This window comes from Bufo bufo, chromosome 4, assembly GCF_905171765.1.
Source record: "Bufo bufo chromosome 4, aBufBuf1.1, whole genome shotgun sequence".
In the NCBI taxonomy this organism is placed as follows: Eukaryota; Metazoa; Chordata; class Amphibia; order Anura; family Bufonidae; genus Bufo; species Bufo bufo.
The window spans coordinates 73,942,376-74,086,554 of record NC_053392.1 but is presented as its reverse complement, the minus strand read 5'-3'; the positions used below and the strand labels follow the sequence as shown (position 1 = coordinate 74,086,554).

At 45.5% G+C, this 144,179-nt stretch overlaps 3 protein-coding genes across 3 annotated transcripts; 1 reads left to right on the top strand and 2 right to left on the bottom strand.

Annotated features, from left to right (window-relative positions):
* Window positions 1-28,276: 28,276 nt before the first annotated feature.
* LOC120997338 (rho-related GTP-binding protein RhoB-like) lies at window positions 28,277-29,039 on the bottom strand. The gene has a single exon (XM_040427380.1). The coding sequence runs from the start codon at window positions 29,022-29,024 to the stop codon at window positions 28,422-28,424; it is 603 nt and encodes a 200-aa protein (XP_040283314.1). The 5' UTR covers window positions 29,025-29,039; the 3' UTR covers window positions 28,277-28,421.
* Window positions 29,040-58,800: 29,761 nt separating this feature from the next.
* On the top strand, window positions 58,801-90,533 carry LOC120997337 (rho-related GTP-binding protein RhoB-like). Its single transcript, XM_040427379.1, has 2 exons — window positions 58,801-59,397; window positions 90,379-90,533. The coding sequence occupies exons 1-2, from the start codon at window positions 58,854-58,856 to the stop codon at window positions 90,474-90,476; spliced, it is 642 nt and encodes a 213-aa protein (XP_040283313.1). The 5' UTR covers window positions 58,801-58,853; the 3' UTR covers window positions 90,477-90,533.
* A 16,254-nt stretch (window positions 90,534-106,787) lies between these two features.
* LOC120999932 (b(0,+)-type amino acid transporter 1-like) lies at window positions 106,788-122,222 on the bottom strand. Its single transcript, XM_040430977.1, is given in 8 exon segments — window positions 106,788-107,095; window positions 108,703-108,768; window positions 108,770-108,791; window positions 114,179-114,303; window positions 117,894-118,023; window positions 119,108-119,241; window positions 119,694-120,463; window positions 122,039-122,222. Coding segments are annotated over 7 exon segments (1,449 nt in total). The 5' UTR covers window positions 120,435-120,463; window positions 122,039-122,222; the 3' UTR covers window positions 106,788-106,864.
* Window positions 122,223-144,179: the final 21,957 nt, after the last annotated feature.

Below are 144,179 nucleotides of genomic sequence, written 5' to 3'. Positions count from 1 at the left end.
CCTAATGCTGGGCATACATGTAATGATTGCGGAGACCCTCAAATGCCAGGGCAGTACAAACACCCCACAAATAACACCATTTTGGAAAGAAGACACCCCAAGGTATTCGCTGAGGGGCATATTGAGTCCATGAAAGATTGAAATTTTTGTCCCAAGTTAGCGGAAAGGGAGACTTTGTGAGAACAAAATCAAAAAATCAATTTCCGCTAACTTGTGCCAAAAATTTTTTTTTTCAATGAACTCGCCATGCCCCTCATTGAATACCTTGGGGTGTCTTCTTTCCAAAATGGGGTCACATGTGGGGTATTTATACTGCCCTGGCATTTTAGGGGCCCCAAAGCGTGAGAAGAAGTCTGGTATCCAAATGTCTAAAAATGCCCTGCTAAAAGGAATTTGGGCCCCTTTGCCCACCTAGGCTGCAAAAAAGTGTCACACATCTGGTATCTCCGTACTCAGGAGAAGTTGAGGAATGTGTTTTGGGGTGTCTTTTTACATATACCCATGCTGGGTGAGATAAATATCTTGGTCAAATGCAAACTTTGTATAAAAAAAATGGGAAAAGTTGTCTTTGCCAAGATATTTCTCTCACCCAGCATGGGTATATGTAAAATGACACCCCAAAACACATTCCCCACCTTCTCCTGAGTACGGAGATACCAGATGTGTGACACTTTTTTGCAGCCTAGGTGGGCAAAGGGGCCCACATTCCAAAGAGCACCTTTCGGATTTCACAGGTCATTTACCTACTTACCACACATTAGGGCCCCTGTAAAATGCCAGGGCAGTATAACTACCCCACAAGTGACCCCATTTTGGAAAGAAGACACCCCAAGGTATTCCGTGAGGGGCATGGCAAGTTCCTAGAATTTTTAATTTTTAGTCACAAGTTAGTGGAAAATGATGATTTTTTTTTTTTTTTTTTTTCATACAAAGTCTCATATTCCACTAACTTGTGACAAAAAATAAAAACTTCCATGAACTCACTATGCCCATCAGCGAATACCTTGGGGTCTCTTCTTTCCAAAATGGGGTCACTTGTGGGGTAGTTATACTGCCCTGGCATTCTAGGGGCCCAAATGTGTGGTAAGGAGTTTGAAATCAAATTCTGTAAAAAATGACCTGTGAAATCCGAAAGGTGCTCTTTGGAATGTGGGCCCCTTTGCCCACCTAGGCTGCAAAAAAGTGTCACACATCTGGTATCTCCGTACTCAGGAGAAGTTGAGGAATGTGTTTTGGGGTGTCTTTTTACATATACCCATGCTGGGTGAGATAAATATCTTGGTCAAATGCCAACTTTGTATAAAAAAATGGGAAAAGTTGTCTTTTGCCAAGATATTTCTCTCACCCAGCATGGGTATATATAAAATGACACCCCAAAACACATTCCCCACCTTCTCCTGAGTACGGAGATACCAGATGTGTGACACTTTTTTGCAGCCTAGGTGGGCAAAGGGGCCCATATTCCAAAGAGCACCTTTCGGATTTCACAGGTCAATTTTTACAGAATTTGATTTCAAACTCCTTACCACACATTTGGGCCCCTAGAATGCCAGGGCAGTATAACTACCCCACAAGTGACCCCATTTTGGAAAGAAGACACCCCAAGGTATTCCGTGAGGGGCATGGCGAGTTCCTAGAATTTTTTATTTTTTGTCACAAGTTAGTGGAAAATGATGATTTTTTTTTTTTTTTTCATACAAAGTCTCATATTCCACTAACTTGTGAAAAAAAATAAAAACTTCCATGAACTCACTATGCCCATCAGCGAATACCTTGGGGTCTCTTCTTTCCAAAATGGGGTCACTTGTGGGGTAGTTATACTGCCCTGGCATTCTAGGGGCCCAAATGTGTGGTAAGGAGTTTGAAATCAAATTCTGTAAAAATTGACCTGTGAAATCCGAAAGGTGCTCTTTGGAATATGGGCCCCTTTGCCCACCTAGGCTGCAAAAAAGTGTCACACATCTGGTATCTCCGTACTCAGGAGAAGGTGGGGAATGTGTTTTGGGGTGTCATTTTATATATACCCATGCTGGGTGAGAGAAATATCTTGGCAAAAGACAACTTTTCCCATTTTTTTATACAAAGTTGGCATTTGACCAAGATATTTCTCTCACCCAGCATGGGTATATGTAAAAAGACACCCCAAAACACATTCCTCAACTTCTCCTGAGTACGGAGATACCAGATGTGTGACACTTTTTTGCAGCCTAGGTGGGCAAAGGGGCCCACATTCCAAAGAGCACCTTTCGGATTTCACAGGTCATTTTTTACTGAATTTGATTTCAAACTCCTTACCACACATTTGGGCCCCTAGAATGCCAGGGCAGTATAACTACCCCACAAGTGACCCCATTTTGGAAAGAAGAGACCCCAAGGTATTCGCTGATGGGCATAGTGAGTTCATAGAACTTTTTATTTTTTGTCACAAGTTAGTGGAATATGAGACTTTGTAAGAAAAAAAAAAAAAAAAAATCATCATTTTCCGCTAACTTGTGACAAAAAATAAAAAGTTCTATGAACTCACTATGCCCATCAGTGAATACCTTAGGGTGTCTACTTTCAGAAATGGGGTCATTTGTGGGGTGTTTGTACTGTCTGGGCATTGTAGAACCTCAGGAAACATGACAGGTGCTCAGAAAGTCAGAGCTGCTTCAAAAAGCGGAAATTCACATTTTTGTACCATAGTTTGTAAACGCTATAACTTTTACCCAAACCATTTTTTTTTTACCCAAACATTTTTTTTTTTATCAAAGACATGTAGAACTATAAATTTAGAGCAAAATTTCTATATGGATGTCGTTTTTTTTTGCAAAATTTTACACCTGAAAGTGAAAAATGTCATTTTTTTGCAAAAAAATCGTTAAATTTCGATTAATAACAAAAAATGTCAGCAGCAAAGAAATACCACCAAATGAAAGCTCTATTAGTGAGAAGAAAAGGAGGTAAAATTCATTTGGGTGGTAAGTTGCATGACCGAGCAATAAACGGTGAAAGTAGTGTAGGTCAGAAGTGTAAAAAGTGGCCTGGTCTTTCAGGGTGTTTAAGCACTGGGGGCTGAGGTGGTTAAAGGACCTGCTGAGATCATTTCAGTAATCGTCTTGTTAACTCAGGTGAGAATGTTGACGAGCACAAGGCTGGAGATCATTATGTCAGGCTGATTGGGTTAAAATGGCAGACTTGACATGTTAAAAGGAGGGTGATGCTTGAAATCATTGTTCTTCCATTGTTAACCATGGTGACCTGCAAAGAAGCACATGCAGCCATCATTGCGTTGCATAAAAATGGCTTCACAGGCAAGGATAGTGGCTACTAAGATTGCACCTCAATCAACAATTTATAAGATCATCAAGAACTTCAAGGAAAGAGGTTCAATTCTTGTTAAGAAGGCTTCAGGGCGTCCAAGAAAGTCCAGCAAGCGCCAGGATCGTCTCCTAAAGAGGATTCAGCTGCGGGATCGGAGTGCCACCAGTGCAGAGCTTGCTCAGGAATGGCAGCAGGCAGGTGTGAGCGCATCTGCACGCACAGTGAGGCGAAGACTTTTGGAAGATGGCCTGGTGTCAAGAAGGCCAGCAAAGAAGCCACTTCTCTCCAAAAAAAACATCAGGGACAGATTGATCTTCTGCAGAAAGTATGGTGAATGGACTGCTGAGGACTGGGGCAAAGTCATATTCTCCGATGAAGCCTCTTTCCGATTGTTTGGGGCATCTGGAAAAAGGCTTGTCCGGAGAAGAAAAGGTGAGTGCTACCATCAGTCCTGTGTCATGCCAACAGTAAAGCATCCTGAGACCATTCATGTGTGGGGTTGCTTCTCATCCAAGGGAGTGGGCTCACTCACAATTCTGCCCAAAAACACAGCCATGAATAAAGAATGGTACCAAAACACCCTCCAACAGCAACTTCTTCCAACAACAGTTTGGTGAAGAACAATGCATTTTCCAGCACAATGGAGCACCGTGCCATAAGGAAAAAAGTGATAACTAAGTGGCTCGGGGACCAAAACGTTGACATTTTGGGTCCATGGCCTGGAAACTCCCCAGATCTTAATCCCATTGAGAACTTGTGGTCAATCCTCAAGGAGGCGGGTGGACAAACAAAAACCCACTAATTCTGACAAACTCCAAGAAGTGATTCTGAAAGAATGGGTTGCTATCAGTCAGGAATTGGCCCAGAAGTTAATTGAGAGCATGCCCAGTCAAATTGCAGAGGTCCTGAAAAAGAAGGGCCAACACTGCAAATACTGACTCTTTGCATAAATGTCATGTAATTGTCGATAAAAGCCTTTGAAACGTATGAAGTGCGTGTAATTATATTTCACTACATCACAGAAACAACTGAAACAAAGATCTAAAAGCAGTTTAGCAGTAAACTTTGTGAAAACTAATATTTGTGTCATTCTCAAAACTTTTGGCCACGACTGTACACACACCTGGATACTTGTCTGCCCCTTTCAACCTATACAAGGGCACCAGATAAGGATGCCCGCTATCTCCCCTACTATTTAATATCGCAATAGAACCTCTATCCCATCAATTACTACTAAGAACAGATATCGCAGGAGTCAAAATAGGGGACTTATGTATTAAACATGCCCTTTTTGCAGACGATTTATTATTGTTCCTAGAACACCCACACAGGGACCTAGATCGGGTGTTTCAGCTGTTGGGGGATTTCGGCAGGGTATCTGGGTTCAGGGTTAATCCTGGCAAATCGGAGCTTCTGTTCCTTAACAACAGCCCTAAGGGTAAAAAGCTATATGTCCCCATCCAGATAGCTAAAAAATCTATCAAATATCTAGGTATATATATTGGGAGACGCCCTGAGTCATTGTATCACTTTGAACTATCCCCCACTGTTTAAAAAGATACTTGCAGACATAGAAAGGTGGATGAATCTTCCCTTATCGCTAGGAGGGAGGCGTCAGCTCCTGAAAATGATAAGTATCCCGAAGCTCTTGTACCCTATGCAGAACATCCCCCTCCTTCTCAAACATTCTGATTTAACCACATTAGAAACAGCATTCCGATCCTTTTTATGGGCCGGGAGACGCCCCAGGATAGCATTGTCTAAATTGCAGCTACCAAAACACAAAGGGGGGCTTTCGTTTCCACATTTACGGCTCTATAACCTAGCCAGTCTAACAAGACACTGTATTGATTGGATCTTCAATACCAGGTTTTTCACCAATACATAATTAGAGACCCACCTGGTACGGCCTTGGTCACTAGGGGCGTTGCTACATACCAAACTCTCAGCGATACCCCCCTAATAAAACAGAGTCTTCTGGTAAGGGATACACTAGCCATATGGAAGGCAGTGTGCAATTTACATAACCTTCCTTTTCGATTTTCTATATATATGCCAATTTGGGGCCATCCGGAATTCCCAGTGGGGATAGACTCACAAGATTTTGTAAAGTGGAGGGAAAAAAACATAAAAATGGTAGGACACTTGTGGAACAAACAGTGCAATCGCTTTTACTGTTTTGAGGAGCTTCAGGAGACATTCAACCTGGGTCAGACTCAACACTGGTTAGCTTACCTCCAAGTTAGGAAGTTCATAGGGGGTAGAATACATGATCCGAGAGAGGTCTTTGTCCTCAATCATCTAGATTGTGTGTTGGGTTCGGGTCAGAGGAAAAAATCCCTATCAGAGCTATACGTAGATCTCAGAGACATCAAACAGAAAACTGTAGCGGAGAAGGTGTGTTTTTCACTGGAAGAAATAGTTCCCTCACATTGACGGGGGTGGAACAAGATATGCAAATTGGTCTCTAATGAAATATGGAGATAAACGCACTTCCGAATGTTACATAAGGCCATATATACGGGTTTCAATACTCTTCACATAACCAGGATCAATCTCGGTTAACAGGATGTCCAAAATGTAACCTTAAGGGCTCGGATTTGTCCCATGGGGAGTGGTCTTGCCCGAAAACGAAGGAGTTCTGGAAATTGATCAAATGTTACATCAGAACCCATCTAAAAATATCCATACCGTTAACACCTGACCTTATTCTTTTCCATGACCCCTCAGATGGTAAATATTTCCCCCCATTAATCCACATCATTATTCTGGCAACCAAGCGTTGCCTGTTCAAAGTATGGCTCAGTCCTCGGGTCCCGACAGCAACTGAAGTATACCAGCATATTAAAAGATATTTTGACATGGAAAGAGTTGAGGCAGAACAAAATAAAGGGAGATTTATTAAACTCTTTTTCACAAGATGGAAAAGCTTTATAGAAGTAGTATACTCTGATACAGAAATGAAAGCTCTTATGGAGCCCTTTACATCCTCCGAGTGGTACCTAAAGCAAAAAGTGGCAGGGAATTTGGGGAGACTTCAGGTTGATTAAAAGGGAAAAAAGAAACTGTACGAAACAAATACTTGATGTGGGTGAAGAAGCATCTATGTGTTGGGGGTGGGGGTAATACACTGTTAATTTCATGACTTTATATGCACTGGGAAGAAATGCAAATGAGCTCTTAACAAGCTTTGCCTCTGATGCCACCAGATGTAAGGCAGCTATCCTATAAGTCAATGTTCAGCTCTTAAAATAAGCCTTGAGACATGACTTGGATATTAAAAAAGCCAGCACCTCATCTGCAGACAGCTGTTTCGGGGTGATTGCCCCTCATCAGTGCAGAGCAGAGAGTACTGGCTTAACTGGGTAGGAGGCCTGTGTCCGAGCAAGGGGGGAACTAACTCTCCTTAGGGAGAGAGCACCTTAATCAGTGTGAGGAGACTTATAGGCCGTACATGCTCGTCTGGAATTCTGGGAGGGAAAAAATGCAAATGAGCTCTTTATATGCACTGTACTATTTGGCTCAGTAGGGTGATTATATCCCATGTCTGAGCCTTTCTGTTTCTGATGCAAAAATGTCTTGCTATATACATGTACAAATACATTCATTTTTTTATGAAAAATCTTAATAAAGATTATATTTAAAAAATAATAATAATTATTCGTCGAATTGGCAGATGGGAGTCCATTCGGTTCCAGTCATATGTTAGACCTGCGTGGTTATAATTAGGGAGAAGTTTTGGCGAGGTTTGGGGCTTGGCGGGGGTTGTTTTTTTTCTGATGTTTTATGCTTTGTTTTCCCTGCAAGTTGTTCGCCTTGTCTGGTGTGGATTATGGGGCACTCTTACGTGTTCTGGGGAGCGATGCGAGCAGTGGTCAGGCCAGATGGAAGACAGTTGGGTTTTTCAAGGGAGGTGGCGTTGATCCGCTGGTTGGGGATGAGAGGAATGCTGTGGAGTCGTTTTCTTACTGAGTTTCACAAGTTTGCAAGGTAAGATATGCCCCCGGGAGTTTTGGTGTTGCATGTAGGGGGGGGGGGGAACGATTTGGGGGGCGCGGCCCTTCCGGGAGCTTACAAAGGACATCAAGTTTGACTTGCTACGATTGTGGGCACAGTTTCTGCGAATGGTGATGGTTTGGTCAGACATGGTGCCGTGTAAGCAATGGAGGGACGCAAGGTCTGTGGAAAGGCTGAACAAAGCAAGGATAAAGTTTAATAAGGCAGTGGGTAGGTTTTTAGAGAGGAATAGGGGTATTGTGGTTCGACATAGGGAGCTGGAGTCAGGAGAGGGGGCATTCTGGAGAAGGGATGGGATACACCTGAATGCAGTGGGGATTGACTTATGGTGTACAGGTTTGCAAGACGGAATTGAATTGGCGTTGCGGGTGTGGCGGGACACAAGGAGGTGAGGTTTCACCTTCTTGTGTCATGGGCGGTGGTGGGTCCTTGGAATTGCTGGTTATGGTGGCTCTGGCGTGGTGGGGAGGGAGCCAAAGGGGGCTCTGGACTCCCCAGGTATTGGATTCGGGGTGTGATATGGTGGGTATCTGCCCACGGTTGTTGCCCTTGGTTACCGGTTTCTGCTTCTGAGCTGGCATTTATCAGCTAGAGGTAATTTAACTGAGGTCGGGGCAGTTATCCGTCAATTTTTTATGGGGCTCCAAGGACCCTCCCCATGCTGTCATTTTTCTGGGTTCTTGGTAAGGTTCTTGAGTTAGTTATTATTTATTATTATTATTTATGGTATTTACATTATTAATAAAATGGCTGCTGTGGCCAATAGAATCCACTTGCTGAGTGTGTCTTTATTGGGTTGGGAATGGGAAGATTGGGAGGTAAAAGTTACAGAAAAGCGCAGAAGATTAATTCCTGTCACAATTAAAGAGCTACCGACGACTTATCCTGCAAGCTCCAAATTTAAAGCAGAAGTATTTATTCGTGCCAATACTTGCCAAAACCTGCTGGGACCAAGAGACCAAAGCTGTATACTGCTTGGATGAAATTTATTTCAAGTAAAGCAACGTTTGAACTTCATCTAAAGGTCTGGACATCATTTCTTCTGCAAAATTACTCTATTACTCCTACTATCACTACACTCAAATTTATTGCAAGCGAGCCAGGATTCCAGCCGTACCCAGGTAGGAGACACCGTTGACACAATTATCACTACCCTACAGAGACATTATAGACCATTACACCACTCTGGCATTCCTAATCTGGGACGTGTGTTATAACACCTTGGAAGGGCCCTGGGATAGTACCCTGCGCACGCTGCAATTGCGTCACAACAAATACAGACTATAATCCACCTGACCCAGCCACTGCATAAGTGGCGTCAGCGTACCCATTCCTGGTCACTGCAAAAGTGGGGTCACGAACAGGATCGTATTGTGTGCCTAAGACTGCTACATAGGATCGAATTGTGTGCCTATCATTGCTACAAGGCCTAGGAACTCTGCAAAAACCCTGAAAATTGACTATTGCGGTGCCAGACAGCGCTAAACTGCGCGCACCAGCAGTCCAGGGGTTAATTTACCATATTTTTGTAATGGTGCCGCTTCTTCATGCCCTTTGGAAGCGGGAAAACATAGGAACGCCCTCTCAGGAGCACGAAAACGATGACTACGCCCTTCTAGAAGCAGGAAAACTCAAGCCTGCCCACCAAGAACTTTGCAATGTGAGCCAGGGGAGTGAAGTCTCCTCCCCATGGGCTCCACCCTCACTTTCTGCATTCAGCCTGACTGAGGAGCAGAGGAAGATGGCGCTCCCAAAGCCCAAGTGAGATCAGATGTCTGTGCAAGGAGAACCTGTCTACGAGACTCACCCACCAGAGATCCGGGTCTCCCGACTCGTAAGGAGAGACGGCCCCAGTACCTTCGGATTGCCCATGGAGGCAGTGGATTCCTCGTCCAGTGGCGAGACGGCCGCCTCTACTGATGTAAAAATGGCCGCCGTTTGTTAAGCCTACTCCCGCGGAAGATGACATCCATACAGCAGTCCAGATCCCGGAGGCTGTGGATCCCTCCGCGACGGCTGAACTCACAGACCAGACGTCCTCCAAGATGGCCGCCACGCTCAAGCCTGCTACTGCGGAAGCTGTTGACAAGACCACACAAGTCCCAGAGAAATCACTGTCAAGCACTCTGTCGTCATCGGCAACGACCGACGTCCCGGCCCAGGAACCAGCTGCATCCTCGGAGGAGTTAACTGCCGTTCCGAAGACAGCCGCGCCCACCAAAGATGACCCGCAGGAGGCACCGGAACCAGCCGCGACATCAGGTAGTAGCAGTCCCGCTTCCTGAGACCCCAGTCCAACCCGTAGCTGCCCCTGCACCGCGCCCGGTGGTACCCGACTTACCTACTAGGCCCAGAGAGGCCCCGCTTTGCACGCCGCCTGGAGCGGCGGAGGCTGCAGGGGTTTCCATTCCACCGCCCAGCAGGACTGAACCCAAACTGAGTCATCTGAACCCCGAAGTCCCCCTCGAAATCACTAGCCATGCCCAAAGTCAGTGGGAATATAAAAAGGCAGTGGAGGAATGGGTGAAGCAAGACCTGCACGACCTCCAGCCTGGCGATCCTAAACTCGCCCAGTGCACCGAAACGGTGCTCTGGTTTTCCGTGGAGAGGGGAGTGGGCTTCCTGCAGGACAATTATTCAGGAGTCGCATTATTCGTGGGCCGCCGCTCTGTCAAGCGGAACTATCTGCCGCAGGCCCGCCACAATGTCGGGGATCAGGTAGAATATACCCAGATACGGTCCATACAAGGCCCCTTTGCCACAGGAGTGACCCTTTTGGCCAAGTTATTAACCCCTGCTTCTACGCCAGAGACCTGGCAGAAAGACCCAGGCTCTGCTGGGAGAGTCCGGTGCTTACAAGAGACCCCGGATGGACAATTGCGTTTCAGGGAACGGGCACAACCTGAGCCAGAGCCCCTCATCCCTGACCTGGCCACACCCCCAACACTACGGGTGGGCCAGATTAATAACTCGGTCCTAACTTTTAATCCCAGGGTGCAACTCTATGTTCTACCATGGAAGCTCCCACAGTCTCACCTGGTTGAACTTCCAGAACCCCTTCAGAGGTTTTGCCCACCTCTGCACAGGCTAGGGATTCCGGCTTGCAGCATGTGGCAGCTGCATTCTCTAAACAAACTGCTCAGTCAGTACCAAAAAAAAACACAAGAGGGCAGTGGCGCACCACAACAGCTGTGACATTTAATTCTCAGAAGCAGGAGCGGCCCCTGATGAGTTTCAGCAGCTTAAAAAAATTCCTGAGGTCCCCAGAAATTAAAACCCCAGAAAGTTTTGGAAAGTGAACCCCCGTACGAACATTTAAAGGGGTGGAAAGGGCACTTTGTGGTTGGTGAAAAGTGGATCTGTAAGCTATGCGGACTAAATCAGAGATATATACGGTGGTAAAACTACAGGGTACATCATGGATGAAATTAAATTAATACTCCATGGATGAGTGGTATATTTTAAAACACTCCTGCATGCACAGGCCAGGATTTTCAGTGGTAAATGGTGTCTTTCCTTATGCCCCTTTTGGAACACACCCTGCATCTTTTTTGTGTCCTTCCCTTCCTTGCTGTCTAGGGGACTTGACCTGGAAAATGTTGCCCTGGTACAACATGGGCACCATGACTTCCTGAAGTACTGGGACCCTCCCCGCCCTGGCTTTGAAAAATTAGGGCCTTGACAACCACCTCTTGGAACTCAAAGAAAGTTACTGTGTGGCCAGCAGATTGAAATAGTACGTACGCATTGCACATTGGCATCTGTACCAGGTGTACGGCCAGCTTTTTGTACCACACTTTCTGTTCTGCTTCGCGTTATTGAACTGTTGTATAACACTAGTCAGACAGCTTAACAATAATTCAGAAGTCAAGAAACGTGAGACATCAGATCTGTATGTATTCTCTTTTCTGAATAACTTTGTAAAACTACAATATAAACATAAACAAAACATATGTGTCAGTACATTACATATAATACAACAGCCTCACTCCATCAGTGAGAGTACTCACAGACAATTCCATCATTAGTCCAGGAATAGATCAAGAGCTCCTCTGCATGCAGCCTGCCACATCCAAGAGCAGTGATGACATGGAGGAAATACAGTTCCAGGTTAAAGGTTACTGCCTCTGACAATACACTTCCTGTAAAGTTCTGGCGAAGTAGAAACTAACTTTGACCACTAGATGGCAGCAACGTCAAACATAACATTTCAGTATAATCTTTACAGTACATTACATCCATTTATTATGCACAAAATGAGCAGAACACTCCCTGTCTGGCATAATTATTATGTCACTACCTAAATAAATACTGCTATGCAGGAAAAACATATAAACAGGAAATGGAATCCTAGCTAATCGGAAACTAAAACTATAATGTCAGTTATAGGTCTAAGATAGATTTTGGAAGTCCCATTCTTTGCAATCTTGACCTCCACCTTCCTAACCTTGCCATCCCTGCTTGGTAGAGCATTGACAATAAGTCCTACAGGCCACTCGTTCCTGCTCTCTTGGCTGTCTTTCAACAGAACATCACCACCCACTTTTACATTTGGGCGATCCTCAGTCCATTTCCTACGGCGTTGCAGATTGGACAGATACTCCCTCTTCCATCTTTTCCAAAAGGTGTCTGCCAAACATTGTACTTGCTTCCATTGTTTCGCATGAACTTGTGTTGTACTTATGGTTCCGGATGGAGCAGACAAAGAGTTCACCTTTTGAGTCAACAACATTGCTGGGGTAAGGACCATAGGTGTATCTGGATCTGAGGACACAGGAACTATAGGCCTGGCATTCATAATAGCTGTAACCTCTGCCATAAAGGTGCTTAAAGTCTCATGGGTCAAGTGAGCAGTTTTAGGGCTCATTCAGACGGCCATATGCTGTCCGCAAAAATACTGAATGCTATCCGTTTTTTTGCGGATCCGCAAAAAAAACGGATCTGCAAAAAAACGGATAGCATTCAGTATTTTTGCGGACCCATAGACTTCAATGGGGCCATGTCCTGATTTTCACGGACAAGTATAGGACATGTTTCATTTTTTTTGCGGATCCGCAAAAAAACGGATAGCATTCAGTATTTTTGCGGACATCATATGGCCGTCTGAATGAGCCCTTAGTTTGTAGCAACATAGCGTCCAAGATTCGCCTGGCAATACCTATAAGTCTCTCCCAGACGCCACCCATGTGTGAAGAGTGTGGAGGATTAAAGACCCATGTACATCCTCTGTCTTGGAGAAAGTCTTGCATTTGTAATTCGCTGGCACAAATGTTAAGTTCCTTGCAGGCTCCTACAAAGTTTGTTCCTCTGTCAGAACGGAGCAGTTTTGCTGGGCCACGAATTGAGAAGAATCGCCTTAAGGCATTAATAAAGCTTGATGTTGACATGGTTTCAAGTAGCTCTATGTGAACAGCTCGGGTGGACAAACAAGTGAAAAGGACTGCCCATCGTTTACTGTCTGCGCTGCCTCCTCTAGTGCGGCGAGTTAAAACAGACCACGGACCAAATACATCTAAGCCCACATTGGTGAAAGGTGGTTGAGCAATTAACAAAACAATAACAAACATAGGTGCACTCTGCAGTCTCACTAATTCTCAAACTGATTTTAAAATTGAGAGATTAGTCAACATGTCCTACGGTGTAGAACATGTCTTAAGCCCGGACACCACGACAAGGTTTCTCAAGTAGCCCGGGACCCTACACTCTCCTACCTGAGCCATATGGGCAATACCAGGAGCCAGTGGGCAAATTACAGGAGCATAGGGCCGACTCGCAAACAACTCACCAGTTACCTCCAGCATGTGGCCATGCTTGCAATGGGAGGAGGGAGGAGTCTGTGAGTCCCACTCAAGACTTGCTGATATAGCCCAGGCTTCACAGGTGCACCTAAATGTGACCTGTAGATGGAAAACAGGCACATTTAAATAGGAGTTTATACACCTCCAGGAATCTATATATACAAACTAAGAAGACAGGTTGGCATCAGCAGGAGCTGCTCAAACCCACATGCAGTTGTGCATATATATAGGGGAGCAAATCCTGCACTTGTGGCCCGTTGCTAATGGCAATCCCCAGCAAAATGCATACAATGGAGGATGCCCGCGGCGAACCACAAGTACCACAATAGACATCCTACACAAGGTAACAAGTGCGGATGTGATAATTAATATAACAATATAACAAAACAATAACAAACATAGGTGCACTCTGCAGTCTCACTAATTCTCAAACTGATTTTAAAATTGAGAGATTAGTCAACATGTCCTACGGTGTAGAACATGTCTTAAGCCCGGACACCACGACAAGGTTTCTCAAGTAGCCCGGGACCCTACACTCTCCTACCTGAGCCATATGGGCAATACCAGGAGCCAGTGGGCAAATTACAGGAGCATAGGGCCGACTCGCAAACAACTCACCAGTTACCTCCAGCATGTGGCCATGCTTGCAATGGGAGGAGGGAGGAGTCTGTGAGTCCCACTCAAGACTTGCTGATATAGCCCAGGCTTCACAGGTGCACCTAAATGTGACCTGTAGATGGAAAACAGGCACATTTAAATAGGAGTTTATACACCTCCAGGAATCTATATATACAAACTAAGAAGACAGGTTGGCATCAGCAGGAGCTGCTCAAGCCCACATGCAGTTGTGCATATATATAGGGGAGCAAATCCTGCACTTGTGGCCCGTTGCTAATGGCAATCCCCAGCAAAATGCATACAATGGAGGATGCCCGCGGCGAACCACAAGTACCACAATAGACATCCTACACAAGGTAACAAGTGCGGATGTGATAATTAATATAACAATATAACAAAACAATAACAAACATAGGTGCACTCTGCAGTCTCACTAATTCTCAAACTGATTTTAAAATTGAGAGATTAGTCAACATGTCCTACGGTGTAGAACATGTCTTAAGCCCGGACACCACGACAAGGTTTCTCAAGTAGCCCGGGACCCTACACTCTCCTACCTGAGCCATATGGGCAATACCAGGAGCCAGTGGGCAAATTACAGGAGCATAGGGCCGACTCGCAAACAACTCACCAGTTACCTCCAGCATGTGGCCATGCTTGCAATGGGAGGAGGGAGGAGTCTGTGAGTCCCACTCAAGACTTGCTGATATAGCCCAGGCTTCACAGGTGCACCTAAATGTGACCTGTAGATGGAAAACAGGCACATTTAAATAGGAGTTTATACACCTCCAGGAATCTATATATACAAACTAAGAAGACAGGTTGGCATCAGCAGGAGCTGCTCAAACCCACATGCAGTTGTGCATATATATAGGGGAGCAAATCCTGCACTTGTGGCCCGTTGCTAATGGCAATCCCCAGCAAAATGCATACAATGGAGGATGCCCGCGGCGAACCACAAGTACCACAATAGACATCCTACACAAGGTAACAAGTGCGGATGTGATAATTAATATAACAATATAACAAAACAATAACAAACATAGGTGCACTCTGCAGTCTCACTAATTCTCAAACTGATTTTAAAATTGAGAGATTAGTAGGACATGTTGACTAATCTCTCAATTTTAAAATCAGTTTGAGAATTAGTGAGACTGCAGAGTGCACCTATGTTTGTTATTGTTTTGTTATATTGTTATATTAATTATCACATCCGCACTTGTTACCTTGTGTAGGATGTCTATTGTGGTACTTGTGGTTCGCCGCGGGCATCCTCCATTGTATGCATTTTGCTGGGGATTGCCATTAGCAACGGGCCACAAGTGCAGGATTTGCTCCCCTATATATATGCACAACTGCATGTGGGTTTGAGCAGCTCCTGCTGATGCCAACCTGTCTTCTTAGTTTGTATATATAGATTCCTGGAGGTGTATAAACTCCTATTTAAATGTGCCTGTTTTCCATCTACAGGTCACATTTAGGTGCACCTGTGAAGCCTGGGCTATATCAGCAAGTCTTGAGTGGGACTCACAGACTCCTCCCTCCTCCCATTGCAAGCATGGCCACATGCTGGAGGTAACTGGTGAGTTGTTTGCGAGTCGGCCCTATGCTCCTGTAATTTGCCCACTGGCTCCTGGTATTGCCCATATGGCTCAGGTAGGAGAGTGTAGGGTCCCGGGCTACTTGAGAAACCTTGTCGTGGTGTCCGGGCTTAAGACATGTTCTACACCGTAGGACATGTTGACTAATCTCTCAATTTTAAAATCAGTTTGAGAATTAGTGAGACTGCAGAGTGCACCTATGTTTGTTATTGTTTTGTTATATTGTTATATTAATTATCACATCCGCACTTGTTACCTTGTGTAGGATGTCTATTGTGGTACTTGTGGTTCGCCGCGGGCATCCTCCATTGTATGCATTTTGCTGGGGATTGCCATTAGCAACGGGCCACAAGTGCAGGATTTGCTCCCCTATATATATGCACAACTGCATGTGGGTTTGAGCAGCTCCTGCTGATGCCAACCTGTCTTCTTAGTTTGTATATGGTTGAGCAATTACTCTGTCCTCTGGTAGCTCTGCCATCTTTTGCTTTTGTAACCTTCCTCGCAGCTTGCGACAGATGACACATTTGTGTATGACAGCTGATACCAAGCGTTTGCCACCAAGAATCCAGAAACCTGCGGATCTAATTGCACCCTCTGTGATGTGTCGCCCTTGGTGAAATACTTGTTCATGATAGTACCTAACAAGCAGTGTCGCAATGTGGTGATAATAAGGTATAATGACAGGCTGTTTCTCTTCCTCTGAAAGTTCTGCAAGAGACAAACGTCCACCTACTCTCAACAACCCATTTTTGTCTAAAAAGGGGCTAAGCTTCCTAAGACGGCTTAGTTTTGGGAATGTCTTTTGTTTTTTGATGCAGTCAATTTCCTTCTGGAAATGTTTGTTTTGAACAGAAGAGATTATAATGGACTTTGCCTGAGCAAGTTCTTCTAGATTGACCTGTTCATGGAAACTTTCCCACCTTCTGACCTGATTGCTGCTGGTTTCCCTCCGGAAGGTTTTAGCGACATGGATGAGTCTGGCTAGGGTCTTAACTAATATCTTCCAGCAAGAAAATCTATCAAAGCAATGTGAGTGAAGTGTGGCTTCAGAAGCTCTGGTGCTGAAGCTTGTAATTTCAAATCTGATTTCAGGGTCAGCTTCAGGCTCTATGAGTGGAAAAACATTAGCAGTGTCTATCTGCTCACAGTGTGGTTGGTACAGAAAAGATGGGCCTGAGAACCATATAGAGTTCTGAAGGCATGCTGCTTGAGTAGGCCTAGTAGCATAATCTGCAGGGTTTTGATCCTCTGTAGAGAGGGCCTGTTTATCATCATCTTTAGTTTTCTGAAATACTGTTATCCCTAGATTGTCTATCTCAATGTTGGAATTGACTTCTTCTTTACCATATAGTGTAGGAGAGTCACAGTGTTGTGTTGACCTGCCAAAGCTTTCCTTGACAATGAAGTTGTTGTGACAGGGACTGAGAAGGGATGTGCGTCCATTTGTTAACACAGACGTCTTCAAAGTGCTAATGTTGTCAGGCTGGTGCACTGTCCCCTGGCAAACTTCTCCTACAATGACCCACCCCAGGTCCAGTCTCTGTGCATAGGGGGCGTTATAAGGTCCATTGATTTTCTGGCGTACCTTGTGTACCTGCAGGATATCTCTTCCAAGAAGTAGAAGGATAGAAACATCTGGCTCAACGACTGGGATAAGGTGAGCAATTGAGCGGAGGTGAGGGTGGTGATGAGCCACTTCTGGAGATGGAATCTCAGTTTTGTCGTCAGGTATCATGCCACACTCTATTAGGGTAGGAAGTGGGAACTGCACTTTCTTATTGAAGGATTCAATGGTAAAGTCAGTAGCTCTTCTCCCTGTGGTTTTAATTGTCCCTGCACATGTCCTTAGAGTGTATGGAACTGCACTTGCCTTAATGTTAAAGATATCAAAGAAATCTGACTTTGCAAGGGATCTGTTGCTCTGTTCATCTAACACTGCATACATTTTCACTGCCCTTTCTCTCTTGCCAGTGGGATACACAGTCACTAAACAGATTTTAGAGCATGATCGTGCACTCTTGCCTTGTCCACATATTTCTGTGCAATTAGACATTACAGAGGAGAGTGGGGTCTCTTGTGGCTCCCTGCCCTGATCTTTCCTGGGTTCTACAGTCTCTAGTGGGGCAGGAGCAGGGTCAGGGTGTAAAGCTGCAATATGTCTCTCACTGCCACATTCTGTACATTCTACTGGTATTTTGCAGTCTTTGGCAATGTGATAAGTAGATCCGCAGCACTTGAAACAGATGCCGTTTTGTTTAAGGAAGGACATCCGCTCCGCAATGGGTTTGCTTCTAAAGCCTTTGCATTTCTTTAGTCGATGTGGTTTTTTGTGTATTGGACAATGTCTATCAGGGTTTTCTATGGTGTGTACCTTGTGTGTGCTTTGGTAGTCAGTGACTTCTGAAGGTACAGCTGTTTTGTGTGTGGATACATAGGTCCTACCGTGAGGTCTGTGAGGTCTCTCAGGTCTGTGTGATTGATTGCCGCTGGTGGCGAAGGCAAAACTGGGATCACTTCGGATTTTCGCTTGCTGTCGGACAAACCTAGAAAACACAGAAAAAGGGGGAAAAGCGACTCTATAATCTTCTTTGAATTTACCTCCCACAGACATCCACTTGTCTTGCAGATTTGAGGGTAGTTTCTCTACTATGGGATTAGTGCCTCTAGCTGTATCTAGATACGAAAGTCCTTGCAAGTAGCCATCCTCTTTGGCATATTCTATCTCTAGTAGAAGATCACTTAGTTCTTGTAGCCGCACGTTGTCTCTGTAGCCCACCTTGGGAAAGACTTCAAGTTTTTTCAACAGTGCTCCTTCTATTACCTCTGGGGATCCATACGTTTCTTCTAGTCTTTTCCAGGTCATGTTGAGTCCTGCTCCAGGGTTGAACAGGTTTGCTCTTCTCATCCTCTTAGCATGCTCTGCTGACTCAGTACCAAGCCATTTTATCATTAAATTAAGCATTTCTGCTGGTGATAAGTTCAGACCTTCAGTGGCATTCAGAAAGGAAGATTTCCATGCCCAATAGTTTTCAGGACAGTCATCAAATTGGATAAAGCCTGAGCTAACCATTTCTTTGCGGATGAGATATTTGGTGACATCCACTGCACATTGTTGTTTGCACATGTAATCTATAGGTTGAGGTGATGGGAACACTTGTTTTTTGTTCTTAGGGGTTTCTGGTGCTTCCTTCTTGGTTTGCTGGCAGCCGCTGACCTCATGAGGTTGATTGGGCCTGTTCAGGGGGTATGTTGATCTCGGCCTGAATTCCTTTGCTTCAGGTTTAAGAGACTGTTCCTTTGTACGCGCATCAGTAAGGTTCTGGACGTATTCACTTGTACGATCTGCAGAGAATAGAGGTTTTTCTGGAACCTCTGAGTCTTTATATGATTTTTCACTTCCTGACCGACTTGTTGCCCCGTAGGCAGCGGCCTCTGCTTCAGCAGCTGCAACTGCAGTCTGTCGCTGCAGGATGAGCAATTTTGATTCTAAAACCGCTTCTTCTTGTGCTATGGCAGCTTCCCTAGCTGCTTCCTTAGCTCTTTCTTGTGCTATGGCAGCTTTCTTTGCTGCTAACTCCTGCATCATCATGGCTTCTTTTTCTGCGTACTGTAGCTGGACACGGGCAGCTTCTGCCTTGGCACGAGCTCTAACTGCTGAGGAACTTGCTGAGGACATCTTGCTAGCCCGTGAAGTTCTGGACACATGTGACTTTGCATCGTCTTGCTGGGCACTGGGAATGTTCTCCCTGCCTTGCTGTGTCGGCGGTAGCGTGGAATCAGCCTGGTACTTTGTTCCTGATCTTAGACTCATGCTGCAGTAATGGCGTCTCAGTTTATTCCAGACCGCCACGTGGGTTGTCTTTTTACTGGCTATTCCAGACCGCCAAGTGGATTGTCTTTTTACTGGCTATTCCAGACCGCCAAGTGGATTGTCTTTTTACTGTTCTGCTTCGCGTTATTGAACTGTTGTATAACACTAGTCAGACAGCTTAACAATAATTCAGAAGTCAAGAAACGTGAGACATCAGATCTGTATGTATTCTCTTTTCTGTATGTATTCTCATTAGTCCAGGAATAGATCAAGAGCTCCTCTGCATGCAGCCTGCCACATCCAAGAGCAGTGATGAAATGGAGGAAATACAGTTCCAGGTTAAAGGTTACTGCCTCTGACAATACACTTCCTGTAAAGTTCTGGCGAAGTAGAAACTAACTTTGACCACTAGATGGCAGCAACGTCAAACATAACATTTCAGTATAATCTTTACAGTACATTACATCCATTTATTATGCACAAAATGAGCAGAACACTTTCGTTTTTCGTGTGGCACTGTAGGGCTTCAGAAGTTGATCTGAAAGATCCACCCCTCCCCTCTACCTGTTGTAGTCCAAATTACAGGAGCATAAGGCCGACTCACAAACAGCTCACCAGTTACCTTATGCTCCTGTAATTTGCCCACTGGCTCCTGGTATTGCCCATACGGCTCAGGTAGGAGAGTGTTAGGTCCCGGGCTACTTGAGAAACCTTGGCGTGGTGCCCGGGCTTAGACATGTTCTACACCGTAGGACATGTTGACTAATCTCAATTTTAAAATCAGTTTGAGGGTTTAGTGAGACTGCAGAGTGCACCTGTCTTTGTTATTGTTTTGTTATATTGTTGTGGTACCTCGTATGGAAGCAGGAGAGCTGGTGTTGGTGTGAATGGTGGTCAGTACAAGGACGTTCCTCTTGTCCTTGTACTTACCCACCAGCATGTTCTCATGGAGAAGAGCCCTACTTTCACCCATTCTCATTGGTTGCCCTACCAGGGATTTAGGGAGGCCTCTCCGATTTCTGCACACTGTGCCGCAAGCCACAGTACCTCTGGCAGTTAGGGACATGAATAGGGGTATGCTGGTATAATGGTTATCCACATAGAGGTGGTAACCTTTATCCAGCAGTGGGTGCAGTAAGTCCCACACGATCTTCCCACTAACTTCTAAGATGGGGGGGGGAGACTTTGGAGGTTCTATCCGGGAATCTTTCCCTTCGTAAATGCGGAACTTGTGGGTGTACCCGGAGCTACTCTCAGAAAGTTTGTAAATCTTCATGCCATATCTTGCCCGTTTGCTAGGCAGGTACTGGCGGAATCTAATCCTCTCTTTGAAAAGTAATAGGGACTCATCTACACTGACATTTTTATCTGGGTTGTACACCACAGCTAACTTGGTGTTAAAGTGGTCAATGACAGGCCTAACCTTGAACAGACAGTCAAATGTCGGGTTGTTTTGGGGTGGGCATTGTGCATTGTCGTTGTAGTGTAGGAATTTCCGAATTTACTTAAATCGCTTCGGGGTCATGGTCTTACTGTAAATTGGAGTCTGGTAGAAAATGTCCAATCTCCAATATGGTCTAATGTTGTCTAATTGTCTTTACAACACCCCTATGCAGCACCAGTCCCCAAAACTTCATCTCTGCTGCACTTACCGGGGTCCAACCTAGGGGGTATAGCGTATGCCGATGCAGTGTTCTGAGCAATGAATTGTTGGGCATATAAATTGGTTTGGGCCACCATTAAATTTACCAAATCTTTAGATAAGATTTTAAAAAAAATCTAGTTCAGTGAAGCCCACAGTCTAGCTGTATTCTGGAGCTGCCCTTAAAATCCAGAATTTGGGGCTGATAATAGTCAGGGGGTGGGGTCCATAAGGGTTTACAATGCAATTCCTCCCAATAGCAATGTATAGGCAGCAGCAATGATAGAGGTTGTAGTACTCCTTCCCTCTGTCTCTCTGCAGAACCTTAGGCATGGAAATTGAGGTTCCTTGTAAATGGTTCTGTCATTCCCAGGACGAGGGGTACAAAATTAAGATGCAGCTGGCCAAACCGTCTTAAAGTGTGGAAGGGTGCGCTAGCAATGTTTTCTCTCACAGCACTAAAGTCTCTCTGCCATAAACATGCACAATACCTTGCTGACTGACTTTAATACACGGCCATGTAGAACCTGGACTTCCTTGTTTCCGGAGTAATTTGGTGTAGCAGTGACCGTGAATACCTCAGAGATGTAGGTATGATTTTTAGACCAAAATAAGTATATAAAAAAAAAAAAAAAAAGCCCCTAAAAAGGTGTTCATAACCTTCAAGGGATTAAACAGGCTTCTCTGAACATAGGCGGAGGTATCCAGCAGCCGCTTACTGAATGAAATTAAACCTATCAATGAGGTTGCATTCAAATTTCATCACTACGTGAGAAAAGACATTACTGACATTGCTCAAAAAAGCCGAATGACACCTGCAGATTCTGTGTGTACTCTCCTGATCGTGAGGCACATGTAGGCCAAAGCCTAAAACAAAGGAATGTCTGTTACTCAATGGACAAATGTTTACAACTCTCTCATTTACTACAAGCCGAGGCGTTACAGCCCGCTGACACACTGGCATCATGAGTAGGGGGCAAAGTACCTGCCTCTAACAAATCAGGAAGCGTTCGGGCTGCCAGCTCCTGGAGCCATAGGAAAATAAGTAACCTTTATGCTATGGGCTGGCACAATTACAGTGAAACCAAATCTGATATTCTGTAGGTCTTTACTGTTGCACAATATAGTTGCATAGTTTATCATTGCACAATATACACCTCAATATTGCACAATGTATCGTTGATGGTGGTGATAACTTTAACTTATCCAGGCCATTCTGAGATTGTTTTCTCGTCACATATTGTACTTCATGACAGTGGTAAATTTAAGTCAAAATATTTCATTTTTATTTATAAAAAAATATATATAAATTTACAAAAAAAAAAATTGGAAAAATTAGCAAATTTAAAATTCTCTGCTTTTAAAACAGATACCTCCTAAAATAGTTATTACTTTACATTTCCCACATGTCTACTTCATGTTTGGATTAATTTTGTAAATTACATTTTCTTTTTTGGGACATTAGAAGGCTTAGAAGTTTAGACTCAAATCTTAAAAGTAAGAACATTTCCAAAACCCAATTTTGAAAGACCAGTTCAGGTCTGAAGTCACTTTGTGAGGCTTACATAATAGAAACCCCACACAAATGGCCCCATTTAAGAAACTACACCCCTCAAGGTATTCAAAACGGATTTTACAATCTTTGTTAACCCTTTAGGTGTTCCACAAGAATTAACGGAAAATGGAGATGAAATTTCAGAAACAAAACACTATTTATTGCACTGATACTCTAGTTTTCAGAAACACCCCATATGTGGTCAAACTGCTGTACGGACACTCGGCAGGGAGCAGAAGGAAAGCAATATGGTTTTTGGAAGGCAGATTTCACTGGGATAATTTTAAGATGCCATATCAGATTTGAAGCCGCCCTGATGCACCCCTAGAGTAGAAACCCCCCAAAAATTGACCCCATTTTGGAAACTACAGGATAAGGTGGCAGCTTTTGTGAGATAAAGTAACAAAAAATAGCTGTTTTAGCACTATTTTTAATGTTCATCTGACAGGTTAGATCATGTGGTATTTTTATAGAGCAGGTTGTTACGGACGTGACAATACCAAATATGCCTACTTTTTGCTGGTTGTTTCAGTTTTACATAATAAAGCATTTTTGAAAAAAATATATTTTTTAGTTTCTCCATATTCTGAAAGCCATATTTTTTTGGGGGGGGCAACTGTCTTAGGCTCCATTCACACATCCACAAAATGGGTACGCATCCGTTCCACAAATTTTTGAACGGGTGCAGACCCATTCATTCTCTATGGTGACGGAATGGATGTGCTCTCCGCATTTCTGGAGCGCAGCCCTGATCTTCCGGTCCGCAAAAAAAAATAGAGCATGTCCTATTCTTGTCCGCAATTGCAGACAAGAATAAGCAGTTCTATGGAGGTGCCGGCCGGTTGTATTGCGGATCCGCAACACTTGTTTCGGGATGAGATGACGGTTTGATTGGTACTATTTTAAGGTGCATATGACTTTTTGATTGCTTGGTATTACACTTTGTGATGCAAGGTGACTTTTTTTTTTTAACCCCTTAAGGACACAGCCTTATTTCACATTAAGGACCAGGCCATTTTTTGAAAATCTGACCAGTGTAACTTTAAGTGGTGATAACTTTAACCCCTTGAGGACCAAGGACGTACCGGTACATCCTAACTTTAAATCGGGATTCCGGCGCCCCAGGGGTTAATCGGAACGGGATTTCGGCTGAAATCATTCAGCCGGCATCCTGTCACAACGCCAGGGGGGGGGTCATGTGACCCCCCCCCCCCCCCCCCCCGTGTCGGCGATCGCAGCAAACCGCAGGTCAATTCAGACCTGCGGTTTGCTGCGCTTTTTGCAGTTTCTGATCCCCGCGGTCCCTGACCGCGGGGATCAGAAACTTTTGAGTGCCTAAAATCAATATTTATAACCCCCCCCTGCACGATTTGATGCCGGCGGGTGGTGGGGGGGGGGGTGTCGCAGGCGGTGGGGGCGTTGCGGGAGGTGCGGCAGGCGGGATCGCGATCCCCCGCCCGCCTCCCCTTGAATGATCGTTGGCTTCTAGTGGGTATACCAGGGTGCCAGCACATTGCTGGCACCCTGGTATAAACGGCTGACATCTGTGCAGATGTCAGCCGTTTAACCCTTTCCATACCGCGGTCCATACTGTCATCGGTCTGGGAGCTCCCTCCCTCTCCATCGGGGGGCTGCTGTGCCTTTACAGCCCCCCGATGGAGAGGGAGAGAGCCCCCCTCAGCCCTGTGCTTACCCTTCCCCGTCTGCGAAGTTGTGGCAGACGGGGAAGGTTCCCATGGCAACAGGACGCCTGCTCAGGCGTCCTGCTGTCCATGGTGCTGAACAGATCTGTGCTAAAAGCATAGATCTGTTCAGTGTAAGTAAAATACAGTGCAGAGCCCTATATATGGTTCTGTACTGTATTATACAGACATCAGACCCACTGGATCTTCAAGAACCAAGTGGGTCTGGGTCAAAAGAAAAATATGTAAAAAAAGTGAAAAAAGTTAAGATAAAAAAAAACAAAAAAACATTTATCACTGAATAAAAATTAAAAAAAATAAAATAAACTACACATATTAGGTATCGTCGCGTCTGTAACGACCTGATCTATAAAACGGTCACGTTACTTTCCCCGCATGGTGAACGCCATAAAAATAAAAAAATAAAAACTATGAGAAAATTTAAATTTTGCCCACCTTACTTCCCAAAAAAAGTAATAAAAGTGATCAAAAAAGTCGCATGTACGCCAAAATAGTACCAATCAAACCGTCATCTCATCCTGCAAAAAATGAGACCCTACTCAAGATAAATCGCCCAAAAACTGAAAAAACTATGGCTTAGACTATGGAAACACTAAAACATCATTTTTTTTTGTTTCAAAAATGAAATCATTGTGTAAAACTTACATAAATAAAAATAAAGTATACATATTAGGTATCGCCGCGTCCGTATCGACCGGCTCTATAAAAATATCACATGACCTAACCCCTCAGGTGACCACCGTAAAAAAAAAAAAAAAAGTAAAAAAAGCTATTTTTTGCCATCTTACGTCACAAAAAGTGTAATAGCAAGCGATCAAAAAGTCATATGCACCCCAAAATAGTGCCAATCAAACAGTCATCTCATCCCGCAAAAAATGAGACCTGAATACCCCCAAAAATTGTGATGACTTTACATTCCCCATATGTCTACTTCATGTTTGAATTATTTTGGGAATGATATTTTATTTTTTGGGGATGTTACAAGGCTTAGAAGTTTAGAAGCAAATCTTGAAATTTTTCAGAAATTTACAAAAAAACAATTCTTAGGGACCAGTTCAGGTCTGAAGTCACTTTGCGAGGCTTACATAATAGAAACCACCCAAAAATGACCCCATTCTATAAACTACACCCCTCAAGGTATTCAAAACTGATTTTACAAACGTTGTTAACCCTTTAGGTGTTGCACGAGAGTTAGTGGCAAATGGGGATGAAATTTGAGAATTTCATTTTTTTGCCCAATTTTCCATTTTAACCCATTTTTTTCTACTAACAAAGCAAGGGTTAACAGCCAAACAAGACTGTATCTTTATTGCACTGACTCTGCCGTTTACAGAAACACCCCATATGTGGCCGTAAACTACTGTACGGCCACACAGCGGGGCGTAGAGTGAAATGTGCGCCGTTTGGTTTTTGGAAGGCAGATTTTGCTGGACTGGTTTTTTGACACCATGTCCCATTTGAAGCCCCCCTGATGCACCCCTAAAGTAGAAACTCCTAAAAAGTGACCCCATTTTAGAAACTACGGGATAGGGTGGCAGTTTTGTTGGTACTAGTTTAGGGTACATATGATTTTTGGTTGCTCTATATTACACTTTTTGTGCGGCAAGGTAACAAGAAATAGCTTTTTTGGCACCGTTTTTTTTTTTGTTATTTTCAACATTCATCTGACAGGTTAGATCATGTGGTAATTTCATAGAGCAGGTTGTCACGGACACGGCGATACCGAATATGTATACAATTTTTTTTATTTATTTAAGTTTTACACAATGATTTCATTTTTAAAACAAAAAAAAAGTTTTAGTGTCTCCATAATCTAAGAGCTATCGTTTTTTCAGTTTTTGGGCGATTATCTTAAGTAGGGTCTCATTTTTTGCGGGATGAGATGATGTTTGATTGGCACTATTTTGGGGTGCATTTGATTCTTTGATCGCTTGCTATTACACTTTTTATGACGTAAGATGACAAAAAATGGCTTTTTTTACACCGTTTTTATTTTTATTTTTTTTACGGTGGTCACCTGAGGGGTTCCGTCATGTGATATCTTTATAGAGCCGGTCGATACGGACGCGGCGATACCCAATATGTAAACCTTTTTTTTTATTTATGTAAGTTTTACACAATGATTTCATTTTTGAAACAAAAAAAATCATGTTTTAGTGTTTCCATAGTCTAAAAGCCATAGTTTTTTCAGTTTTTGGGCGATTATCTTGGGTAGGGTATGATTTTTGCGGGATGAGATGACGGTTTGATTGTTACAATTTTGGCGTACATGCGACTTTTTTGATCACTTTTATTACCTTTTTTGGGAAGTAAGGTGGGCAAAATTAAAATTTCATCATAGTTTATTTTTATGGCGTTCACTGTTCGGGTAAAGTAACATGACCGTTTTATAGATCAGGTCGTTACGGACGTGGCGATACCAAACATGTGCAGGGAATTTTATTTTTTTCATTTTTAATCAGTGATAAATGTTTTTTGATTTTTACTTTTTTTTCCACTTTTTTATTGACCCAGACCCACTTGGTTCTTGAAGATCCAGTGGGTCTGATGTCTGTATAATACAGTACAGTACACCATAGTGTTTTGTACTGTATTTTACTTACACTTTGTCTGAACAGATCTATGCCTTTAGCATAGATCTGTTCAGCACCATGGACAGCAGGATGCCTGAGACGGCGCCCTGTTGCCATGGGAACCTTCCCCGTCTGCTCAGTAGTGGCCAGAACTGCGCAGACGGGAAAGGGAAAGGGGGGGGGGGCTGTCTAGGGGCTCTCTCCCTCTCCATCGGGAGGCTGCAAAGGCACAGCAGCCCCCAGATGGGAGAGGGAGGGAGCTCCCTGAGCTGTTAACCTTTTCCATACAGCGGTCCGTACACAGATGTCAGCCGTTTATACCAGGGTGTCAGCAATGTGCAGACACCCTGGTATACCCACTGTACACCAATGATTATTCAAGTGGAGGCGGGCGGGGGATCGCGATCCTGCCTGCCGCACCGCCCGCCTCCCACAACACCCCCCTGCACCTCCCACCGGGATAAAATCATTCAGGGTTGCAGGGGGGGTGAAACATATATATTTTAGGAATACAAAAGTTTCTGATCGACCGCGGGGATCAGAAACTGCAGAATGCGCAACAAACCGCAGGTCAATTAAATTGACCTGCAGTTTGTTGCGATCGCCGACAAGGGGGGGGGAGAGCCATAGTTTTTTTGTTTATGTAGGGGCTCATTTTTTGCAGGATGAGGTAACTGACTGGTACTATTTTAGGGGCATACACCTTTTTGATCGCTTGGTGTTGCACTTTTTGTGATGTAAGGTGACAATTTTTTTTTTTTATTGTTTTAGCACAGTTTTTATATTATTTTTTCTATGGCATTCAGGTGAGGGTGGATCATGTGATATTTTTGTAGAGCCAGTCGTTACGGACGCACCAATACCCAATATGTCTTTTTTTTTTTTTACAATTTTATTTTGCGTATACAGTCGGGGCCCGGCTGTCAGTGACTGCTGGGTCCGTGCCGCCGTAGCTCCTGCCCGATCAGCCCGCTGTACATGTACGTCACTGGTCCTTAAGTCATGTCCACTGGGTCCTTAAGGGGTTAAGGTGAAAAATGGCCCAGTCCTGAAGGGGTTAAATTTCATGTAAACATATCCAAAACGCATGGCTTCACCGCCGACCGCTTGTGTTCTCAGAAATTAACAGTTCAGTACCACTGTCCAAATATATCAAATCAGCATTATAATATCTGCCCCAGAGGTCAACGCCAACATGGTGGCACCGACTACAGGCTGGAGGGGGAGGGGGCTCAGAAGGTCGTGTAACCTCGGCTCTGTAACACAGGGATCAGCAACCACCCACAGTATTTGCTTGGGTGGGGGCAGGGCATTGCTTGGGTGGGGGCAGGTCTGTGGGTGAACGAGAAGCGACGCAGTGGCCTCCCATGGAATTCGGCTCTGCTACATCTGTACTCAGTGTATTGCTTTGTTAGAATGAGAGTCGGCAACATCCAGCTGCTGCGAAACTACAACTCCCAGCATGCTCAGATATCCTACCTCCCATACAAGTGAATGCAGCATCCTGGGAGTTGTAGTTTCAGAACAGCTGGATGTTGCCGACTCTCATTCTAACAAAGCAATACACTGAGTACAGATGTAGCAGAGCCGAATTCCACGGGAGGCCACTGCGTCGCTTCTCGTTCACCCACAGACCTGCCCCCACCCAAGCAATGCCCTGCCCCCACCCAAGCAAATACTGTGGGTGGCTTTCCTTCCCCGAGGGGGGGGGGGGGTCTTAGTCTGGGGGTCACCGTCCTGGCATCAGGGCCAGGCCACCCTCTGTCAGGTGGGTACCAGTACATACAGTCTCCAGGATCAGAGGAGCTTGCAGCAGCTCATACACTCCCCACTCGGACGGTGCCTCTTCTGGAGCGCCGCCCTGGTGGCCGTCTTGAAGACCTCCCTCACCCCGTCGTTGGTTTTGGCGGAGCACTCCAGGTACTCGTAGGCGGATATACGGACGGCCATAGCCCGTCCGTCTTCGGTCCGCACCGGCTCCTGCTTCATCCGTGCCAGCTCGTTGCGGATGTGCTCGTCGTTCCGTAGGTCCTTCTTGTTGGCCACCAGGATGATGGGCACATTGGGGCAGAAGTGCTTGACCTCGGGCACCCACTTCTCCGGGATGTTCTCCAGGGAGTCCGGGCTGTCCACGGAGAAGCTCATGAGGATGACGTCCGTGTCGGGGTAGGAGATCGACGGCAAGCGGTCGTAGCCCTCCCGGCCAACCGTGTCCCATAGCGCCAGCTCCACCTGCTTGCCGTCCACCTCCATGTCAGTCACGTGGCCCCTGAAGACTTTAGGCAGGTAGACCTCGGGGAACTCGTCCTTGCCGAAGACAGTCAGCAGGCAGGTCTTGCCGCAAGCCTCGTCCCCGACCACTAGCAGCTTCTTGCGGATCGCGGCCCGGCGCCTTCTCATGTTACCTATGGTTTTAATGGTGGCTGTAGCGCCCTGCGACGGGGAGGAGCACTGCGGGATGTAACGGTCACTCAGGCGGACGCTCTCCCGACTGTTCTCCGGGTTCTGTGAGTCTTGTCCACGCTGCGTGCCGGCTATTTAAACCTTCCTGTGGCTTTCTTAATATAGCCAGCCAATGGCAGAGGCGGCAATGACGGCATGCTCCGGGAAGCTGCCGCTGATTGGTGGAGGTAGGAGAAGGGGCGGGGTCTCCAGCGGCAGGGGGCGGGTCCAAAGAGGGGTGTGAGTCACTACAAGAGGAGAGGATCGATCATTCACTACAGCTGGAGGGGATCGTTCACTACTGTAGGGGGGGGTCATTCACTACTGGAGGAGGGGGTCATTCACTACAGGAGGAGGAATCATTCACTACTGTAGGGGGGGTCATTCACTACAGGAGGAGGGGGTCATTCACTACAGGAGGAGGGGGTCATTCACTACAGGAGGAGGGGGTCATTCACTTCTGGAGGAGGGGTTCATCACTTCTGGAGGAGGGGGTCATTCACTACAGGAGGAGGGGGTCATTCCTACTGTAGGGGGGGTCATTCACTACAGGAGGAGGGGGTCATTCACTACAGGAGGAGGGGGTCATTCACTACAGGAGGAGGGGGTCATTCACTACAGGAGGAGGGGTTCATCACTTCTGGAGGAGGGGGTCATTCACTACAGGAGGAGGGGGTCATTACTACTGGAGGAGGGGGTCATTCACTACAGGAGGAGGGGGTCATTCACTACAGGAGGAGGGGGTCATTCACTACAGGAGGAGGGGGTCATTCACTACTGGAGGAGGGGGTCATTCACTACAGGAGGAGGGGGCTGCTGGTCACTGGATATAGGAGCTGGGGATGATTCATTACATAATTCATTGTCCTGCTTGCTGGCTCTGATAATATTAGGGGAGTGGGCTGGGGCCCCTGTCTGTCATCATGCACCCCTATCACCTCCAGTGGCCTCTCACAATACTGTACCCTTTGTAGCTGCTGCCCCTAAAAACTATGGGGTTCAGGATGGGTCAATGCAAGCTGGAGGGGTCTGCCTGGATAACACCAGGTGTTCTGAGGGCCTTAGATGTTTTTACTTTGTAAGATCACGTTCACACAGGCAATTTTTTTATTAGATTTCAGAGCATCAGAAACTCATACCATAAGATGTATTTCAAACCAGCAGTTCAATATAACAAGATCTCTAAGGGTCTAGTATAAGCAAACGACTTCCAGCAAATGATTTAACCCATTAAAATTGATATATTTTAATTATGTTCCTTAAAAATTGTCAAGTTCATATCGGACGATACTTACTGAGGGTACACTCAGATAATTTGCCACACAAAGCACCTGCAAGGTATATAGGGGATGAGGGAAAACAGTCCCTATCGTCTCACCTTAGTCTTGCTCAGCCCAGGGACAACCCCTGATGGTGGGGACTCCCTGTCCTCGAACCTAGGCTGATCTAACCCTCACGTAACCCTGATACAGTGATCCTGAGAGGGTGGAGAGTAAAAAAAATGGTGCTGGAATGTGGGCAGATACAAAAAGAAAGGACATAAACAACACCAACAACAACAATACCACATACAATGACCCTATTGATATAAAGGGCCTGCTAATGGACTCAAGCACAGAGGGTGAGAAACCATCGACTCCTATGTCTAATGTATGCAACAAAAAAGATAAAGTGAAGTCTCAAAGGATGCAGCTGTTGCTGGGTGATTCAATCATAAGAAGTGTGGAGCTTAAAGAAAATGCATTTGTGAGATGTCTCCCTGGGGCTACTGCTAGAAGAGATAGAAGACGTATTATTAATATTGTTAAGCAAGCAAAGCAGGAAGGGGACGTGGATGTTCTTGTCCATCAAGGGACAAATGACCTGGCTTGCAATGAAGTGTCAGAGGTGAAAAAATCTTTTATCACACTTGGTAATGACGTACAGGATTTTGCATCTACCATTTCATTTTCTGAAGTTCTGCCTGTGCATAATGTTCAGAATGATAGGCAGAGGCGCATAAAGGAGTTCAACATATGGCTTGGTAAATGGTGTCAAGAGCAAGGATTTGGCTTTGTTTCTCATGATAGCTCTACTTGGAATAGAAAGGAACTGTACAAAAAAGATGGTTTGCATCTTTCTCTCAAAGGAACAAATGTACTTAGTGAACAGCTCCAAGAATTTGCGAAAGAGTATTTAAACTAGGAAGGGGGGGCAAAAGAGTGAAAATAAGAGTCCAATTGCCCCCCGAAACAATGCCAGAACAGGTCAGAAGCACAGAGGTTAAGAAATGATAAGCTCAGAGTCCTGTCTACAAATGCTCGCAGTTTAGGTAAAAAAATCAATGAACTTGGGTCAATAATGGCATCTGAGAATGTAGATTTAGTGGCTGTTACGGAGACATGGTTTAATGAAAGAAATGACTGGGACATAACCATACCAGGGTACTCTTTATACAGAAGAGACAGAGAAGGCAAGAAAGGAGGAGGAGTGGCCCTGTATGTGAAAGATAGCATTAAATCTAACCTAATACAAGTTGGTGAGGCCAACATAGAGTCAGTTTGGGTTACGTTGCAGTTTGCTAACCATGCAGTAACTCGTGTAGGTGTGATATATAGACCACCTGGTCAAGTTAAAGAACTAGATGATCTACTAGTTGAAGAAATAGCTAAAATGACAATGAAAGGAGAAGTTATCATTATGGGAGATTTCAATCTTCCAGATATAAACTGGAAAACCAAAATAGCAAGTTCTACCAGGAGTACAGATATTCTAAATTCCCTACTGGGGTTATCTCTACAACAAGTGGTTGAGGAGCCAACCCGGAGGGAGGCCATTTTGGATTTGGTATTCACAAACGGGGATTCGGTATATGATGTCATTGTAGGCGAAACCCTGGGATCTAGTGATCACCAGTCAGTGTGGTTTAATATAAGAACTGTGAAAGAGTCCCACCACACAAAAACAAAAGTTTTAGATTTTAGAAAAACAGACTTTTCAAAAATGAAATTAGTCATAAATGAGTCCTTATCAGACTGGAACGGATTACATGGAGTCCAGGAGAAATGGGACTACTTAAAAGGTGCATTATTGAAGGCAACAGAAAATTGCATTAGACTCGTCAGTAAAAGCAAAAAAAGGAGGAGACCAATGTGGTACTCAGCAGAAGTGGCACAAATCATTAAAAATAAAAAGCTAGCATTTTGTAATTATAAAAAAACCCAGAGCAATGAAGATAAGGAAATCTACAAGATTAGGCAGAGAGAGGCCAAGCAAGTTATAAGAACTTCTAAAGCGCAGGCAGAAGAAAAACTAGCTCAGTCTATGAAAAAAGGGGATATGACATTCTTCAGATATATAAATGAAAAAAGGAAATTAAAACAAGGAATAACTAAATTAAAAACAAAGGACGGAAGGTATGTAGAAGAGAATAAAGGGCTAGCCGACTGCCTTAATGAATACTTCTGTTCAGTTTTTACAAAAGAAAAAGGAGAAGGACCCCCACTAGAAAGAATGACTATTAAATCGTTTGATGCATGTATCTTTACAGAGGAAGATGTTCTAAGTTTGCTGTCTAAGGTGAAGACAGATAAGTCACAGGGGCCTGATGAGATACACCCAAAATTATTAAAAGAGCTTAGTGGTGAGCTGGCAAAACCGTTAACAGATTTATTTAACCAATCATTAGTAACAGGAGTCGTCCCGGAAGATTGGAAATTGGCAAATGTCGTGCCCATTCACAAGAAAGGTAGTAGGGAGGAATCGAGCAACTATAGACCAGTGAGTCTGACATCAATAGTAGGCAAATTAATGGAAACCCTATTAAAGGATAGGATTGTGGAACATCTAAAATCCCATGGATTGCAAGATGAAAAACAACATGGGTTTACTTCAGGGAGATCATGTCAAACAAATCTTATAGATTTTTTTGACTGGGTGAATAAAATAATAGACGGTGGAGGTGCAGTAGACATCGCATATCTAGATTTTAGTAAGGCTTTTGACACTGTCCCACATAGAAGACTTATCAATAAACTGCAGTCATTGAGCATGGACTCCCATATTGTTGAGTGGATTAGGCAGTGGCTGAGTGACAGACAACAGAGGGTTGTAGTCAATGGAGAACATTCAAAACAAGGTAATGTTACCAGTGGGGTTCCACAGGGATCTGTACTGGGACCGATTTTGTTTAATATCTTCATAAGTGATATTGCAAAAGGCCTCGCTGGTAAGGTTTGTCTTTTTGCTGATGACACAAAGATATGTAACAGGGTTGATGTTCCTGGAGGGAAACGCCAAATGGAAAAGGATTTAGGAAAACTAGAAGAATGGTCAGAACTCTGGAAACTGAAATTTAATGTGGATAAGTGCAAGATAATGCACCTGGGGCGTAAAAACCCAAGGGCAGAATATAGAATATTTGACACAGTCCTGACCTCAGTATCTGAGGAAAGGGATTTAGGAGTAATTATTTCAGAAGACTTAAAGGTGGGAAGACAATGTAATAGAGCAGCACGAAATGCCAGCAGAATGCTTGGATGTATAGGGAGAGGTATAAGCAGTAGAAAGAGTGAAGTGCTTATGCCGCTGTACAGAACACTGGTGAGACCTCACTTGGAGTATTGTGCGCAGTACTGGAGGCCATATCTCCAGAAGGATATAGATACTCTAGAGAGAGTTCAGAGAAGAGCTACTAAACTAGTACATGGATTGCAGGATAAAACTTACCAGGAAAGGTTAAAGGACCTAAATATGTATAGCTTGGAAGAAAGAAGAGACAGAGGGGATATGATAGAAACTTTTAAATACATAAAGGGAATCAACTCGGTAAAGGAAGAGAGCATATTTAAAAGAAGAAAAACTACCACAAGAGGACACAGTTTTAAATTAGAGGGGCAAAGGTTTAAAAGTAATATAAGGAAGTATTACTTTACTGAGAGAGTAGTGGATGCATGGAATAGCCTTCCTGCAGAAGTGGTAGCTGCAAATACAGTGAAGGGGTTTAAGCATGCATGGGATAGGCATAAGGCCATCCTTTATATAAGATAAAGCCAGGGGCTATCCATAGTATTCAGTATATTGGGCAGACTAGATGGGCCAAATGGTTCTTATCTGCCGACACATTCTATGTTTCTATGTTTCTAATGGACTGTGTATACAACCCTTATGCTGCTGGATAATACAGCCAGCTAGGTACACAGTACATTATAATCGTACACAAACAAACGTAAATCATACCCCGACGCGTTTCCCCCACCCTGTGGGATCATCAGGGGGTCAATATGTCAGATATGCCTAATATCCATCTAGTAGTATTATAGTGTCATATATAGTACACTTATTCTGGATACGCAATATCCTGTGAATATTATAATTCCTAAGTTTTGGATATGCGTCCACCTTATAGTGTCATATATGGTGCAATTATTGTGGATGCACAATATCCTTTAAAATTATATCTTAAATTTTGGATATTCATCCACCATTACACAATCCTATATTCAGATGTAGAAAAAAATGTTAAGAGGACCACAGCTTGGTACTGCAGGGAAAGAGGCCATTAGATGTAAACATCAACAGGCACACCAGGTAAGGCGTGCAATGAGGCCATAAGTCTGGATTCCCGTGTAGATACCTGTGGAGAAAAAGTGTGTATAACATAGGGCAGAAGATATATCAAAGCCGCAACTTCCACCAAACTAAGGAAATAAAACTCACAATCACAGGACCAGCTCCAAATATCCAACAATCTCTTGAATGGCCCCATAAAACAACAGTTGCCTAGCCTGTAAAAATTAAAGATTCATGGTGACCAGAAACAAAAAGGATGGTAGAAGCTAAACAGGGAAGGAATATCCCTACTCACAATTCGTTGTCCGCCTCCTGATATGGTCGCGCCCTCTCTTCCAAAGGCCCATGCATGTCTGTGCCTGGTAACCCCCTTATAAATACCCACACTCATCAGATTCAAATTTCCCACCTAAACTCACCAGGTACGGACGCGTCCGCTTGATTTCACCACTTCCGGTCTGTGGATACATCCACTTCCGGCCGGTGGAACGCAAGACGGCGCTCCGCCCTGGGCGTGCTGTTCCATTCATGCGCTTCCTGTCCATGGAGCGCAGCGGAACGCAAAGAGCATACAATGGAGCCTACGTACTTCCGGTCACGTGCTTCCGGTCCATGAGGCGCAATGGAACGCAACAGGCAGATGAAATGCGCTCAGATCAATCCCCATCAGATCGATCCCCCTCTGGTCCGTCCTAATAAGTCAGTACACTCAGGTCGGTCCCCCACATATGGAGATCATTCAAGGGAGTAACGGGGGTTAACATAAATAAATGAAAAAACCTCAACCAGTTGATTCAGCACAGTGGGAAAAGAGATGTATATATAAGATCCATTTAAAAGATGAGGTGTTTGTAGTTCATGACACCCAGATACAATATCGTCCATCACATCCTGTGAATTATATACAGGATGTGTTATGTAATCAAATGAGAAGGTAATACTCAATGACTATGATAGTATTAAATTTGGATGCTTCCCGCATCCTGGCCAGTTAAAGAACCCAAAATTATTATTCCCGGCCCAGCAATTCCAGAGAAGGGAAAAGACAGGCAAAACAGCGGCAGAGAGAAGACAAGAGGAGAAAGGGGTAGGCGCATAAATTGTATTCCTCATAACAGCTAGAGAAAGCAGGAGAATGTCAGTCTCTCGTTTATTCCGAGGGGAGACTGGGACCGGAACTGGTGGATCCATTCACATTCCTTCTGAAGGATCTTCCTGTCCCAGTCACCCCCCGGGGCGATGGTGGTATCAATTCGAGAACTGAGAATCTCAGACACTTAGTGTCCCCCCCATGACATTCATTGATATGTGAAGCCACAGGTGTGACATTTCTCTTGACGATGTCGTTCACGTGTTCGCTAACCGTTTTGCCTATATAGTCCATAGGGCAAGGGACACTGGCAAATGTATATGGCCTACCAATTACGTGATCGAGGCAGGACGGACAAGGGACAATAAATGACCTCCAGATTATTAATCTGACCTCCCGCACGCTCAGTACAGTAGAGATCGGGGTCCTTAGGAGGGGTCTCTCATTTGTACCGACTACCAACTTTAGCCTTTTTACATGGACTAAGGACCTCCATCTCTTCTGCCGGAGACTAAAAGGGCACAAATTTTTCAGGAATTCTAATAGACAGACATGTGAGAGCCTTGGACTCGACGAAGGGGACTTTGATGATCTACAAAATTTGACTGAACTAGGGGAGGAGAGTGGCAGTAATCCAGGGCAGGGTCCTTTCACTATATTAAAACCTAAGAGTAAAAGGATGCCAAAGGATGCCAAAAGGATAACTACGAATGTGTGGACATCTTTCTCCAAATGGTCACCTCGGAAATTTGGAGAAAGATGATTCCATTATCATGAAACCGTCCGATAAAGGCGGAAACTTAGTCATTCTTGACCATGATGTCTATCTGCATATGTGTATAGTGATGTCCCGAAATATTCGCCGGCGAACATATGCAATGTTCGGTCAGCCCCCTATTCGTCATCATTGTGTAAACTTTGACCCTGTACCTCACAGTCAGCAGACACATTCCAGCCAATCAGCAGCAGACCCTCCCACCTCCTGGGCAGCATCCATTTTAGATTCATTCGGAAGCTGCATTCTTAGTGAGAGGAGGGACAGTGCTGCTGCTGCTAAATTAATAGGGAAAGCGTTAGCTAGGCCAGTGTTCTGTGTCCACAGACTCATCTGCTGTACATCAGTCTGCTTCCCCCCCCCCTATATATATATATATATTGCAGTTGCCTGCCCGTGTGTGAGAGTTGCCAAACAGTGAGAGGCTGCAGGCTCACAGACTGTACTGTACTTGCTCCTGATGAAGGGGATCCTTGGTGACCCCGAAACGCGTTGAGCCTACTTTTACCTTTACCCTACCCTGTGCTAATAAAGAGGAAATTTACCAGACGTTCCAGCTGTGACTGCCGTTCATTTCCAGACGATCGTTTAGGCGACCCAGGCGCAGGAGGAAGCAGAGTGGGTGTTATGTGCTTTATCCCACCCTGCCCCTCCTGGGTGAAGTGAGTTTTCTTACTCTAAAGTTTTTTACTTGAAAATTTCCATTTCTAAATATTGCATTTTAGAAAACTCTTTTCTAGAGGGAATATCTTGATTGATAAATTCCCACTGAGGCATTTTTAATATACTATTTTTAATATACTACTTTTAATATAGTATTTCTAATATACCACCTTCATTTCACCATCACTATTTAATCCCAAAAGTAACCCTGCTGGGTTGCACAAGAATCTGGGATTTTTCAATAGTGAATGAGACGACGGCTGGTTTTGACACTCCATTACCCACTGTTCTACCATTCTAAATTAAGCAGCTGACTACCTCTGAGGGATTTGGCGCCGTATACAGGTTCCTTTTTTCTTTTGTTTTGTTTTTTCCTGTGTCCACTGGCCAGGCCACCACTCATACCGTTACAGGGTGTCACAATACCTTGCAGATAAAACTAAAGTCAATTTATTATTTCTCTGTAATAAATATAATCGCAGTTGCAAGCCAGTGTGTGTCAGGCCCACACAGACTGTACTGTGCACACTGCCCACCACTTATATAGGGTGGCACAGTACCTTGCACGCATAGTACCACTTATCTAAAAAAAAATGACAGGCAGAGGCAGGCCACCCCGCAGGGGCCGTCATGGTGCTGTGATTTCCACTGGCCCTTGAATAATGCCCAGTGTTCAGAGGCCACGTACCCTGAACCCGAAAAATTCGGAGAAAATAGTTGACTGGCTTACACAGGACACCCAATCTTCAACAGCTTCCGCTAAGAACCTTGACGCACCATCCTCCTCCAGCTCAGCTTCGGTCACCTGCTCTCAAGTTACCACTCTCCCGTCCGCTGCCACCATCACCACTGCCACCACAGCCGCTTCACTTGATCCGTCAGAGGAGTTATTTACACATCAGTTGGATGAAATGAGTGATGCGCAACCATTATTGCCAGAGGATGTAGATAACAGGGATATGTCTCAGTCAGGCAGCATTACACACATTGACGTACGGTGTGATGATGATGATGTTGTACCCGCTGCTGCTTCTTTTGCTGAGGTATCAGATACAAGTGAAGTGGTTGATGATGACGATGTGTCTGTGGATGCCACGTGGGTGCCTGCTCGAAGAGAAGAAGAAGAGGGGGAAAGTTCAGAAGGGGAGACAGAGAGAAGGAGGAGACGAGTTGGAAGCAGGGGGAGGTCGTCGCAAGGAGCTAGTGGCACAGTCAGACAGCATGTATCGGCACTCGGGGTCAGGCAGACAGCACGTCAATCAACGCATGCTGTTGCCACCACCAGAATGCCGTCATTGCAAAGCTCAGCAGTGTGGCATTTTTTTTGTGTGTCTGTCTCTGATAACAGCAATGCCATTTGCAACCTGTGCCAAAAGAAACTGAGTCGTGGGAAGTCTAACACCCACCTCGGTACAACTGCTTTGCGAAGGCACATGATCGCACATCACAAACGCCTATGGGATCAACACATGAGTACAAGCAGCACACAAACTCAAAGCCGCCATCCTCCTCCTGGTCCAGCATCTTCAGCCACGTCAACCACTGCTGTCCTCCTTGCCCCCTCTCAACCATCCGCCACTCCGTCTCTCGCCTTGAGCAGTTCCTGCTCATCTGCCCCCTTGCCCGGCGTCTGACAGCTGGCTTGACGGAACTCTTAGCCCGCCAGCTTTTACCATACCAGCTAGTGGAGTCTGAGGCCTTAAAAAAATTTGTCGCTATTGGGACACCACAGTGGAAGGTACCCGGACAATTTTTTTTTTTTTTAAAAAGGCAATCCCAAACCTCTACTCTTAAATTGAAAAGAAAGTCATGGCATCTCTGGCATACAGTGTTGGGGCAAGGGTCCATCTGACCACTGATACCTGGTCTGCAAAGCACGGTCAGGGCAGGTATATCACCTACACTGCGCATTGGGTCAACCTGCTGACGGCTGACAAGCATGGAATGCGTGGCTCTGCAGCGGAGTTGGTGACACCGCCACGACTTGCAGGCAGGCCTACTGCCACCTCCTCTACTCCTCCTACTCCATCCTCTTCGATAACCTCCTCGGCTGAGTCCTCTTCTGCTGCGGCGTCTGGCTGCACATCAACTGAATCCCCCCAGCTCCCCAGGGGCTATACCACATCCCGGATACGACAGTGTCACGCTGTCTTGGGGTTGACTTGCCTTAAAGCAGAGAGCCACACCGGACAAGCACTTCTGTCCGCCCTGAACGCACAGGTGGATCAGTGGCTGACCCCGCACCAACTGGAGATCGGCAAAGTGGTGTGTGACAATGGAAGCAATTTGTTACAAATAATCTGACCCAAGAGAGAGTCAAAAGAGCCACCCCATGAATGCACATCCGACCATTAAAGGGTATAAAAATATATATAAAGTTTATTAGACACAACAACACACACGCATTAAAAAATTGTATACAATATGGAACAAAGTGCGGTATGCAATAAAATATATGTAACCGACACACACAGGTCCACTGTATTATCACATATAAATGTATGCGTTATCAACCAGCGTATAAAGCAATACAATAAATCACATATAGCAAATGTAAGGTAAGGTAAGACCACTAGACTTGAAGATACAGACAGACCGACATAGGGTCAAAATATCAAGAGCCAAACCTACATAGCCAGCTGGTACAGTGGACCTGGAAACATAGCAAGCGCCCAACGCGTGTCGGATGTGCATTCATGGGGTGGCTCTTTTGGCTCTCTCTTGGGTCAGATTATTTGTCATATGTTGTTTTACCACCCTTTGCACTCCTTTCAGTATTTGGTGTGCCCCCTGTCTCTTTAAATTAATGGAAGCAATTTGTTGGCGGCATTGAATTTGGGCAAGTTGTCACATGTGCCGTGCATGGCACATGTGTTGAATCTCATCTTACAACGCTTTGTGTCTAAGTACCCAGGCTTACAGGACGTCCTCAAGCAGGCCAGGAAGGTGTGTGGCCATTTCAGGCGTTCCTACACGGCCATGGCGCACTTTCCAGATATCCAGCGGCGAAACAACATGCCAGTGAGGCGCTTGATTTGCGACAGCCCGACACGTTGGAATTCAACACTCCTAATGTTCGACCGCCTGCTCCAACAAGAAAAAGCCGTCAACGAGTATTTGTATGACTGGGGTGCTAGGACAGCCTCTGCGGAGCTGGGAATTTTTTTGCCACGTTACTGGACGCTCATGCGCAATGCCTGTAGGCTCATGCGTCCTTTTGAGGAGGTGACAAACCTAGTCAGTCGCACCAAAGGCACCATCATCAACCTCATCCCATTTGTTTTCTTCCTGGAGCGTGCCCTGCGAAGAGTGCTGGATCAGGCTGTAGATGAGCGTGAAGAGGAAGAGTTGTGGTCACCATCACCACCAGAAACAGCCTTGTCATCATCGCTTGCCGGACCTGCGGCAACGCTGGAAGAGGAGTATGAGGAAGAGGAGTCAGAGGAGGAATGTGGCTTTGAGGAGGAGGAAGACCAACCACAGCAGGCATCCCAGGGTGCTCGTTGTTGTCACCTATCTGGGACCCGTGGTGTTGTACGTGGCTGGGGGGAAAAACAGACCGTCAATTACATCAGTGAGGACGAGGAACGGGAAACGAGTAGCTCGGCATCCAACCTTGTGCAAATGGGGTCTTTCATGCTGTCATGTCTGTTGAGGGACCCTCGTATAAAAAGGATGAAGGAGAACGACCTGTACTGGGTGGCCACGCTACTAGACCCCCGGTATAAGCAGAAAGTGGCGGAAATGTTACCAAATTACCGAAAGTCGGAAAGGATGCAGCAGTTCAAAACCAAACAAAAAAATATGCTTTACACAGCTTATAAGGGGGATGTCACAGCACAACGGGAATCTAACTGGGGAAGAGTTGAAAGTAATCCTCCTCCTACCACGACCACGGCGGCAAGGACAGGACGCTTTACAGATGTGTTGTTGATGGAGGACATGCAGAGCTTTTTCAGTCCTACACATCGCCGCAGCCCTTTGGGATCCAGCCTTAGAGAACGACTTGACCGACAGGTAGCAGACTACCTTGCCTTAACTGCAAATATCGATACTCTGAGGAGCGATGAACCCCTTGACTACTGGGTGTGCAGGCTTGACCTGTGGCCTGAGCTATCCCAGTTTGCGATAGAACTTCTGGCTTGCCCCGCTTCAAGTGTCCTGTCAGAAAGGACCTTCAGTGCAGCAGGAGGGACTGACAGTGGGGGATACGTTTGACTAACAAAAGGCCTGATGACATGCCTTGGCCTCAAAATGGTCCCCACGCTGCTGTATTTAATGTCTGCATACCGGATGATTTTCGTGAATTCTCCGCCACCAACTAGGGTTCAAGCCGCAATGTTTTAGTCGCCTTTCTGCCTGGAAAACATAAATTTTTCCGGCCGCTGCTACAACAGCGGCTGCAACAATACCATTATTTTTCAGGCATGTGTACATGCCTAATTTTTCTGCCCTCTGGTGCTGCACTGTGGCTGCAAAAACAAAAAAAAAGGCACATACATGTGTCAATTCCCCTTCGTGATCGTTATCTTGTCGTGGTGAAGGGGCTTGCGTATCACAATGAAGCAATCATCACCTCTATGAGTGTGTTGGCAATGTTGCCACACCCCAGATGATAAGGCCGTTGCTTCATTATGATCAGACCAAAAGCGATCGTCTGGATAATTTTTCATAGAAAAAACATTAATTTTCTTTTTTTTTCTTTTTTTGTTGTATGGGTTCTTAATACATAAAATAAAAAAAACATAATAAAGTCTCTTAATAGTTTATTAGAAATAATGCAGACAATTTAAAAAATCCTCATCAATTCCAATACAAAGCAAGTACAAAGCTCAGAACTAAATTATTTCAGGATGTCGTAATGGTTCGCTAATTCGACACACGTCCCCGGATAGGGGACGTAACAGGGATTAAACTGATAGGAATAGTACTAGTTAAGACACCACTCATATAGGGTGTCACAGCACATTGCTCTGTGCACACGCAGTGCCCCTACTTGGGAGTAAGAGGACCGACCAAGCTGCTTTTTCCATCTCCCGGTTCCTAAAATCAATTCAGTTTGGTGTATCAGAGTTTGGTCTGTCACTGTGAAGGCAGTCGAAGGTACCCGGCCTAAAAAAAAAATTCACAAAAGGAAATCCCTGATATGGGACGTAACAGGGATTGAACTGATAGGAATAGTACTAGTTAAGACACCACTCATATAGGGTGACTTGGGAGTAAGAGGACCGACCAAGCTGCTTTTTCCATCTCCCGGTTCCTAAAATCAATTCAGTTTGGTGTATCAGAGTTTGGTCTGTCACTGTGAAGGCAGTCGAAGGTACCCGGCCTAAATTTTTTTTCACGAAAGGCAATCCCACCCTGATATGGGACGTAACAGGGATTAAACTGATGAGAATAGTACTACAGAAAATACCACTCATATCGGGTGTGACAGTAAATTGCACGGCGCAGACGCAGTGACCGTGGATTAAAACAAAGGGGAGGGAGCCAGCGTTTTTTTAACCATCTCCCCGTTCGAAAAATCAGTTCAATAAATGGACCCCAGATTGGGGACGTAACAGGGATTAAACTGATGAGAATAGTACTACAGAAAATACCACTCATATCGAGTGTGAGTAAATTGCACGGCGCAGACGCAGTGACCGTGGATTAAAACAAAGGGGAGGGAGCCAGCGTTTTTTTAACCATCTCCCCGTTCGAAAAATCAATTCAATTCACCTTTCGGGAACCCTTACACTACCTGATCGATACAACATCATACCTGATCGTATACACTGAGGAAGGGGTCATTCTTCTAAATCCCCGAAACGCGTCTGGTACTAATCCCCCCATCAAGAAGAGAGACATTGCAAGACCGAGGAAGCTTGGAAATCGTAATACAACCAGCGAATTGCCGAAGTGAATAAATGCTACTATATGACAGGTAACCAAACCACGTGTAGCAAACAACCCCACTGGCGCCAAATTCGAATCTGGACACAAGCCCTTGAGATCGGAGTCAGGAGAGACATGCCGAGTCGAGGACTCATTATCCAGCACAAAAGACCCTCGGGTAAGATCTTGCATTTCTCATCCAAGCGATCGCTTCCTATCAATACAGCGGGATCCCGCTGTGCGTATGAACAGCCGAATCACTGCGCAAATTAATCTTTAAGGCTGCATACGCTTGGAACTCTGACCACCACAACCATTAGCTACTTAAAGGACTGGTCACAGGAGAGGATTATCTACTTTATTGAAAACTCTGTATGGAATAACATACCAAGTACGATCAGTGAATAACATTTATATAACCATCATTATTGGAAATATTACTTTTTACCTTCAAATTTTCTATTATATATTGGGATCTGTATTTATCGACTCTATTGTTTAATATATTTTAATATATTTCTATTCTTTATTTTTAAATTCACCACCTATTCCATCATTGACATTAACTTCTTATCTGCTGTTTTCTCTCTTTGTTGATAACCTATTGTGATTTTTACTGTCAATTTTATTATTATTAGTGTTATATATAATAAAAGATCCCTGTACTTTTAGAGTGTGCCCCACTCCCATTTTTTACTATATTTATTCTCCTCAGACTGGGTGTTGTCTGTTAGCGGGTGCACCTCTGTTGGATCTCCACCTCATTTTAGTGCGACATTACCGTAATTTAATATACTGATCTGTAAGTGTGTTGACCCTCTGAGTATCTTGCAAGAACATTGTGCCTGCCATTTGTATAAGCCTGCTTGTGACTCCTGCTGACATGTGGAGCTGAACAAAAGACTTGTCGATTATAATCGGCCTCATATCTATTAATGCGCTTGAGCCTGACAAACTGGCCATAGGGTACAGCTTTTTTGACACTTGGAGCGTGGTAACTCGAATAGTGTAAGAGCGAGTTGGTGGCCGTGGGTTTACGATAACCCTCGGTCACCAGCTCCCTGTCCCTCACTGATATCTCGACATCCAGAAAATCCAGATGCACGCCTCCAAACTTATGTGTAAATAACATGTTCATGTCATTGACTGTATTTAGGTGCTGTGCAAAGCGAGCAAAATCAGCCAGTTTGTCAGGCTCAAGCGCATTAATAGATATGAGGCCGATTATAATCGACAAGCCTTGGACTTGAAAAACAGACTTCTGGCCAGGGGGTACCCCTTGAAACTACTTAATCAGGCCATGAGGAAGGCCTCATTAACTAAACCTTCGGAGTGCTCCAAACCCTTCAGGAGTGGCCAGACAGAGGAGACAGCGGATAAGTGCAGCTCCCACCCCTTTGTCTTCTCTTTCAAGTTTGGACCAATGGCCTCTCAAATCAGAAAAGTCATCAAGGACAACTGGTCCATACTTGAAAGAGATGAATCCCTAAAAGGGATCAAAAATTTGGCACCAATTATAGCCTTCAGGAAATGTCATACCCTGAAGGATAAATTGGTCCGCAGCAGATTTCAGGAAAATAAACCCATGACTTGGTTAGAAAATTGGGAGCCAAAAGGCAACCGCAGGTGCGGTCACTGTTCGTGCTGTCAGCTGGATCCTACGTGCAGACGCAATGGGACCCTTAGGTCTAAATGATAAAATTGACATGGGGATCTTCCTATAGGTGCCCACTCCTCCTTAGTAATATGTTATGTAATGTATCAGAAGGTTGTACGGTACTGTTTTAAAATATTTGTTTTAATAATTGTCTTTCACTATGACGCGGTCCTCACTGACGCACACAGGTAAGCGCCGTATTAGCGTGGCACCGGTATGGCGCAGAAAGAACCACGTCACAGCTTGAGTCTCTTAAGAGCAGGTGAACTGTTTCACCTGATTACGGGCCAGACGAAGCACTGAGGTGCGAAACGGCCGTCGCCTAACTCAGCTGGAGCACTCGTGTATGTTGTTCGCTTTCTACCAGGAATAAAGAAATTGTTTCAGCAAGCATCGGTGAGTGCCGTCCGTTTGTCTCTTACATGTGCAATGTCATTGAAGCAGTAACTGCCTGGTTACACGTTGGGCAGAGCACCACCGGCAGTGCCTATGCCGCATATGTATACCTGCCAAGTACCCCGGTGACGAGTGTATGATATAAGGGATCCATTCTTGGTTAAGTGCAGTGCCACTCTTATCTTCACTACAATCGCAATTTAATACTTGGACTTTGCTAACCCTTCGTTTGTTTAAAGGAGTAGAGCACGCAATATCTTATCCCTACTACAACATGGAAGTCACCACAGAGGAGGAACGTGCGGGTTTATCTGCAGGTAGAGAAGGAGCGGACACATACTTCATCGAGTGCAACCAGAAAGATTTTATTGCAACCATGAGTACCAGGGCACTAGAAACAAAAGTGTCACAACTAGCTGAGAAGGAGGTCCGTCTATATTGGACCATTAGTTCATTAAAGTCTTACCAGGAGAGTAAACGGGTCCCAAGAGGGCTCAGGATTTACAAAGAAATGTCACAATTCCAAGATGATGTGGACTTTACTCTAGAATGGCAACAAATGCATTTAGAGTTCTCCCTAAAGATACAGGAGGCAGTTCTGAAAAGAAATTAAAAAGAATATCTAAGTATGAAAATGGAATTGGAAAAAGCAAAAGCTGAGCTATCCACCCGCCTCACAGAAAAACAGTTCAGTGCCTTCAACAAACGTCTGGAAACAAGATTGATCACTATTCAGGGTGATATAAAAGAAAAGAAGAGAGATAAGTTTCTCCGTGATAAACAGGACTTTGATGGTGATAAGATCTTCAACTGGAACTCAAGGAACCGCACGAAAACGCAGGCAACCACGGAAAAGGAGCGATTATTGGACTACTGATTCAAACTCTAGCCATTCTGATGATGCCATGATACAGGTTCAGGCAGAAACAAGTATTAGTCAAGTTGGCCAGTCCCCTTTGGGAAGCACACAAAAAACAGGGATACAAAAGAAAGCAGGTGTCCTGGAGAAGTTAGCTGATCAAGCCTCTTCGAACCACTCACATAGTTTTGTTATCAACCTGACCGGCTCCGTGCTGCCACCAGACTGTATGAGGGTCCTCAACCGGGGGCTCAACTACAGCCTGGTGGAACAGTTTGACCCGGTCGGGTTTGAGATAGATCTGTACAAAGCAGTTAGAAAGCTAACATTGAACAAATTGTTCAATAGAATCCCATCCACAATAAAAAAGGAGGTGAGAGAGGGTGAGTCGCCAGCGCTCATAGGTCCTTTAGGGTTTAGCACTACGGCCAATTTTGACCCTGCAGAGGTAGCATGTTTACAATGGATGACGAGTTCATCACTTGATACCCCTACTCAACAATTGGAGTAGGGGGGGGGGGGGGGGTTTCGGGGGGGCATCAGGTCCACATTCAATCCCCCCTTGTCTGCCGGCAGTTCGATTGACATTTTCCAACAAAAAGTCCTAGAAGGGGTGAAAGCATTAGTATACCCCAGGGCCACCAAAAATTTGGATGCTGGAGAAGAAAAGGCCCTGAAGTGGCTGCAAACTCGCGACGATATAGTCATAAAGCCGGCAGACAAGGGTGGTAATGTGATCCTGATGACGAAAGAGTATTATTTAACAGAAGCGCATCGGCAGCTCCATAACAATGAGGTGTATGAAAAATTACAGACAGACCCTACATATCAGGTGCAGAGCCTGTTGCGGAGACTTCTCCACAAGCATTGTGAGCTTAAAGGGAACCTGTCACCTGCAAAATGCATATTAAACCGACCACAGTACCTTACAGTATCCCCAGTGTGTTGCTAATCCTATTTTTCTTTGCTCTTTGCGTTTCTTCATACAATTAGATGGACATGCTGCCGGGATCGCGCTCTTCTAGCGCATGCGTGGTACGCTGCCTGTTACAGCGCGATCCTCACTCACCCGCCTACATTTTGCTGACTGCGGATGCTCCGGACAGTTTGATTGCGCATGCGCCTGGCCGTCACGCTGTAACAAGCAGCGTACCGCGCATGCGCTAGAACAGCGCAAACCCTGCAGCATGTCCATCTAATTGTAGAGGAGGGGTAAGGGGCGGGCTTAGCTTTACTTGAAGCAAGGAGGCCGCTGCCCCCTTGACTTCAAGCCTGACTCGGAGACAGCGCCAACCGACATTAAAACAAAGTTTTTTTAACAAGTATGAAGAAACTCAAAGAGCAAAGAAAAATATGATTAGCAACACACTGGGGGATACTGTAAGGTACTGTGGTCGGTTTAATATGCGTTTTGCAGGTGACAGGTTCCCTTTAATACCCTGTCACAGAAGACGGCAGAGAAACTGCTGCCATCTTTCCCCTCAAAACCATCATGGTACTTTGTACCCAAGATTCACAAGTCACTGACCCAGCCTCCGGGCAGACCTATAGTGTCTGGAGTTGGGTCAGTGACTGAACCTCTATCACGATATATAGACTGGCTACTCAGGCCCATGGTCAGTTTTGCACCTTCATATCTCAAGGACACGTCAGACCTCCTCTGTGTGCTGAATTCTATACATTGGCAGGAGGGCTTCCAACTTGTGTCTCTGGATGTTGAGAGCCTGTACACGCGCATCCCCCAAGATGAAGGCATTGAGGTAGTCATTGACATTTTGACCAGTACCGGCAAAAGTGAGATGTTCTCCAGCTTCGTCCGCGATGCACTGGGGCTCATTCTCAAAAACAATGCCTTCATATTCGGGGATGCGTGGTACAGGCAGAAGTTTGGCACTGCCATGGGCACACCAGTCTCTTGCACCTTTGCAAATCTGTATTTGGCAAAATTTGAGGACAGATACATATATGCGCTCTCTAATCCCTTTCTCCCCTATATACACACATATTTAAGATATATCGATGATGTGTTCATAGTGTGGACAGGGACAGAGGCTGATTTTGCTCTCTTTGCACAGCACCTAAATACAGTCAATGACATGAACATGTTATTTACACATAAGTTTGGAGGCGTGCATCTGGATTTTCTGGATGTCGAGATATCAGTGAGGGACGGGGACAGGGGCGGATTAAGTGCATGATAGGCCCGGGGCTGTCTACCCAACTTGGGCCCCCCCCCCCCACCCTCCATTTTAGTTTAGTTTTTTTTTTTTTTGTATGAAGAGGCTGCGGTGCTTCATGGGCGCCAGAGTCTCTTCTTAGGCCATATGACATCTTCAGACTAAAAAAAAATACCCCAAATTGGGTCCTAAACTGAAAAATTTGGTCGCCAAATTTAAAATACATATAATTGTAATAAAAAAGACATGGAGGAGAATACAGCACCACATACCTCTTACATCCAGGGACATCTCCTGTCATGTAGACCTTCTCTTTCCTCTTCTCCTCCATTTGACCCAGACCACCAAGGCAAATTCTTTCAGCCGCATCTCGTCTCTACAGTTTGTAACACAGACACGTTAGATTTCTAAATTTTTCCATCAACCTCCTCATCCTGGTGTCCCCACAGTGTCATCCTGCTGCCACCCCCAATACCTGTGCCCGTTGTGCTCCCCAATGCCCAAGGAACTATACTGCTGAAAAAATAGTGACCCTAATAGACATAATTGGGGTAATTTATCAAACTGGTGTAAAGTAGAACTGGATTTCCAAAAGAGCTGTCAAATATGAAAGGTGGAATCTGATTGGCTGCTATGGGCAACTAAGCCAGTTCTGCGTTACACCAGTTTGATAAATTACCCCAAATGTTCCTATAGTGTCCACAGCAGCTATACAGGGAGTGCAGAATTATTAGGCAAATTAGTATTTTGACCACATCATCCTCTTTATGCATTTTGTCTTACTCCAAGCTGTATAGGCTCGAAAGCCTACTACCAATTAAGCATATTAGGTGATGTGCATCTCTGTAATGAGAAGGGGTGTGGTCTAATGACATCAACACCCTATATTAGGTGTGCATAATTATTAGGCAACTTCCTTTCCTTTGGCAAAATGGGTCAAAAGAAGGACTTGACAGGCTCAGAAAAGTCAAAAATAGTGAGATATCTTGCAGAGGGATGCAGCACTCTTAAATTGCAAAGCTTCTGAAGCGTGATCATCGAACAATCAAGCGTTTCATTCAAAATAGTCAACAGGGTCGCAAGAAGCGTGTGGAAAAACCAAGGCGCAAAATAACTGCCCATGAACTGAGAAAAGTCAAGCGTGCAGCTGCCAAGATGCCACTTGCCACCAGTTTGGCCATATTTCAGAGCTGCAACATCACTGGAGTGCCCAAAAGCACAAGGTGTGCAATACTCAGAGACATGGCCAAGGTAAGAAAGGCTGAAAGACGACCACCACTGAACAAGACACACAAGCTGAAACGTCAAGACTGGGCCAAGAAATATCTCAAGACTGATTTTTCTAAGGTTTTATGGACTGATGAAATGAGAGTGAGTCTTGATGGGCCAGATGGATGGGCCCGTGGCTGGATTGGTAAAGGGCAGAGAGCTCCAGTCCGACTCAGACGCCAGCAAGGTGGAGGTGGAGTACTGGTTTGGGCTGGTATCATCAAAGATGAGCTTGTGGGGCCTTTTCGGGTTGAGGATGGAGTCAGGCTCAACTCCCAGTCCTACTGCCAGTTTCTGGAAGACACCTTCTTCAAGCAGTGGTACAGGAAGAAGTTTGCATCCTTCAAAAAAAACATGATTTTCATGCAGGACAATGCTCCATCACACGCGTCCAAGTACTCCACAGCGTGGCTGGCAAGAAAGGGTATAAAAGAAGAAAATCTAATGACATGGCCTCCTTGTTCACCTGATCTGAACCCCATTGAGAACCTGTGGTCCATCATCAAATGTGAGATTTACAAGGAGGGAAAACAGTACACCTCTCTGAACAGTGTCTGGGAGGCTGTGGTTGCTGCTGCACGCAATGTTGATGGGGAACAGATCAAAACACTGACAGAATCCATGGATGGCAGGCTTTTGAGTGTCCTTGCAAAGAAAGGTGGCTATATTGGTCACTGATTTGTTTTTGTTTTGTTTTTGAATGTCAGAAATGTATATTTGTGAATGTTGAGATGTTATATTGGTTTCACTGGTGAAAATAAATAATTGAAATGGGTATATATTTGTTTTTTGTTAAGTTGCCTAATAATTATGCACAGTAATAGTCACCTGCACACACAGATATCCCCCTAAAATAGCTAAAACTAAAAACAAACTAAAAACTACTTCCAAAAATATTCAGCTTTGATATTAATGAGTTTTTTGGGTTCATTGAGAACATGGTTGTTGTTCAATAATAAAATTAATCCTCAAAAATACAACTTGCCTAATAATTCTGCACTCCCTGTAATGTCCCCTAGAGTGCCCCGAGTAATAATAACACCCTCTATTGTGCTACAGGCAATAATCCCTGTATAGTGTCCCCAGAAATAATAGAATTGCCCCTACAGTGCCTCCCCAATAGCAACACCCCCATATAGTAATTTCCACCACACTGCCCCCACATAGTAATCCCCCCATAGTAATTTGCCCCCCCCCACAGTAATTTCCCCCAAACTGCCCCCATATAGTAGTTTGCCCCCACACTGCCCCCACATAGTAATTTGCCCCACACTGCCCCCACATAGTAATTTCCACCACACTGCCCCCACATAGTAATTTGTCCCCACATAGCAATTTCCCCACACTGTCCCCACATAGAAATTACCCCACACTGTCTCCACATAGCAATTACCCCCACACAATAGTTTCCCCCACACTGCCCCATATAGAAATTTGCCCCCACATAGTAGTCCCTCCCATAATAATTTGCCCCCCACACTGCCCCCACATAGTAATTTGCCCCCACATAGTAGTCCCTCCCATAATTTTCCCCCACACTGCCCCAACTAGTAATTTGCCCCCACATAGTAGCCCCTCCAATAATAATTTGCCCCCACATAGCAATTTGCCCCCACACTGCCCCAACTAGTAATTTTCCCCCACATAGTAGTCCCTCTCATAATAATTTGCCCCCACATAGTAATTTGCCCCCACATAGTAGTCCCTCCCATAATAATTCGCCCCCACACAGCAATTTGCCCCCACACTGCCCCAACTAGTAATTTTCCCCCACATAGTAGTCCCTCTCATAATAATTTGCCCCCACATAGTAATTTGCCCCCACATAGTAGTCCACCCCATAATAATTTGCCCCCACACTGCCCCCACATAGCAATTTGCCCCCACACTGCCCCAACTAGTAATTTGCCCCCACATAGTAGTCCCTCTCATAATAATTTGCCCCCACATAGTAGTCCCTCCCATAATAATTTCCCCCCACATAGCAATTTTCCCCCACACTGCCCCAACTAGTAATTTGCCCCCCAATAGTAGCCCCTCCCATAATAATTTGCCCCCACACTGCCCCATATAGTAATTTGTCCCCACATAGCAATTTCCCCACACTGTCCCCACATAGCAATTACCCCCACACAATAGTTTCCCCCACACAGTCCCATATAGAAATTTGCCCCCACATAGTAGTCCCTCCCATAATAATTTGCCCCCCACACTGCCCCCACATAGCAATTTGCCCCCACACTGCCCCATCTAGTAATTTGCACCCACATGGTAGTCCCTCTCATAATTATTTGCCCCCACATAGTAATTTGCCCCCACATAGTAGTCCCTCCCATAATAATTTGCCCCCACATAGCAATTTGCCCCCACACTGCCCCAACTAGTAATTTGCCCCCACATAGTAGTCCCTCTCATAATAATTTGCCCCCACATAGTAATTTGCCCCCACATAGTAGTCCCTCTCATAATAATTTGCCCCCACATAATTATTTGCCCCCACATAGTATTCCCTCCCATAATAATTTGCCCCCATACAGCCCCCACATTCCCCACCCATGTACTCGATTTATCTTCCCTAATATGTCCTCCTGTGTGTCGTCCCCCCCCCAAAGTAGGCACATGAAATAAAAAATTAACAAAAAAAAAAATGAAAAGATAAATACTCACCTATGTCCAGGGCCAGGCGCTTGCTCGCAGAGGAAGGCGGGATGAGTCAGGCGCGTCACAGTGCTGCGTCCCGGCACAGGCACGCGATGACGTCATCACGCACGCCTGCGCCGGGATTTCACTACCGCATAGGCCTCAGGCCTACAAGGCCTGAAGCCTATGGCGGTGATCGGCGACGGGACAGGGAGCTATGCGCTCCCGTGCCCCGCCGCAGTATGTGGGTGTTCGGGTCAGCGTTGGGCCCCCCATCGGTGCTGGGCCCAGGGCTGCCGACCCGAACGTCCCTATTGTAATCCGCCAGTGGATGGGGAGCTGGTGACCGAGGGTTATCGTAAACCCACAGCCACCAACTCGCTCTTACACTATTCGAGTTACCACGCTCCAAGTGTCAAAAAAGCTGTACCCTATGGCCAGTTTGTCAGGCTCAAGCGCATTAATAGATATGAGGCCGATTATAATCGACAAGCCTTGGACTTGAAAAACAGACTTCTGGCCAGGGGTACCCCTTGACACAACTAAGGTTTGGAGGGATCCAACATAAAGTGAATACCCTCATCACCTGTAAGTAAATGCGTGGTGTACCTTATAAAATGTATATGCGGCAGGTTCTATATAGGAAAAACAATAAGAAGTCTCCAGGAGAGGATCAGGGAACATATAAATTCACTCTCCACGGGAAAGGGCTGTTTACGGCTGATCGAACATGTGAGAAAGGAGCACGCAGGCAACTATCTGACCCTCAGTTTTGCAGGAATAGAGATAGTGCATAGTCTACCACAAGGGGGAGACAGACATAAGGATCTCCTTAGGAGAGAAAGTAAGTGGATCCTACGTGCAGACGCAATGGGACCCTTAGGTCTAAATGATAAAATTGACATGGGGATCTTCCTATAGGTGCCCACTCCTCCTTAGTAATATGTTATGTAATGTTTTAGAAGGTTGTACGGTACTGTTTTAAAATATTTGTTTTAATAATTGTCTTTCACTATGGCAAGGTCCTCACTGACGCACACAGGTAAGCGCCGTATTAGCGTGGCACCGGTGTGGCGCAGAAAGAACCACGTCACAGCTTGAGTCTCTTAAGAGCAGGTGAACTGTTTCACCTGATTACGGGCCAGACGAAGCACTGAGGTGCGAAACGGCCGTCGCCTAACTCAGCTGGAGCACTTGTGTATGTTGTTCGCTCTCTACCAGGAATAAAGAAATTGTTTCAGCAAGCATCGGTGCGTGCCGTCCGTTTGTCTCTTACATGTGCAATGTCATTGAAGCAGTAACTGCCTGGTTACACGTTGGACAGAGCACCGCCGGCAGTGCCAATGCCGCATATGTATACCTATATACACCAATAAATGACTCACAGAAGTGAGTGCCCGTGCCAAGCCTGCACGTGAAGTAAGACACCAAAAAAGGGAAATGGGGCTAGCACAAATAGTAGTAAATATAAGCTTTATTATAGTCACAAGACAAAACACTCCTTCCCCCTGAAGAAGCTTAGGCGAAACGTGCGTTGGGGTTTGTCTGGTTCACCACTCTTTACTTCGTGGCTCTTTAGTGGACATTTTAGTATAATAGACCTATGTACTCTGTTAGATTTGCACTATGCACTTTATACTTCTTTGTACTGTATCTGATTTGTACTCCGTTCTTATAGCTTGGGCTGGTTATATGTACTAGACACCTATTTGGGGTTATGTATATACTATGTGACATTTCCAGCCTCGATATGTTGAGTGATTAGTGGTGTCCCATGTCGTCCAGTGTGTTTTTCATCCACCACGATATTGTCTTTTATCTGTATTTTGTCTTGTGTAGAGACTATAATAAAGCTTATATTTACTACTATTTGTGCTAGCCCCATTTCCCTTTTTTGGTGTCTTACCGCATATGTATACCTGCCAAGTACCCCGGTGACGAGTGTATGATATAAGGGATCCATTCTTGGTTAAGTGCAGTGCCACTCTTATCTTCACTACAATCGCAATTGAACTTCCACAGGTACTTGTCTGACAGCGCACGGCTGGTGGACACCACTCTTATAACCCTAACCAGGTCCCAGCCCAAAGCTCCCACCCAATCCCATACCTGTTGCTGGGCATCCTTATTCCATTCTGCCCAGCAACGGAATTTAATAGGCCCCTCCCAGACCCAATGAATGACCTCTGCCACTCTGCCCAGTAACCCTACTATTTTTAGCCCCTACACCTCACATCTTTGGCGGGAAAAATTCCCGCCAAAACCCTAAATGTAAATCTCTGGGATGATTATAATCCCATGAGGATCCCTCCATAATTCTTTCCGGGATCCTGACATTTCCTCTGCATCCCTTTTGCACTCACCGGTGACAGCCTGTCTCTACCAGTTTTTTTTTTATAATTTCCCCTAACATTGTTTTACACATATAATTTTTTTATTTTATACATCAGGAAAACCCCTTTTTATTCCTCTCAGTGAGTGCGTAACGTAAGGGCTCATGGACACGGCAGAGCCATGTGCACGGTGTCTGCTTTCAGACACATGGAGACCCTCTCCATGTGCTGCTATACGTTGCCTTCATATGGTGTTGTTTTAAGGCAATATCTCCCCTTAAAGGGGTTTTATGGGTATTAAATATTGATGACCTATCCTCAGCATGGGTCTTTAGTATCTGATTCTTGGGGGTCCAACTCCTGACACCCCATTGATCAGCTGTTTAGAGGGGCAGTGGCACTTGGCCTCCTCACAGCGCCGTACATTGTGTAGTGGCTGTGCTTGGTATTGCAGTTTAATCCCATTCACTTGAATAGGACTGAGCAGTTCTTGTGACCGATGGACATGACATCATAGGCCTAGGAAGAGGCTATGGCAATCACCTGAGCACCACTACCTCTTCTTACTGCTGATAAGTGGCGTCAGACCCCCACCGGTGACTTATCCTAAGGATTGGTCATCATTATTTCAATCCTGAAAAATCCCTTCACTAGGAGAACACTCTGGTGGTACGGCATCGGATGAAGCGGGCCATCTCAGTAGGTTTCTGTATGAACTTGAAGCATAGGGAGGTACAGTCGGGCTCTACAGAAGTCCATGGCTGCCATATTGTGGCTCAGTACAACTTGTAGGTTGTATGGAGCAGTAATACAGCCGGGTGCATGAGGCCTGACTGTGTATGGGTGTGAGGGCCGAGGCTTTCCCTACTTTCAGACTTCTACTGGAAAAGCTCATTTATCAGAGTTAGGGCTCGTTCACACTAACGTTTTTTGAGTTCCGTATACGGTACGTATATGGAATCATTCATTTCAATGGTTCCGCAAAAAAAATGGAATGTACTCCATATGCATTCCGTTTCCGTATTTTTGTTTTTCCGTTCTGTTGAAAGATAGAACATGTCCTATTATTGCCTGCAAATCACGTTCCGTGGCTCCATTCAAGTCAATAGGTCTGCAAAAAAACAGAACACATACAGAATGTACTTGGTATGTCTTCTGTATCCGTTCCGTTTTTGCGGAACCATCTATTGAAAATTTTATGCCCAGCCCACCTCCATTTTCCTTTATATTCAAATTTCCTTTATATACCCACCGAGCCAGCTCAGCACACCTTATATACCCACCGAGCCATCTCAGCACACCTTATATACCCACCGAGCCAGCTCAGCACAACTTATATACCCACCGAGCCAGCTCAGCACAACTTATATACCCACCGAGCCAGCTCAGCACACCTTATACACCCACCGAGCCAGCTCAGCACACCTTATACACCCACCGAGCCAGCTCAGCACACCTTATATACCCACCGAGCCAGCTCAGCACACCTTATATACCCACCGAGCCAGCTCAGCACAACTTATATACCCACCGAGCCAGCTCAGCACACCTTATATACCCACCGAGCCAGCTCAGCACAACTTATATACCCACCGAGCCAGCTCAGCACACCTTATATACCCACCGAGCCAGCTCAGCACACCTTATATACCCACGAGCCAGCTTACCACACCTTATATACCCACCGAGCCAGCTCAGCACACCTTATATACCCACCGAGCCAGCTCAGCACACCTTATATACCCACGAGCCAGCTCACCACACCTTATATACCCACCGAGCCAGCTCAGCACACCTTATACACCCACCGAGCCAGCTCAGCACACCTTATATACCCACCGAGCCAGCTCAGCACACCTTATATACCCACCGAGCCAGCTCAGCACACCTTATATACCCACCGAGCCAGCTCAGCACAACTTATATACCCACCGAGCCAGCTCAGCACACCTTATATACCCACCGAGCCAGCTCAGCACAACTTATATACCCACCGAGCCAGCTCAGCACACCTTATATACCCACCGAGCCAGCTCAGCACACCTTATATACCCACGAGCCAGCTTACCACACCTTATATACCCACCGAGCCAGCTCAGCACAACTTATATACCCACCGAGCCAGCTCAGCACACCTTATATACCCACCGAGCCAGCTCAGCACACCTTATATACCCACCGAGCCAGCTCAGCACCAGTGACTTCCTTCTTGAGCTGTGTGCTGCCGACGTCAAGAATAGGAAGTGGTCATAATACTGGGACTCGACTGTGTATCTATCTATCTATCATTTTTCATTAACCTGGGACATTTACCCCCTTGTTTACCCCCCTAAAGTCTCATTCACACGTCCGTGTCCGTGTTTGAAAAGGGGGTCAGTCATGCCTCCGTGAAGATGTCCGTGATGGATTCGTGTTGGGTTCATGTGTCCATTTTTTGCTGTCCGTGTGTCATCCGTGTTTCACTGACTCTACAGCTGAAAAATAATTTTCAAAGCATCTCTTCCTAATGATCTGTCCAAAGACGTATTGGGGAGATTTATCAAACTGGTGTAAAGTAGAACTGGCTCAGTTGCCCATAGGAACCAATCAGATTCCTCCTTTCATTTTCCAAAGGAGCTGTGAAAAATGAAAGGTGGAATCTGATTGGTTGCTATGGGCAACTGAGACAGTTCTCCTTTACACCAGTTTGATAAATCTCCCCGATACGTCTGGACGTGTATACCCTTAAAATGCATTGTGGGTAAGAGCGGGCGCCCGTATACGGTGCATGTGCCGACCAGTAACAGGACAGCCCTGAACGGAGTCCAAAATCCTCCTTATCCAGCACGGCAGCCAGGGAACAAAACGGCCTGATCCGTCCGGGATGATTCACTGCGGCTGGCAGATCATCGCTCCACAGGAAAAGAGGCCAAACACTGGGGAGGGCCAGGAAGAACTGTCAGAACCCCATGATGCGAGCATCCCGAATGTGCACGATACGGGGGGTGCCATGCACACACTGCGCAATACATAGGAGAGCCACGTCATGAGGAAAGGGAAGCTCCTGCTGCATTAGGGCATTGCATTGTAAGCAATTGTCTGCTGGAGTCATCCCTTTACAAGCTGGAGCGACAGCCTCATCCCAGAGTCCTCACAGCGTGCCCCCAGCTACAGGCTCCCATCATCAGACCATTCACAGAGTGCAGGCTACCAAAAATGGCACCTGCATTCTGCATGTTAAAACTTGGATGTGGGGGGGGAAGGTGTCCTTGTAAAATGTCCCAAAATGCGTGTGGCTGCTCCATTTATTTCTATGGGACTGGGAGTGATGGTGGAGCGCTGTTCTTGCTTTTCTCCGGAACCCCCATAGAAATGAATAGAACGGCCGCACATGTGCGACCGGCTGCTCTGGTCATTTCTAAGGGGGGGGGCTACAGGGGGTATGGGGCACCCGTTCTCGTGATCGGTGGGGATCCCAACCGTGGTCAGACCTCCACCGATCTCATATTGATGACCAATCCTGAGGATACGCCATCAGTATCACGCTCATTGTACATGATAGGGCATGTTCACACACATTTCAAAAAATTCCATTAGTATTTTTGCTATGGCAGAAACCCAAGGCTGACCGTCGGTTTGTGTTTTGCACTGCCGCGGATTAGTCCAATTCAGAGGACACGCTCACTACACACCACGGTTTCCATGTTGTAAATCACATCAAGAACTGACACATACTGACGGTGCGTTTTCCCATTGGAAACCATGGGAAGTGCATCGTATGGTATGAGTTTCTGATGCTCTGAAATCTGCAAAAAAAATTGCCTGTGTGAACGTGATCTTACAAAGTAAAAACATCTAAGGCCCTCAGAACACCTGGTGTTATCCAGGCAGACCCCTCCAGCTTGCATTGACCCATCCTGAACCCCATCGTGAACGTCCCCCTCCTTCTGTAATGAATGACCCCCCCCCCTCCTGTAGTGAATGACCCCCCCCCCCCTCCTGTAGTGAATGACCCCCCCCCCTCCTGTAGTGAATGACCCCCTCCCCCCCCTCCTGTAGTGAATGACCCCCTCCCCCCCTCCTGTAGTGAATGACCCCTTCTTCTTGTAGTGAATGATCGATCCTCTTCTCCTGTAGTGAATGACCCCCTCCCCCCCTCCTGTAGTGAATGACCCCCTCTTCTTGTAGTGAATGATCGATCCTCTTCTCCTGTAGTGAATGACCCCCCCCCCCCTCCTCTGCCCCGCCCCCCGTTACCACCTCCATCCCCAAGCTCCAGCCTGTAATAGCCTGTCAGCGGCCGCCGGAGGCGACCCCGCCCCTTCTCCTACCTCCACCAATCAGCGGCAGCTTCCCGGAGCATGCCGTCATTGCCGCCTCTGCCATTGGCTGGCTATATTAATAAGAAAGCCACAGGAAGGTTTAAATAGCCAGCACTCAGCGTGGACAAGACTCACAGAACCCGGTGGTGAACAGGCGGGAGAGCGTCCGCCTGAGTGACCGCCACATCCCGCAGGTGGCCATGATCCGCAAGAAGCTGATAGTGATCGGGGACGGGGCTTGCGGCAAGACCTGCCTGCTGACTGTCTTCATCAGGGACGAGTTCCCCGAGGGCTATGTGCCTAACGTCTTCGAGAACTACGTGGCCGACATGGAGGTGGACGGCAAGCAGGTGGAGCTGGCGCTGTGGGACACGGCCGGCCAGGAGGGCTACGACCGCCTGCTGCCGTTTCAATACGCTGGTACGGACGTCATCCTCATGTGCTTCTCCGTGGACAGCCCGGACTCCCTGGAGAACATCCCGGAGAAGTGGGTGCCCGAGGTCAAGCGCTTCTGCCCCAATGTGCCCATCATCCTGGTGGCCAACAAGAAGGACCTACGGAACGACGAGCACATCCGCAACGAGCTGGCACGGATGAAGCAGAAGCCGGTGCGGACCGAAGACGGACGGGCTATGGCCGTCCGTATATCCGCCTACGAGTACCTGGAGTGCTCCGCCAAAAACAAGGACGGGGTGAAGGAGGTCTTCGAGACGGCCACCAGGGCGGCGCTCCAGAAGAGGCACGGTCGGGGCAGGGAGTGCAAGCTCCTCTGATCCTGGAGACTGTATGTACTGGTACCCACCTGACAGAGGGTGGCCTGGCCCTGATGCCAGGACGGGGGACCCCCAGACTAAGACCCCCCCCCCCCCCTTGGGGAAGGAAAGCCACCTACAGTATTTGGGTGGGGGCAGGGCATTGCTTGTGACCTCTGTGCCCTTTACACTACCTTGAAAGGGGGTCGCCCCCTAAACTGAGATGGGACGCATTGCCTTGGAGACTCCTGTACATTGATCTGTATGATATATCTGTATGGTCTGAACTGCGCTCTGTGCCTCCTCTGCAGCCGACGTGTTCAACTTTTTTTATTTTATTTTTTTGTTTTATGGCTTTATTTAGGCTGGGTTCACACCTGAGCGTATTGGGTATGCGCATTTTACAGGCGTATTTTGGGGCGTTTTTGTATTTAAACGCTCGTAATACGCGCGTTTGTGTGGCGTATTTTGTTGTGTTATGGGGTGGACCTGTGGATGACGCTGTTATGGGGTGGACCTGTGGATGACGCTGTTATGGGGTGGACCTGTGGATGACGCTGTTATGGGGTGGACCTGTGGATGACGCTGTTATAGGGGATGTGTGCTATGACACATAGGGCCATGAGGGGGGCCAGCATAAGACTAGGGTACATATAGCATCTTATGCTGGTCCCCCTCATGGCCCTATGTGTCCCCTCATGTGTCCTAAACTGCGCACATTACTGGCTTTGTGTGTAAAGTATTTTACTACTGTCTGAAACAAGCTCTCTCCTATTGATAAAATGGCCGCCTCTGTACTCTCACTATGAATGTACTGCAGCGAGCGTCCCTTAGTAACGCTCCTCCCACTTAATTCGGGAAGCAGGAGCGTTACTAAGTGACGTCAGTCACGCGCCGGCCGGCCCGCTCGCTGGAGTGCATTCATAGTGAGAGTACAGAGGCTGGCCATTTTATCAATAGGAGAGAGCTTGTTTCAGACAGTAGTTATACACAAAGCCAGTTATGTGCGCGGGGCCCCTTCATATATATATAATCGCAGCATTTTCGGCGTACGTATGCGCGTTTTTAAATGAGCAAACACAAGCAAACGCCCATTGTCGCGCGTTCCCGCTGAAGTCTAAGGGTGGGAACGTGCGGCAATACGCCCCAAAGAAGCTCCTGTACTTCTTGGGGCGTAGAGCGTTTTACAGCGCGTTCGTACGCGCTGTAAAACGCTCAGGTGAGAACCATGCCCATAGGGAATCATTGGTTCTTGCCTGTTGAGCATTTTACAGCGCGTAGGAACGCGCTGTAAAACGCTCAGGTGTGAACCCAGCCTTAAGGTTACTTTCACAATGGCGTTTCTGGGACCGCCTGTGGGATCCGTTTCAGGGATATCACAAGTGGCCCAAAACGGATCAGTTCAGCCCCAATGCATTCTGAATGGATAAGGATCCGCTCAGAATGCATCAATTTGGCTGCGTTTGGTCTCCGTTGCGTTTTTTTGGACGGTCACTAAAACGCAGCTTGCAGTGTTTTGGTGTCCGTCTGACGATGCGGAGCCTTAGGAGACTTAGGCCTCATGCACACAACAGTATTTTTTCACGGTCCGCAAAATGGGGTTCCGTTGTTCCGTGATCCGTTTCCGTGTGTCTTCCTTGATTTTTGGAGGATCACCAGACATGAAAAGTGAAAAAAAAAATCTAAGTCAAGTTTGCCTTGAAAATGATAGGAAAAAAACGGACACGGATCACGGACGCGGATGACAATCTTGTGTGCCTCCGTGTTTTTTCACGGACCCATTGACTTGAATGGGTCCGCGAACCGTTGTCCGTGAAAAAAATAGGACAGGTCATATTTTTTCACAGACTGGAAACACTGATTACGGACGTAGAAAATCACGGAAAACGGAACAACGGACAAGGAACCCAACAACAGCCGTGTGCATGAGGCCTTACAATGTAAGTCAATAGGGACGGATCAGTTTTTCCCTGACACAATATGATGCAATTGAAAACTGATCCGTCCTCCATTGACTTTCAATGTAAGTCAGGGCGGATCCGTTTTGACTTAGACCTTTTTTGAATGAATAATGCAAACGGATCCGTTCTGAGCGGATACAAGCGTTTGCATTATAGGTGCCGATCTGTCTGCAGCTACAAGACGGATCCACATCAAACGCGAGTGTGAAAGTAGCCTAAGTTTTGCACTATTTTTATTTGGACACACATGCACTTGCTGTCTGCGTACACACTGTAACGCGATTTATTTGGACAAGAACGGCCGCTTTCTCCTGAGATGCGGATGTAGCAAAGCTGAGTTTGTCACGCGGCACATGTTCGTTTTAGCGTTACGTAGGTTTGTGGGTGAACGAGAAGCGACGCAGTGGCCTCCCGTGGAATTCAGCTCTGCTACATCTGTACATAGTGTATTGCTTTGTTAGGGCTCTTTCACACTTGCGGCAGGACGGATCCGACATGCTGTTCACCATGTCGGCTCCGTCCTGTCGCTATTTCGCCGTGCCGCCGGACCGTCGCTCTGTCCCCATTGACTATAATGAAGACGGGGGCGGAGCTCAGGTGGAGCACGGCGAAAGCCGCCGGACTAAAAAGTCGGACATGCAGGACTTTTTAGTCTGGCGGATTTCGCCGTGCTGCGCCGGTGCTCCGCCCCCGTCCCCATTATAGTCAATGGGGACGGAGCGGTGATCCGGCAGCACGGCGAAATAGCGGCAGGACGGATCCGACGTGCTGAACAGCATGTCAGATTCGTCCTGCCGCAAGTGTGAAAGAGCCCTTAGAATGAGGGTCGGCAACATCCAGCTGTTCTGAAACTACAACTCCCAGGATGCTGCATTAACTTTTATGGGAGTTGGAACATCCAAGCTTGCTGGGAGTTGTAGTTTCAGAACTGCAACTCTCTGGATGCTCCATTCACGTCTATGGGAGAACATATGAGCATGCTGGGAGTTGTAGTTTCAGATTTACTCCCATAGAAGACAATGGAGCATCCTGAGTGTTGTAGTTCTGAAACTACAAATCCCAGGATGCTCCATTCACTTCTATGGGAGGTAGAATATCCGAGCATGCTGGGAGTTGTAGTTTTGCAGCAGCTGGCGGTTGCTGATCCCTGTTACGAAGCCGAGGTTACATGACCTTCTGTGCCCCCCCCCAGCCTGTAGTCGGTGCCGCCATGTTGGCGTTGACCTCTGGGGCAGATATTATAATGCTGATTTTTGATATTTTTGGACAGTGGTACTGAACTGTTAATTTCTGAGAACACAAGCTGTTGGCGGGGAAGCCATGCGTTTTGGATATGTTCACATGAAGGTTAACCCCTTCAGGACCCTGCCATTTTTCAGCTTAACCCCTTAAGGACCCGCGTCGTACATGTATGGCGCTGGGTGGATGTGACTTAACCCCTTAAGGACACATGACGTACCGGTACGGCATGTTTCCCGAGTCCTTAAGGACCCATGACGTACCGGTACGTCATGAGTTTAAAATAAGATTGCGGCGCCCCGGGGGTTAATCCGAACGGGATTCCGGCTGAAATCATTCAGCCGGCATCCTGTCACAACGCCGGGGGGCAAGTCATGTGACCTCCCCGTAACGGCGATCGCAGCAAACCGCAGTTCAATTCAGACCTGCGGTTTGCTGCGCTTTTAGCCGATTCTGGGATCAAACTTTAAAATGCCCGAAAAAAAGTTTTATTAACCTCTCCTGCACCCCTGAATGATATTATGTGGGCGGGTGGTGTAGGGGGGGTGTCGCAGGAGGCGGGCGGTGCGGCAGGCGGGATCGCGATCCCACGCCCGCCTCCCCTTGAATAATCGTTGGTGGACAGTGGGTATACCAGGGTGTCTGCACATTGCTGACACCCTGGTATAAACGGCTGACATCGGTGATGCTATGTCAGCCGTTTAACCCTTTCCATACATCGGTCCGTACGGACCGCTGTATGGAAAAGGTTAACAGCTCAGGGAGCACCCTCCCTCTCCCATCAGGGGGCTGCTGTGCCTTTGCAGCCCCCCGATGGGAGAGGGAGAGAGCCCCCAGACAGCCCCGTCCTTACCCTTCCCCTGTCTGCGCAGTTGTGGCTACAACTGAGCAGACGGTGAAGGTTCTCATGGCAACAGGACGCCTTCTCAGGCATCCTGCGGTCCATGGTGCTGAACAGATCTTTGCTAAAGGCATAGATCTGTTCAGACAAAGTGTAAGTAAAATACAGTACAGCACCCTATATAGTGTACTGTACTGTATTATACAGACATCAGACCCACTGGATCTTCAAGAAGCAAGCGGGTCTGGGTCAAAAAAATGTAAAAAAAAAGTGAAAAAAGTTAAGATAAAAAAACACATTTATCACTGAATAAAAAAAAAAAGAAAAATACACTACACATATTAGGTATTTCCGCATCCGTAACAACCTGATCTATAAAACGGTCATGTTACTTTCCCCGCACGGTGAACGCCATAAAAATAAAAAAATTAAACTATGAGAAAATTGAAATTTTGCCCACCTTACTTCCCAAAAAAGGTAATAAAAGTGATCAAAAAAGTCGCATGTACGCCAAAATAGTACCAATCAAACCATCATCTCATCCCGCAAAAATCATACCCTACCCAAGATAATCGCCTAAAAACTGAAAAAACTATGGCTCTTAGACTATGGAGACACTAAAACATTTTTTTTGTTTTAAAAATGAAATCATTGTGTAAAAAAAATGGTATACATATTAGGTATCGCCACGTCCGTGACAACCTGCTCTATAAAATTACCACATGATCTAACCTGTCAGATGAATGTTGTAAATAATAAAAAAGTGCCCAAAAATCTATTTCTTGTTGCCTTGCCGCACAAAAAAGTGTAATATAGAGCAACCAAAAATCATATGTACCCTAAACTAGTACCAACAAAACTGCCACCTTATCCCGTAGTTTCTAAAATGGGGTCACTTTTTTGGAGTTTCTACTCTAGGGGTGCATCAGGGGGGCTTCAAATGGGACATGGTGTCAAAAAAACCAGTCCAGCAAAATCTGCCTTCCAAAAACCGTATGGCATTCATTTCCTTCTGCGCCCTGCCGTGTGCCCGTACAGCGGTTTACGACCACATATGGGGTGTTTCTGTAAACTACAGAATCAGGGCCATAAATAATGAGTTTTGTTTGGCTGTTAACCCTTGCTTTGTAACTAGAAAAAAAATATTAAAATGGAAAATCTGCCAAAAAAGTGAAATTTTGAAATTGTATCTCTATTTTCCATTAAATCTTGTGCAACGCCTAAAGGGTTAACAAAGTTTGTAAAATCAGTTTTGAATACCTTGAGGGGTGTAGTTTCTTAGATAGGGTCACTTTTTTGGAGTTTCTACTCTAGGGGTGCATCAGGGGGGCTTCAAATGGGACATGGTGTCAAAAAACAGTCCAGCAAAATCTGGCTTCCAAAAACCATACGGCGCACCTTTCCCTCTACGCCCTACTGTGTGCCCGTACAGTAGTTTACGGCCACATATGGGGTGTTTCTGTAAACGGCAGAGTCAGGGCTATAAAGATAGTCTTGTTGGGCTGTTAACCCTTGCTTTGTTAGTGGAAAAAATGGGTTAAAATGGAAAATTAGGCAAAAAGATTCTCAAATTTCATCCCCATTTGCCAATAACTCTTGTGCAACACCTAAAGGGTTAACGAAGTTTGTAAAATCAGTTTTGAATACCTTGAGGGGTGTAGTTTATAGAATGGGGTCATTTTTGGGCGGTTTCTATTATGTAAGCCTCGCAAAGTGACTTCAGACCTGTAGTGGTCCCTAAAAATTGGGTTTTTGTTTTTTCCTGAAAAATTTTAAGATTTGCTTCTAAACTTCTAAGCCTTGTAACCTCCCCAAAAAATAAAATATCATTCCCAAAATGCTACAAACATGAAGTAGGCATATGGGGAATGTAAAGTCATCACAATTTTTGGGGGTATTACTATGTATTACAGAAGTAGAGAAACTGAAACTTTGAAATTTGCCAATTTTTCAAAGTTTTGGGTAAATATGGTATTATTTTATGCCAAAAAATTAACTTTTTTGACCCAATTTTAGCAGTGTCATGAAGTACAATATGTGACGAAAAAACTATCTCAGAACGGCCTGGGTAAGTCAAAGCGTTTTAAAGTTATCAGCACTTAAAGTGACACTGGTCAGATTTGCAAAAAATGGCCAAGTCCTTAAGGTGAAATAGGGCTGAGTCCTTAAGGGGTTAAAGGGGGATTCCCATCGCATTGATCATATTTGAATTTGTTATTGAAGTGCCTGTGGTCATTTTTCTAGTTACAGTATGCTTCTTTATCAAATCTCTACCTATCTTGGCAAAATTCATTCACTCCTCCCCCACTGTTGTCTTCTGGTAACCACTAGATATGGTCACCGCATGTGTGCCACATCAGTGGGCCGCACCTGCTCAGAACACATTGTCTTCCTCTGGCCAGGCCGCACATTGCTGTCATGAACGCTCACGCCGCCACACATGCACAATGGTGACTTCTTCCTGGCCGAGTATAGTATAGTCATTAGAGGCATGAAGCCAGGAAGTGAACAGCAGAGCTGGCTGCAGGTGAGGAGGAATTGGCAAGAAGGGAAAACCCCTTTAAGGACCAGTGACGTACATGTACGGCGGGCAGGAGCCACGCCCGCCCTAACAGTGGCAGTCACTGACAGCTGGGCCCCTTCTGCATATGCCGGCATCAATGAAAACAGATGCCGGTGTGTAAACCCCTTGTATGCCGCTCCACTTCCCCATCGGGTCCCTGCGCTGCAATGGCGGCGACCCGATGGCAGAGAAGGCAAGCCCGATGCCTTCCATAGGCATTGGGGCTTGTCTTCTACGGAAGCCTGTAAGATTCAGCCTTAGGCTGGGTCTCACAGGCAGGCTGTCAGAATAAAAGTTGACATGCAATCTATTACATACAATAAAGGTTGTATTGTAAAACATTGCAGAAAGGATCAGACCCCCAGAAGTTGAAGTCCCAGAGTGGGACAAAAATGTTTTAAAAAAAAAAAGTGTTCATAATAAAAAAATGTGAAGTTTCAAGTAAAAAAAAAATAAAAAATCCCCACATAAAACACATAAAATTGTAAAAGAAAACCAGACATATTGGGTATGGCTGTGTCCATAACGACCGGCTCTACAAAAATATTATGATGCACCCCCCTCATCTGAACGCCGTAGAAAAAATAAAAACTGTGCTTAAACAATATATTTTTTTCTATATATTCTTTTGTCACCTTGCATCAAAGTGTAACACCAAGCTATCAAAAAAGCTGTATGCCCCCCAAAATAGTACCAATCAGTCACCTCATCCTGCAAAAAATTAGCCCCTACATAAAACAATCGGGCAAAAAATTATAAAAAAAACTATGGCTCTCCAGAATATGGAGACACAAACATGATTTTTGTTTCAAAAATGCTGTTATTGTGTCTATCTTAAGTTAAAGAAATATATACCTATATACCTATTGGGTATTGCTACAGAACCTGCTGTATGAAAATATCACATGAACTAACCCCTCAGGTGAACACCGTAAAAAAAAAGTGTAAAAAAGCAATTTTTTGTCACCTTGCATCACAAAGTGTAATACCAAGCGATCAAAAAGTCATATGCACCCTAAAATAGTACCAATTATACCGTCATCTCATACCGAAAAATAAGCTCCTACATGATGGTCGCACACCCCCCCCCCCCCCCAAAAAAAACTATGGCTTTTAGAATATCTAGACACTAAGAAATAATTTTTTTCAAAAATGCTTTATTATGTAAAACTGAAACAAGCAACCAAAACAAGTAGTCATATTTGGTAATGTCGCGTCCGTAACAACCTGCTCTATAAAAAATACAACATGATCTAACCTGTCAGATGAACATTGTAAATAAAATCTGTGCCAAAACAGCTATTTTTGTTACTTTGCCTCACAAAAAGTGTAATATAGAGCAACCAAAAATCATATGTACCCTAAAATAGTACCAACAAAACTGCCACCTTATCCCGTAGTTTCTAAAATGGGGGTAATTTTTTTGGGAGTTTCTACTCTATGGGTGCGTCAGGGGGTCCTCAAATGTGACATGGCAGCTTAAAATTATCCCAGTGAAATCTGCCTTCCAAAAATCATATGGCGTTCCTTTCCTTCTGCTCCCTGCCGTGTGCTCGTACAGAAGTTTACGACCACATATGGAGTGTTTCCTTAAACTACAGAATGAGGGCCATAAATAGAGTTTTGTTTGGCTGTTAACCCTTGCTTTGTTAATGAATTAAAATGGAAAATCTGCCAAAAAAGTGAAATTTAATCTCCATTTTCCTTTAATACTTGTGGAACACCTAAAGGGTTAACAAAGTTTATGAAATCTGTTTTGAATACCTTGAGGGGTGTAGTTTCTAAAATGGGGTCATTTTTAGGTGGTTTCTATTATGTAAGCCTCACAAAGTAAGTTCAGACCTGAACTGGTCCTGAAAAATTGGGTTTTGGAAATTTCTTCTTAATTTGCTTCTGAACGTCTAAGCCTTCTAACGTACCAAAAAAAAGTCATTTACAAAATGATCCAAACATGAAGTAGACATATGGGAAATGTAAAGTATTTATTTTAGGATATATCGCTATCTGTTGTAAAAGTGGAGAAATTGACATTTAGAAAATTGCGAATTTTTCCAAATTGTTGGTAAATTAGATTTTTATTTTTTTTATAAATGAAATATTTTGACTCAGATTTGAAGTCTCAGAATGGCTTAGATTAATAAAAACGTTTTAAAGTTATTACCACATAAGGCTACTTTCACACTTGCGTTTGGGGTTCCGTTTGAGGGCTCCGTTCATCCCCAATGCATTCTGAATGGATAAGGATCCGTTCAGAATGCATCAGTTTGGCTCCGTTCCGCCTCCATTCTGCTCTGGAGGCAGACACCAAAACGCAGCTTGAGGCGTTTTGGTGTCCGCCTGGCCGTGCGGAGCCAAACGGATCCGTCCTGACTTACAATGCAAGTCAATGGGGACGGATCCATTTGACGTTGACACAATATGGTGCAATTGCAAACGGATCCGTCCCCCATTGACTTTCAATGTAAAGTCAGGAGTCCCTATTAATATACCATCGGATCGGAGTTTTCTCCAATCCGATGGTATATTTTAACTTGAAGCGTCCCCATAACCATGGGAACGCCTCTGTTAGAATATACAATCGGATTTGAGTTAGATCGTGAAAACTCAGATCCGACAGTATATTTTAACACAGAGGCCTTCCCATGGTGATGGGGACGCTTCAAGTTAGAATATACTAAGAACTGTGTACATAACTGCTGCTTGGCAGCACCCAATCTCTTACAGGGGGCTGTGATCCGCACAATTAACCCCTCAGGTGCCCCATGTGAAAGAGTAAACTCCCCCCCCCCCCCCCCCCCCCTTCAAGGCCAAAGTTTCCTCTTCCACATAAGAAGACACCAGAAACAACAGAACATGAGCCAGTTATGTACCGCTTGGGGGCACATATCACCGCTGCGGCCGGTCCTTGACTAAATCGGTACATGCGATCCCTGTCCAGGCCGGAAGTTTACAAGCAGGGACAGGAGCGAGACAAATGTAGCAATGGATAGAAGGAGCCAAAACTTTGCAGTGAGGGGCAGAAAAGTGTGCTTCCCTCCAAGTCCGACAGGGAGTAGAGCCAAAAACTATCAAAAAGCTGGGAACCACAAAAATTTTTCTTACCTGCGCTGTCTGTGGCTGGCCGGCGCTCCTCCTACTGGTAACTGACAGGGCTGTGTGATGCGCCGCACAGACCTGACACTTACCAGTAGGAGGAGCGCTGGCCGGCCACAGACAGCGCAGGTAAGTATAAGCTAAGTAACCATGGCAGCCAGGACTGCAGTAGCGTCCTAGCTGCCATGGTAACCGATCGGAGCCCCAGCGATTAAACTGGGACTCCGATAGGAAATGCTGCTCCGCTGCCACCAATGATGGGGGGGGGGGGGGTGTTAGCCTGTGGCACCAATGCTTTTAATACTGGGGAGGGAGGGGGATCTGGCCCCTGCTGCCTGACAGCACCTGATCAGGGGGCTGAGATTTGCACAATTAACCCCTCAGGTGCGGCACCTGAGGGGTTAATTGTGCAGATCACAGCCCCCTGTAAGAGATTGGGTGCTGCCAGGCAGCAGGGGGCTGTTATGTACACAGTTCTTAGTATATTCTAAGTTGAAGCGTCCCCATCACCATGGGAACGCCTCTGTGTTAGAATATACTGTCGGATCTGAGTTTTCACTGTGAAAACTCAGATCTGAAAAAGCTGTTATGCAGATGGATCCGTTCTGAACGGATGCAAGCGTTTACATTATAGGTGCGGATCCGTCTGTGCAGATACCAGACGGATCCGCACCTAACGCAAGTGTGAAAGTAGCCTTACAGTAAAAGTATTCAGCATTTTACATTGGCACCGTATTTTTTTTGTTCGCGTCCTCCTGCCCACATACTGGTGCCCCTCACTCTAGCCGGCTGTCCACACCTTGATACAATTATGTATTAGAAGGTGTATTGCTCTGTAAGAAGCAAGCAATTCTCTCTTCATCTATTGGGCTACCCATGTAAGCGGGAGGGGGAGGCTACATTTATATATGTGTAACGATCCTGCTCACAATCTGTTCAATACATACAACACACTTCAACAATCAGACCAGTTAGCAGTATTTCAAGTTAGTATAATAGGTCAATTGACTAAACTCAAAATTCAAGCACGTCCATTAGTAGCCTCTATATCGCGGCTTTACAATATTATATGGCAATTAGTCCATAGGTTAATTCATGCCGTGCTGTTAGCATAGTTAATATAGTTAGCTCAAGTAGATTCGGGTTCCAATTCATATAATGGTACTCTGATATCGCAAACCCATTAATATGGTTAGCCCTGCAGTGAAAAATGTCATCAGAGGCTCCAGAGACAATAGGACGCAACAGCTTTTACACCTATATAGTGAGCGGCCAGTTAACCCAAACAGTTCGTTCCACACAGTGGTGTAATTAATGCACTTCAGTCACACAGCCCGTTACTATAGCATGCACCACTGTGCTCCAGACCAGTTACTATGGTTAGTTGTGTTAAGCGTTAAACAGTCCGAGGTGTCTCTGCCGATCATATAGCGTGTCAATATATGCCGTTTTTTTTTGCAAACACAAGGTTAGTTGGGTTAATACATTCCCCACATATCATTCTTCAGCCCATCTTAATCTTTTTATAGGCCGATTCCACCATGTCACCTCTCCTCTTATCAATGTGACTCACTCGCTCCACCAGGCCTCCCTTCAATTAGCACAGTCTGCTCTGTTGAGTGTGTTTAAGCCTTGGATTTATATGCCATAGATAAAAACTCTTTAGTTTATGCACCAGCAGCCGTCCCCTGCAGCTTCAAGGCCTTAGCCCAACTATTCAGGGGAGGGGAGAGAGGGGGCAACTCGGGGGGCTATACACAATCCGGAAGCTGGCTTTTTCCACTTAACCACTGTTATTTTCCCCCTCTTCCCATCAACCACAACAACTTGTCCTTCCCCCTGCCGCCTCGGCTCTTCCCCAAAATACCCATTGTCCTGCAGGGGGATGGGGGGAGGGGGGGCTGCCCGGTACTCACACTTGCAGCTGATTTCTTGGCGGTCTTGATCTTCCTTATGTTGGTTAAGTCGCTCTTGCACCAGCACCCATGCACCTCCAGTCTAAGCACCTTGCCCGGTCCGCGCCTACACTCTAGTCCCGTAATTTTCCTCCACTGATTCAAAAGATAGAGGGGGAGCTGGAAAGGTGGACAGAGCTACCATTATCCTTGTGCGGGAGAGCGCATCTTTTAAAAATGGTTAGTTTTTCGAGGCTATTATATCCCTTACAAACAATTCCACTATTATTAAAACACAGGGATATAAAAAGAATACAGTCAGCCTTTGTCTCTTTCTTATGGAAAAAAAAAAGGGCCCGTATAGCATACGAGAAACTGACGATGTTGAAATGGGAAGGGGGACTTCAGCTACCGAACATTCGACATTATAATTTGGCAGCTCTGTTTAGGCATGCCAGAGACTGGATTTGGGGAACCTCCTTTTTCTCAGCGGGCAGTTTAGAGAAAGATCTGGCAGATTCGTGGGATTTACCGGCCCTATTACATACGAGACATCCCTTCCCAAATAAAAGGGTCTATACTCTTAAGAGATACCATAATGGCCTGGAAGGAAATAAGGAAGATTTATAGGCTCTCAATGTATTTGTCCCCGCAGATGCCATTATGGACATTGCCTTCTTTTCCTCAGGGAAGGGAAAATAAAATGTATAGAGAGTGGAAAGGGAAAAATATACGCAAACTGTATGATCTTTTAGACAATACACGCCAACATCTCATCGCTTGGGGGGAATTCTGCTCAAGATATCAATTGGCTTCTGCTCACTACCTTTCCTTCCTACAGATCAAATCTTACTGTGCTGCGCAAGCGGCTACGATGGGGGAGACGGAGAGGTTGACATGGTTTGAAGGTTTAGTAAGTGTAGAGAATTCCATGACCTCTCTCAGATCTATATTGTAGAATTCATAGTATAAGCACAATAGGTCTGGTTAAAGGAGTCTTTACTAAATGGGAAAGAGAGCTTGATGACAGAGATCTGACCAGGAAGATGAGAGATGGATTGGATTTTATAAGGAGGGCCATACCTAACGAACAGTGGAGAGAAACTCAATTGAAGATTATGCATAGGGCGACATATGCTTTTGACCTTTCATACAAGGACGCCCCAGCTCACTATTTGAGACAATGTCCTAAATGTGCTCTACCTAAAGAAATACGGATTGTGGAGCTGTTCAAAATTGTCACCTCTATGGAATCAGGCCATAGATTATGTGAAAATCACTTGGGAGGTAGAAGTAGCACTTAATCTGCAGCAGTGCATCTTTCAGTTTATACATAAAGATCAATCAACGGAAGGGGGAGAAGGGGTATCGGTGAAAGGGGTACATTTGTTGCTCATGTCAGTCAAGAAATCAATCTTAAGGCATTGGTTAAACAATAAGGTTCCTAATCGGGAGGAAGTCTTGGGAACCATGAAACAAGTGCTGTATATGGAGAGACTAGAAATAGAAAAGAATAAAGAAAAGACAATAGGCAAATTTGTTAAAAAATGTAGAAGTTTTATTGAATCAACACTGAAAAAAGATGAGAAAAGTGAATTAATGTCACCTTTTTCACAAACCAAGTGGTACCTATAAGCCCAAATCGGAGGTAAATTAGGTAAACTGGTAGTATAGCAGGAGATAAGGTGAAGAGCGGATAGTTTCTTTCAGCATGGAACTAAGGGAATAAGTTATGAGTTGGTTTCAGTTAAGGGGTAGGGAGGGACGGGTAGGGGAAAATTGCTTTATTATTAAAAGGAAAAAAGATCAGGATATGTCATTGTTTAGCATAAAGATTTTCGATGTCAACAATTTTCTGATACAATTGGTTTGATTACATTTTGTACCGTATTTCCTGATTGAAATAAAAATAAATAAAAAAGATGGGTACTGTGCGCCTAGGGTAGGTATTTACGGACAATTAACACACTACGTCCCTGCACCCCTGCTACATATGATCCCCCATTTCACTCAAGTTGATAAACATCTGTTCACCTCAGACAATCTGCCAACAAAAACGTGTGCGTCCAAACTGGATCAGAGACGTTCACAGGCAGTGCTGGGATATGAGCACGAATCAACTTGGAAAACTAACTAAATGTGTACCAGCAGATCAGGTTGATAAGCATGTGTCCATATCTAACCGCTTGCTAGGCAACCAAATGTCCGCTTGATAGACATGTGTAGGCAGTAGCTGTGGTACGGGCACAAATCAACCTGTTTCCTGACTATCGGTACACATAGCACACCCTGACTGCTGTAGTTGCTCTACGCATTTCACCAATTATGGTTCATCAGGAGCACTACTGAGAGCATTGCTATTTACAGGGTAAAGTTTTGCAGCAGACAAGCCGCCGGCGGCCGGCCCCATGTGCAGAGGCCGCGGCAAACAGCACTAGAGTGGCCGCCAGAATGCAGGGATTAAGAGGAGGAGGTTCCTCCCCTCAGAGAAGTAAAGCCCCTGGGCCAGCCAATCAGAGGCTGGGGCGTGGTCCAGCCACAGTTAAACCCCGCCCCTCACGTCGGCCCACTCAGCGGAGCGATCTCTCAGAATGTCAAAACATCATATGTTATAGTTTGTAGGGACTAAGACGGCGGTCTATGTAACAAATGAGCAGGAATCAATACAAGAAAGGTAAGGTGAAGGCTGTCAGGGGCTGCTAACCTGCTCACAATCTTAACATGATCAGCATGCCCCTGCATAGTGTACCAAATAAATGATGAAAATACAACCTTAGTTAACTTGGTAACAGCAATGGATCACACAATAAGATGATTGTGCAATAAATCTGATGTACCCATGCTAGCTGTGGAAATCATGATCAAAATATTGGAGCTATGGAAAAGCCAGGACTTGGGTTGCTCTAGATAAAGCAGGTAAATGAGTTGTAATCATTAAGTCCCTCTGGTTTAACCGTGTGCATCCTGAAAATCCACTGTGTTTCTTTCTGTAGCAATTTTTTATCTAAATCTCCACCTGTCATGCCATGTGCGGAGGTCTGCCAGATTGGCAGCACGTGTCTAGCCTTTTGTTTTGAAGTCAAGCTAGATCCGCCTCCCTTCAGGTGCACTGGGTGGGGTCGTTGGTTTCAGTTTAAATAACACCCACTCCCAGTGTCCTGTGCGGGTTATAGCTTCTGTCTGGCTCTGTGTATGCAAGGAAGGATTGGCTGTTCCTGCTCAAAAGATAAGTTGGTTTTTGTTCTCTTGTGGTTTTGCTGTCTAGGCTGTTAGAGAGACACCTGTCCCTCCAGGTTCTGAGGGAGCAGGCTGCCTCTATTCCTCTATCACCATCTTAGGGATTTTAGGGTATTTTCAGCCTAGGCACGAGGAGACGGTATTCCCACCTTAAGGGTCTGATAGTGGGCATATCAGTATAGGGAGAGCTGGTAGGGATATGTTAGGAGGTGACCTTTATCCCCAGCTTCTCGCCTAGAAACTTGTTTGTTTATTTTTCTGTGTATCTTATATCCTGGGATATCTGCTTTCTGACTCCGTTTCTGGGATATCTGCTTTCTGACTCCGGTTTTCGTATGGACCCCGAAAAGGTCCAGGCGGTTCTGGAATGGGACCGCCCGGAAAATCAGAAAGCTTTGATGCGGATTTTGGGGTTTACTAATTAGTATAGAAAATTTATTTTGAACTATTCTACCATTGTAAAACCTCTGACCGATCTGACTAAGAAGGGCGCCGACGTCTCTGGTCGGATGAGGCATTGCAGGCCTTTTCGACTATTAAGGAAAGTTTTGCATCTGCTCCCATTCTGGTGCAGCCCGATGTGTCTCAGCCATTCGTGGTGGAGGTTGATGCATCAGAGGTGGGGGTTGGAGCAGTGCTGTCGCAGGGTTCATCTCCTAGCAAGTGGGTTCCATGTGCTTTTTTTTCCAAGAATCTCTTGGTCACCGAGAGGAATTATGATGTAGGAGATAGAGAATTGCTGGCCATCAATTGGCCTTTGAGGAATGGCGTCACTGGTTGGAGGGGGCGTCTCACCCGGTTACTGTATATACGGATCATAAGAATTTGGCTTACCTGCAATCTGCCAAGCGTCTGACAGGCCAGATGGTCCTGGTTTTTTACCAGGTTCAATTTTGTGGTTACTTTTCGCCCGGGGGTTAAAAACGTTAAGGCAGATGCGTTGTCTCGCAGTTTTCCTGGGGGATGTGATTCAGAGGATCCTGCTCCAATTTTGGCTGATGGGGTGGTGGTCTCCGCTCTGTACCCTGAATTGGAGATGGAGGTGTTGGGAGCCCAGGAGGGGGCTCCTAGTTCTTGTCCCCCAGGGAGGTTGTTTGTTCCTGACGGACTGCGATACAAGGTATTCAAGGAACATCACGATACTGTCCTTGCCAGACATCCTGGTGGTAAGTCCACCTTTGATCTTGTGTCCCGGAGGTTCTGGTGGCCCGGGTTACGTAAGAGCGTTGAGGATTATGTTGCAGCTTGTGAAACCTGTGCACGGTCAAAGGTTGCTCATACTCGACCTGCTGGTTCACTTCTTCCTTTGTCTATTCCGTCTCGTCCTTGGACACACTTGTCTATGGTCTTTATTACGGATCTGCCGAGTTCCTCCGGTAAGACAGTAATTTTGGTGGTTGTTGACCATTTTAGTAAAATGGCTCACTTTATATCGTTAGCTAGTTTACCCAATGCCAAGACTCTTGCGCAGATTTTTGTGGATAATATTGTGAAATTGCATGGCATTCCTTCGGATGTGGTTTCTGATAGGGGCACACAGTTTGTCTCCAGGTTTTGGAGGGCGTTCTGCTCTCTGCTTGGTGTTCAACTTTCGTTCTCTTCGGCTTTTCATCCGCAATCGAATGAGCAGACAGAGCGTACTAATCAAAACCTGGAGACCTACTTGAGGTGCTTTGTGGCTGAGAATCAGGAGGACTGGTCCTCATTCTTGTCCCTAGCATAGTTTGCTTTCAATAACCGTAGGCAGGAGTCCACGGGTAAGTCGCCATTTTTTGGCCGCATAGAGTTTTTATCCTCAGTTTGGTACCTTTTCTGGGACTAGTTCCTCTGGGATGCCAGAGGAGGAGAGATTTTCTTCTGCCTTGTCTTCTATCTGGCGGAGGATCCAAGTGCATTTTGGAGAAGATGGGTGAGAGGTATAAGCGAATGGCTGACAAGAGACGTATGACTGGTCCGGACCTGTGTGTGGGTGATCTGGTGTGGTTATCTACTAAAAATATTAAATTGAGAGTACCATCTTGGAAACTGGGTCCAAGATTTATTGGACCGTACAAAATATCTGTGGTGGTCAATCCAGTAGCGTTTTGGCTGGATCTTCCACAGACTTGGAAGATCCATGATGTGTTCCACAGGTCTTTACTGAAAAAATATGTGAAAACGGTGGAACCATCGCCATTGCCTCCTCCTCCTGTTCTGGTTGATGGAAATTTAGAGTTCGAGATCTCCAGGGTTCTTGACTCAAGAGTTCTTCGGGGTTCCCTTCAGTACCTGGTACACTGGAGGGGATACGGCCCTGAGGAAAGGATGTGGGTTCCGGCTCTGGATGTTAGTGCCAGCCGACTGGTGAGGGCTTTTCACAGATCCCACCCGGATAAGGTTGGCCCGGGGTGTCCGGAGCAGAAGGGGGGTACTGTCATGCCCTGCTCAGGCTATGTGCGGAGGTCTGCCAGAATGGCATCACATGTCTAGCCTTTTGTTTTGTTTTGGAGTCAGGCTAGATCCGCCTCCCTTCAGGTGCACTGGGTGGGGTCGTTGGTTTCAGTTTAAATCACACCCACTCCCGTGCGGGTTATAGCTTCTGTCTGGCTCTGTGTATGCAAGGAAGGAAGGATTGGCTGTTCCTGCTCAAAAGATAAGTTGGTTTTTGTTCTCTTGTGGTTTTGCTGTCTAGGCTGTTAGAGAGACACCTGTCCCTCCAGGTTCTGAGGGAGCAGGCTGCCTCTATTCCCCTATCACCATCTTAGGGATTTTAGGGTATTTTCAGCCCAGGCACAAGGACACGGTATTCCCACCTTAAGGGTCTGATCGTGGGCATAGCAGTATAGGGAGAGCTGGTAGGGATATGTTAGGAGGTGACCTTTATCCCCAGCTTCTCGCCTAGAAACTTGTTTGTTTATTTTTCTGTGTATCTTATATCCTGTCCGCCGTGACACCACCTCTTGGGGACATTCTGATTACTTCCACACCTTGGAATTTGGCCGCCACAATGTCCTGATTGTGTTGGGAAATGACATGTTTCGCAAATTACGATTGCGAAACATGTGATTTCCCAACACAATCAGGACATTGGGGCGGTACATCTGGTTTATTGCACAATCATCTTATTGTGCGATCCATTGCTTTTACCAAGTTAACTAAGGTTGTATTTTCATCATTTATTTGGTACACTATGCAGGGGCATGCTGATCATGTTACGATTGTGAGCAGGTTAGCAGCCACTGACAGCCTTCGCCTTACCTTTCTTGTATTGATTCCTGCTCATTTTTTCAATATGCGGCTGGTTAGTCGGCTATGTATGTATACATATGCATTTACATATGTATTATTCCCCCTTCAAGCACTTTTATGGTAGTTTTTAAGACAATTTATGACAATTTTGATGGCAATTTTTATTACAGTGAAAGCACTAGATTTTATGTGATCTTATAACAACATGATTGTATGTTTTTATTTATCATTTATTGTAACATACTTTTCTATTCATTGTATTTAAATGTATTTATGTAAATTTTTTTATGTAATTTTTTATTCATTAGGTATTTATTCAGATATTATGATATATAGATTTGACAAAGAGCCCCATTTTCATATACATTATGACCCTTATGATCATTTAAATAGTATCCATCACCTTTAAATGGTGATGACAACTATTATGGCAATCGAATTTAGATGTATGTATGTTATCTTTTATAAACTACAGATTGGCGTGGTATTAAAAAGCAGGAAGTGCTCAACCCCATATGCAGTGGTGCAGCTATACCGGGGGGCAGATCTTGCACTTGTGGCCCGCTGCTAATGGCAATCCCCAGCAAAAAGGCATACAATGGAGGATGCCTGCAGCGGACCACGATGGACATCCTACACAGGATAGCAAATGTGTGGATGTGATAAACAGTAAAAATAATATAACAAAAACAAAGACAGGTGCACTCTGCGGTCTTACTAACCCTCGTACTGGTGTAAAATTGAGAATAAGCCAACATGTCCTGCTTGGAGGACATGTCTGAGCCCGAGCACCGCGCCAAGGTTTCTCAAGTAGCTCTGGACCTAACGCTAAACTTACCTGAGCCGTATGGGCAATACCAGGAGCCAGTGGGCAAATTACAGGAGCGCAAGGTCCGACTCAAAGCAATCTCCCAGTAACCTCCAGCATGTGACCATGCATACAATGGGAGGAGGCAGAGAGCTCTGAGCCCAGTGGCGTAGGGATCGCCATAGCAACAGCTATGGGGCCCGTCCGACCGCATTCATTTTTTTATTAACACACACAGACACTACACACAGGCAGCCAGGAGGTGGCGTAACTACCGGGGAAGCAGCTGCTTCGGGGCCCGACAGTTTATTTTCAAGTTAGTTAAATATCGATGTCTTACTGTTCAGGGCCCCTTCACAGCAGCGGTCTTAATGTTCAGGCCCCCTCGCTAATGTGCTCTAATCTTACTGTATTTTAAAGTCTCCTGATGTGTCTGGGATTGAACCCACAACCTCCAATGTATCAGTGTATCAGTGGCAAAGCATTAACCCTCACAGCCATAAAGGAGGCATTGCAACTGACTGTCCATATATGGAGTCACTGCTTGTATCAGAGGCAAAGCATCTAACCTCAAGACCATAAGAGATGCCTTGCTGCTGACTGAAAAAATATGAGACTTTAACTGTTATAGCTGGCTAAGTGTACATCTATACACATGACAGCTGCCCCAACACTGCTATATCTCTATATGACAGCTATCCCAGCACACTCAGCTCTGCTATATCTCTATATATGAGCAGCTGTCATGTGTATAGATGTACACTTAGCCAGCTATAACAGTTAAAGTCTCATATTTTTTCAGTCAGCAGCAAGGCATCTCTTATGGTCTTGAGGTTAGATGCTTTGCCTCTGATACAGAAGGTCGTGGGTTCGAATCCCAGCAGAAACCTTTTCTGAAATACAAGCAGTGACTCCATATATGGACATACAGGGAGGGACACAGGAAGAGGCTGCATCGCATCGCTGACATGGAGGTAAATAGAAGTGTTTATTTTTATTTGGCCAGTGGCCACAATACAGTCTGTGTGAAAAATATTAAATATAATTTTTTTTTTATCTGCAAGGTATTTTCTGTCACACCCTGTATGAATGTTGTGCACACAGTACTGTCTGTGACTGAGCCTGCAGCCTCTCACACACGGGCAGGCAACTGCAATATATCTTTATCTATTAAAAAAAAAAGCAGACTGATGTACCAGCCCTGAAAAGGGCTTTTTGGGGTGCTGTCAGGACGCTGTACTTACAGGAGATGAGTCTGTGGACACAGAACACTGCCCAAAGCTAACGCTTTCCCTATTGAATCAGCAGCAGCACTGTCCCTCCTCTCACTGAGAATGCAGATTCCGAATGAATCTAAAATGGATGTTGTCCAAGAGGTGGGAGGGTCTGGGAGGGAGGGTCTGCTGCTGATTGGCTGGAATGTGTCTGCTGACTGTGAGGTACAGGGTCAAAGTTTACTCAATGATGATGTATAGGGGGCGGACCGAACATCGCATATGTTCGCCCGCCGCGGCGAACGCGAACAAGCTATGTTTGCCAGGAACTATTCGCCGGCGAACTATTCGGGCCATCTCTATTTATTAGTAGACTGGACTATTATTCAGCAGGACTTTTACCTTAACCCGAACCATCCAGAGGACTCACACATTTTAGGGAATATTTTTAGAGTATTTTAATAGATAAGGGTCAATTATTCCGGATTCCATTATTACTTTTTTATTCGTCCTAAATAATTTTTTATGCATTATACAGTTTTTATATATTATATCTAATTGTTCGTACTTGTTGTAGAATTATCAATAAACTATGTGGTCTCATATATAGTGAGAGTGCCCAGTATTTTGTTCACTATTCTGATTAATATCGGAAAAACAAAAAATCTTAGCAGCAATCAAATACCACCAAAAGAAAGCTGTATTTGTGAGAAGAAAAGGAGGTAAAATTCATTTGGGTGCCTAGTTGCATGACCGAGCAATAAATCGTTAAAGTTGTGAAGTGCCGATTTGTAAAAAAGGGCCTGGTCACTAGGGGGGTATAAACCTGTGGTCCTCAAGTGGTTAAAGGGCCGGAAGCCTGCTTGTTCGCTGGAGCAGGTGCTGCTGGAAAACTGCTGGTTAATCTGGACTTTTTTTCTCAGGTGCAAGCTGTGCAGGGATTTAAAGGGCACAGTAAAAGAAACTGACCTGTCAAAATGGCTGCCAAATGGTGGAGCGCGTGGGAAAAGTCCTGTGAGATGGTGATCGGGGGAATGCCGCTGGGGGTTATACTAGACTCCCTCCAACAAGTGTCTCAGGTCCTGCCCGAAATTCTGGACTTTTGTGACAAGAGGGTGAGAGACAACAACTAAGGTGTCACTTACCTTTATAACAGACTATGGCCCTGTGCAATGGGAGCTCTGAAAATGTGAGACCCTGGAAGTGGAGTTTGTGCTTGGCAAAGACTTCCCATTATTTTGGCAACTGTGGAGCGGAGAAAATGCTACAAATTGTGTACCTGGAGAATCCGATGAACAGCAGATATGTGCCGTTGCCAAGGGCAACCGTCGGGAAGACAAAGAGGTGGAGAGCGGTGCGGTTCTCAGGAGTGCATATCTTCCCTGCGACTGTGTCCAGAGTGCTAGAGAGGAAGTGCGGAGGTGCAGTAAAGCTGTTGCTAGGAGCAACCACAACCTTGATGAGTCCGCGGGAGAGAATGTCACTGCTTTACTGGAATGGTTGATTACAAGGGGTAAGATCGTTCCAGCAATTACTTGTATAGCTGACAAAGTGACAGTGAGCTCAGCTCATCAAACCCTGTCAACGATCCGAATTCAGACAAAACTGGGTAACGCTATATTGGGGCATAATCTGTAATCCCAGACAACCCTCTGAAGTGTTTGATATTCCGCCAAACCATATGCATTGTACGTCGTATGGGAATTACTGACCTCTCTGACCTCCCATCTAGTCCCTCTAGTAAAATCCCTGCCTTTTAGATGATGTCTAAGAATCTGGCTAGTTATATCCATAGACCCCAACTCTATCCATCCTTTAAAGTGTTGACTTTGGGCCGCCAGAAAGTATACCCATGGATTGGGAACTGCTAGACCTCCCTCTGCTTTAGAATACTGCAAGGTCTCAAATTTTATTCCAGGTTGTCTTTTGCGCCATGTCAAATCCCTAAATATCGAGTTAATTTTGTTAAACCTGTCCCTTGGCAGCCAGACCGGGGCATTATGGAGAACATATAAAAGCTGCGGCATCAATACCATCTTAAGAAGGTTTGTCCTCCCCACCACTGACAAGTAAAGTTTACTCCAGGCCTTAACTTTATTGCGAAATTTAGTTAGTAGTGGAGTAAGATTTAATTCCTCAAAATCCTTAATTTTAGGAGATCTGTTAATACCTAAATACACTGCTCAAAAAATAAAGGGAACACTTAAACAACACAATGTAACTCCAAGTCAATCACACTTCTGTGAAATCAAACTGTCCACTTAGGAAGCAACACTGAGTGACAATCAATTTCACATGCTGTTGTGCAAATGGGATAGACAACAGGTGGAAATTATAGGCAATTAGGCTAGTTTCACACTTGCGGCAGGACGGATCCGACATGCTGTTCACCATGTCGGATCCGTCCTGCGGCTGTTTCGCCGTGCCCCCGCTCCGTCCCCATTGACTATAATGGGGACGGGGGCGGTGCTCCGGCGCAGCACGGCTTAAGGCCGCCGGACTAAAATTACTGCATGTCAGGTTTTTTAGTCCGGCGGCTTTCTCCGTGCACCGCCGTGCTGCGCCGGAGCTCCGCCCCCGTCCCCATTATAGTCAATGGGGACGGAGCGGCGGCCCGGCGAAACAGCCGCAGGACGGATCCGACATGGTGAACAGCATGTCGGAACCGTCCTGCCGCAAGTGTGAAAGTACCCTGAGCAAGACACCCCCAATAAAGGAGTGGTTCTGCAGGTGGTGATCACAGACCACTTCTCAGTTCCTATGCTTCCTGGCTGATGTTTTGGTCACTTTTGAATGCTGGCGGTGCTTTCACTCTAGTGGTAGCATGAGACGGAGTCTACAACCCACACAAGTGGCTCAGGTAGTGCAGCTTATCCAGGATGGCACATCAATGCGAGCTCTGGCAAGAAGGTTTGCTGTGTCTGTCAGCGTAGTGTCCAGAGCATGGAGGCGCTACCAGGAGACAGGCCAGTACATCAGGAGACATGGAGGAGGCCGTAGGAGGGCAACAACCCAGCAGCAGGACCGCTACCTCCGCCTTTGTGCAAGGAGGAACAGGAGGAGCACTGCCAGAGCCCTGCAAAATGACCTCCAGCAGGCCAGAAATGTGCATGTGTCTGCTCAAACGGTCAGAAACAGACTCCATGAGGGTGATATGAGGGCCCGACGTCCACAGGTGGGGGTTGTGCTTACAGCCCAACACCGTGCAGGACGTTTGGCATTTGCCAGAGAACACCAAGATTGGCAAATTCGCCACTGGCGCCCTGTGCTCTTCACAGATGAAAGCAGGTTCACACTGAGCACGTGACAGAGTCTTGAGACGCCGCGGAGAACGTTCTGCTGCCTGCAACATCCTCCAGCATGACCGGTTTGGCATTGGGTCAGTAATGGTCTGGGGTGGCATTTCTTTGGAGGGCCGCACAGCCCTCCATGTGCTCGCCAGAGGTAGCCTGACTGCCATTAGGTACCGAGATGAGATCCTCAGACCCCTTGTGAGACCATATGCTGGTGCGGTTGGCCCTGGGTTCCTCCTAATGCAAGACAATGCTAGACCTCATGTGGCTGGAGTGTGTCAGCAGTTCCTGCAAGACGAAGGCATTGATGCTATGGACTGGCCCGCCCGTTCCCCAGACCTGAATCCAATTGAGCACATCTGGGACATCATGTCTCGCTCTATCCACCAATGTTACGTTGCACCACAAACTGTCCAGGAGTTGGCAGATGCTTTAGTCCAGGTCTGGGAGGAGATCCCTCAGGAGACCGTCCGCCACCTCATCAGGAGCATGCACAGGCGTTGTAGGGAGGTCATACAGGCACGTGGAGGCCACACACACTACTGAACCTCATTTTGACTTGTTTTAAGGACATTACATCAAAGTTGGATCAGCCTGTAGTGTGTTTTTCCACTTTAATTTTGAGTGTGACTCCAAATCCAGACCTCCATGGGTTGAAAATTTTGATTTCCATTTTTTTTATTTTTGTGTGATTTTGTTGTCAGCACATTCAACTATGTAAAGAACAAAGTATTTCGGAAGAATATTTAATTAACTCAGATCTAGGATGTGTTATTTTTGTGTTCCCTTTATTTTTTTGAGCAGTGTATTTAAATGTCTCTACACATGGGATATTTTTGTCAGTTATCACTGGTGATCTTGGCTGACCATCTATGAGCATTAGCGCAGATTTATGCCATTTAGTTGTTAAATATAAATCTGTTTTAATACATTTATCCTCTATGTAGACCCTCACATCAAGAAATTGTAATTCTCTATCCGAAACAGTTTTGGTAAATTGTAGACCAGGAATACCTGTATTGAGATGCTGATGGAACAATTCTAGTTCCTCACTTGTGCCATCCCAAATAAAAAAATGTCATCAATATAACGCCACCAGCACAGGATCCTCTCCATAAAAGTGGATCGGTACACAAGTCTGTCCTCCACTTCGGTCATGTAGATGTTAGCATACGTTGGGGCCACGTTGGACCCCATCGCAGTAATTCCTCCTGAGGATCACCTCCAGAAGTTGGAGGACAAACTGTGCACCACTCAGAGAGAATCCTGCACCGGCCAGCACCAAATTGAACGCCCTCAATCCATCATCATGTTTAATCGATGTATATAATGAGGCATCAAAAGAGACTAAGTAGAAAAAAAATCTGCTAGTTTGATTTCAGGCAACTTCAGAAGAAAGTGACCTGTGTCCCTAATATACAAGGGGGCTTCCATTGCATACTTACGGAATAGCCGGTCTAGGAATACAGCTATAGTGCTGAGGACTGAACCTTGACCCGAGACGATGGGTCTACCAGGGGGATCCTCCAACCTCTTACGAATCTTAGGAGGTATATAGAGTAGAGGGGTTATGGGATGTTTCACCCTCAAAAATTCCCCCAAATCATTGTCTATTATGTTATCTTTAATAGCCTTCTCTATTATACTTCCTATGGCACTCATCTCAAATTTCAGGTCAGTCCATAGTACTTCATAGACCTCTCTATCCTCCAATTGCCTCTGTATCTCCCGAATATACTTCAGAGTCCATTATAACCATTGCTCCTCCCTTATCAGCGGGTTTTATGATCTCTTTGTTCTGTTCCAAGGTTTTAAGGGCGTTTCTTTCTTTGACATATTGTGTGTATAGTAATTATTCTCTTAATGTTTTAATTTGTCTACTTATTATCTCAATATGGGATTCAATAACATGATTGTTTTGTGGAGGGGAGAAATTACTCAATTTCTGAGGTCAAAATCTTTCAAGCATTACATAAGAAACACAGAGTTGTTCTCTCCTACCAACTTAGAAATCCCCCTGACAGCTTTCTTTTATCTCATTCCAGATCTTGATGTCAGGATGTGGGAAGAAAGGGGTTTATTATCCCTAGATCAGACACTGGAGGGCTCCAACCTTAAAACATTCGAGGATCTACATCATTCCCACCAACTCCCCAATACATGTTTTTACCAATATTTACCAATCAGGCACTTATATGATATCAAGTTACCACCGACCCAACCACCTGCAGCCACACCATTAAGTAGGCTTTTCAACATATCAAGACCAGCAAGGAAAGGTCTTTCCACTGCATACCATGCTCTAGGCCCGCAATTTGATATCAAGTCAGGTTTCATTATGAGATGGAGTAGGAAATGGGTTGTGAATGGACCATTTATGAATGGAAAGATGCATTCTATTGGGCAGTAGCTAGATCCAATTGTATTAACCATGCAGAACAAAATCATAAAAACCAGCTCCGTTGGTATCTGACCCTAGCCCATACAGCGCATTTCAATCCTACATATAGCCCAGATTGTTGGCGAGGATGCGGTGAGATGGGAACACCATCACACATGTGGTGGAATTGTCCTACCATTTCTCCATTTTGGAAGGATGTGAGTGACCCATCTAAAGTTGCTGGAGTTCCCCTTCCCCTATCCCCAACACTAGCCATACTCTCTATCAGGAGAGTACTAACCCTCCCATACACGCACAGATGGAGGACAGCGGGGGTACTAACAGCAGCACAAAAGCTAATTGCCACTTACTGGAAGTTGCCTATTACGCCGACCCTCTCGGAGGCTCTAATTAATAAATACATGCAACATGAATGCATATATGCCACTTCACATACAAATAGATTGAAGGTGGTGAAAAGATGGGAACTATGGTGTGCATCCTCTTACATACCACAGATAGCTCTGTAAATGAATTCTAGAATCGCCAACGTAAGGGAAAGCTACCAAAGGAGATGTGGAGGAGGGGGGGGGGGGGATGAATAGATGGCTGTGGCATATCACTACCATTAATACTGTTCTTAAATTGTGCTCCTACGCATATTGCGATGTTTACCATGTTAACTAATTTCTTAAGGAACACATGGTTCTATTAACTGGTATCAATATTGATTATTTTCAGATTACTAAAGAATGTACAAATAAAGCAGTGAATGTATGTATAGAAAAACAATGTACAGCATCTCTCTGATTATTACTTTGACATAATGATTTGTACTGAAAGTTTATGAATAAAGATGCAAATATGTTCTGCTTGAAAGATTTAGTTTTTTATTTACTTTAGTAAACCCTATCGCATCCCTAGCAAAATATCCCTTCAAATGTAATCTTTTGTAAAAACACTATAAATCAAGTTCTATATCAAACCAATGACTTTATGTAGAGGGGCAAAAAGCCAATCCTCGGCTTAATACCCTCGCTTCATCATCAGTTAGTTCGATGGAAGAAATATTAATGACTAGAGATTGTTCGATTCCTTGGATTGTGTCTTGTCGTTCTCCCTTGTCCGTCCCAAGTGCGTCTGTGGAGGAAGATTTCTTCTGGGGCCTATGGTGCTTCCTTCCGCCCCATCTGCATTTCTTCCTTTCCCTTGTTTGATTGACCCTAAAAAAAAACTGATTTGGCCGATTCATCTGTGGATTCAGAATCGCAGTGTCACGGATGAAGTTGCAGATAGCTGGAAGTATGAATAAACGTCCGACTGGCTTGATCCCAAACTAAGGAGCATATAGGTGGCCCCTATAAAACCCTAAGAGCTCACCCTGACTGCTAAGCACATACAAGGGTCTCAAAGGTAAACAATTGTATGCCCCCGTACCTAAGACTTTGTGACACCTGAAAACCCTATAATAGTGAGGGGACACGACCACCGGCTCCCTGCACTTTATACGGAGGGAATCAGGGTCACCTAGAATCAAGCCGGCAAGGAAACACAATACATGAAAGGACTTATCTGAACAAGCAGCAGCTGAAGACTCCAGCAGTGAACACTTCAATCCAGGAAGTAGTATAAACCGCAAAGTGAGGCAGTATGGGAGGGAATATAAAGGAAAGAGGATGTCTAAAATAGGTGACACCTGGGAGAAGAAAATGAGATGAGAAAGTGAAACCAAAACAAAGAACATCATGCAAGAGGTAGAGAAGGACGTCTGTCAGACCTTCTCACAGAAGAGGCGGTGACACGCAGGTTGTAAGTCCAAAATGGCTTTGTTCAAATTTACATTTTTTTTTTACTTTTTATTTTTGTCCCACTCTGGGACTTCAACTTCTGGGGTCCGATCCCCTCTGCAATGTATTACAATACAACCTGTATTGTAATAGATTGCATGTCAACTTTTATGCTGACAGCCTGCCTGTGAGACCCAGCCTAAGGGCTGGATCTCACAGGCTTCCGTGGGAGACAAGCCCCGATGCCTATGGAAGGCATTGGGCTTGCCTTCTCTGCCATCGTGGTCCCTGCCCGCGTATGCAGTAGGGGCCCGGCTGTGACTGCCGGGTCCGTGCCCCTGTTGGGGCAGGCGCAGCTCATGCCCGCCATACATGTATGTCACTGGTCCTTAAAGGAGTTTTCCCATCTTGCCAATTCCTCCTCACCTGCAGCCAGCTCTGTTCACTTCCTGGTTTCCTGCTTCTAAGGCTGGACGGGCCTAGGCAGTTGGAGTGAAGGCCGGCCACACCTCTTTATGACATCACACTGAGAACTCCATCCATAGTATCCACATGTATGTGCGTCCCTCCACTCCCTAATCTCCTCCATTGGAGTTCCTCCTGAATTCTTGAGTAACCCCCTTTATTGTCCATTAGGATAATATCGTTGGTGGATTAGGTGGTGAATTTATTTATCTAAAAAGATACATATTTTAAGTTGTCCCGGTCCTCCGATACTTCTCCTGCACGTCCCTCGCCGATGTCCGCGCTACGCAGAAGGTCGTGTAACCTCGGCTTTGTAACACAGGGATCAGCAACCGCCAGCTGCTGTCCTCTTATTCTAACAAAGCAATACACTACGTACAGATATGGCAGAGCCGAATTCCACGGGAGGCCACTGCGTCGCTTCTCGTTTACCCACAGACCTACGCAACGCTAGAACGAACATGTGCCGTGTGACAAACTCAGCTTTGCTACATCCGCATATCAGGAGAAAGCGGCCGTTCTTGTCCCGCCTATAGCAATCGCGTTACAGTGTGTACGCAGACAGTGCATGAGTGTCCAAATAAAAAAAATGTGCAAAACTTAAAGGGAATCTGTCACCTAGGGGTGGGCGATATGGCCTAAAATCTATATTGCAATATAATTTTAAGCATGTGCGATATATATTGCGATATATTGTTTTCTATATTTTGGGGGGGGGGGTTTAAACTTTTTATTTAATAACCATTAGCCTCCTTAAGGGCTAGAACCCTTGTCATATTCACCCTAATAGAGCTCTATTAGGGTGAATAGGACTTTACACTCTCCCTGCTGCCCTGTGCTTTGTGCACACAACAGCAGGGAGCTGACCATGGCAGCCAGCCTCTCATGTGCCCCCCCCCCCCAGCCTCTCATCAAATCGCCCCCCCCTCCAGCCTCTCATCAAATCGCCCCCCCCTCCAGCCTCTCATCAAATCGCCCCCCCCTCCAGCCTCTCATCAAATCGCCCCCCCCCAGCCTCTCATCAAATCGCCCCCCCCCCAGCCTCTCATCAAATCGCCCCCCTCACCCCGTCCCCCCTCACGCACTTGCCGAACCTCATTAGCATACGTTTTAAAAGTCTTTTTTGGAAGATATGGGCGAGGGACAGCACAAATAAAGGTACCATTTTAATGAGGGCACAGGAGTCTATAACCTGATCTGAGCCATCTAAAAGGCTCAGATTAGGTGACAGTAGGGGTGGGCGATATGCGATATAAATTTGGGCCACGATATGGATTTTCGCCTATATCGCCGGACCGCAATATGATCGTGCTCTCTGCGCGCACCATTTTCTCCTGCCGCTGACCACCAATAGGGGAGGGACCGGTGGCCACTGCGCCACCATGGAAGGTGCCGGCCATATCCCACAGGGTCCCCCTCCTCTCCCCCATCATTGGTGGCAGTGGCAGTTCCGATTGGAGTCCCAGCTGTGTAATGCTGGGTTTTCGATCGGTTACCATGGCAGCCAGGAGTCACGCTACTGAATTCTTGGCTGCCATGGTATGTTGGTGAGCAGCATTGTACTCACGTGCGCCGTGGCCGCCCCTTCTCATAGGTCTGTGCGGGCGCATTGCTAATGCTATAAGCATTACAATGCGCCCGCTCATGCAGAAGAAGGAGCGACCGGCGGCCACGGCGCACGTGAGTACAATGCTGCTCACTAACATAACATGGCAGCCAGGACTTCAGTAGCGTGACTCCTGGCTGCCATGGTAACCGATCAGAGCCCCAGCATTACACAGCTGGGACTCCAATCGGAACTGCCCACTGCCACCAATGATGGGGGAGAGGAGGGGACCCTGTGGGATATGCCGGCACATTCATTGGTGGCGCAGGTGGCCACAGTCCCTCCCTCATTTGGTGGTCAGCGGCAGGAGAAAATGGTGCGCGCAGAGAGCACGATCATATTGCGGTCCGGCGATATAGGCGAAAATCCATATCGTGGCCCAAATTTATATCGCATATCGCCCACACCTACTGTCACCTAATCTGAGCCTTTTAGACGGCTCAGATCAGGTTATAGACTCCTGTGCCCTCATTAAAATGGTACCTTTATTTGTGCTGTCCCTCGCCCATATCTTCCAAAAAAGACTTTTAAAACGTATGCTAATGAGGTTCGGCAAGTGCCCAGGCCCCTCGGCGATGTGCCCAGAAAACACCTATTTCACCTCTCTGGCCCGCACTTCCCTTCCTATTATTACCTCTTCTCCCTCACAAATCTCACTCCTGCGCCGCTCCACACTTGTCCTGCACCTGCGCACTGCTGTGCCCATTATGGGCAGAGGAACAGGGAGTTTGACTGCGCATGCGCCGGTCCGTAGCTCGAAATCCAGCGGGCGGATGTAACCAGCCGCTGCGGAGGACTGCAGTAAAGCAAAAGAAGGGGCAGGCGGCGAGGGACAGCACAAATAAAGGTACCATTGTAATGAGGGCACAGGAGTCTAAAAGGCTCAGATTAGGTGACAGAGTCCCTTTAAATAAAACCATGAAAACAACAAAAATAAATAAAAGTTGAAAACGTCGCAGTTCAGACCATACAGATATACTATACAGATCAATGTACAGGAGTCTCCAAGGCAATGCGTCCCATCTCAGTTTAGGGGGCGACCCCCTTTCAAGGTAGTGTAAAGGGCACAGAGGTCACAAGCAATGCCCTGCCCCCACCCAAGCAAATACTGTAGGTGGCTTTCCTTCACCAAGGGGGGGGGGGGGGGGTCTTAGTCTGGGGGTCACCGTCCTGGCATCAGGGCCAGGCCACCCTCTGTCAGGTGGGTACCAGTACATACAGTCTCCAGGATCAGAGGAGCTTGCAGCAGCTCATACACTCCCCGCTCGGGCCGTGCCTCTTCTGGAGCTCCGCCCTGGCGACCGCCTCGAAGACCTCCCTCACCCCGTCCTTGGTTTTGGCGGAGCACTCCAGGTACTCGTAGGCGGATATACGGACGGCCATAGCCCGTCCGTCTTTGGTCCGCACCGGCTTCTGCTTCATCCGCGCCAGCTCGTTGCGGATGTGCTCGTCATTCCGTAGGTCCTTCTTGTTGGCCACCAGGATGATGGGCACATTGGGGCAGAAGTGCTTGACCTCGGGCACCCACTTCTCCAGGATGTTCTTCAGGGAGTCCGGGCTGTCCACGGAAAAGCACATGAGGATGACGTCCGTGGCAGGGTAGGAGAGCGGCCGCAGGTGGTCGTAGTCTTCCTGGCCGGCCGTGTCCCACAGCGCCAGGAATACCTGCTTGCTGTCCACCTCCATGTTGGCCACCCAGCTGTCAAAGGTGGTGGGCACGTAGACCTCGGGAAACTCGTCCCTGACGAAGACAGTCAGCAGGCAGGTCTTGCCGCAAGCCCCGTCCCCGACCACTACCAGCTTCTTGTAAATCGCGGCCATGGCCACTTTGCTGCTGCTGCCGGCGGCTGCCCGGCGCTTTCTCATGTTACCTATGGTTTTAATGGTGGCTGTAGCGCCCTGCGACGGGGAGGAGCACTGCGGGATGTGGCGGTCACTCAGGCGGACGCTCTCCCGTCTGTTCTCCAGGTTCTGTGAGTCTTGTCCACGCTGCGTGCCGTCTATTTAAACCTTCCTGTGGCTTTCTTAATATAGCCAGCCAATGGCAGAGGCGGCAATGACGGCATGCTCCGGGAAGCTGCCGCTGATTGGTGGAGGTAGGAGAAGGGGCGGGGTCGCCTCCGGCAGCCGCTGACAGGGCGTTACAGGCTGGAGCTTGGGGAGGAGGTGGCGGGGGGCGGGGCCGAGGAGGGGGGGTCATTCACTACAGGAGGAGGGGGTCATTCACTACAGGAGGAGGGGGTCATTCACTACAGGAGGAGGAGGTCATTCACTACAGGAGGAGGGGGACAGTCACTACAGGAGGAGGGGGTCATTCACTACAGGAGGAGGGGGTCATCACTACAGGAGGAGGGGGTCATTCACTACGGAGGAGGGGGTCATTCACTACAGGAGGAGGGGGTCATTCACTACAGGAGGAGGGGGTCATTCACTACAGGAGGAGGAGGTCGTTCACTACAGGAGGAGGGGGTCGTTCACTACAGGAGGAGGGGGACGTTCACTACAGGAGAAGGGGGTCGTTCACTACAGGAGGAGGGGGGTCATTCACTACAGGAGGAGGGGGACAGTCACTACAGGAGGAGGGGGTCATTCACTACAGGAGGAGGGGGTCATCACTACAGGAGGAGGGGGACGTTCACTACAGGAGAAGGGGGTCGTTCACTACAGGAGGAGGGGGGTCATTCACTACAGGAGGAGGGGGACAGTCACTACAGGAGGAGGGGGTCATCACTACAGAGGAGGGGGTCATTCACTACAGGAGAAGGGGGGCATTCACTACAGGAGGAGGGGGGGTCATCACTACAGGAGGGGGGGGTCATTCACTACTGGAGGAGGGGGTCATCACTACAGGAGGAGGGGGTCGTTCACTACAGGAGGGAGGGGGACGTTCACTACGAGGAGGAAGGGTCATTCACTACAGGAGGAGGGGGGTCGTTCACTACAGGAGGAGGGGGTCATTCACTACAGGAGGAGGGGGTCATTCACTACTGGAGGAGGGGGTCGTTCACTACAGGAGGATTGGGTCATTTACTACATATAATAAAGTCCAGCTCACCACTTATCCAGTACCCCGCGTGCATGGAACGAACCAGGTAAGTTCTCCAATCATAAGAAGCCAAGAAGAAGAGGTTCCTGCACTCATATATAATTTCATTGCGTGATCTTTATTTCAAGTAACAGCTTTACATATATGGACACATCCTTTTACTCTTACACAATTAATTGTTAATTGTGCAAGAGTAAAAGGATGTGATCACGCAATGAAATTATATATGAGTGCAGGAACCTCTTCTTCTTGGTCATTCACTACTGGAGGAGGGGGTCATTCACTACTGGAGGAGGGGGTCATTCACTACAAGAGGAGGGGGTCGATCATTCACTACTGGAGGAGGGGGTCATTCACTACTGGAGGAGGGGGTCATCACTACAAGAGGAGGGGGTCGTTCACTACAGGAGGAGGGGGTCATTCACTACAGGAGGAGGGGGTCATTCACTACTGGAGGAGGGGGTCATCACTACAGGAGGAGGGGGTCATTCACTACAGGAGGAGGAGGTCATTCACTACAGGAGGAGGGGGTCTTTCACTACAGGAGGAGGAGGTCATTTACTACAGGAGGAGGAATCATTCACTACAGGAGGAGGGGGTCATTCACTACAGGAGGAGGGGGTCATTCACTACAGGAGGAGGAGGTCATCACTACAGGAGGAGGGGATCATTCACTACAGGAGGAGGGGTCATCACTACAGGAGGAGAGGGTCATTCACTACAGGAGGAGGAGGTCATCACTACAGGAGGAGGGGGTCATTCACTACAGGAGGAGGGGGTCATCACTACAGGAGGAGGGGGTCATCACTACAGGAGGAGGGGGTCATTCACTACAGGAAGAGGGGGTCATTCACTACAGGAGGAGGAGGTCATCACTACAGGAGGAGGGGATCATTCACTATTGGAGGAGGGGGTCATCACTACAGGAGGAGGGGGTCGTTCACTACTGGAGGAGGGGGTCGTTCACTACTGGAGGAGGGGGTCATCACTACAGGAGGAGGAGGTCATCACTACAGGAGGAGGGGATCATTCACTACAGGATGAGGGGGTCATCACTACAGGAGGAGGGGGTCATCACTACAGGAGGAGGGGGTCATTCACTACAGGAGGAGGGGGTCATCACTACTGGAGGAGGGGGTCATTCACTACAGGAGCAGGGGGTCATTCACTACTGGAGGAGGGGGTCATTCACTACAGGAGGAGGGGGTCATTCACTACTGGAGGAGGGGGTCATTCACTACAGGAGAAGGGGGTCATTCACTACAGGAGGAGGGGGTCATCACTACTGGAGGAGGGGGTCATTCACTACAGGAGCAGGGGGTCATTCACTACTGGAGGAGGGGGTCATTCACTACAGGAGGAGGGGGTCATTCACTACAGGAGGAGGGGGTCATTCACTACTGGAGGAGGGGGTCATTCACTACAGGAGCAGGGGGTCATTCACTACTGGAGGAGGGGGGTCATTCACTACAGGAGGAGGGGGGTCAATTCACTACTGGAGGAGGGGGTCATTCACTACTGGAGGAGGGGGTCATCACTACTAGAGGGGGCTGCTGGTCACTGGATATAGGAGCTGGGGATGATTCATTACATAATTCATTGTCCTGCTTGCTGGCTCTGATAATATTAGGGGAGTGGGCTGGGGCCCCTCTCTGTCATCATGCACCCCTATCACCTCCAGTGGCCTCTCACCATACTGTACCCTTTGTAGATGCTGCCCCTAAAAACTATGGGGTTCAGGATGGGTCAATGCAAAGCTGGAGGGGTCTGCCTGGATAACACAGGTGTTCTGAGGGCCTTAGATGTTTTTACTTTGTAAGATCTCGTTCACACAGGCCAATTTTTTTTTTTTATTTTGCAGATTTCAGAGCATTCAGACAACTCAATTAGTCATCAATATGAGATACGTGTGGAGGTCTGAAAACCCCGGGACCCCCACTAATTAACTGTTTCAGGCATCTGCCAGTGACAAAAACAATACAGTGGATGGAAAGAGGGAATGGCAGCTGAGGACATTGTGAATGTACAGACCCCCCAGAGCGATTAGCTTGGGGGTCACATGGGGGCTATGACACCCCTTTTTTCAATATATATTAGGGTAGTTTCTGTTTTCCCCCTGTCCTGCTTTCCCGCTTTATTTTTCAGGTAAAATGACCCCAGTCAAGGTGAAGATGCAGTTTAATCCGGTTGGAACTGGTTCTTGTTTCTTCAGATGAAGTTGCACGGCGAGTCAGGCTCTGCTCCTGATTGGTTGCTGCCCGTTGCTGGGGGAGATTTCCAGTGCTGTGATTTGTTCTCTCCCCCACGGTGGGAAATTTCTCCCCTTTATATTCGCAGGTTTGGCGCTACTTCAGGGCAGTCGGCGAAGATTTGAACAGCGCCCGCCCGCCCTCCCTTAATTTTTAGTTATTTGTCGCTTTGCTTTATTAGAGGGGCTGTATCGCTCAGCTAATGCTGACTGGATCTTGGTCCATATGTGGATGGTTTAATATTGGTCTATATTGATATGGTTTCATGGTTTTAATTATTTTATTAATTTATTGAAATTATTTAATGGTATTTATTTATGGTTACCCTTAATAAAGCACTGCGGACATTTCTATTCCGTTAAGTTTTCAGTGTTTTATTTATTTACCGTAGTTGCATAAGGTTTTTGAGGCTGAGTGATGTCATTTGCCTCCATGGGACCTTCCGCCTTCGTCCACTGTATAGTTTTCAGCAGCTGCCAAAATCAGCTGATCTGTGGGGGTGCCGGGAGTCAGACCCCCACAGATCTGATATTGATGACCTGTCCTGAGGACACGCCATCAATACCTAAGTCCTGGAAAACCCCTTTAAAGGGGTATTCCGGTTCTTAGACGTGATCCTGTGGATAGGGGATAACTATTAGATTGGTGGGGGTCCTTCCGCTAGGACCCCCACCGTTCACAAGAACGGGTGCCCCCCCCCCCCCTAGAAATGAACAGAACAGCCGGTCGCACATGTGCAGCCGTTCCATTCATTTCTATGGGGGTTCAGGAGAAAGTCTAAACAGCGCTCCCATAGAAATGAATAGAGCCGCCGCACGCATGTGCAACTTGACGCTCCTTTCATTTCAGGGGGGCTGCAGAGAGTACGGGTACCCCGTGATAGGACCCCCGCCAATCGGAATACCCCTTTAAGTCCTATGGGACTAACACCATAACTATGGATAACCTGCATTTTGGGACATTTTACAAGGACCCCCCCCCCTCCCCCACATCCAAGTTTTAACATGCAGAATGCAGGTGCCATTTTTGGTAGCCTGCACTCTGTGAATGGTCTGATGATGGGAGCCTGTAGCTGGGGGCACGCTGTGAGGACTCTGGGATGAGGCTGTCGCTCCAGCTTGTAAAGGGATGACTCCAGCAGACAATTGCTTACAATGCAATGCCCTAATGCAGCAGGAGCTTCCCTTTCCTCATGACGTGGCTCTCCTATGTATTGCGCAGTGTGTGCATGGCACCCCCCGTATCGTGCACATTCGGGATGCTCGCATCATGGGGTTCTGACAGTTCTTCCTGGCCCTCCCCAGTGTTTGGCCTCTTTTCCTGTGGAGCGATGATCTGCCAGCCGCAGTGAATCATCCCGGACGGATCAGGCCGTTTTGTTCCCTGGCTGCCGTGCTGGATAAGGAGTATTTTTGACTCCGTTCAGGGCTGTCCTGTTACTGGTCGGCACATGCACCGTATACGGGCGCCCGCTCTTACCCACAATGCATTTTAAGGGTATACACGTCCAGACGTATCGGGGAGATTTATCAAACTGGTGTAAAGGAGAACTGTCTCAGTTGCCCATAGCAACCAATCAGATTCCACCTTTCATTTTTCACAGCTCCTTTAGAAAATGAAAGGAGGAATCTGATTGGTTCCTATGGGCAAATGAGCCAGTTCTACTTTACACCAGTTTGCTAAATCTCCCACATTGTGTAATATTCTTTGCCAATTCCCAGATTTTTCCCAAAATGCATATTTTAAAATATGTACTATTGAGGCAGACCAGGCGGGTGCTATGTGGGGCCCCTGGAGAGAGGGTCCCATCCATGAGAGGTCTCGAATACCCTTTACTACTGTGTTGCGAGAACCTCTGCATGACTTCTCTCTATATAGGGGACTGCAGGGTTGAGCCTCATTCACACGTCAGTGTTGAACGTACGTGTTCTCCACGGACAGCACACGTACCCATTCATTTTAACTACTTCCCGACTGCCCATTGACTATAAACCTTCTTGGGCGGTCGGTTAATCTCTAAATGGACGTTCTGGGCAACCCTTAGAGAAGGCAGGGTCAGTTCCCAGGTGTCCCTGCCTTCTAGATCACTGTATACACAGCGCTCACCGCTTTTGTTTCAAAAATGCTATTATTGTGTAAAACTTAAATAAATAAAAAAAAGTATACATATCTATATCGCCGCGTACATAACAACCAGCTCTATAAAAATATCACATGACCTAACCCCTCGAGTGAACACTGTAACAAAAAACTGTGTAAAAAAAACAATTTTTGTCACCTTACATCACAAAAAGTGCAACACCAAGTGATCAAAAAGGCGTATGTCCAACAAAATGGTATCAATAAAAACAGTCACCTCATTCCACAAATGAGCCCCTACATAGGAAAATCGCTCAAAAAATAAAAAAAACTATAGCTTTTAGAACATGGACACATTAAAACATAATTTTTTTGTTTCAAAAATGCTATTATTGTGTTAACGTGAAAAAAAAGGATATATATTAGCATATTAGGTATCGCCGCGTCCGTAACAACCAGCTCTATAACCAGAGCTGAACCAGCTCACCTCAGGTGAACGCTGTAAAAATAAATAAATTAAAACTGTGCTAAAACAACCAATTTTTTGGTCACCTTGCCCCATAAAGTGTTATACAGGGAGTGCAGAATTATTAGGCAAGTTGTATTTTTGAGGATTAATTTTATTATTGAACAACCATGTTCTCAATGAACCCAAAAAACTCATTAATATCAAAGCTGAATATTTTTGGAAGTAGTTTTTAGTTTGTTTTTAGTTTTAGCTATTTTAGGGGGATATCTGTGTGTGCAGGTGACTATTACTGTGCATAATTATTAGGCAACTTAACAAAAAACAAATATATACCCATTTTAATTATTTATTTTTACCAGTGAAACCAATATAACATCTCAACATTCACAAATATTCATTTCTGACATTCAAAGACAAAACAAAAACAAATCAGTGACCAATATAGCCACCTTTCTTTGCAAGGACACTCAAAAGCCTGCCATCCATGGATTCTGTCAGTGTTTTGATCTGTTCACCATCAACATTGCGTGCAGCAGCAACCACAGCCTCCCAGACACTGTTCAGAGAGGTGTACTGTTTTCCCTCCTTGTAAATCTCACATTTGATGATGGACCACAGGTTCTCAATGGGGTTCAGATCAGGTGAACAAGGAGGCCATGTCATTAGATTTTCTTCTTTTATACCCTTTCTTGCCAGCCACGCTGTGGAGTACTTGGACGCGTGTGATGGAGCATTGTCCTGCATGAAAATCATGTTTTTCTTGAAGGATGCAGACTTCTTCCTGTACCACTGCTTGAAGAAGGTGTCTTCCAGAAACTGGCAGTAGGACTGGGAGTTGAGCTTGACTCCATCCTCAACCCGAAAAGGCCCAACAAGCTCATCTTTGATGATACCAGCCCAAACCAGTACTCCACCTCCACCTTGCTGGCGTCTGAGTCGGACTGGAGCTCTCTGCCCTTTACCAATCCAGCCACGGGCCCATCCATCTGGCCCATCAAGACTACCTCTCATTTCATCAGTCCATAAAACCTTAGAAAAATCAGTCTTGAGATATTTCTTGGCCCAGTCTTGACGTTTCAGCTCAGTGGTGGTCGTCTTTCAGTCTTTCAGCCTCTCCTCTCTTACCTTGGCCATGTCTCTGAGTATTGCACACCTTGTGCTTTTGAGCACTCCAGTGATGTTGCAGCTCTGAAATATGGCCAAACTGGTGGCAAGTGGCATCTTGGCAGCTGCACGCTTGACTTTTCTCAGTTCATGGGCAGTTATTTTGCGCCTTGGTTTTTCCACACGCTTCTTGCGACCCTGTTGACTATTTTGAATGAAACGCTTGATTGTTCGATGATCACGCTTCAGAAGCTTTGGAATTTTAAGAGTGCTGCATCCCTCTGCAAGATATCTCACTATTTTTGACTTTTCTGAGCCTGTCAAGTCCTTCTTTTGACCCATTTTGCCAAAGTAAAGGAAGTTTCCTAATAATTATGCACACCTAATATAGGGTGTTGATGTCATTAGACCACACCCCTTCTCATTACAGAGATGCACATCACCTAATATGCTTAATTGGTAGTAGGCTTTTGAGCCTATACAGCTTGGAGTAAGACAACATGCATAAAGAGGATGATGTGGTCAAAATACTCATTTGCCTAATAATTCTGCACGCAGTGTATATATGGGGCATTTTATACTGGTACAATATGGGGGGCACTAGGAAGAAGGGGGAGAGGAGCACTATGGGGCATTTACTGGGGGCACTATATAGGGGTATTTTATACTGGCACATTATGGGGGCACTATAGGGACATTAGCTCAACTGGGGGCATTAAAAGGGGGTATTTTTTGCACTGTCACATTTTAAGGAGAATTATTACTACTGGGGGGCATTATGATGGGCTTTATTACTACTGGGGGTCTATGGGGAACATGATTACTAGTATGGGCACTATGGGAGCATTATTACTTCTAGGGCACAGTGGGGACATGTTGGGGGCACTGTAGGAGCACTATTACTACCATGTGTGCTCTAGCAGAGAATTATTCCTATTGGTGGGACTTTTGGCAGCACTATTACTGTGGGGGGCACCTTGGCACAGTATCAGCTTACCACAATTATTTTTGCGGGACGTTATGTTTACACTATTAGTGTCAGGGGCACTATTTGCTGGGCGCAGTTAATTGAAGGGCATTATCTGCATGGTACTACTATTATCAGGGGATTTATCCGTTTTGCAGTATAGTATTGGGGAGCACAGCGACACAGTATTGGGGGTGGTAGGATGATTTGTCCAGAAGATGGGAGGATGATGGAAAAGTAGTAAACTAAGATTTTGTTTGACAAACTGCAGAGATGAGAAATTGCTGAAAAATGGTGGTCTGGTCTGAAGGTCTGAAAAGAGAAGATGAGGAAAGAGAACATCTACATCAAAGAGACGTCACTGAATGTAAGAGGTATGTGGCGCTGTATTACCCTGTATGTAGGGGTGGATGGAGGGGTTAGTAGTACAGTACTATCTACAGATTGTAAAAAAAAAAAAAAAAGTAATCTGCAAAATACTATATATTTGTGTCAGAAGTTGTGCTTTTTTTTTTATTTTTAGAATAATGATACAGACAGTTTATTTGATACTTTTGTGCTGATTCTTTTTTCCCCTCTATATTAAGGGACACTATAGACACCAGAACCACAACAGCTAAACGTAGTAGTTCTGGTGTCTATAGCATGTCTCTGCAAGCTTTGTAATGAAACACTGCCTTTTCAGAAAAAAAGGCAGTATTTACATTAATGCCAAGGAACACCTCTAGTGGCCACTTATCATTATTAAAGTTTACTGCTCTACCAGGTGTGTGGATTATTTTTTTTGGTGTGTGCTGTGGTGGAGGGCGTGATTGCATGCTACGGTGCGGGAAGGCAGGATCCAGGGGGCCCAAGTAAATTCTTGCCCAGGGTCCAATCAATATTAAAGACGGCCCTGAGTACAGCGGCGATATGTCAGTTTTGCCAAACTGAAAGTACTGCCCATGCTGCCCACACGCTGCACTACGGGCTCCTCGGCAGGCGGCAGCCAAGTGAATCTTCCCCCGCCCACCTCAGCTGCTATTGGCTGAGAGGGAGAGGGCAGCACTGCCATTGGCTGCCTGTGTATCTCAGCCTACCAGGGCCTGCAGAGGCAGAAAAGAATGCGGCTTGGGGATTTAACATCAGGAAACATCGTTGCGTGGCCGTCCACCTGCCACCACGCCTAGAGGAAGAAGGCACAAGGACAGAGCACATCATAACTGCAAGTACCTTTTCTATCTGCGATGCACCCCTGACCAGCGCCCCCTGAGTTACATGCACCCCTGACCAGCACACCCTGCGTTACATGCACCTCTGACTAGCGCACCTTGCATTACATGCACCCCTGACCACCGCACTCTGCGTTACACGCACCCCTGACCACCGCGCTCTGCGTTACACGCACCCCTGAACGCCGCATTCTGCGTTACAAGGAGAATAAGTAGTATTAGTTGCACACACTAACAACACCCACAGGGTTATTTCACAAAATATTGAAGAGTTTGGAAAAGTCAGGAGAAGTGAACAATATAGGACAACATAGCTGATTTGAAAAAAATTCTCCAATTCAGCTCACTTTCCTATTCAGTTATGTTGTCCTAGATTGTTTCCTCCTCCAAACTCTTCACCCTTTTGTGAATAAGCCTGAGAGCGTCTGTTCATCGGTCTTCTTTAGTGACATGTTTAACATATGGGATTATTTACACAGCCCTGGTGTTCGCTAAAACTGCTTTAAACTATAAAGAAAAGTTTTCTCTCTTTCTCAGGTCTGAAGCAATACCGAGGAAGAAAGGAAAACTCTTGAAAGCTTCTCTTTTAAGTATTAGGTTAGTACAATAAAAAGGTATCTCTGCATACCGCAATACTCTCGTATTTTGGAATCTTATTTATATATACTTTTTTCATTTTTTTTCAGTGGTATGATTAAGTGGTTAAAATGATTGGTGCCCCCCAATTTTTGACTGTGGTATCTTATGTGCCCCCACCCCTATATATTGTTCCTAGAGTCGCCACTGCTCCATAGTGAATAAAGAATAACCCTCATTCCTCATAGGTGCGAATAAAACAAGAAATAAAAGTGCCATAATGGAGAAACTAGGTTGCCAGAGCATATAGGCAGCGGCAGCAATCACTAGACCTCAGCGCTGTATGAAGTGTTAACACCAATGCGCTCCTTATAGATATACATTATTATTAGGAGGATCACGGCTGATTCCTATAACACTGTGACATACAGGAGCATATGACGGGGAATTATTACTGCTGATAACTGTACATTATTACTAGTGGAGACGGATATTCATGAATCCGTTACACAATACTGCCACCTCCTGGCTATAGGCTAATATGACGTACTCTGACATTCATTTTCCCACAATGCAGTTAGTACAGTTTTTAAATACATCCTTAGGACTCATACACATGAACGTATTTTCTTTCCGTGTCCGTTCCATTTTTTTGTGGACCATATGCTGAACCATTTATTTAAATTAGTCCTCAGAAAAAAAATGAAGTTACTCCGTGTGCATTCCATTTCCGTATGTCTGTTCCGCATAAACATAGAACATGTATTAGGGGCCAGCTATTCCGTTCTGTAAAATACAGAATGTACGCGGACATCATTCGTATTTTTTGCAGATACGCTTTTTGCTGATCGCAAAATACATCCCTGCAGCTGTTGCAAAACTACAACTCCCAGTATGCCCTAATAGCTGCAGGCTGTCCAGGCATGATGGGAGTGGTAGTTTTGCAACAGGTGGACGGCCGCAGGCTGGGCATCCCTGTCCTAAAGCAAAGGTCTAGAACACAGATCAGCAATCTTCAGCACTCCAGCTGCTGTGAAACTACAACTCCCAGCATGCAAACATGCTCTGCTGTTCTTCTAACTCCAGTAGAAGTGAATGAAGCATTCTGGGAGTTGTAGTTTCTGAACAGCTGGAGTGCTGGAAGTTGCTGATCCCTGGTCTAGAACCTGTGGCTCTCTAGCTGTGATACTGCACTGACCCAGTGGTTCACCGAAAAATTTTTAAAATGTAATATTGCTCTTTTTATATCATTTTCCCCTGATGGCTAGGTATATGGGGTTAGCATTCTCCCTAGATGCAGTGGTTAGGTTGGGCTGCTTCACCCAACCCTTGTAGAGGGTCTGTGGCTCTAGTCAGTAAGGGTGCATTTACATGACTGTATTTATTTTGTGGTCCGCAAAACCCAGATGTGTGTCATGGATGACGTCCTTGTCGCATCATTTTTTTTTTTTTTGCGGGCCCATTGTAACAATGCCTATTCTTGTTTGCAAAACTGAACTATCTTTTTTGCGGAACTGAGGAACTGCGGAACGGACATACGGATGCGGTCAGCACACATATTCTGCAGCCCCATTGAAATGAACGGGTCCGCATCAAATCCACAAAAAATGCTGATCAGATGCGGAGTAAATATACGGTCGTATGAATGGGGCCTTCGTCTGAGTGTGTGGTGAGAGAATAAAGCAGTGGAAGAGAGCAGGGAGCAGTCAGCAGAAGGGACACAAGGAGCCGTTGAGCAATGTTCAAGTATTTTGCCTTCGGATGTATGCCACTGCTGCTGAACGTCAAGTAAAGCTTATTTTCTCTTGTTCAACTTTACTACCTCTAAATGCATCATTTCACGGTTGAACCATTCAACCACTCCACTCCAAAGTATAGGTGATCAGTAAGCTAAAGGTACAGAACCCCTTTAAGTTCCTGCCAGGTGTGCTGTTGTCTGCCCTTTTACTGACCTCTGCCCATTTACTTTACCCTGACCCTCCACTGCCTGTCCTGACCCGTATTTGACCTACTTACTGATCTTACTCAGCCTACCCTGACCTTGGACCTTTTCCCTTTCCCATATTGCGCAAACTCCACCAGCCCTGACCTCAGCCTGTCCCTGACTATGATTTGGCCTGACCGGTGTCTCTGACCCTCAAGGGTCAGCTTTACCGCACAGAGACTACTCCAGGAGATAGAAGCCTGGTAATTCCCCTGCAGCGAAGTCCATATCCCTGTATAAGTGTTAAAGGGTGAAAAGGGTAACTACCAGGACAATGCCCTTAGGATTATCCCTAAGCCAAATGTGTTGGTTGACACAGTTGTTCCGCACCCAGTGCCTTAACACAACTTTACTCCAACTGGGGTACAAAGGGTAATAGTTACAAACAGTGGCACTTAGCTTGGTGGTTACAGTCTCAATGGGGCACACAACTTGGCAGTTACAGTCTCTGTTGACTTTCACAGAGCAGCTCAATGTAATTTAGTATATGCAGGGTCTTGGTTGGCTTGGCACTGTCTGTTTCTTCGCTTCTGGTCACAGTTAAGGGTGACTTGAACTCCCACCGGCTACAGAACGGTGCACACACTGTGGTCTGAAACCGTGTGTAAGATACACAGAGCATTTTCTGGTCACTGAAGCATCTCTCCTCAGCAGTCCTTGGTAAAGTCGCAGTCAGTTCAGATGATATGCAGTAACTTGGTACGGCTGCTTGCTTCGGACTCCATTCCAAGTGCTAGTTTCCAGCGCCGGCAGCTGCAGGGGACAGCTGAGCAGTGGTATTGTTTGGTGTCAGACTTGTACCAATTAAATATTGATGACTTTTTCAGAGCTACGGGCAGGTGTTTTCCAAATCTGGACGCAACTGAGCGCTGGAGAGTGAGGAGCCAAGGTCTTACAGACCATTTGTGATCATATGCAGGAAGGGGCCTGGGATCCAGGTGGCTTCTACAGAGGGGAATACCTGAGTCTGAGATGACTTGCGTATGAGGGGTCAGAAAGGCACCCGGTACTTCAAAGGAAGGGCTAATTCTTAAGAGTCACTGGTCACTTTGTCACTGTTGTGGACTGTTTCATATACATACACAATATAGGAAAACTCCTGTTGTCATTTGCTATTGTTGTTTTATGCTTACTCAAGTTATTCAGTAATGAAAGAGTTAACTGCACCTTTTCTAAGGGCCTCTTTACAATGGGCAATTTCAGTCCCAAACCGTCTTCTGTTTTATAGTGAGTGATTAATGGAAGTATACATGGACATTGTAGGAATGAACATTTTTTGTTCCCAATCGTTGGCCCGGGTACAAGGGCCCTTAGTCTTTTTGTCGTCCATCCACCTGCACTTTCAATGATTTTTTTATGAGGAGGTGAGCAGAAGCCTGGACAGAGGGGTGGCTGTGGATGTAGTGAGGTAAGTAGAAGCCTGGACAGAGGGGCGGCTGTGGATGTAGTGAGGTGAGTAGAAGTCTGGACAGAGGGGCGGCTGTGGATGTAGTGAGATAAGTAGAAGCCTGGACAGAGGGGTGGCTGTGGATGTAAGTGAGGTAAGTAGAAGCCTGGACAGAGGGGGCTGTGGATGTAGTGAGGTAAGTAGAAGCCTGGACAGAGGGGCAGCCTGTGATGTAGTGAGGTGAGTAGAAGTCTGGACAGAGGGGCGGCTGTGGATGTAGTGAGATAAGTAGAAGCCTGGACAGAGGGGCGGCTGTGAATGTAGTGAGGTGAGTAGAAGTCTGGACAGAGGGGCGGCTGTGGATGTAGTGAGGTAAGTAGAAGCCTAGACAGAGGGGCAGCTGTGGATGTAGTGTTCCTGGATTTTGCAAAGACATTTGATACTGCCCCTCATAGACGTGTAATAGGTAAAATAAGGTCTATTGTCCTAAAAATATAGGGGGACATTTATGAAGACTGGTGTCTAGATGCCAGGTCTTCGTCCCTCCTACGCTGGTGGTTCACCCCACCTAAGTTATGTAGAGGTGCCGGCCTCTACATAACTTAGGCGCACTTTTACACTTGTCTAAAATAGTGGCATATGCAGTATCTGTTCGGAAACGACCCCGGGTTTGTAATTGATTGAAACTGGCTGAAGGACCATGTCAGAGAGTTGTGGTCAATAATTCCTTATTCTGAATGGTCCCCGGGTTATAAGTGGGTGTACCCCGAGGCTCCATGCTGGGTCAGCTATACTTGGACTCTGTTAGGGGGAATGTATAATGTTTGTATGACAGCTTTCTGGTGGACCAATTTTTGGGGGGAATGTGCAATTTTACAGCAAAAATTGTGACTTTTTGCCCTTTTACTAAAATTGGGAAGGAGGCAGGCGAGAGGGGGTAAGGCTGAAGATGGGACCCTCCACAGCCTGACTTTATTTAACAACATTGTGCGCCAGTAAACAGATTTCCTTTTCTGGCACACAGAACTCTCAGCAATGCGAGAAAGAATTATTACTGCCTTAAAATTCTGGTGCATCATATGCCAGTGGGGTTTGCCTATTAAGGCTGGCCAGTCTTAATACATTCCCCTTAGTGTTTGGGCGTCCACTTGGAAAATGAAGGTTCAATGTGGAGTAAATGTTAAAGTTCTACATCTAGTACTAATAATCTACCGGTATCATATGTCTGGTGGTCAGCGTAACGGATCCGTCCGGTTTCCGATTATGCAGGAGAAAATTAGTAAAGCCTCGTACAAGAAAATTGCCCTTTCCTGAGATGAATGAGCTGCCAGAGTATCTCTGAGAACACACAACCATAGAAGGTCAAGAGCCAGAAAAGGCCATGCAGGAACTAAAGACAGTAAGGTACCGTACATTTATGGCAAAAGACTTTACTGCTGTGGAAAGGGTATATTGCTTTAGAGCCCACCACACTTTGAGACAGACTGGCCATCCGGATCTTAGATCTGCACCCCTCGGCTCGGAAATAGCAAAAAGAGTTAATGAGAACGGGATTGCATGCCTATGGTTATTTGGAGAGACTGCAAAGTGTACTTAGAGAGACAGGGAGTACAACTACTACTACCATCATTGCTGCCTATACACAGCTATTGGTAAAATACCATTCAGTCATATACCTGGAAACTGTGCCTTTGCTGCTGTATGAACTACTACTATTATTATCTATTCAGTAAAGAAAGACTTCATTTATTGCAACCAAATGGGCCTGGTTATTGACCCCACCATTCATCCGCCAGCCGCTATATCTGCCCTCCTGCCTTCCATCCTGCCAACTGCCCTCCATCTAGGGCACCCCAACTACCACCAGGTTGGAGCACCAATACCAAGGTGCGCCGTGAAAGAAGAAAGGGTGCGCCCTCCATTCACTGCATGGCCCTATCTAGAGTTGGAGTGAGGACAGCTTCCATGAACTACAACTTCCACCAGTGCCACAGCTATCACTCCTATCCTCCTCACAGCATCCCCCCCCCCCCCTCCCCTCTGGGTTGCAGCAAAACCTTATGAAAATGGGTAGAATTTTTGGCTTGAATGCAGATCCATTCTCATTGCTACTCTGGATTGAGAGGGAACTTTTTTCTTTATAGAGCAGATTTATTCATGCTTTTTTAAACCTTACTCTGGCTCACACAAAGTTCTCAAGTTTATCCCTTCCCTTCATCCACATCTCCTCCCATCACTTAATTGTACTTCATGCACCTAGGATTTTATTTAACTGTACTAACTATGTAACTTTGTGTTCAAATCCCCTACAGCGCCACCACAGGAGAAATGAAGCATCACACATTTTTCACTGAAATCAATGAATTGTCCATGTAATTCATGGCCATGCCTGGTCCTCCAAAGTCTAAGACTCTCTTTGTAGATGTTCTCTGATCCGGATAATAAATGAGGACCCTCAAAAGGGAACTCTACCATCTGCAGCAGTGAACCGCCACAGCCAGTGAGTGAAAGACCGGTCATTTTCTGCATGTTTAGAGTGACCTGGAAGGAGAGACCAGCAGGGGACCTTGAAGCATAAAAAAAGAAGCAGCAGAGGATCGGTAAGGGGTGAGTAATGACTTATTTTATCATTTTTCAAAATGACTTACGTTGTTGACCACAAAGAACCCAAAAATATGACACAACACGTGGAGGCGCAGGTAACCCAGAATTACTGGAAGAATAAAATATATCATATAATGTCCCAGTAGTTACATCCATAACAGAGAAACTTCATCTCAGTCGTTCTTATCAGCGGGTGCAACCTGAAGCAGGAGCTGAAGATGAAGCGTGACAGAATGGAACCATCCTGGAGACCATTTATATCGGACAACTGGAAAGTAAAGGATAATCCCACTGAGGATAAAGAGGACAACATAGAGATATTCCAGCTGAGGGCTGCCAATAATCGGGGCCAACACCAGGTATATGGAGGCAATGAGCACTATCACCGGAATGATGATTGGAACCTGGAAGATTAGAAGAGTATAATAGTTAGCACTGTAAGCAATGACTAAAATCTGTGTGGACAATGGAGTCAATGTCCATTATCAAAAAATGGAGTGCTCCTTATTGTTTATAGGAACATTGCAATCTCAGCGCCTCTCATAACTCTTGCTGGATCCACCGCCAGTGCAGGGCTTAATTAAGATCTGTGTCTAAAACGTTGGTCTTAACAGATGTGCCCCAAAATGTCTATCACAAGAAATCCAGAATATTACCTCAGGATAAGGTCCTGTATAAGTATTTTTTATATGGTCATCATTATTTGAGCAGTTGAAAAATACTATTCCATCCAAAAGGTTTAGAAATAATGGGGCCTCTACCACCCACAGTCCCTGCCCAAGCCGGTCCTCTCTCTCTCTTATATGTATACATAAACCTGTTGAACTTTATGACCATTTAAATATTTGTTTAAGGCTCAGGAACCAACATCTATCTCTATGGCCACATACTAGCATAGCTAGGGATGATGGAAAATGAACTGCAGTACTGGAAACTAATTTACCCATTACTTGGAAACATTCTCAATTTGCCAGGATTATTCTGAATTTCCAGAGACAATCCTACTAAATTTGGCTTGTCTTGCTTAAAAATGGGCTGAAGTTGGTGTTTTCTGGGGGGTTTGGGGTAGGCCTGGGGGTTAGGCTTAGATGTACTGAATTTACCAACAGAAATATCTTATGCAGCGGATGTGGATCTGTTGTGTCTACTGAACTGATATGACTTGGGGCTACTCCTAAGGGTGTTATCAACGTGGACACCCTTAAACCCCTATACAGGGATCTGGACTTCACTGCAGGGGAACCACCAGGCCGCTACCTCTTCGAGTAGTCTGTGTTCAGTAGACTGCTGACTCACGGGGGTCAAGAGACACTTCTGCGGAGCACTGAGGCGTCATGCAAAACTGTAGTCAGGGACAAGCCAAGGTCAAGCCAGGCAAAGTTTGTGCAATTCAAAGTCGGTCCAAAGATCAAGATGGCCAGCCTGGGTCAGTATGGAGATCAGGCAGAGGTCAGGTCAGGCAGCGAAGGGCAAAAAACAGAGACAGGCAGAAGTTGTCAGACGGAAGAGCGAACAAGACAAGAATCGCACCTTTGCAGGAAATTAGACAACTAGAACCTATTGCTCAGGCACTCTCCCACAGGAGAATACACTAGGGTGGCCAGTCATAGGCTAGGTAACATTAAGATGTGTGCGCTGCTGGAGACACTGCACACCCTAAAGAAAGTGAGAGGCAGAGCCCACAGGAAGCAGGCCCTAATCTATGTGGGGTGGACCGAGCAGAACTACCTCAGTGGTCCTGCCCCCTAGGAAGGAGCGGGGGGACATCAGCGCATATGGGGCCCCTGGGAGAGCAGAGCAGGCAACCAGGTAAGTGCTCTGAAAGGGAGATGGCAGTAGGCATGGACCACCAGCGCAACAAAATGGAAAAGAGCTAAAAGACTGTCAAAAAGAAGAAAAAAAAAATCTTTGCCATAGCAACCAATCACAATGCAGCGTTCATTTTGCATTCTAGGTCTACAGTTTTTTCTTTTGGACAATTTTCATAAACCTGCCCCATTGTTTTACTCGCCTTGTATGGTCTAGGGATATCCGGCTTTTTAATCTTCATATATATGAGACCAGAAATTGTGATACCCATAGAACAGCCAGGCTGTGAAACTGAAGAAAATCATACATGATAGGAATTAAAATAGAGAAAAAAATATGAATGTGTGTCTCTAAAAGGAAAGAACCTACCAGAGGTGAACCTACCTCATTATGTGTAGTCAGACATTCACAAGAGAAAACAGTAAAAGAGATGACTCCAAGATTTTTTTAAATTGGCAAGAGGCTGTATAAAATAAAGAACAAAACCTTTACTCCCCCTTTTTAAGTGTCCCAACCACTCCACTGCCCGGCACTCCAATTCTTACTGGGCATGCAGCGTTAACATGTCGTTCCTCGTTCACTGGCCTCCTGGGTCATGTGTGCATGAATCCCATGTGATCGCTCAGTCCAGTGATTGCTGTAGTGGTCACATGATTGATGACCGGCCCAGCAAGGATCGGAGTGCTGGAGACACGAGTGGCAGGACATTTATTTTACACAGCCAAATTTTAAAACAATCATGGAAAACCCCTTTAAAAGTCAGTTCTCCCCTGTAATCATGATACCTGAGGTCCGTGCAGGGGCGGACTGGCCGTAGACCCTACAGGGAAACCTCCTGGTGGTCCAGTCTTTCTGCTCTTCTCTACACTGAGCTGGAGTTTGCTAGGTGCCTGCTACATGCATGCTGCTGCACAGGACACAGTCATCAGCCTCTCCTGTGCCTTTAGACATCCACCTATAACTCTGTGGTCACTATTTGTAATGATCTATAATTATAAATATATATCACGTTGGACTGTGATCTGGTTACACCTCCCCAGTATGATGTCTTCTTCTAAAGAGCAATCATGGGAAGGGGGGGGGGGGGGGGGGGGGGGAGAAACACTCATAATCAGAGCAAGGTTAGCTATCAGTATGAAGGTTTTCTTTAAATGACATATTAAAGGGGTTGATCCACAAAAAAAAAGTATTACTATGCAGTGAATAGAACATTTTAAATAAAGTATTATAGCAATATACATGTCATAAAAATATTGTTCAGGTTTTTTATGTACATTTTTCTCTTTGGTATCGCCCCTTGCTGTTTATCCATCTGGTCCACCTTCTCCTGAATTCAGAGGTGGACGAGCATGCTCAGTAGCTTCCCTGCTCTCCTCCTCTCAGTGCCGATGTAGTGATTTCATAGTTAAGTGGTCCAGACACCTTTCATTCATTTATCCCTACTTATAAATCCATAGAAATATATAGCTATCTCTCTAGACAGTAGAGAAGGGAATTGAGGGAGGACATTAAATACCATAAATATCTCAGGGGCTATATGTGAGGGGTTGTTTTCTATGCAGGGGGGAAGGGACTAACAATAACTAATTGCACTGCATTCTAGGAGAGGGAAAAAAGTGTTAAATGTGTCAGATAACCCCTTTAAGAAGGCCCTCTCAGCTCCCATTAAAAAGGGGTTGTCCAAGATTTTAACAACAATGCAAACTTCTAATAAAAGATACTCCAGAATTGTTATTTCAAGGGGAATACAAATACTGTATGCACTAAAACAGACTTTAAAGGAGTTGTCCAGAACTTAGGATAGGCCATCAGTATCTGATCTGTGGTGGTCCGGCATTCCACACCCCCAATAATGAATTTTTTCGAGGTAGCTCCGACCCTGGAAGTCAGTGATGAAACTACACAGCTCCATCCACTGTGTAGTGCATGGAGCTGGATACTGCAGTGCTGCTCCTCTTTAACTGAATAGGAGCAGCACTGCCATAATGAGCTCTATGCAATACGACATTGACTTCTGGAGCCAGAGCCACCTCAAAACAACTGATCGGTGGAGGCGTGGAATGTTGGATCCCCACCGATTAGATGTTGATGGCCTATCCTGAGGATAGGCATTCATATTAAAATTCTGACTGACTGTTTTAGTGCATAAAGTACTTACATTCCCATGAAATCATTCTGGAGTATCTTTTCTTAGAAGTTTGTGTTGTGATCTTCTGTTATTCCTGTGGAAATGTATGAATAAATTGATACTGGGTGGTTGTTCTTACACAGTGTGACTCAAGCCTACTAGTGAGACTGTTTAGGGACTTACCAAAGGGGAATGGTAACATCCATTTGTTTAATTTATATCATTATTTTTACATGGGGAAAATAAACTTGTCAGAAGTGGTGAAAGCTTTTTTTCAGCCACAGACCACCATTAGTTCAAAACCCACACCTTTTGGTTCAAAATATTTTTTTCTTATTTTCCTCCTCAAAAATCTAGGTGCATCTTATCATCAGGTGCGTCATATAAAGCGAAAAATATGGTGTGTGTGTGTGTGTATATATATATATATACATATACAGTATATATACAGTATGTAACCACCCCCAAATAGTGTTACCACTCCTACAAAACCCTGCTACTGTCCTTAATGGTCTAACATAAAGTCATCTATGCATTATGTTCCAGGTCCTCTCTATAATGTGCATGTATAATAATGTTTGCAACTTGTTTAATAACATGTAATATGCCTGGTTCACCAGCAGGTGGCAGCAAACACGGCAGAAGTATACTTAGATAGAATGGAACTTACCATTCCATTCTAACTCCCTTCTGGAGAGAAGCGGGCGAGTCCTACTTCCTGCAGGAAGGGTGGGGCAGAAGTTCCAGTTAGTCTAGCTTACCTCTGCTAAGGAAAGGGTGTACAGGGACATGTCTCTGCTGGACGTGCCCACGCCAGCCAGAGCACCTTAAAGGGAACCTGTCACCAGTTTTATGGTGTCCTAACTAAGGGCAACATAAATAAGTGATACATTCTCTTAGCAAAATGCTGGGTCACTTTCTTTAATTGACCCAGTCAATCTGCCAACATCTTGTATTGAAAAGCTCCAGCTCATAATGATGAATCCTGAATATTCATGAGCTCCTGACTCTCCCCACCTACCTGCTGATGATTGACAGTTATTTTCCATATGAATCAGCAGCAGGTGGGCAGGGGAGTGGCTATATCTCTGAATTTAAAAAAACGCTGGACTCACTGACATCACGCTGGACTCAAATCAGCTCATTAACATGCGGCATGTGGCATCTTTGTGTGTATATTATGAGGTAACCATCTGTCACACCAGTAAGTGAATACATCTAAGGTACTTTTTAGTAGTTAATGATTGTATATAATTAGTTAGATTATAATCAAATATCCACATGACAGGTTTCCTTTAAGCTCTGCTGGCCATGGAGGCAAAAGCTTAAAGCCTCAGGAGCCAGGAGAAAGTTCCCTGGGCATAACCATAAGACAAACTACAGAGAGGAAAGTGCAGCACCAAGAAGGAAGCAAGGGACACTGTTTAAGCTTGTCAGTGCAGCAGAGTGAGAGAAAGAGAGCAGAATTCAGTTTGCCTGCCAGTTATATGCTAAAAGCCTGCTGGAACCAAGACCAAGCCTGTAAACTGTTTAATGAAACGTTTATTCAAGTAAAGCTGCCATTGAACTTCATCTCAAGGTCCGGACTCAAGTTATTCTTTTATCCCTCAATTATTCCCACTTTTTATTGCTTCGGAGCCAAAGCCTGGGGTCCAGCAGTATCCAGGTAGGAGCACTGTCACACACATAAAGAGACATTTTAGGCCGCAACATACCACTTGGCATTTCCTACACCTGGGACGCATTATATAGAGGGCCCTAGGGAAAGGCGCCCGTTGCAAGTATATATATATATATACAGGGAGTGCAGAATTATTAGGCAAGTTGTATTTTTGAGGATTAATTTTATTATTGAACAACAACCATGTTCTCAATGAACCCAAAAAACTCATTAATATCAAAGCTGAATATTTTTGGAAGTAGTTTTTAGTTTGTTTTTAGTTTAGCTATTTTAGGGGGATATCTGTGTGTGCAGGTGACTATTACTGTGCATAATTATTAGGCAACTTAACAAAAAACAAATATATACCCATTTCAATTATTTATTTTTACCAGTGAAACCAATATAACATCTCAACATTCACAAATATACATTTCTGACATTCAAAAACAAAACAAAAACAAATCAGTGACCAATATAGCCACCTTTCTTTGCAAGGACACTCAAAAGCCTGCCATCCATGGAATCTGTCAGTGTTTTTGATCTGTTCACCATCAACATTGCGTGCAGCAGCAACCACAGCCTCCCAGACACTGTTCAGAGAGGTGTACTGTTTTCCCTCCTTGTAAATCTCACATTTGATGATGGACCACAGGTTCTCAATGGGGTTCAGATCAGGTGAACAAGGAGGCCATGTCATTAGATTTTCTTCTTTTATACCCTTTCTTGCAGCCACTCTGTGGAGTACTTGGACGCGTGTGATGGAGCATTGTCCTGCATGAAAATCATGTTTTTCTTGAAGGATGCAGACTTCTTCCTGTACCACTGCTTGAAGAAGGTGTCTTCCAGAAACTGGCAGTAGGACTGGGAGTTGAGGTCTGTGGAGTACTTGGACGCGTGTGATGGAGCATTGTCCTGCATGAAAATCATGTTTTTCTTGAAGGATGCAGACTTCTTCCTGTACCACTGCTTGAAGAAGGTGTCTTCCAGAAACTGGCAGTAGGACTGGGAGTTGAGCTTGACTCCATCCTCAACCCGAAAAGGCCCCACAAGCTCATCTTTGATGATACCAGCCCAAACCAGTACTCCACCTCCACCTTGCTGGCGTCTGAGTCGGACTGGAGCTCTCTGCCCTTTACCAATCCAGCCACGGGCCCATCCATCTAGCCCATCAAGACTCACTCTCATTTCATCAGTCCATAAAACCTTAGAAAAATCAGTCTTGAGATATTTCTTGGCCCAGTCTTGACGTTTCAGCTTGTGTGTCTTGTTCAGTGGTGGTAGTCTTTCAGCCTTTCTTACCTTGGCCATGTCTCTGAGTATTGCACACCTTGTGCTTTTGGGCACTCCAGTGATGTTGCAGCTCTGAAATATGGCCAAACTGGTGGCAAGTGGCATCTTGGCAGCTGCACGCTTGACTTTTCTCAGTTCGTGGGCAGTTATTTTGCGCCTTGGTTTTTCCACACGCTTCTTGCGACCCTGTTGACTATTTTGAATGAAACGCTTGATTGTTCGATGATCACGCTTCAGAAGCTTTGCAATTTAAGAGTGCTGCATCCCTCTGCAAGATATCTCACTATTTTTGACTTTTCTGAGCCTGTCAAGTCCTTCTTTTGACCCATTTTGCCAAAGGAAAGGAAGTTGCCTAATAATTATGCACACCTAATATAGGGTGTTGATGTCATTAGACCACACCCCTTCTCATTACAGAGATGCACATCACCTAATATGCTTAATTGGTAGTAGGCTTTCGAGCCTATACAGCTTGGAGTAAGACAACATGTATAAAGAGGATGATGTGGTCAAAATACTCATTTTTCTAATAATTCTGCACGCAGTGTATATATATATATATATATATATATATATATATATAGAACATATACCTACCTAAAGAAGTTGACAATGGTACTGAAATCTCCGGGAATTATCATTATTAATGAGATGACAGATGTGAAGATGAGGGCAGGAGATGGGGTTAACCTTGTCACGTGGGCCATGGAGAGTACGTCTGGCTGTGAAACACATAAAAAATAATGCAGAATAATATTAATTAAAGATAATTTCCAGAGAATAGAGAACATATTTTCAAAAGTCGGAGCAGAATATCCTGCGGGAGAAGATCACCATAGTATGCATAATATGTCTCCAACCTAGAACAGAGGATCAGCATATTGGAAAGATTTAGTAAGCAAAATTTCCCCAAATTCATAATGTGTTTTAGACAATTTTTTTATACTTACCTTTACAGTTTTGTTAAGCCCCTTGAAAAAATCTGCAGCAAAGAGATGTCGTAAAAGCACAATTTTTTTATTTAAAGGGAATGTATCACCTATATTTTTTACTAACTAAAAAGTAGGTATGAAAACGTTTCCCTTATTTTTTCTTTTCTTTTTGTCTTTTTTTCTTTTCTTTTCTATTTCTACACATGATTATGCAGATTTGTACCTATGAAACCAGGCTTGTACTGGCTTGCAGGAGCACAGGTGAATCCCCCGGTGGGCCCCTGAGCAAGGTGGGCCCCCAGTCTTCCACTCCCTGCACAAGTGGCACATAACACAGTAGACTTTAATGCACTACATACATATATTCAATGTACAGCCATTCTTCCTGCACTGTTGTTAACATTATTTAGAAATATGCTTTACAGAAGCCACTTGAACTAAAGACACAATGGACAGGAGACATTCACTGACTGCTAAACTATGGGAAAGTTGTCTTGCTCTGTGAACTGCACAGATGTCATTGTGCAGAGAGGGGGAATAAATATGCTGTGATATCAATATTGTGAATGTAATCTATACATAGAAGATATCTGTCATTGTAATCATGTCTGTGATGATAATGAGATAACTCCTGAAAAGTGAAATCTACACAACACCTTAATCGGCTTATAGGTCATACATGTTCCTCTGGAATTCTGGGAAGAAAAAGCTTATTTGCATCCCTTTCTGTACAGAACAGAAAGTGTCAGCCTATTAGGCTTAGTGGCCAGAGAGAAAACTGCAAGATTTTCGGATTTGCTCCCTGGGAAAAATATGCAAATTTGTTCTATTCTGTCTCTCTAGTGCCACCTGTAGGCAGCTGCCTTGTAAAGGGAAGATTACTTACCTGCTTCCCGGTGCCGGCTCCCCGCTCCTTCTACCGCAGGCCCCCAATGGTCCGCTGGGCTCCCTCACTGTAAACATCCGTTTTGACATTGCCGCAGCCAATCACTAGTCGCGGTGATGACCAGCTATCCTTACATCATGACAAATGGTCACATGATGCAAGGGGATCCGGTCACTGCTGTGGCCAGTGATTGGCTAGGGCGATGTCAAACCAGATGTTGACATCAAGGTAGCCTAGTGAAGCATAGGAGGCCTGCAGGAGAAGGAGCGTGGAGCTGGCGCCGAGAAGTATATTATTCATCTTCTCTTTTAGGCTACGCTCTGTAAAACGCTCAACAGGCAAAAACCAATGTTTCCCTATGGGCATGGTTCTCACCTGAGCGTTTTACATCGCGTACGAACGCGCTGTAAAACGCCCTACGCCCCAAGAAGTACAGGAGCTTCTTTGGGGCGTATTGTCGCGCGTAACACCTCTGTTTTTCATTGTACGCCTCTGTGGTCAATAGCAAGAACGCGCGTACGACACGCGTTTCTAAAATACAAAAACGCCCCAAAATACGCCCGATAAAAACGCCTGTAAACAGCGCATATCGAATACGCTCAGGTCTAAACCCAAAGGTCCGGATGATTGGGGGGCTGCCAAACTCCCCCCCCCCCCCCATTCATTTTAACAGACCCCCTTTAAAGCCATAACTTTTATATTTTAATTAACGTAGCTGTGTTAGGGCTTGTTTCCATGGCACCAATTTGGTGGACACATATACCTTAACTTTTATTAACACTTTCTGGGGGTGATGGTAAAAACAGCAATTTCACCAGTGTATTTTTGTGTTCTAAATTTTGCACCTTTCCCCATGCAGCATAAATAACATATTACCTTTATGCTATGGGCTGGCACAATTACAGTGAAACCAAATCTGATATTCTGTAGGTCTTTACTGTTGCACAATATATGTTGCATAGTTTACCATTGCACAATATACACCTCAATATTGCACAATATACTCATAGGAAAAAAAAAGTTTTGTCTCTCTGAATTCCCAGAGCTGTAACTTTTTTATTTTATCGTCGATATAGCCATATAAGTTATTGATTAAATTGGAAATAAATGCTGACGTTTTTTTATGCTTTTTATGTTGATGGCTGTGCAGTTTAAATAATGCATTAACTTTATTAAACAGATTTTTACCTTTCCAGTGAAACCATGTATGTGCATTTAACACTTTGTTTTGTACTGTACGCATGCTTTTTTAATAGATTATTTTATTGTATTTTTTAGCCCCACTACAGGACTTCACAAGGCGACTGTTCAATCGCTTCTATAATGTTTTGGTTTACTCGATTACTATTCCCTGTCAGTGACAAACTCTATTGGGTTATGACCAGAGGCGTAACTACCATAGCGGCAGACCATGCGACTGCTATGGGGCCCAGTCTTAGTTGGGATTATTTCCTCTTCTACTGGAGGTGAAAACTTGGTCAGGACTCTACCCTCTAAAGGAACAACTTTTAGCAAATGAGGCAGTGGAAAAATGGCCCAAGGGTCATTGAAAGGGGTTTACGCAGAAACCTTTACGTCTTGTGGGGGGGGGCCTGGTTTGATCCTTGCTCTGGGGCCCTTACATCTCTATGTACGCCACTAGTTATGACATCCTATCCTATCTGATGTGGTGCCACAGTCACTATTAATCATTGCATCTAAGGGGTTAAACAACCTGGATCAGAACCATCTCTGAACCAGGCCATTACAGCAGGATGTCATCTGTATACCACAGCCAGTTCTCTCTGCGGATAGCGAGGGTGCGTGCCATCCACTGCACGTACCTGTGTGCCAATTTGCTGTAAGGGGTGCTAGAATCAACGTACAGTTACGTCCATTTGAGGGAAGGGGTTAAAGAGCCTTGAAACATGACTAGGGACATCCTGCCTCAAAGCCGTCAAACCCAACGACCAATCCTGAGCAGCAGGAAAACTGAAACGGCTCTGTCTACAATCAATGGGTGTCCCTGGTTTGGCTGATATCCCTAGTCATGTTCCAAGGCTTTTTGATGGATCAAATATTTACTTACAGGGTAGCCATCCATAGGGGGCACTAGAGAGACTTTTCTTGGGTACCTCCCTAGAATGTGTTAGTGGTCCATATAGGCACGGAGTGAAAGAGATCCCAGTATCTGAATACGGATGCAGAAAACCCTCCAAAAATAAGCATAGTGGATGAGAGCAGTGATGACATCAGCGTAGCTACAGCCAATAACGGAGAAGCACTGACTAAGAGGGTGCAGTTCTGACAACCACTGCTGCTGTCTTAGAAATGAGCAGCAGCGGTTGTTTGGTTTCGTTGGTGGGTTTTATGGTGTCCTAATACACTTAAAACCCATAGAAAGCCATCATTTCAGCGGCAGATACCATCAAAATAAAGAACCAATTGATGTTCATTGACCAAGTGAGTCCGTTTTATAAAACAAGGAAAGAAAGGGGAAAACATGGGAATTTACCAGATGTCCTTCTCTGGCAGCCACGTAGCACACTCGTCCTCCACTGAAGAAAGTTCCATTTGCAGACCCGAAAGTAGAAAGTGCAACCCCAAGACTGATTATCCATGTCCAAGTCCCCAGGACCTTCAAGCTACAGTAAATATATTAGGAGATAAGAAACTACAGATCATGTAAAATAGATAACATCAGATGTAAGATCAGGGCAACCACCCATCAGGTAACATTGCTAGATATTGTACAAGGAATACCCCTTGGAATACAGGTTCATACATAGAATTAAAGGGTCCCCAAAGAAAAGATTAAGATGGAGCCACCTTCTGGAGCTATTGATCACCACATCTTGGAGAACTTGGTGTTTGCTTGCCTCCATCAACTTGCTAGGATCCTAAATTTACTTCCTCACAACCATGTCTTGTAATATCGTAGGGCCTACTGAGAGAGGGGCCCTAAACAGGTTCTCATTTGCTATTAATGGGATTGTCCCGTAAGGACATCCTTTGTCCATATGTCTGGGAATTCCTTTCGGGGCAATAAAGGCAGAACCGACTTGTCCACACATTACATAGACAACTATTCATTTGAACGACAGCCATATAATGGTTCTTTTGAGTGTCAGTGATAAATGCAGATTGATGGAGATTATAGAAGCCCGTTTTCAGATAAGGGGGGCTAGCTCAACTGAATGTAATGATGCCTTTCACTTAGCGAAAAAAAAGCACGGTACTTTTATTCTGTATGCAAATGAGATGTTAAGTGCACCAAGGTCAGGCCTAAGCCACTCTGTGCACCATTGCTCCTCCTGCTTCCTCTGCTAGCTCCTCCCGCTCCTTCTTGATGGAGAGGCTCAGGTTCCTATATAGTCATCTCGCCTGGTCCGGTCAATTAAGAAGGTGAGGGAGGGGCTGGCAGAGGAAGAATAAGTTTTAAAGAGGTTGTCCATGTAAATATGAAAAAAAAAAAAAAAGATTAATGCCAGAACTGAAAGATAATATGAAGAGGATATTGAAGAGGATCATAGCATGATATATCAGTCAGCGGTGGATGGTAAATGTCACCTCTGAGCTCCATAATCGGAATAAATAGCCTGTGGCCCTCTATTTTTATAAGGTCCGGAGCCCCTTGATGACTAAAATCCAGAAGGTCAGACACAGAGGGTAAGGGAAATAATAACCTACATGAGGATAGCAAATATAAATCAGAAATGATAGACTGACCCCCAACTGATGGCGACAGCATCCGATGTAAGTAGTTCCTGTGGAGTCATCGCTGCAAAATAGCTGACATTAACCAGAAGGTAAATACATGTGACCAGTGGGATTGCAATCATCACAGCTCGAGGAAGGTTCACCTAAAATATACATGAAATCAATCATGATCCAAACTGTGACTAAGAAAGCTGGGGTAAAGGGCTTTCTCAGGATTGGCTATCAATATCTACTTGGCCAACACCCCGCACCCCCACCGGTTAGCTGTTCTGCAGAAGCTACAGTAGCTCCAGCGCCAGAAGTAGGCACCGCAACATGGACAGAGCTGGATACTGTAGTTCTACTCCCATTCACTTTAGAAATGGATAGAGCAGTGTAGTTCCAGCACTGGAGCTAATGCAGCTACTGAAGACCATCTGATGGGCAGGGTGTGGAGTTTCCCCCACCAGTCTGACATTGAAGGCCAACACTTTTTACACTGTCAGATTATCGGGAACAAACGTTTATACCTACGCTCATCTCTGATACTCTGACTGATAATCGGTTCGTGTAAAAGGACCTAAAAAGAGGAGGTTGTCCTTTAGGAATCACTAACCTCAGGGTTCTTCAGTTCTTCAGTGACATAATTCAGATTATTCCATCCATCATAGGACCAGAGCCCTTGATAAAAGGCCACCCCAACAGGTCCAAAACCAGTGGCTGTGTTTTCAAAAGCGCTCTGTAAAACCTTGGTGTTCCCCATGACCAAAAGGACCATGCCACCCACAATCATTACCAATAGAACTATCAGCTTAGCTGCTGTGAAGAAGTTCATGATGGACATGGAAAGTCTGACATTCAGACAATTGACAATCACCAGGACAAGGATGCAGGCAGCTGCTGTGCACTTAGTGATGGCTTGCGGAGCTGGACAGTCTGGGAAGAAAGCAGCCACAACGTATTCTGCAAAGCTTAGAGAGACTCCAGCTATGCTGGCCGGCCTCACCACGATGACTGAGGTAAACGCCAGGAGAAAGGCAGGTAAGGAGCCAACGTTCCTTAAAATATATACGTAATCTCCTCCAGATTCCTTAATGACTGTTCCAAGTTCAGCATAGGATAGGGCACCAAGCATAGCTAGGAGGCCACACGCAGCCCATATTAAGAGACTAGCCCCAGGACTCCCCATGTAATACAGGACCCATTGAGGAGACATGAAGATTCCAGAGCCAATCATGGTGCCAGCGATCATGGACACAGCACTTATGAGACCTAGCTCCCGTTTTAGATGAATCTTTCCAGTGTCCTCCTCCATTTTTCCATCAGGGGATGTTGAAGAGGTCTCCCTTTGTTCCATCTTGTACGTCAAGTCCTCCGATCAGATGTCTGTGAAAGAAAGGAGTAGACACTGCACTCTTTGACAGCACAACATTGGCAATTAACACCTAAGTTAAATATTAAAGAACTTCGCGAGTTTTCTGTCATTTTAGTTAATTATCTCTTAAAAAAGAGCAAAGAAATTGTATTTTTTGGTGAATAGGGGACATACGGATGCTACAATGTGCTGAGCTATAGCCTAGAGTTCAGTGGACTTACGGCGGGCAGTAGTGATGAGCGGCATAGGCGATATTCGTCTTCGCAATATTTAGCACATTTTTTGCATAATATTCGCAATAAATTCGCGAATTCTAGAATTCGTGATCTCCAGTCATTATTTTCGTAATTTCGCAAATAGGCACTAATGATGCGCATATTTTTTGCACAATACATGCAACTTCACATTTTATAAGGTCTGAGTAGATATTACTGATTGGTGCACTAAGTATTGTTGTGACATCACAGCACTATGTCTGTAGCATGTATGTATGGCCAGCAGAGAAACAGTAATTCCTATCACACTACCTAATACCCTGCACTGGAACCTATCAGATACACTATATTACTACCTAACCTACACTGACTATCTTCCACTAACTATCTGTATTATATATATGAGCTAACTAACTATCTAATGTAATTGGATAAGGAATAGAATCCAGATGAAAGCACAGAGCACAGCAATGTCACTGCTCTCTCTCAGAACTGCAAAAAACTACAGAAAGTGGCTGCTGGGGAGGTTCTTATATAGTAAGGGGGTAGGCAGCTTTCCTATTGTTTGCTAAGGATGTTGCTAAGCTCTGACAAAAATATTGCAGCCTTCTCAATGGCCCACAAACAAGAAGGGAGGTTACTGATGAAAAAAAAAGTTGAATATTTGCGATTCCGAATATATAGCACTATATTCTACATCTTCGCGAATTCTCGAAGTGCCGATATTCGCGATAAAAATTTGTGATTATAATATTCGCGATCAACACTAGCAGGCAGTAGGTACTTCAGGTTTTGCAGCCGACACCAGGTGAAGGTAGACATGCTATGCTAACACCTGACCATGAGATACCTGTCAGCTATCTGCCCATTCTGCCAACAGCCATTCACATGCATATTTGGCTTGGGCAAGGGTGCATGTGTTCTGAACGGAGACAGGGGAGAAGAAGATGCTGCCAGATTCCTCTGGTGGCTGCTTATCTCTCCAAGAACAAAATTCAACGCTCCCAACCCTTCTCATCCCGACATCTTCTGTTGGGGGAAAGTCGTGAGGCCACCATACATACTAGAAATTGGCAGTTTTATGGCCACCTGTAGGGCAGAGCGCAGTACAAGGAGCCTGTATGGCAGTTCATTGACTCTATATGGCTCTTGAGAATGTATGGAGATATTCTCTCCCCTAGCGGCAATGCTTTTAGGAAAAAATACCACCGTGCGTGCTATATATACAAGGTACACATATACTCACGACTACAAAAAATAAAACCTGTAGAAAGCCTACTATAGTTAAAAAAAAAAAGCCATAATATGCCCATGTGCATGAGCCCTTATCAGCTAGAGCGCCACAGTTCGTATGCTGCCCACGTAACCCACCTGTAAGGATTGCCCCCGTCTTATTTTCCTATGGCTCCAGGAGCTGGCAGCCCGAACACTTCCTGATTTGTTAGAGGCAGGTACTTTGCCCCCTACTCATGATGCCAGTGTGTCAGCTGGCTGTAACGCCTCGGCTTGTAGTAAATGAGAGAGTTGTAAACATTTGTCCATTGAGTAACAGACATTCCTTTGTTTTAGGCTTTGGCCTACATGTGCCTCACGATCAGGAAAGTCATTCCGTTTTTTTTGAGCAATGTCAGTAATGTCTTTTCTTGCATGGTGATGAAATTTGAATGCAACCTCATTGATAGGTTTCATTTCCTTCACTAAGCGGCTGCTGGATACCTCCGCCTATGTCCAGAGAAGCCTGTTTAATCCCTTGAAGGTTATGGACACCTTTAGGGGCTTTTTTTTTATTTTTATCAAAAGCCTGACTAAAACATTAAAATAAAACAATTTTTTTTAAAAATATATAAAATATATAGGGTGTGAACCCAGTTAATTCTGACACAACAGGCACTCAAAAGACATATACAGCTCAGATGGTAGAGCCCTAAACTCAAGCTACTACCTATGAGAGCTGTAGTGATCGCCGCGTGTCAGTTGTAGATGTACACTGACACCGCTTTGTGCAATATGCCTGGGATTAGTGACTATACCTGATGGGCAACTATGACTAGATCTATCATAGTGAAGTCAGGGACAGGCATTGCTGGTACTTGGTCCACAAACTGGTATAGGGTGTGGACAGAAACAATAATAGATGACCGCAATGTCGGAGGCGTCAATACCGATTACTGTCTGCCGCAACACAGCCTGGGTACAGTGTAAACAACTGATTACAGCAAACAATCCTGCCTGGCGTAACACAGTCTGGTAATGATTATAACCAGCTTGTTACAGCACACGGCTCTACTGCCTACCGTGACACAGCCTGGTGAAGGTAATGACCAGGTGGTCCCAGCAAACAACCCTGCCTACCATGACACGGCCTGGTGAAGGTGATAACCAGCTGGTCCCAGCAAACAACCCTGCCTGACGTGACACAGCCTGATGAAGGTAATGACCAGGTGGTCCCAGCAAACAACCCTGCCTGACGTGACACGGCCTGGTGAAGGTAATGACCAGGTGGTCCCAGCAAAAAACCCTGCCTACCGTGACACAGCCTGGTGAAGGTAATGACCAGGTGGTCCCAGCAAACAACCCTGCCTACCGTGACACAGCCTGGTGAAGGTAATGACCAGGTGGTCCCAGCAAACAACCCTGCCTGACGTGACATGGCCTGGTGAAGGTAATGACCAGGTGGTCCCAGCAAACAACCCTGCCTGACGTGACACGGCCTGGTGAAGGTAATGACCAGGTGGTCCCAGCAAACAACCCTGCCTGACGTGACATGGCCTGGTGAAGGTAATGACCAGGTGGTCCCAGCAAACAACCCTGCCTGACGTGACATGGCCTGGTGAAGGTAATGACCAGGTGGTCCCAGCAAACAACCCTGCCTACCGTGACACTGCCTGGTGAAGGTAATGACCAGGTGGTCCCAGCAAACAACCCTGCCTGACGTGACATGGCCTGGTGAAGGTAATGACCAGGTGGTCCCAGCAAACAACCCTGCCTGACGTGACACGGCCTGGTGAAGGTAATGACCAGGTGGTCCCAGCAAACAACCCTGCCTGACGTGACACGGCCTGGTGAAGGTAATGACCAGGTGGTCCCAGCAAACAACCCTGCCTGACGTGACACAGCCTGGTGAAGGTAATGACCAGGTGGTCCCAGCAAACAACCCTGCCTGACGTGACATGGCCTGGTGAAGGTAATGACCAGGTGGTCCCAGCAAACAACCCTGCCTGACGTGACACGGCCTGGTGAAGGTAATGACCAGGTGGTCCCAGCAAACAACCCTGCCTGACGTGACATGGCCTGGTGAAGGTAATGACCAGGTGGTCCCAGCAAACAACCCTGCCTACCGTGACACAGCCTGGCAGTGATAATAGCCAGCTTGTTACTGTGCACGGCTCGACGCGTTGCCAACCTCTACCTGGGCCGGTGGGAGAGAGAATATGTATTCAGCGATGATTTGGAACAGTACACGTCTCTAATCCTCCTTTGGATTAGATACATGGACGATGTATTGATCCTTTGGAAAGGGAGTAAGACACAGTTCCAGGATTTTGTTGCGATCCTTAATCAAAACCAGCTAGGTTTATTTTTCAGCTCAGAGATGAATAAAACACAAATCTCCTTTCCGGACTTAGCAATTACCATTGGTGACTCTGGTCAGATCATCACTAATGTGCACAGGAAATCCAACAGCCTCCTGAAATGGGAGAGTGGTCATCCTGCGGCCCTGAAAAAGGGAATACCAAAAGGACAATATTTGAGGGCTCGTAGGAATTGTTCAAGATCTCTGTTGCAAGAGATCTGCAACTGAGATTTTCTCATTGTGGTTATCCTCAATCTATCCTTAAACAAGCGTACCAACACTCGCTTTCCGCCAATAGGGAGCAACTTCTGGCTCCCAAAATAAGGGATCAACAAGATGAGACCTTCAGGATCATTGGCACATACAATAGGGCCCACAGAGAGGTGCGACAAATTCTGACTAATAATTGGGACATTTTATTGTCCGATCCGGACATTGGAAAGATGGTTCCCACATATCCGGCAATTACATACCGCCGCAGCCAAAACCTACGAGATCAGTTGATACATAGTTTCTATCAAAATCCAACTCAGGAGACATGGCTGCAGAATAATCTGAAGGGTACTTTTCCTTGTGGATCCTGTCAATTCTGTTGCTATATCGCTAAGGGTAAATCCTTCACGGATGGGACCTCTAGCAAGATATACTACATTCAGTCTTTTATTAAATGTAAATCTGTTGGGTTGGTGTACCTAATCGCATGTGTATGTGGCCTCAAATATGTCGGCAAAACGAAACGCGAATTTAGGAGACGCATTGGCGAGCACATTTCAGACATTCAGAAACTGAAGGATACACCACTAGCTCGCCATGTGTCCGAAGTTCATGATGGCAGGGTTCAATCTGTCACGTTTCAAGGTATTGAGCTCATTAAAAGATCTCCAAGGGGGGGGGGGGGGGGGGACGTCTTTTATTACAAAAGGAGGCCAGCTGGATATTCAAACTGCCGATACTTAGATTTATGTGTTAGGAAGGTGTCTTGATAAAATAGCGGCCATCACAGTGCCGATGCTCACACCTGAGCAGGAGAAAGACACAAGTTTATAGCGCTGATACTTAGGATCTAATAGTGTCTGAAGTTCTCCTGATGAAGTAGGGTAGTTTTGTATCCCCCATAGAAACGCGTCGAGCCGTGCACAGTAACAAGCTGGCTATTATCACTGCCAGGCTGTGTCACGTCAGGCAGGGTTGTTTGCTGGGACCAGCCGGTTATCACCTTCACCAGGCTGTGTCACGGTAGGCAGTAGAGCCGTGTGCTGTAACAAGCTGGTTATAATCATTACCAGACTGTGTTACGCCAGGCAGGATTGTTTGCTGTAATCAGATGGTCACACTGTTAGGGTCCATTCACACGTCCGTGTGTGTTTTGCGGATCTACGGATCCGTGGATCCACAAAACACGGACACCGGCAATGTGCGTTCCGCATTTTGCGGACCGCACATCGCCAGCACTTAATAGAAAATGCCTATTCTTGTCCGCAATTGTAGACAAGAATAGGACATGTTCTATTTTTTTCGGGAACGGAATTGCGGACCCGGAAGTGCGGATCCGCAATTCCGGATCCGGGCAGCACATCGTGCTGCCCCATAGAAATGAATGGGTCCGCAATTCCATTCCGCAGAATGCGGAACGAAATTGCGGACGTGTGAATGGACCCTAACCAGGCTGTGTTGCGGCAGACAGTAATCGGTATTGACGCCTCCGACATTGCGGTCATCTATTATTGTTTCTGTCCACACCCTATACCAGTTTGTGGACCAAGTACCTGCAATGCCTGTCCCTGACTTCACTATGATAGATCTAGTCATAGTTGCCCATCAGGTATAGTCACTAATCCCAGGCATATTGCACAAAGCGGTGTCAGTGTACATCCACTACTGACACGCGGCGATCACTACAGCTCTCATAGGTAGTAGCTTGAGTTTAGGGCTCTACCATCTGAGCTGTATATGCCTTTTGAGTGCCTGTTGTGTCAGAATTAACTGGAATCACACCCTATATATTTTATACCTGTATAACCAATAAACATTTTTTGTTTTATTTTAACGTTCTAGTCAGGCTTTGGAGATATCAATTATTAGTATACCACCTATATTCTGTTTTGGTGCTTTTTTTTAATTTTTTTTTACTTATTTTGGTCTAAAAACCATACCTCCGTCTCTGAGGTTTTCACTGTCACTGCTACACCAAATTACTCCAGAAACAAAGGAAACAAGTAGGTCCAGGTTCTACATGGCCGTGTATTAAAGTCAGTCAGCAAGGTATTGTGCATGTTTATGGCAGAGAGACTTTAGTGCTGTGAGAGAAAACATTGCTAGCGCACCCTTCCACACTTTAAGACGGTTTGGCCAGCTGCATCTTAATTTTGTACCCCTCGTCCTGGGAATGACAGAACCATTTACAAGGAACCTCAATTACATGCCTAAGGTTCTGCAGAGAGACAGAGGGAAGGAGTACTACAACCTCTATCATTGCTGCTGCCTATACATTGTGATTGGGAGGAATTGCATTGTGACCTTCTTTTGGAACTGTGCCTTGTTACTGTTGGATATACTACTACTCCAATTCTGCACTTTACTAAAGTGAGACTTATTTATTTGATATAGTTGGCCTGGTTACTGACTCCACCATATGCCAGCCACTGAACCTACTTCTCCTGCCTTGCATCCAGACCAACACTTAGCACCAAGGACACCCCAACTGCCATCAGGCAGGAGCCCCAACACCAGAGTGTGCCCCAAGGGAAGAAAGTATGTGCCCTCCTGTCACTGCATGGCCCTAGGGAGCACTGGTGTGAGGATCACCACGGTCATATGTTTGTCGAATTATTTGTTAGCAGAACTCTTTCCACTCCCATCCTCCATTCTTTCCTCCTGGGCTCGCTGCAAGGGCATAATATTTCATGGAGCACAGGGGACATTAAAGGGGTTGTGCAAGAATGGTGGGCTTTTTGCCACCCCCCACTTGGCCATACCTGTAAAGGGAAGTTACTTACCAGCTTCCCGGCGCCGGCTCCCCGCTCTTTTTCCTTTCGACCTGCAATGCTCCGCTGTGCTCCTTGATGTCAACATCTGGTCTGACATCGCCGCAGCCAATACTGGCCACGAAGGGGACCTGCTCTACTTACATCATGACAAATGGTCACATGACAAAAGGGGATCTGTCTGCGCCACGGCCAGTGGTTAGCTGCGGTGATGTCAAACCGGATGTTTACAGCTAGGGATCTCAGCGGAGCATTGCAGGTCTGGAGGAGAAAAAGTGGGGAGCGGACCCCAGGAAGTGGGGAAGTAATCTTCCCTTTACAATGGATAGATTTGCCAAAACCCCCGCCATTTTTGCACAACCTCTTTAAGGGGACATAATACTTGTAAGGAACTCTAAGGGAGCATCGTACCACATGGGGGCACTAAGAGCATATCATACTGCTTGGGAAGGCACTGAGGGGGCGCCACAGGCATGCACTGGGCAGGGTCAGAAGGGTGTCTTAAAGCATAAAACATTTGTTGTAGCATGCTGCTTGTATCACTGCTGTACTGCCTCTTTGCATTGTATCAAAGTTTGTAGGTTTGCGAGTTCCCCTTTTTTTTTTTAATGTAAATTGTCTTTATAACAATTGTACCCCATTCCTTACAGATGAGAATAGAACAAGAAATAAAAATGTGCCATAATGGAGAAACTAGGTTGTCAGAGCATATAGGCAGCGGCAGCAATCACTAGACCTCAGCGCTGTATGAAGTGTTAACACCAATGCGCTCCTTATAGATATACATTATTATTAGGAGGATCACGGCTGATATAATACCTTTAACACCATGACATACAGGAGCATCTGACGGGGAATTATTACTGCTGATAACTGTACATTATTACTAGTGGAGACGGATATATATGAATCCATGACACAATACCGCCATCTCCTGGCTATTTGCTAATATGACATGATCTGTTGTTAAGGTGCCTCCATGCTGTCCATACAGTCCTTGAGTTGAGCACATCCTAAAAAGTCTACAACCCAGGGATCTTAAGTCTCCCGGAGGTTCAGGGAGTCTCCCGCTATTAGATAGCGGCTCCCTGACACCCGCATGTGAGACAATATATCCCGGAAAGGTTTACTGATAGCAGAGCAGAGAGAGAAGAGAAGTGACAGGACAGAGTTTAGATTACAGGTTGAATTAACCCTTTAGGGTCAAATTGGCTTCTCAAGGAGATATATATGTTAAAGGCATCCCTTCTTCTGTCTCATTCAGTAGCTCTAGAACTATTGAGAGAGATGTATTTTTTTAAAATACATTTACACATTTAACCCTCTATTTTAATTATATTATTTACCCCAATGTTAAATTCACCCCCCCCCCGGATGCTTGTTTTTTCCTACAGTGGGGTAGATAATTACACACAGGGTTTTAAAGAATAAACTTCCTGACTCAGACCAAGAGCCGACTCAGCGAGTCAGCAAGTGAATGGAAGCATCCGCGCATGCGCAACCTAAGCTTCGGTTCACTTGCTTCTTGTCAGCTCAGCGAATGAACCGAAGATTCGATTCATGTGAAAGATCCGAACTTCCCATTTCTAGTTTACTCGCTGGAAACCTTTCCGGCAACCTGTAGCAGTGTCCCCTTCTCGGCGCGTGCGCACAGTGCAAGAAGAAGCCGATGCCAGCAGTCCGCAACGGCTGAGCCTGTGCGCACGCGCGGGATCTCAAAGGGGAAGGAGAGGGAGGGAGAGGCGGCACTGTGGAGTAGAAGGCGGCGCTGGGCACGAACGGCGATGCGTGCAGCCGGGCACCATGCATCCACAGACCTCCCCTGCTTGGGCACCTTAATTTAATGATTGACAGGTTAGTAAAACCTGTTTTTCCGCAGAATAAAGCCACAAATAGCTTTTATAAGGCCACCTTAGACATCAGAATGCTGCCCTGGACATGAGCATATGTTTAGCTCACAGGGCTTATAGGTGGTGACAGAATCCCTTTAATCATATACAGAAATATGATAATTTGGGGCAGGGTAATGAGCCCCGTCCTCCACACCATAGAGCAAAGTGTGCAGATACTGCACATGTTTGGAAAATGTAATAAAAAGTTTGTGAAAGAAAAAAAAAGAAAACCTCCCTGAAATGAGAAGTGCACCTCCCTGAAATGAGTTTTTGCAGGTTGGGATGTCTGACAACCTACAATCCAAACCCCATCCCAGAACTAAGGCGGTCAGGACAGGTCAGAGGTTGGAGCACGTCAGCGCAGGAAGGAGCCATGAACAGACATCATCAGGATTTATGAACCAGATATATAAAAAAAACTTGTAGTCCGCCATGGTGTTCACTATGCGCCCGCCTATACAGTCTGATACTCCCTGATGAGCTCCTCACAGAGTATATTGCCCCACTATAATTCCTCCTTATGTGCCCCACACACAGTGTAGTGCCCCCTGCTGTGCCCTTCATACAGTCTGATGCTCCCTGATATGCCTCTCATACAACATATTAACCCCTTATGTGCCCACAGACAGTATAATGCCTCCTTATGTGCCCTCACAGCAGGCGCGATGACATCACTGCACCGTGCCTACCTCTGCCAAACCACTGATCACAGACTGAATGTTAGAGCAGAGAGCAGATGGCTCCATGTCTCACCACTGTATTCAACCGTATCCTTGTTCTGAGGAAATACATGCCACTGTCTGGGAGACCCAGCTGCCAGGGACAGCGGTGGGCCCCCCGATCCCTAGGTCACACACATGTACAGTTAGGTCCATATATATTCGGACACTGACACAAATTTTGTTTTTATTACCTGTTTACTAAAACATATACAAGTTATAGTTATATAATGGACATAAAGTCCAGACTTTTAGCTTTCTCCATAGTCTGGAGAGCCATAGTTTTTTCAGTTTTTGGGCGATTATCTTAGGTAGGGTCTAATTTTTTGCGGGATGAGATGACGGTTTGATTGGCACTATTTACATGTGGCGCCGTTTTTAACCCCTTAGGGACCGGGCTCATTTTTCACCTTAAGGACCAGGCCATTTTTTGCAAATCTGACCAGTGTCAATTTATGTGGTGATAACTTTAAAATGCTTTGACTTATCCAGGCCATTCTGAGACTGTTTTTTCGTCACATATTGTACTTCATGACACTGGTAAAATGGAGTCAAAAAAATTCATTTTTATTTATAAAAAAATACCAAATTTTCCAAAAATTGGGAAAAATTTGCAAATTTCCAAGTTTCAATTTCTCTACTTCTATAATACATAGTAATACCTACAAAAATAGTTATTAGTTTACATTCCCCATATGTCTACTTCATGTTAGGATAATTTTGGGAATGACATTTTATTTTTGGGGGACGTTACAAGGCTTAGAAGTTTAGAAGCAAATCTTGAAATTTCTCAGAAATTTTCAACAACCAACTTTTTAAGGACCAGTTCAGGTCTGAAGTCACTTTGTGAGGCTTATATAATAGAAACCACCCAAAATACCCCATTCTAGAAACTACACCCCTCAAGGTATTCAAAACTAATTTAAAAACGTTGTTAACCCTTTAGGTGTTCCACAAGAATTAATGGAAAATAGAGATACAATTTCAGAATTTCACTTTTTTGGCAGATTTTACATTTTAATATTTTTTTTCCAGTTACAAAGCAAGGGTTAACAGCCAAACAAAACTCAAGATTTATGGCCCTGATTCTGTAGTTTACAGAAACACCCCATATGTAGTCATAAACTGCTGTACGGGCACATGGCAGGGCGCAGAAGGAAAGGAATGACATATGTTTTTTGGAAGGCAGATTTTGCTGGACTGGTTTTTTGACACCATGTCCCATTTGAAGCCCCCCTAATGCACGCCTAGAGTAGAAACTCCAAAAAAGTGACCCCATTTTAGAAACTACGGGATAGGGTGGAAGTTTTGGCACCGTTTTTTTGTTTGTTGTTATTTACAACATTCATCTGAGAGGTTAGATCATGTGGTATTTTTATAGAGCACGTTGCCACGGACGCGGCGATACCTAATATGTCTACTATTTTTTTATTTATGTAAGTTTTACACAATGATTCATTTTTGAAACAAAAAAAATGTTTTAGTGTCTCCATAGTCTGAGAGCCATAGTTTTTTCAGTTTTTGGGCGATTATCTTAGGTAGGGTCTAATTTTTTGCGGGATGAGATGACGGTTTGATTGGCACTATTTTGGGTGCATATGACTTTTTGATCGCTTTCTATTACACTTTTTGTGATGTAAGGTGACAAAAAATGGCTTTTTTTACACGGTTTCCTTTTTACAGTGTTCACCTGAGGGGTTAGGTCATGTGATATTTTTATAGAGCAAGTTATTATGGACGCGGCGATACCTAATATGTATACTTTTTTTAATTTACTTAAGTTTTACACAATAACAGCTTTTTTTAAAACAAAAAAAATGATGTTTTAGTGTCTATATTCTGAGCCATAATTTTTTTATTTTTTGGGCGATTGTCTTAGGTAGGGGCTCATTTTTTGTGGGATGAGGTGACGGTTAGATTGGTACTATTTTGGTGGGCATATGCCTTTTTGATCACTTGCTGTTGTACTTTTTGTGATGTAAGGTGACAAAAAAATTGGTTTATTTAGCACAGTTTTTATTTTTTATTTTTTACGGTGTTCATCTGAGAGGTTAGGTCATGTGATATGTTTATAGAGCCGTCGATACGGACGCGGCAATACCTAATATGTCTACTAATGATTTGAGCAGGCACCTTGTTCTGATCACCGCCCGCCGCACGGCGGTGATCGGAAATACACAGGACGTACAGGTACGCCCTGTGTCTGTCACGACTGTGACTGATCCAGACAGGTCTGGGAGAAGAAGGTCGCAGCGACTTGCTACTCGCGATAGCTTGTGAGTTTGCTCCGTGGTTCAGGGTATGTCATCTGGGTTTTGCCTTGTGAACCTTTTTGTCCTGACTGGGAGTTTGTAGGCATCCTTCTCAGGTGAGTCCTGTCTGCCACTCCCAGCTACTATATTAGTTTCACTTTCACTTGCAGTCATTGCCAGATATAGTCCTTACTTCCAGTTCTATTCTGACCTTTGAAGGAGATCGTTTGATGGTGTTGCTGTGGAGCTCTTGTCCGGCGTGGACTGTCGTGATTGGGATCGCCTTCTCTGCTCGTGACTGGATAAGTCTATCTCTGCTATAGTTTGTTTGTTGCTGTCTTCCCCTGCTGTTCTCCTAGACATGAGTGATGGTGACTAGTGCTCCCATCGGCCTTTCCCCACTCTAGGCTTTAGGGTGACTGAGGGTTTTAGGCATCCTGCTCGCCGCACGGGTTCACACCCCGTCTAGGGTATCAGGGCAGACAGGTGCCAGCTTAGGGTTAGTCAGGGGTGGCCATACTATTCCCATCCGTAGATAAGGGTCCCCCTTCCCCTCCGTCTGGTGCGACACGACTGCTGCTGGGGTATCGGTCGTGACAGTGTCCTTAAGTACTGGGATATCAGGGCGTACCTGTATGCCCTGTGTCCGCAACAGGTTAAAGGGACCTAAAGTAATCGGACAATTAACTCAAAGGCTGTTTCATGGGCAGGTGTGGGCAATTCCTTCATTATTTCATTCTCAATTAAGCACATAAAAGGCCTGGAGTTGATCTGAGGTGTGGTGCATTTTGAAGATTTTGCTAAGAAGTAAACATGCGGTTAAAGGAGCTCTCCATGCAGGTGAAACAAGCCATCCTATATCTGCGAAAACAGAAAAAACTCATCTGAGAAATTGCTACACTATTAGGAGTGGCAAAATCTACAGTTTGGTACATCCTGAGAAAGAAAGAAAGCACTGGTGACCTCAACAATGCAAAAAGACCTGGATGCCCACAGACGACAACCGTGGTGGATGATCGCAGAATAATTACCATGGTGAAAAGAAACCCCTTCACTTCAGAATATAGTCGTATCAATATCCAAATCTACCATAAAGAGAAGACTGCATGAAAGTCAATACAGAGGGTTCACTGCAGGGTGCAAGCCACTCATAAGCCTCAAGAATAAGTAGGCTAGATTGGACTTTTCTAAAAAAAAAATCTTAAAGGGAACCTGTCTATCACAACCGGCGTGCCGATCACATATGTGAGGATGGCACCTGACTGCCCTGACGTCCCTAGACGGGTTTCTCCCCCGTACGCCGATCACGTGCCTAAACCCTGGCTTTCCTTAAGATGAGCCCTACGTAGTGAATAGGGCGGTGGGAACACTAGTCCGCACCACTAACACTAAAGGAAAACACCAGGGAGAGGACAGACAATACTGACGAAACATATAACCCTAGGTGGGCGACAACAAACAACCAACAGGAATCCGGAGGGTAATGCTCTGGTACGACAACCAGGAATAACAGCTACTCAGCTCCAGTGGGTCAGTATAGAAGTCCAGGCAGGAAGCTCTATATCTGGCAACCAGAGAAGTGGGAGATGGGAATATAAGGAGGTTGGGATTGCTGGACAAGAAACAGCTGAGGAGGAGAAGCTACGGAGCCCTGAGTGAGACAGAAAGGATTGCAAGGCAAACACAGAAAGCTAACATTAAGTAACAGCGCTATCTTTAGACATAGAGCGCGCAGCCACCCGTTGCGACTTCCTGACCCCGGGAAAAACAGAGTCAGACGTGGGCACCTGGATTTTGTGTATAGAGCTGAGGACATGGGTTGCTAGATGGCCGCTAGCACAACTATTTGATACATATGCAAATTAACCTGAGATGAGTCCTGTCCCTGACTCATCGCACATACAGGACTCATCTCAGGTTAATTTGCATATTTTTTTTACACAATAAAAGCACAGAGAGCTATGGGGACTGGGTATTGCGGATGTGCTAGCGGCCATCTAGCAACCTATGTCCTCAGCTCTATACACAAAATCCCGGTGACAGGTTCCCTTTAAAAAACCAGCACACTTCTGGAAGAACATTCTTTGGACAGATGAAACCAAGATCAACCTCTACCAGAATGATGGAAAGAAATAAGTATGGCAAAGACATGTTACAGCTCATGATCCAAAGCATACCACATCATCTGTAGAACACGGCAGAGGCAGTGTGATGTTTGGGCATGCATGGCTGCCAGTGGCACTGGGGCCCTAGTGTTTATTGATGATGTGACACAGGACAGAAGCAGCCGGGTGAATTCTGGGTTTTTCAGAGACATACTGTGTGCTCAAATCCAGCCAAATGCAGCCAAACTGATTGGTCGGCATTTCATAATACAGATAGACAATGACCCAAAACATAAAGCCAAAGCAACCCAGGAGTTTATTAAAGCAAAGAAGGGAAATATTCTTGAATGGCCGAGTCAGTCACCGGATCTGAACCCAATAGAGCATTTCACTTGTTAAAGACTAAAACTTCAGACAGAAAGGCCACAAACAAACAGCCACTGAAAACCGCGGCAGTAAAGGCCGGCAGAGCATTAAACAGGAGGAAGCACAGCGTCCGGTGATGTCCATGAGTTCAAGACTTCAGGCAGTCACTGCCAACAAAGGGTTTTCAACCAAGTATTAGAAATTCACATTTTATTTACAATTATTTAGTTTGTTCAATTACTTTTGAGCCCCCGAAATTGAGTTTTAAAAAAATGCTTTAGTTCCTCACATTTTTATGCAATCATTTTGTTCAACCGACAGAATTAAAGCTGAAAGTCTGAACTTCAACTGCATCTGAACGGTTTTGTTCAAAATCCATTGTGGTAATGTACAGAACAGAAATGAGAAAAATGTTGTCTCTGTCCAAATATATATGGACCAAACTGTAGTTGGAGATATGCAGAGGTCCAGCAGTGGCCTCATGCAACCCTATACAGCTCCACACAAAACTAAGCGATAAGACCGCCATATGCGTGAGCCCTAGGTATTTTCAGGTAAGTGGACCCCATAGACTATAACGGGAGGCGGCAGGGATCCGGGTGCTTTCCGGCATGGATGCTGGGTTTCGGCCAGACAAAAACAGTTGCATGCAATGTTTTTTTGTCCAGCTGACACAAGGCACTCATGGAGGAAAGTAGCATTATAGTCTATTACTGTGATGGCTAACCTCTGGCACTCCAGTTGTGGTAAAACTACAACTCCTATGATGTACAATTGCTTGGCTGTTCTCAGAACTCCATAGAAATAAATGGAGTATGCTGGGAGTCGTAGTTTCACCATAGCTGGAGTGTCGGAGGTTAGCCATCACTGCGTCTATTACATAGCTAAAAAGTCACATCTCAGAATGAGAAAAGAAACTCATGGACAGAAAAAGAGAGAGAAAGAAGAAGAAGATATGTTCATCTAAAATCTAAAAATTTAAAGGGATTCTGTCATCAAGATTTTCGATATGGAGCTGTTCATATCATCCTCTCAGTCTCCATTATCTAATTAAAAATATACTAGTTTTACCCCCACCTGTCCTTTTATTTTGGATAAAAATCGGTTTTATTAATATGCTAATTACCTTACTAGCGTGCCCAAGGGGCTGTCCCTCCGGCCGTTTGTGCCCAGGCGCGCCCCTTATCTCGTAGCCCAGCGCCGCCCCACTGCTAATTATGCACTCCTCTCATCGCCGATGGTGCGCCGTAATCTCACGCATGCGCCCCAAATCCACTGGTCAGCGCCCTCAGCGAACGAAGCGCGCATGCACCAGCTGTCTGCGCACTTCGCCCGCGGGCGCTGACCAGTGGATTTAGGGCGCATGCGCGAGATTACGGCGCACCATCGGCGATGAGAGGAGTGCATAATTAGCAGTGGGGCGGCACTGGGCACAAACGGCCGGAGGGACAGCCCCTTGGGCACGCTAGTAAGGTAATTAGCATATTAATAATGGGGGACACTATGGGGAAGGGGGAGAGGAGCACTATGAGGGCATTTACTGGGGCACTATATAGAGGTATTTTATACTGGCATACATTATGGGGACTTTAGCTCAACTGCGGGCACTAAGCTGGGGTATTTCATGTATTGTCATATTTTAAGGATAATCATTACTACTAGGGGGTATTATGCAGAGCTTTACTACTACTGGGGGGCTATGAGCAACATGATTACTAGTATGGGCACTATAGGGGCATTATTACTACTAAGTGTGCTCTGGCAGAGAATTATTTCTATTGGTGGGATTTGGGGGAGGACTGTTACTTTGGGGGGCACCCTGGCACAGTATCAGCTTAGCACAATCATTTTTGGGGGACATTATCTTTATACTATTAGTGTCTGGGCGCAGTTATTTTTTAGAGCACTGTGTGCTAATAATTGTTGAAGGGGGCACTATCTGTGTGGTAGTAGTATTTCCAGGGGGACTGTTTCTGCAGTATAGTATTGGGGGCACAGCGGGCACAGTATTGGGGGCACTATCTGTGTGGTAGTAGTATTTCCAGGGGGACTGTTTCTGCAGTATAGTATTGGGGGTGGCAGGAAAGGGCGTTCAGAAGATGTGAAGATGATGGAAATGTGGGAAACTAATGTCTGTTTCTCAATCTCTGCAGAGACGGGAGATGGCTGAAAAATCATCATGGCGGTCTGGTCTGAATGGAGAAGATGAGGAAAGAGAACGTCTACAACAAAGGTGACATCACTGGATGTAAGAGGTATGGGGCGCTATGTAGGAGAGGAGATGCTCCGGCTCCTCCCCCTGCCATTTGCAGAAGGAGGATTCAGAGCTGGGTGAGGACGGCCAAGGGGGGCAGCAGGCCACGGGCGGGTGGCAGATGGTGGGGGGAACCACAGGCCTTGAGCAGGATCTGGGGAGGGAGGAGAGCGGAGGAGCTCCCTGGCTGTAGCCTGCTGTTTATTGTATAATGTGAAGCAGGCAGTGCAGCCAGGACAGGCCCCCCTCTCCGTATGATGTGTAGACAGGCCGCAACTATAGAAGGTCAGCTGTACAGTGTTTGTTGGGAGTGGCCTATTATATGTAGGAGGAGCTTTTAATAATGGGCGGAGCTATGAAAATGTGCGGCTCGCTTACCTCATTTTTCCGCTCCAACAGGGCTTTTACAAATGGCCAGGCAAAAGAATCGGTGCAGCACACTACACGCTACACATTTTTAAATATGAAGGGGGCTTTGAAAAATGGGAGGGCAAAAGAATTGGCGCAGAGAGCTACACGTGCTACATTTTTTGCTTTTCGGACCCCCCCCCCCCCTAGACAAAATTCCTGGGTGCTCCCCTGCTTGTGAGTATGACTTCTATTACTCTATTCTATTACAATTTTGGCACAATGAGGCAAAAAGAACACACAAGTCTGCAAGTTTGAAAAGCTGTCAGTGCTGGGTTAAGTATTGATATAGAGACCGGCACTCCAAATCTGAGGTCACGTAGAGGGTTAAATATATAACTAATTTAATATCAATAATAAAAGTACAGAAACACACCCATGAATAAGATAAAATAGGATATAATAAAAAAGGATAACCCCCCTGTAATATGTAGGTATTAGTTCTGTGACAATTCACACTGTAATCCCCTGATAGGGAGAGAAGAATGTAGAGTATAGAAAAGGAGCACAATCTTCTGCCATTTAGCTGCCAATATAGATGCACTATTAGTCCACATCAAATCTGTCTCCAATGGCTTCTGTCCTGTATAGCCACCATGTGGTATTTATAATATTGCCATCAGTTCAATATATAACGCTGCAGAATGGGTTCTTAAAGGGGTATTCCCATCTTAGACAACGGGGGCATATCGCTAGGATATGCCCCCATTGTCTGGCAGCGGTGGGACCCGCACCTATATTGAGAACGGAGCGGGGAGCGCTGTGGCTGGAGGACCCCAGATTTCCCGGGGTCCGTCCACCACCAAGCACTAATCCCTGCCTCTCCCATAGAAGTGAATGGGAGCATGCGCGGCCCTTGCTCCCATTCATTTCTATGGGGCAGACGGCATTAGCCGAGCCAGCGCTCGGCTATTTTCGGCAGCCCCATAGAAATGAATGGAGGGCGGCTGCGCATGCGCAGTGCGCCCTCCTTCACTTTCGGGGCTCCGTTATCGATATAGGTGCGGGTCCCAGCGGTGGCACCCGCACCTATAAGACAATGAGGGCCTATCCTAGCGATATGCCCCCATTGTCTGTGATGAGAAAACCCCTTTAATGTTGTTTGTGGAGCAGATATAATATTACCACAGGGTGGCAGCAAAGACCAGAACTGAGCACGTAGTAAGCACTAATATATGTTCAAAAGGTGTACACATATAGCCGCAAGTTTGTTGGTGAAGGCTGGATGCTTTGCCTGCACTTAGCGTCCCACGTGTTGCCTCCAGTTCGGTGTCCCACGTGTATATTCCTTCTCAGAGCGGGGTATACGGGTGTTCTACCCTCTCTTTTACACCAGACGCGTTTCAAAGTCCATTCCCGACTTCTTCCTCAGTGGTCAACCGTTGCCCCCTGTCGCAGTCCTTTAATACCCTCACCAGGGGATAGAGACTTATTTGGAATAGGGAGTACAGAAAAGACAAAAAAAACTTTTCTTACCGCACTAGGAACTCTATCACAACATTCAAACCCCTTTTGAATGAATATGTATATTTTCACATATCTCCATGTTACTGAGAAATAAATGTATATGGGAATAGAACAACCCATCCTATTTACATTCCCGTTAATAAAACAAATGTGAACAACTATAAAGCAACAGTACCGCAACAATTATTCTATGGTGTCACTGAATATCTGACTGTGGGATCCACTTCACCTTTTCTATTTAAAGGTGAGGGTATTAAAGTGGTTGTCCTAGTTATATTTATTAATGACCTATCCTCAGGATAGGTCATCAATATCAGATCGGCTGGGGTCCGACACCTGGCACCCTCCCAATCAGCTGTATGAAAAGAAGGCGCGCGCCGTGCCAGCGCTTCCTCCCCTTCACTGTTTACCTTCTCACTGTTGCATCTGCAGCGGTGAGCAGGTGTAATTACACCCAAGCCGTGCCATTCAGGATAGGTGAGGATAGGTCATCAATAGATATAACTTGGACAACCCCTTTAAAGGACTGCAACAGGGGGCAACGGTTGACCACTGAGGAAGAAGTCGGGAATGGACTTTGAAAAGAGGATAGAACACCCGTATACCCCGCTCTGAGAAGGAATACAGGGAGTGCAGAATTATTAGGCAAATGAGTATTTTGACCACATCATCCTCTTTATGCATGTTGTCTTACTCCAAGCTGTATAGGCTCGAAAGCCTACTACCAATTAAGCATATTAGGTGATGTGCATCTCTGTAATGAGAAGGGGTGTGGTCTAATGACATCAACACCCTATATTAGGTGTGCATAATTATTAGGCAACTTCCTTTCCTTTGGCAAAATGGGTCAAAAGAAGGACTTGACAGGCTCAGAAAAGTCAAAAATAGTGAGATATCTTGCAGAGGGATGCAGCACTCTTAAAATTGCAAAGCTTCTGAAGCGTGATCATCGAACAATCAAGCGTTTCATTCAAAATAGTCAACAGGGTCGCAAGAAGCGTGTGGAAAAACCAAGGCGCAAAATAACTGCCCATGAACTGAGAAAAGTCAAGCGTGCAGCTGCCAAGATGCCACTTGCCACCAGTTTGGCCATATTTCAGAGCTGCAACATCACTGGAGTGCCCAAAAGCACAAGGTGTGCAATACTCAGAGACATGGCCAAGGTAAGAAAGGCTGAAAGACGACCACCACTGAACAAGACACACAAGCTGAAACGTCAAGACTGATTTTTCTAAGGTTTTATGGACTGATGAAATGAGAGTGAGTCTTGATAGGCCAGATGGATGGGCCCGTGGCTGGATTGGTAAAGGGCAGAGAGCTCCAGTCCGACTCAGACGCCAGCAAGGTGGAGGTGGAGTACTGGTTTGGGCTGGTATCATCAAAGATGAGCTTGTTGGGCCTTTTCGGGTTGAGGATGGAGTCAAGCTCAACTCCCAGTCCTACTGCCAGTTTCTAGAAGACACCTTCTTCAAGCAGTGGTACAGGAAGAAGTCTGCATCCTTCAAGAAAAACATGATTTTCATGCAGGACAATGCTCCATCACACGCGTCCAAGTACTCCACAGCGTGGCTGGCAAGAAAGGGTATAAAAGAAGAAAATCTAATGACATGGCCTCCTTGTTCACCTGATCTGAACCCCATTGAGAACCTGTGGTCCATCATCAAATGTGAGATTTACAAGGAGGGAAAACAGTACACCTCTCTGAACAGTGTCTGGGAGGCTGTGGTTGCTGCTGCACGCAATGTTGATGGTGAACAGATCAAAACACTGACAGAATCCATGGATGGCAGGCTTTTGAGTGTCCTTGCAAAGAAAGGTGGCTATATTAGTCACTGATTTGTTTTAGTTTTGTTTTTGAATGTCAGAAATGTATATTTGTGAATGTTGAGATGTTATATTGGTTTCACTGGTAAAAATAAATAATTGAAATGGGTATATATTTGTTTTTTGTTAAGTTGCCTAATAATTATGCACAGTAATAGTCACCTGCACACACAGATATCCCCCTAAAATAGCTAAAACTAAAAACAAACTAAAAACTACTTCCAAAAATATTCAGCTTTGATATTAATGAGTTTTTTGGGTTCATTGAGAACATGGTTGTTGTTCAATAATAAAATTAATCCTCAAAAATACAACTTGCCTAATAATTCTGCACTCCCTGTATACCGGTCATTGAAAGTGGAAGCGCTTCCGTTAATATTATCAAGTAACGATCTGTCCGCGCAAGCAAAATACACAGAGCCGACACACACGCGGGACACCGAACTGGAGGCAACACGTGGGACGCTAAGTGCAGGCAAAGCATCCAGCCTTCACCAACAGCGAGAGCTCCGGGCGGACGGCGGGACAGGTAAGCGGCCTAGCACACCCGTGTACAGTGGGACGCCACTGTTGAACATCGGTGAGCACGGGCCTGCTATTATTCTATCTGCCAAATGGACTTAACAGTGGAAGTACTGAAAAATACATGACTGTCCCTGTTGGACCGCGCTGAATTGCATCGGCAGAAGTGGTGATATCCGATTAGTGCATTGATCAGAGCAGCGGTATTTTGCTATTGACCGGGATTAAGCATGTTGAGCACACGGAAATAATTGATGGAACTCACTGTTACAAACTTGCGGCTATATGTGTACACCTTCTGAACATATATTAGTGCTTACTACGTGCTCAGTTCTGGTCTTTGCTGCCACCCTGTGGTGAAATATTATATCTGCTCCACAAACAGCGTTATACATGTATATTGAACTGATGGCAATATTATAAATACCACATGGTGGCTATACAGGACAGAACCCATTGTAGACAGATTTGATGTGGACTAATATAGCACAAGATTGTGCTCCTTTTCTATACTCTTCATATTGTTCTGAACAGTTTACATTCTTCTCTCCCTATCAGGGGATTACAGTGTGAATTGTCACAGAACTAATACCTACATATTACAGGGGGGGTTATCCTTTTTTTTAATCCTATTTTATCTTATTCATGGGTGTGTTTCTGTACTTTTATTATTGATATTAAATTAGTTATATATTTAACCCTCTGCGTGACCTCAGATTTGGAGTGCCGGTCTCTATATCAATACTTTCTGTACAATTTTTCTGATTGGGTGGATCAGACACGACTCAGAGCACCTTACTCCAGTCACTAATCAGGTGAGCCACTATACAATTTTTTGAAAATCCTGTGTTGGGTAGTAGGCTACTTTCACACTCGCGTTTGGTGCGGATCCGTCATGGATCTGCACAAACGCATCCGTTCAGATAATACAACCGTCTGCATCCATTCAGAACGGATCCTTTTGTATTATCTTTAACATTGCCAAGACGGATCCGTCTTGAACACCATTGAAAGTCAATGGAGGGCGGATCCATTTTCTATTGTGCCATATTGTGTCAGTGAAAACGGATCCATCTCCATTGACTTACATTTTGTGTCAGGACGGATCCGTTTGGCTCAGTTTCGTCAGACGGACACCAAATCGCTGCAAGTCAGAGATAACCAGCAATCCAGAGAGTAGTAACAATGCAGGAACAAATATTATGGGCCTCTATGTCCAGCAGTCGCCTGATTAAATCTCTCTCCGGAGGGACGCAAGTGATGCCGGAGCCACACCTGATTGGCCTGATGTAGTGTCCCACTACGTAAGGGTGGGCTCTACACAAGGGTCAATTGGGTCACGTTGTTCTCCACCTCCTGTGGAACATGGTCATTGTATTTTATATGGCATTTTTAATGTATATTGTCATGTTATTTATGTTATCTCCTGTGTACCAGGCCTGTAGGGGTGTAGTTCCTCCTCCTAGACAGTAGAGGGAGCTAGGGAACCCTCTAGTATATATAGCCAGGTCCAGACCAGAGAGGGGGTGAGTAGTCAGAAGCCAAGAGTCACTTCAGCCAGAGAGGAGCTGAGAAGCAGCTTCTGACATGCAGCTAGATAGCCCAGGCTTCTAGCTTGCCACCAGAAGAGGTTGCCTCCTGAGAAACCAAGTTCCTAGAAGAGTACAGAGCAGAGCCAAGTTTATTCCAGCCAAACAGAGAGAGCTGAAGGGCAGAAGGATATATTTAAAGCAAGGAGACATATACCTGAGGAAGTTTTCCCTACCCAAGGATAAAGCCAGCAATAGGGCATACGGGCCTTGGTGAAAGCCAGACAGGATCCTGAGGAAAGGTGCGGCCTGATCTGTAAGTGTTTAACCCTCTGAGTATCTTGCAAGGATTTTGTGCCTGCCATTTGATGTAAAGCCTGCCTGTCACCACCTTTTACATGTGGAACTGACCAAAGACTGTAAATAGTTAAACTGTTCAGTAAAAGAAAGTTTTGGTTCACTGCAACTTGTGTTCCTCAATTATTACTACAAGAAAATCGGTGTGCCACCGTTACCAGCACTGGCGTCACGAACTTAAAGGGATCTTGCCACCAGCACATTAAACCTGCAACACCCAGGGCACCTCACCTACCACCTGGCCTGGTCCCTATATACAGAGAGTGCCCCAGAGGATCCATGTGCCAGCCTCTCCATCACTGCTGTACGCCTGCCCAGGGTATACAAAAACTGTGAGTACCAAGAGCAACCCTCGGTTTATTAACTACCCCTGTGACCTCACACTCGCTCACCCTACAGGGCTGCGTACTGCACTGACGCCTCTGTTCCCTGACAAGCTGAGCAGCTCCCGTGTCAGCGGGGCTTTCTGCCATAGTAGCGGAACAATGCCAGCAGCTCTGCCATGGAGGGGAGGGGCCTGTCACGGGAGCACCACCAGGTAAGTCCATGATAGTATAGTTTCCGGGTCCTGCCCAAATCAGCTGATTGTTAGGGGTGCTGGGTGTCGGACCGCCACTGAGCTGATATTTATGACATATCCTGAGGATAGGCCATCATTGTCTATGGACCAAAAAAACATGTCTTAGATGCCCCTATCAATGTTCCCGCCACAGCCTCCAAATCTATATCAGTGCCCCCGCCGAATCTGCATTACACATCAGAGAATTGGGATCTGAATGTTGCTTTGTACATATTAAAAGTTTTTTCCAATATATCTGATCGTTGGGGGTCTGACACCTGTGCCTGTGATGGGAGCCGGTCTGAAATCACCAGGAGCAGGCAGTTCCGAGAACAGCCCGATGAAGGCCCCCGGCGGCTGTTCTCGGAACTGCTTGCTCCCGGTGACCGCATTTGATTTCCGACTGGCTCCCGGCACAGGCACAGGTAAGGGCTCACCTGTGCATCGCCGGACGGGTGAGTCTACCTTACTAAAGATGGCAGCCCGCATGTGTTCGCTGGCGAACACTGCGAACTGACCATCACTGCTGCTCATCTCCCAGAACCTGCTGAGATCACAGCTGTGCGGGTTTTAATGTGATGTAGTTGGCAGTACATGGAGCTTCTCTGCCGTATCACACACATGGTGCTCCCTCAACCCTTCACCTCATTTATACTCCTGTCTCCTTTTAAAGTTTTGTTATTGGGGTCGGTATTATATC

Excerpts from the sequence above, each read along its gene's own strand:
- LOC120997338 (XM_040427380.1), bottom strand. The coding sequence starts at position 29,024 with ATGAGAAGGCGCCGGGCCGCGATCCGCAAGAAGCTGCTAGTGGTCGGG.
- LOC120997337 (XM_040427379.1), top strand. The coding sequence starts at position 58,854 with ATGATCCGCAAGAAGCTGATAGTGATCGGGGACGGGGCTTGCGGCAAG. Across the intron at positions 59,398-90,378 it reads GGCGCTCCAGAAGAGGCACG|GCGGATATACGGACGGCCAT; the intron begins GTCGGGGCAGGG and ends AGGTACTCGTAG.